We start from the raw sequence: 114,229 nt of genomic DNA, 5'->3' as shown, positions 1-114,229 counted from the left end.
TTTGATTTGAGTGAATCAATCGAGACTAGAGCACCCATTCCAGAATTGTTAGAGGGGTGAGCTTTTTGTCTATACCATACTTTTAAGAAATGTTTGCATTGCCTTAACAATGCTAATAAAAAAGGTTTTTTTTCTTTATATGTGTCTTTATTTTTCTCTTATGAGAGTTCTTCCTGCATCTAAAAAAGAAAGTATGCCATGTCTAAGCAGTGAATACTAGTAAGTTTTTAATGTTTGTACAGGATTAGAAATCCGTGACACTCTTGTTCATGGGCTTTTTGATTCGTACCCATAAAGGTACGTAAACAAAAAATTACAATTTTTGAAAGTTGAATTAATCCTAAGGATTGTAAAATAAATCTTTGTTTCACAGGAAATCGGCAACATTAAAGCCTATGAAGAGAGGTTTGCTTTGGAAAATCTCCTGACCTATAACTACAACTAATGTGATAAGGCTAGAGCTAGATGGCGACACTAGTCATGGCCAGGGTCACAACAGATTAGCGGTGATCCCATAGAAATTAATGAGATTTCAGTGCGAGTCTCAGAAAATCTGACACTGCTGTGTTTTTTTTTTTTTTTTTTGTGACTCTCGTTGCAATCCCATTAATTTCTATAAGATCACCGCTACTCTGCGATCCTGGCCGTGACAGCTGTTGTGCGACCAGTGTCGCCCTAGCCTAATTGTCAGAATGCTTTCATAAATTAAAGGGAATGTCAGATGAATATGACCAACACCCAGAGGGAATTTATTAAGACTGGTGATACAGCTTAACAAATTTGGCGCATCTTAATCCAGCTCAATTTTTATTAAGAGGGGCAGGACTCTGCAGTCCATGTGCCAGAAAAACAAATATATGTTTCTGGAAGAAAAGAAAAGAAGCCTAAAGAAATCCATGACATGATTTGCTGTATATGGTGATGATGCTCGTTCCTACTAACAAAGTTTTAGGCCAAAAAGTTTAAATGGGGTAGGGAATCAATTGAAGATGACCCCCCCCCGTTTAGGCCGACCTGTTGAAACCTCTACAGTGGAAATGTGCCGTTAAGGGGAGGCCATGATTTTGGAAGATTGTCAGGTCAAAGTGATATAGGTCATGACTTAGGCATTTCAGCTGGCAGTTTCCAGTATCATTCATGAGGTTTTGTTGTCAAAGGTCAGTTCCTGGTGGTTGCCACGAATGTTGACGCCTGAGCCAAAAACTTGTCGCCAGCAATTTAGCCGAGAATTTTAACATGCTGAGAGAAAATCCAGGAGGCTTCTATAATTAAATTGTTACGGGTGATAAAATAGGATCATGGTGGTAGACCCATAAGACCAAACAAGAATCCATGCAATGGAAACGCAAGGGGTCACCAACTCCAATTTTGTGTGCAGCAATCACCTGGAAAGATCATGGGAACAGTTTTTTGGGATACAGAATGCTTTTTACTAGAATTCATGCCCCACAAGATAACAAGTACTGGAGACACCTATGCTTCAACAATGAAGGCATTATGTGAGCCAATCAAAGTGAAACACCATGGGAAGTTGTTGGCAGGTGTGTTGCTGCTTCATGACCATGCACCAGCTTACAAGTCTCGTAAAATCACAACCTGCTCTCAGGGAATGTGGCTTCGTAGAGCTTAAAGGGATTCTGTCATGACATTTTAGGCCTATAACCTAAACATATGGCCAGGTCCGTACTAATAACCTCAATCCGAAACTGTCCTTATTAAATCTGCCTGTGGCTCTATTAGCACATAAAACAGGTTTTTAAAACCTGTTGTTCACCTACCTAAGGTGCCCAAGGGGACGTCGCTGCATACAGTGTGCCCGGATGCACCCATCTCTGTCTGGTGCCCAGCGCTGCCTTCCCAGTTAAAATCGCCGCCTTCCTCACCTCAGCCCCGCCTCCGCAATCATCTGGTCCCTCAGGTTATGCCTAGTGTGCGCGCGGGATCTGGCATTCCCAGAACATATGCCAGAAGTCTGCACGGTCCACCGAGCATCTATGGCACCTACTATGAGGAATCCTTCACATCCTGTGGAGCCGGGTCGGAGTGAGGTAGCTTCTGTGTAGAATAAACATCTGAATCAATCTATTATTGATAGAGGGCGAAACCCTGGTCGGAGTAAGAAGCGCCTCACTCCAATCATCCCCCCGTCAGAGAGGGTATGGATAACTTCCATTTACCATTAATAGCAAGAGGGTTCATTGTCATGCGGTTACATAGCAGGTGAGTGTACAAGATGGAGATGATCCCTCTCGGACCCTGCGATCTGAGCACTCCTATCAAAGGGTATTTTGAGATAGCCCTTCCCAATACTCTTAGCTGAGCCTGCAGAGCATGTCTCAATTGCAGGTACCTAAAAAACATATTGCGGGGCACACCAAATTTATCCTGAATCTGCGAGAAGGAACGTAGATGCCCACCCTCATACAAATCCTCCAGTGTGCAGACTCCATGGAGCTTCCACATATCAACCCCATCCCCCAGACACATGTGGGTGAACATGGGGTTATCCCACAAGGGAACCACATCAGGCAGATCCTTATATGAATGCATTTTAGAGGCCTGCCACACTTGATGTGCCAGTTTGTGAAGAGAGAGCAACCGGCCGCGAGGGCAATTTGAATTCTCCAGAACCGACCAAAGAGTACCCAGACGCAAGTGCTCTCGTAGAAAGTATTCAGCATTGGGCAAATCAGCTGATGAAACCCAAGGCCTAAGAAACTTAAGCTGTCCGGCTAAGAAATATAGAAAGAAGTCCGGAAGAGAAGCACCCCCTTGCGTCTTAGGCCTCTGAAGCACAGCCAAGGATGACTTCCTTCTAGCTCCACCCCACACAAACGAAGCAACCATGGCATGAATACGATCAAAAAAGCCTTTAGATATGGGAGCGCACGCGTGAGCTAAAACTTACAGACCCTTGGGAAGCAGTATCATTTTTACCAGATTCAATCTGCCCATAATGGAGAGGGGAAGCGACCTCCATGACTTGAACTTATCTACAGTCGTGGCCAAAAGTTTTGATAATTACATAAATATTGGAAATTGGAAAAGTTGCTGCTTAAGTTTTTATAATAGCAATTTGCATATACTCCAGAATGTTATGAAGAGTGATCAGATGAATTGCATAGTCCTTCTTTGCCATGAAAATTAACTTAATCTCAAAAAAACCTTTCCACTGCATTTCATTGCTGTCATTAAAGGACCTGCTGAGATCATTTCAGTAATCGTCTTGTTAACTCAGGTGAGAATGTTGACGAGCACAAGGCTGGAGATCATTATGTCAGGCTGATTGGGTTAAAATGGCAGACTTGACATGTTAAAAAGAGGGTGATGCTTGAAATCATTGTTCTTCCATTGTTAAACATGGTGACCTGCAAAGAAACGTGTGCAGCCATTATTGCGTTGCATAAAAATGGCTTCACAGGGTAGGATATTGTGGCTACTAAGTGCACATCAATCAACAATTTATAGGATCATCTTCAAGGAAAGAGGTTCAATTCTTGTTTAGAAGGCTTCAGGGCGTCCCAAGAAAGTCCAGCAAGCGTCAGGATCGTCTCCTAAAGAGGATTCAGCTGCGGGATTGGAGTGCCACCAGTGCAGAGCTTGCTCAGGAATGGCAGCAGGCAGGTGTGCGCATAGTGAGGCAAAGACTTTTGGAAGATAGCCTGGTGTCAAGAAGGGCAGCAAAGAAGCCACTTCTCTCCAAAAAAAACATCAGGGACAGATTGATCTTCTGCAGAAAGTATGGTGAATGGACTGCTGAGGACTGGGGCAAAGTCATATTCTTTGATGAAGCCTCTTTCCGATTGTTTGGGGCATCTGGAAAAAGGCTTGTCCGGAGAAGAAAAGGTGAGCGCTACCATCAGTCCTGTGTCATGCCGACAGTAAAGCATCCTGAGACCATTCATGTGTGGGGTTGCTTCTCATCCAAGGGAGTGGGCTCACTCACAATTTTGCCCAAAAACACAGCCATGAATAAAGAATGGTACCAAAACACCCTCCAACAGCAACTTCTTCCAACAATCCAACAACAGTTTGGTGAAAAACAATGTATTTTCCAGCACGATGGAGCACCGTGCCATAAGGCAAAAGTGATAACTAAGTGGCTCGGGGACCAAAACGTTGACATTTTGGGTCCATGGCCTGGAAACTCCCCAGATCTTAATCCCATTTAGAACTTGTGGTCAATCCTCAAGAGGCGGGTGGACAAACAAAAACCCACTAATTCTGACAAACACCAAGAAGTGATTATGAAAGAATGGGTTGCTATCAGTCAGGAATTGGCCCAGAAGTTGATTGAGAGCATGCCCAGTCGAATTGCAGAGGTCCTGAAAAAGAAGGGCCAACACTGCAAATACTGACTCTTTGCATAAATGTCATGTAATTGTCGATAAAAGCCTTTGAAACGTATGAAGTGCGTGTAATTATATTTCACTACATCACAGAAACAACTGAAACAAAGATCTAAAAGCAGTTTAGCAGCAAACTTTGTGAAAACTAATATTTGTGTCATTCTCAAAACTTTTGGCCACGACTGTACAAAGAGCTCCACTAGGGGCTCAATGTTCAAAGTGTATGAAAGGTGTGCAATTCTAGTGATTACTATCCCCAAGTACTTAAAGCGATCCACCACAGGTAGTTTGTAATAATGAGACGGCTAGGTGTGATCTCAAAGTGGCATGATAGCTGACTTGGTCCAGTTTATGCGCAACCCAGAGAATCTGCCAAACTGTTCAATAATCTCGATTGCTCTAGGGAGCGATGCCTCAGGGTCAGACATAAACAGAAGCAGATCGTCCGCATAAAGTCCTATTTTATCTAACCTGCCTCCCATGGTGATACCCGTGTATATCTGATCCTGCCATATTCTTAGAGCTAAGTGTTCTATAGCTACTGCGAATAACAGAGGCGACAAAGGGCATCCTTGCCTCGTGCCCCTGTTCAGTGGGAAGGAGCTGGAGTGATGACTGTTAATTAATATATCAGCCCTCGGGCGCCTATATAAGATCTCGATCCATTTGATGAATTTCGGACCAAAGCCAAAACTCTTCAACACGGCAAATAGAAAATCCACTCAATCGAATCGAAGGCCTTGGCAGTGTCCAAAGAGGCCATAGCCCACTGCGCCCCCTCAGCCTATCCTATCTGTGCAATCACCTGGGCTCTCCTTATGTTATCAGAAGTGGACCTGCCCGGCATGAAGCCCGACTGATCACTATGTACTATTGAAGTGATCACTTTATTAAGGCGATTCGCAGGAACTCTGGTGAGAATCTTATAATCTAGATTTAAAAGGGAAATAGGGCGGTATGATCCACACTCCAGCGGGTCCTTATCGGGCTTCAGAATAACCACTATTGTGGCATCATACATAGAATCCGACAAAAGTCTACAGGTGTGAGCTGTCTTATATACAGTAGTTTGTGAAGTTGCGGGCTCAATATATCAGTGTATCTGGAATATACCTCAATTGGAATGCCATCCGGCCCAGGAGCCTTCCCAGCAGGGAGGTCCGAAATTGCTAATTTAATCTTATCCAAAGTGATATCATCCTCCAATACAGTTCTATCCAGATCACAAAGCCGAGGATGAGGTACCTCAGAAAGGTATTCCTCCATCTCTTGCGCCGTGTAGTTCACAACGGAGTCATATAGATCCGTGTAGAAACTCTCAAAGCATTCTAAAATTCCCTCCACTGACTCCCTCACCAGCCCGCCAGGGTCCCTAATTCTGATAACCGGAGGAGACATGTTATTACCATGTGCGAGGTGCGCAAGGAGCTTGCCTGCCTGATTGCCCATCTTAAAGGACTGCTGCTTAAGGAAGAATGATTTGCGATTACTTTTTTTCTGAGATCCCCCAAGCACAATTTCATGCGTGTGCACCGCATTTACTTCACTTAGGAACAGCTCTGAACCGACTTGTAGAGCGTAGCCGGTCTGAAACCTTAACCCGGAAGATTGGGATATTTCATCCAGATCCAAACAAGCGGGACCTCGTGCAGCAAACAAACTGCCAAATAGGTGACTCAGACAATTAACTGTGAGATTCACCGGACCGCAACAGGAAAACCGAGAGCAAGTTCCGATAGACGGCTGAGGTTTCTCCTAAATTGGGAGAACCCTCCAACACCGGTAAGAGTGTTCCTTAAACTATTGCTTTATCACTGGATTGATCCCTGACCGAAAGCGGGACGCCGCTGGGTCAGTGACGAAGTTAACTATCAGACTTGACTACCGCAAATTCAGTATATAGCATCATTCTGCTATTTTAACCGGTAACAAGCATTTGTGGGACTTTAATTGCTGCATCTGGACATTTAGAATTTTATAGATTAACCGAATTTCCATTTTTTATTGCTACTTGATTTTATATTCTATTATTACCGGATGATCATTATTAATATTGTATTTTAATCGCTAATATATTGCTGTATTTTCACTGTATGTACTCTATATTTCACGCACCCAATTTTCTGCCTATGTTGGAGTTGAGGTGAGGCTGCTGGGTTATAACTGTATTTGTGAATGACCAGGTCGGCTTCATCCCAACCACAGGAGACGCAGGACTTGTGCTTTAAATGCTGCCAATAGTGTAGCAGTGTCTTAAAAAGATATATTTTCGTATTGTACATCCCCATATGTGATTTGTGTTTCAAACTATTTTAAGTATTACATTAAAAACATTAGTTACCAATATCTCAGGTGTGCCCAGTCATCTCTTCTATAATCATGTATAACCTGCCTCTGTTAAGCCATTCCAATCTGTTCGTCTCAGTTGGGGAGGATGTGAAGAAAGCATTCTCAGCCTCCTTGCATCCAGTGTGTAATTCCACCTCTTTGCGTTGCGTGTCTCTCTTGATGAAGGATATTGATGATTTGAGACAACCTCTCAAGTACGCTTTCATGGTGTCCTATAGCAGTAAGCCATCTGTCTCAATATCCTGCACCTCCAGAAACATCAGCAGCTGATCAGGGACCCTGTCATTGCTATCGAAAAGAGACAACCAGAAGGGGTAGATGCGCATCTTACCCCCTGTCTAGCAACATCAGACAGTTTAAGCTCGGCCCATATCGGGGCGTGGTCTGAGGGGCCCTGGGGCCCGTATCTCACATCGTTAAGATCAGTGCAGACCAAAGCATTCCCTAAAATATAATCAACCCTGGATGGGGTGAAACATGAGTATTCCTGTATTAGCGGATGTCTGATCCTCCACAAATCTAACCACCCCATTTCAGCAGTTATTCTAGAGAGAACAGTATCAGGAGGAGAATCATCATGCATATTAGAATCCCGGCTAAATCTATCCATCCCGCAGTGCATAACCATGTTAAAGTCGCCCATACAGAGCAGTCTAACATTGGGGTATTGCGCAACAAAGCCAATCACAGTTTGCAGTAAGGAGGAAGAAGCAGGCGGCGGGTTATATACATTAATCACTACGTAGGGGGTACAATTAATGTGCACATATAAAAAGATATATTGGCCCTCTGGATCAGTAACCACCTGATGCACCTCCCATCTAAGACTACTATGGATCATTATAGCAACCCCCCTAGAATGCGAACTTCCAAATGCATTGACTAAATATTGAACCCAGGCTTTTTTAAGCCTACTCCCGTCTCGGGCGTCAGATGAGTCTCCTGCAGACCAACAATGTGAGGGTTAAAGGAGCGAATGTGTGAGAATACCGCTATCCTTTTCTTTGGATCTCCTAATCCCCTCACATTCCAGAACAGGATTTTCATGGAGGCCATTTCAGGTACGACCTAGATCTTATAGGATGTCTTACTGCTTTTCCCACTATAGAGAAGCAATTCAGTACTGTAAACCACTGACTTGTCATTCCACTGTCTAACCCTGCTAGAGTAGAAATCCATACCTGAAGAAAAACAAATCCTAAAAAACATAACTTAAAACATTGAAGTAACAAGGCGAGTATATGGTCGTTGGAGTCTAATCCAACTAGTATATGGGCCTATATTTCGGGGACCTGCATAGTGCAATTAGATGGAATACCTATGCAGGTAGTGCCCTCATCCCGCATTATTATGAGCAACCACAATACATGTTCACATTTGGTGGCAAGGCATGCACAATAAGATGAATTAAATTATAACATAACTCCCACACGGATGAGATTAGCGGTTAATGGAGCAGCATGATCCACTTTCGCAAACACTACAATAGGTGAATGAGAAAGCGAACAGAAAGTCACCAGGCAATAGCAATACTTGTGCAGTGGACGCAACCAGCAGGTCAGTGCAGTCCTGAACGTCCCGATTTCCTGGAGACCCAGTCTTCTGCTTCTTTAGGGTCGGCGAAGAATATGGTTTTCTCCCCATCCACTACACGTAGGCGCGCTGGGTACGCCATAGAATACTGCAAATTCAGGTCTCGCAGACGCCGCTTGACCGAAACAAATGTGGCTCTCTTCTTTTGTAGATCAGCCGAGAAATCCGGGAATAAAGAGACTGTCACATTTTCATGTTTGATTACTTGCTTGATCCGAGCTTGGCTAAGGATGAGATCTCTGTCCTTCCAATTCAATAATCTCGCAAGGAGAGGCCTCGGTGGAGCCCCGGGAGGAGGGGATTTGGCGGGAACCCTGTGCGCTCTTTCTATGGCGTATGCGTTGGAAAATGGCGCCTCTGGAAATAATGCTTTGAACCAAAGCTCGAGAAAAGTGGCAGGGTCCCGACCCTCTGCTTTTTCCGGAAGGCCCAGGATTCGGATGTTGTTCCGTCTGGCTCTATTCTCCAGGTCGTCACACTTCTGCTGCCACTGATTCACAGAGTGCTCAAGATCTTGTACTTTCCCCAGCAAGGGTCTGGTCAGGTCTTCAAGTGAAGATACCCTGTCCTCAGTATTCTTAACGCGATCTCTAAGCAGCTGGACATCGTGCCGAAGCAGGCCCAGGTCCACCCTCACCTCCTCAATCTTGCCGGTAAGCGATGTTTGACAGGAGGATATCGCTGACATGAGCTGAATGTAGGCTGTTTTCAGGGTGAACTCCGGTTCCTCTGCTTCCATTTGCTGCGCTGCCTGACCGCGGGTGACCGCCGCGCGTGATGGTGAAGGCGCGGCGGCGCCATGTTGGGCCTCTTGTCTGGCATACTCTTTAAGCTTTTCAGCTGTCGTCTGCGCTTTGTTTGGACCCATTTTTGGTGTGCTGGGTTTCCTCTTGTGCTTGCGCACCGTCCACTCTAAGGTAGGAGTCAGCAGGTTGCTAGGATTAGACAGGATTAAAGCGGGGAATCGAAGCTGAGCTGAGATGCGTGCTCACATGCCGGTAGTTGGCCACGCCCTGATACACTGTGTTTTATGTGTTGTTCTGACGTCATTTATGACCTTGAGCACCTGTGTATAAACTACAGAGTTACAAAATAAGGAAGCCTACCTCATTTGCCTACATTGCGGTACAGCCAGAGGCGTCTGTCCGGATAGTAGAAGGGGAGGAGGCGGTCAGAACCAGTCCAAAGGTGTACTACGTGTCTAACTCAAAGAATAACTCAGGTAGTTCAGGAACACAGGGTGCAAGCACAGGTTCCCGGATTTGACTGTTCCAGGAGATATTACATTATGGGAAATGTACAAAGTGTCCCGAAGGGTCTGTGGGTTTTGGACACATTACACAAAACATCTGTATGAAGGAAGGGATACCTTGGATACAACATATGACAATCAAGGAAGCAATTATAATTATAATACTGATCAATAGAGTTGAGCGAACACCTGGATGTTCGGGTTCGAGAAATTCGGCTGTAAAATAGCCCAGGAAAGGGCTAGAGGGCTGCAAAAGGCAGCAAAATGTAGGTAAATCCCCTGCAAACAAATGTGGATAGGGAAATAAATAAAAAATAAAAAAAATAACTAATATCAATTGGAGAGAGGTCCCATAGCAGAGAATCAGGCTTCATGTCACCCACCACTGGAACAGGCCTCTGTGAGATATTTAGGCCCCGGCACCCAGACAGAGGAGAGAGGTCCCATAGCAGAGAATCAGGCTTCACGTGACCCACCACTGGAACAGGCCATTGTCAGATATTTTTAGGCCCAGACAGAGGAGAGAGGTCCCATAGCAGAGAATCAGGCTTCATGTCACCCACCACTGGAACAGGCCACTGTCAGATATTTTTAAGGCCCCGGCACCCAGACAGAGGAGAGAGGCCCCATAGCAGAGATTCAGGCTTCATGTCATAGCAGAGAATCAGGCTTCACATCACCCACCACTGGAACAGGCCATTGTCAGATATTTTTAGGCCCCGGCACCCAGACAGAGGAGAGAGGTCCCATAGCAGAGAATCAGGCTTCATGTCACCCACCACTGGAACAGGCCACTGTCAGATATTTTTAGGCCCCGGCACCCAGACAGAGGAGAGAGGCCCCATAGCAGAGATTCAGGCTTCATGTCATAGCAGAGAATCATGCTTCACGTCACCCACCACTGGAACAGGCCATTGTGAGATATTTTTAGGCCCCGGCACCCAGACAGAGGAGAGAGGTCCCATAGCAGAGAATCAGGCTTCATGTCACCCACCACTGGAACAGGCCACTGTCAGATATTTTTAAGGCCCCGGCACCCAGACAAAGGAGAGAGGCCCCATAGCAGAGATTCAGGCTTCATGTCATAGCAGAGAATCAGGCTTCACATCACCCACCACTGGAACAGGCCATTGTCAGATATTTTTAGGCCCCGGCACCCAGACAGAGGAGAGAGGTCCCATAGCAGAGACTCAGGCTTCATGTCACCCACCACTGGAACAGGCCACTGTCAGATATTTTTAGGCCCCGGCACCCAGACAGAGGAGAGAAGTCCCATAGCAGAGAATCAGGCTTCATGTCACCCACCACTGGAACAGGCCATTGTCAGATATTTTTAGGCCCCGGCACCCAGACAGAGGAGAGAGGTCCCATAGCAGAGAATCAGGCTTCATGTCACCCACCACTGGAACAGGCCACTGTCAGATATTTTTAGGCCCCGACACCCAGACAGAGGAGAGAGGCCCCATAGCAGAGATTCAGGCTTCATGTCATAGCAGAGAATCAGGCTTCACGTCACCCACCACTGGAACAGGCCATTGTGAGATATTTTTAGGCCCCGGCACCCAGACAGAGGAGAGGTTCATTCAACTTTGGGTTGCCCCGCAATATAATGGTAAAATTAAAAAAAGAGGATTGAATGAGGAAGTGCCCTGGAGTACAAGAATATATGGTTAAGGGGAGGTAGTTATAAATGTCTAATCTGCACAAGGGATGGACAGGTCCTGTGGGATCCATGCCTGGTTCATTTTTATGAATGTCAGCTTGTCCACATTGGCTGTAGACAGGCGGCTGCGTTTGTCTGACAATAGATGGTGAGGTCAACTACTACTGAACACATAGAGGACTTGCACCAAATAGGTCCTATGTGTCAGATGGCCGTGGTAACCACAGAAAGGTAGTGAGAGTCCATTTGGACTATTCACTAGACTGACCTCTTCATCCAGACAAAACAAGAAAACAATAGTCACGCAGCACAGATTATTATCACACCCACTATAATATAAAACACCTGTTGGATGTGTCTGTGCTTACTGTGACAAGGAGGGCTGGGGGTACTGGAGGATAATTAGTTAATACTGAGAGCTAGTCAATAGCTTACTCAGTCTTTTAGAAAATTGCCTCCAAAAATTAACACGCATATAGGGCAAACTGGGACCTTGGTTATGATACCTAGTGTCCTAATTAGTGTAAAACCCCTGTACTGCCTCATAACAAAAGAAATAATATCCTCAACTATCTAAGAACCCCACATCAGCATCCGGCTCGACACGTTTTATCATAAGGGTGACTCTTTAGGAGCTAACTAGGCACGTGGTGGTGAGCTGAGAAGATGCCGCCACATTGAAGTATGTGGCAGCATGGCTGGTGCTTGGGTGGCCGTGAAGCGTCCGCCAGACTTGCCGGGTTTTAAAGAGGGAAGACCACCCCTAGGAGGAGTACGGGTGACATGTATGCCGGAGAGGGGAGGGCGGGGCAAGCCCACCGGTTACTTCCCACATCCCGGTTGGCTCCACGCGATGTGTCACCAAGCTCCACAAAATAAGGTAAAGAATAAGGGACACAAAAGGAAGGACCAACTGTAGAAAAAAAACTGGTATAATAGTGAATGGAATGGGATACAGTAATGGCTAGATATGCACCTCGGAAGACACCTTACCTAACATAATGATCGCAGTTGCCCAGTGGGCCAGCCTTAGATGAAATAAAGTCTAAAGCCGGTACCCCCATATATTGGCACCCACTGAAACTGGAAGCATGTGTGCTGACTGTATGTGTAAACAGATCGGCATCATTATTATTGTCAGCAAAAGACCCCAATTCTGGGGCACCATAGGGGCAACTTCCAGATGACATAAAAGCTGATCAATCACTGATCATTATAGAGGTATCGGCTTTAAAGCAGAAATACTTGACAGTTAACACACGCAGATATACAGTGAGCATTCTGATAGTAGCGTAAAGGCTGAATATTAATTGCAGTCATAGAATACCATCCTCATCTCCAGATGATGGCAGTAGTGATATTGTTATGAGCCCCTGAAAAGATATTTAGCCAGCATAGTAGCACCCTCCATTGGCAGGAATCAAACGGGAAGAAATGATAATGATAAAAATATTGATATAGCAGGATTTTTCCCGTGCAAAATGTGTAATAACTGTTGGATAGTGAAAAACACAAAGGGGATTGGAGAAATCAGGGATGGACAAGAGTCACATAAAATTAAGGATAATATAACATGTACTACAAAAGGAGTTATCCATTTCATAAAATGTCTATGCAACAAAATATATATAGGCCGCACTAAAAGGGCATTGAAAATAAGGATAGGAGAACACATTAAAAACATACAGAAAAATATGACGGTCATCCCTTATCCCGCTATTATTTAGAACATCATGGGGGTCGCTTTGAGGGCTTACTATTTGGAGGCATCGAAAAAGTGAAAAAGGACATGAGAGGTGGGGATTATATCAAAAAAATGTCACGTTGCAAAAGTCAATGGATATTCAAACTGAACAGTTTGGCACCAAGGGGTCTGAATAAAGAAATCAAATTATTTGCCTTTTATTAGATATGTACAAATGATTCATTTTAAGATAAAAACAATTATTATACAAACAATTATTTAAATATGTATAGCGTCATCCTCATATAGCTTATTTGTATAGGAGATTGTTATAATAACAAGGATGGCAAGTAATGGGTTAAAGATTAGCCTCTGCTCTGTGTACAAGTAACCATTGGAACAGAATACCTATATAAGGCTGGGTTCACACCTGAGCGTATTCGATAAGCGCTTTCTACAGGCGTTTTTATCGGACGTTTTTGAGGCGTATTTTGGGGCGATTTTGGAAACGCGCATAGTACGCGCGTTTGACCACAGAGGCATCCAATGAATCTATGGGCAGGAACGCGCGACAATACGCCCCAAAGAAGCTCCTGTACTTCTTGGGGCGTAGGGTTCTCACGCTCAGGTGAGAACCATGCCCATAGGGAAACATTGGTTTTTGCCTGCTGAGTGTTTTACAGCGCGTAGGAACGCGCTGTAAAACGCTCAGGTGTGAACCTAGCCTAAGGAGGAGAATCAACATACTTACCTATCCCTGACGAAGAAACACGATTGTTTCGAAACGTGTTGGATGTTTTTTTTCCCCTGAAGTCACCCGTACCTACAGATGTGACGTCACACAGGATCTGTTCTTGGACTTACTTTCTTCGGCTTCCCCGCGCTCACGCCAGCTACCGGCCGGAGCAGCGTGTGCAAGAGAGGGGAGGCGAGAGGACAGAGCAAACTAACCACCACGAGGATAAAAGAAAAAAGAAGGAGAGAGAAAGGAAAAAAGGACTTGGGACTGTATACGCATCCTAAATCACTGGGAACCTGGAGGCAACTGACAGTATACTATTGCAGGTGAGAACGCTGCATATATAGATTGTAATAAACAGGATTGTTATATTAGGTCTTATCTTTTGTAGTATTCAAGGGTAGTGTCTTTTTTACAGTGCGGGATCCAATCAACCTGACAGTTTCTATTTAGATTACAATTGTTAAGTCCAGGCAGGGCTTTCAATTGGAACCCAGCAGCGGCCCCCGGGATTAGTCCCAGGGCAATATCAGACACTCAGGTTGCATAGAGTAGCGGCAGCGCAGGAGTACCCCCCCCCACCTTAACTTTGAAACCAAATTGCTTGAATTCAGAAATTAAACTCAGGGTGTTAACTTTTCCTATGTTGTTTTCACCTATATGAATAATTACAAAATCTGGAGGTGGAATTTTTTTTGACATACTGTTACATTCAAAAAGCAAGTCTTTTAATTTTAAGTCCTTTTTCCCATTCCAGCAGATGTTAATCTTGAATTTTAATCCTAATGTAGCTGCATAGTTACGTTCTTGAGCTCATTTCCAACAATTTCCAACAATCCAAATTATATGGGGTGAACCTAAAAAATAAAGAAAACTAAGCTACTAGTAAATTTGGTCTTACAGAAATTTTGAATCTATGCGATTGCCATCTGCCAATATTCTTTATGGTTTTTTCATCTAACTTAAGTTGAGCTGCCAGTATAGCAGCTCCGATTCTGAATGAATGAGAGGAAAATTTAAGGCTCGAGTAGCCAAGTTGAACAATGCATTTCTTCAATATGTAGTTAAATTAGTATTTTGTGACTGGTGACAAGTCTAGATGTATAAATAACGGACCATGTAATTTAGGTCTGAAATCCAGCCATCTTTTCATAGCCTGAACTAGACAGATTAAGGGGTTATGATAAGAGTTTAAAACTATCCAGTGACCTCTATTATATTGATCTGTTTTAGACTTTTTTTATGAGGATTTTTAATTGTGAATCAAGTAAACAATGGTCAGATAGCAAAATGGGTGATGGTTCTATTTTGCTTGGCGTAGTTATTTCGCTAATGCTGAGCGCAGAGAAAAAAGTCAAAAGAAACATAGTACGAAAAAGTTGTGGCTCAAAGGCAGAAGAGCATATTGAAGGTAAACTATTAATTATATTGAATAAATTGTTTAAAGAAAATGGTCTTTTTGAGTAGATTACTTTTTTAGACCTTTTAATATTTGGTTCAAAAATAAATTTGAACTGATAGGATTAAAACCGTTAATTTTCTGAAAGAAAGAAATACCAGACAAAGTTTTTTGAATGGAACTGATTGCAAAATTTTTCTCAACCAGTTCCATTATGAATTGAAACATGTTTAGTGAATTATATTGGAAAATTGTCCACATTTTCCAAGCTGAGGTGTAGGAATACCAAGTATTTTCGGCTAGAGAATTTATCAAAAGATCTTCGATTGTAACTAAATTATGTCCCAGAGGTAAAGCGGACATGGAGTGTTTTTGGCTGCAGCGTCTGGTAATAGCTTTTTGAAGGTCTGCATGTTCTGTCAGGATAAAGAATCAACCATTAAATTACACTTTCCTTGTATATAGTTGGCTTTAATCCAGATATTGTTAAATAAGCAGAACAAAACGAATTCCCTTAGTAATTTAATAACTGGTTCTGATTTAGAAGACAAACAGTTCAAAGCGTATACCACTCCCTTATTGTCAGAGTGGAGGATTATTCTTTTGTTTAAGAAATGAGTTTTCCAAATTTCCAATGCAACCTGGAAACATTTCTATAAAAATCAAATTTTTTGTTAAGCCATTGAAGAACCATTTCTTAGGCCAGACTTCTGCAGACCACATATTTTGAAAAATGACACCATAACCAACCGATCCTGCTGCATCTGTGAACAATTTTAGTGCATCGGAATTAATAAAGTCCTGTTGCCAAATAGTATGACCATTAAAATTGTCCAAGAATATCAACCAGGTTTTGAGATTTTTTTTTTTATTGATTATTTATACGTATGTGCGAGAATGGTGATGTTTTACCCTTAGTAGCCATCAGGGATGGACTGACCATTCAGGCACTCGGTCATGGACTAAGGTCCCACGGCCACTAGGGGGCCCGGTGGCAGGCTCATGTCTATATTTATCTGTATCACAGATGAACGGTGGGGGGCAGGGGAGAGGCGTCTCCCTTGCCCGTTCCTCTGATAGGCTACAGGCACTATGCCTGCAGCCTATCAAAGGCTGGTGCAGGTGGCGCGATGACGTAATCGCGCCGCCTGAGCCGTACAGAGCAGGACACAGGCCGGAAGAGGCCTGCATCGCATCACTGAGAGTGTCATGGAGGTAAGTAAGAGCATTTATTGTTTTAATTATTTTTAGTTTTGTATGGCAAGAAGGGGGGTGGGGGCCCTATGGAGAAGGGGGGGGGGATGAGCACTATGGGGGCCCCTATATACTGGCACATTATGGGGGGCACTATGGAGAAGGGGGGAAGGAGCACTATGGGGCATCTATTGTGGGACCTTATATACTGACACATTATGGGGGGCCTTATGGAGAAGGGGGGTAAGAAGCACTCAGGGGGTATCTATTGGGGGCCTCTATATACTGGCACATTATGGGAGGGCACTATGGGGGCATCTATTGGGGCCCCTATATACTGGCACATTATGGGGGTGCAGTATGGAGAAGGGGGGGAAGGATCACAATTGGGGCATCTACTGGGGGCCCTATATACTGGCAAATATTATGGGGGGACACTATAGGGGCTTCTACTGGGGGCCCTGTATACTGGCACACATTATGGAGGGCACTATGGAGAAGTGTGGGGGAAAGGAGCACTATGGGGGCATCTACTGTGGGCCCTATATACTGGCATGGATTTTGGGGGGCACTATGGAGAAGTGGGGGAGAAGAGCACTATGGGGGAATTATATTGGGGCATTTAATACTGGCACCCATTTTGGTGCCACTATGGGGAAGGGGGGAGAGAAGTATTATGGGGCCATCTATGTGGGGCAGTCTATAGGGGCATTTTATACTGGCACGTTATGAATGGCACTATGGGGGCATCTTCTGGGGGTACTATATAGGATGGGGAGGAGCACTATGGGGGGCATCTTCTGGGGGCACCATATAGGAGTATTTTATACTGGTACAAATTATAGGGGCACTATGGGCACCTTAGCTCAACTGGGGGCACTAAGTGTTTTTTGCAGTGGCACACAGTAGGGGTCATTTGATCACATGAGGGCACTCTGGGGACATTGGCTCTACTGGGGGCACTAAGGAGTTTTTTGTTTTTTTTTACTGCCACACAACAGGGCATTTTTTGTACTGGCGCACATTATAAGGGGGCTTTATTACAACTGGGGGACTATGGGAGCATTATTACTTCTGGGACACAATTACTGTTGAGGGGAACTGTAGAAACAACTACTAAGTGCACTCTGGCACAGAATTATTACTATTGCTGGGATTTTGGGGAGCACTATTACTGTGGCGGCACCCTGGCACAGTATTAGCTTAGCACAGTTATTTTTGGGGGACATTATGGTTGCACTATTAGTGTCAGGGGCACTATTTGCTGGGTGCAGTTATTTTTTAGAGCATTGTGTTCCAATAATTATTGAAGGGGGCGCTATCTGTGTGTAACTAGTATTTTCAGGGGGTTTATCTGTTTCTACAGTATAGTTTTGAGGGGCACAGCGTCTCAGTATTGGGGGGTGCATGATGGGATGTTGAGAAGGTGGGAGGAAAAGTAGGAAACTAAGATGTCCATCTGTCAAACTCTGCAGAGATTAGAGATGGCTGAAAGAAATCATCATGGCGGTCTGGTCTGAATGGAGTAGATGAAGAAATAGAACATCTACATCAAAGGAGACATCACTGGATGTAAGCGGTATGTGGCGCTGTATTAGGCTGCCATTACATATGCGTTAGTGATTCTGGTAGGCTGTTCCAGCTTAGAACAGCCTGCCAGAATTTACTGCATTCGGCACTGCTGGATGCAGACAGAATGCCCGCCGGCCCCATTAACTATAATTAACTTTTATTTTGAACATGTGTAGGTGATGTGGGCGGCGTGATATGTGGGTGGGGCTGGGTGTGGCTTGAGGGTGGGCGGGGACACAGGGGCCCCATGAGTTGTCAGTCCGCCCCTGGTAGCCATATACAAACGTTTTGAAAAGACTCTACCCATAGGAATCACACGTGAAATTAAATTTAAAGAACCTAGTAAGGATTAAAGATCCTTCAGGGTAGTTTTGTTCTTTTTAGTAAGTAAATTGGAAATAGCGATTGTGGTGTTTTTTATTTTCTTGGATGGAATGCTAAATTTCATGTTCCTTGTGTCAATATCGATACCTAAGAACGTTAGGTATGTAGTGGGAAGAACCGTTTTTTCTTCAGCAAATGTGATATTAAACTCATTTGAGATGTTTAAAAAAAAATTTAAGTAGAAACCTACAGTCATCTGAATCATATGTATGCAAAATGGGGTGGCTCTACTAGTCAAATTTAAGTAGAAACCTACAGTCATCTGAATCACCTTTTCCAATAAATTAAAAATCATCGAGATAATGAATTGCTTTTCCTTTAGAGGGAGGTTGATCTAAAATCCAGTTTAAGAAGGTGGAGAAGGCTTCAGAATAGAAGCATGATAGTGTGAAACCCATTGGTAGAGCCTTGCCAAAGAAAAATGATCCTTGGAAATGAAATCCTAGGGAATTAAAACCACTTGAGTGTATGGGCAATAATCTAAAAGCAGATTTTATGTCGGCCTTGGCTAATAATGCATCTTGACCCATATCGTTCGGTATTTTTAAAGCAGAGTCAAAAGATGCGTAAGAGACAGAGGCAATATTTTTTATTAAGTTCATCGTTTAATGAATCATTCATTGGATAGGACAGGTGGTGAATTAAACGGAAGGAGTTGAATTCTTTTTTAGGTACCAAACCAATAGGGGATAGATGAAAATTTAAGAAGGGGGAGCGGAAAAAGGACCCGCTACCCTACCCTCTTCTATTTCTTGGAAAAAAAATATTTAACCTTTATAGGATTAATATTAACCGATTTCAGGTTCTTGACCCACTTACAACCTAAGCCTTTGTATTCAGGAACAAAGAAACCTTCTGAAAAACCAAAAATTAACATTTCAGCTATCTGCCTGTCTGGTTAGCCATGGGATTAATTTTTGGACTTTCACTGGAGTCGGTGCTTTTTTTCGTGAGCATTTTTTTTGTTAGAATTTCTAGTGAACCCCTTCTTTTTAAAACATTTGAATATTGGATGGGTTCCATTACAGAAGGTGCACTCGTGACGATATTTGCAGTTGTTTGCCCACTTGCACTGGTTCTCGTTAAAAGAGAAGCAGATGCCTCTTTTTGTATATAGCTGGTTGTTAGTGGGTTGACGGAAAAAATGTGATCTATTAGGCACCATGAGGTTAGGCCATAGGCCTACATCCTTAGTGCCCCACTGAAGATGCGGGTAAACCGCCTGTTTCTGACAATACATTTCGTCATATGAATTCCAGGCATTACCACCGAAATTTCGGTAGGCTTCCAAAAGATAATCCATATTGAAGAAAAGTCTACTGCAAAGTTCCAGATGTTTTTCACCGAGAACTGCTGAGTAGATAGAAAATGCCTGAATCCACATGAATATGGATGTTTTTTGAGATTTTTGATTCATCCTCGTAATTTGATTCTTTTTTTGTCAGTTTTGACTGAATCTTTAGTAGATAGAAGGAGAGAGTATAAATCCATATATTCTCTCTTCCAAATTTTTTTTTTAGTAGATAAGGGAAGATGATAACCTAATGGGGATATGTGACACACCATTGCCTCCTTAAAACATGTATCAGAAATGCCTTCTAAAGAGTGAGGGACATGTATGTCAGATATGGGAACAGGAGGGGTAGCAGTTTGCTGAATATTCAACATAGACAAATTGCCATTCTGTTCCCATATATTAGCTACGCCAGGGCTGGCCAATCTGCGGCTCTCCAGCTGTTGTAAAACTACAATTCCCACCGTGCACTGTTGTAGGCTGATAGCTGTAGGCTGTCTGGGCATGCTGGGAGTTGCAGTTTTGCAACAGCTGGAGAGCCGCAGGTTGGCCATCCCTGAGCTACGCTATCCTGCTTCTTATTAATGGCTAAAAAATATAAGAATTCATTAAATAAATTGATTTTTTCTGTTGAAATGCTGGTGGTAGCTGGTGTGGTGCACAATGTAATATTGTCACCATGAGCCTTTATTGTCTCACCCTCCTGGCGCGATCCTGTGGACGTTGACGGAGGGGGACTGGATGTGGAAAGGTACTTCTTCTTGGAAATTGCTTTATGGGGCTCCGGAGATCGCTTTCTGCTTGCTGTTTTCCTGGATGGTTGTGGCTGAGGTGAGTATCTTACTCCCTGCGATTCCTCTTACCACCCTCCGGTACGCTAGTCTCTTCACTGTGCATGTGCGCGCCATTGACGACTGATGAATCTATCGACTCTGGGCTCGCTCAGGGGACTGCGCAGAATACAGGATCAGAGGATGCCGGAACGTCATTAGAGGGTAAGTAAGAAAGGGATAAGCATTTTTTAAGCCACTGTTCTCCCCCATTAGATTCCGCTTTGTAAATTAACTCTTTTAGAAGTTCTTCCATGGAGTTGAGTGTAGCAGGTCCGTACAGATGCTTCTCTGCACCGTGAATGCGCATCTGACGTTTAACTTCTTCTTTTACAGGTGTCCTCCCGCCTTGACAGTTAGGCTGCTATCCAATGATCGTGAAGATGAAGATAACGGACCAAATCTCCAGTTGATCCTCGTGGATGACACCTATTACCAGGTAAGATAACTTTATTAACATTAATACAATGAACGGAACCATGCCACCATGTGTTCCCTTCATTGTATCACACAATCATATAGTGCCCCTACATACTGTACACACACACCTATATATATATATATATATATATATGTATATATACACACACACACACACACACACAATAGACACATTTACACACACTTACACACATGTATACACTTAACTTTCCTGCAGGCATATGAAGTCTGTCAGAAAGAAAGTCCAAGTAGAACAGCTGTTTCAGCTTCTGGAGCCTCCCCTCCCCCTCATGTTGCTTCCGACTGATGAATAGCGAACTGAAGCTTTATGCAGGAGGTGTTGGCAGGCCCTCCATCTGCTCTCCCTGAACACTCACCAGAACGGCCATGGCAGGTGGGAGGGGCTTCAGCTTCCTGCTCTGCTAGAGCAGGCAGGAAAGCTTTATTTCAGTGGGGAGGAGAGCGCACTGAAGGAGTCTCTGGCAGGGCACCCTCTTCAGATGTGGAGAGAAATGCGTTGTTTGCACTCACACAGGCCCCTGAATACAATTATGTGACATAACTGTATTCCGGGCTGTAAAGGAGTGCAGGGCAGGAGGCTAACTTGCTGCCCCCTTGCAGTTTTGCAGAGCACCTCACTTTGCCTCATGAGCGGTGCGCCCCTGTGTACACCCTTACATGCCGATTCTCTTCCCTGGGGCAGACAAGATCATCCAGCAAGACAATGTGATATGTGACACGGCTACATATGTGTGCCATTGGTTGGAAGAGCATGCCCAAGACTTCCAAGTATTACCCTGGCCCCCTAAGTCTCCAGATTTGAACCCAACTGAGCATCTGTGGGATCACCTCGATTGTCATGTTTGCTCTATGAATCCTCCCCCATGCACGCAGCAGCTCTGTGAGGAACTGCAGGCTCCACAAAAAAAAATAATCTGCGTCTAATATTAAAATAAAAAAAGTGCTATTTCTTCAGCAAAATAATGTGAGGTGTCCATTACCTCTGGCTGTTGCCTGTGCGTATCTGTAGTGCATACAAAATATATTCTACATTTTTCAAACCAGAATATGGATCTAAATGTTTTTGTAACTGCATGTAATTAAACATTTAGTACAGCTACTGAGTTATTCACTATAAATCTATCCATATAGCAGCACTTGGGGTTTGTTTTTAACTTCCTTCTCTGTTAACCTCTCTGTTTGCAATTCTGTTCAGTTTTTCGCACGTGAAGAAAAACTGAAGAATAAGAATCTAGATGATAACGTAGTTACGCTACCTTTCGCCTCCCTCCTCCCACTCAGCTCGCCACGCCGTGTAAGCTAAGCTATGCTCTGCCTCGACAGACCTGAGGGATCCACCGCTTCTGAGCCCTGCACATGTCCAGACCTCTTGAACATCCTCCCCGTTGCCGTGCCGTGACTCCCTGCTCTTCCTTGGTGTTCCGTGGATGGTTGTTGTCTCCGGTCCCGGCTTGCTGTCCTTTAACTCTCCACTCCACGCTCCTCTGCTTCTGCTGGTCTCTGGATTTTTTATTATGAGAAAGTTTGACTAGATCTGTTTATTATTTTAATTTTTTTGGTCTAAGTAATTAATATAAGAAGAAAAGAAGAAAAGGGGAAGAAAAAAAAGAGAAAAAAAAAAAGGAAAGGAGGGAAAACAAACATATTATAAGGGAGGGAAAGAAAATGGCCCCTAAGCAAAATAGGCGTTCCTCCGAGTATACATCTGCCAAAACAGGCCAGAAACCGACTGAATCTGCAAAAATTGAACAGTTCTTGAAATCCTCAAGTGTTGTAACCACAACAGCAGGACAAAAAGGGTTGCATGATCTGAATGCAGAAAAAAAAAAAAGGCGGATTTAGAGTGGAAGAAGTATTGGATGATTACATTCAGGAGGGGGGGGGGGGGGGCGGAGAGAGGGTGTAAATGTCTTGTCCAAAGATGAATCTTCTCCACTAAAGGAAATCTTAGCTGCGGTAAAAAAAAAAAAATGGAGACCTAATAAAAGATATCTCAATACAACTTGGGGTAATTCAGACCGATGTGGTCTTGATAAGAGATTATGTCACAAAGATACGGGACAGAGTAACTACCATAGAAAAAACTGTGGAGGTCTTGGAGGAGGAAGTTAACATGTTTAAAACGGATATCCCCATGTTGAGATCTGAGGGTAGCATCTTAAAAAAAAAAAAGATGGTGGAGATGGAAGATAGGTCTAGGCAATATAATGTGAAAATTGTCGGCCTACCAAAAGGCATGGAAGGGGATAATCCTTGTGATATGATACAGACTTTAATTTTGGAGAAGTTTGGAAGGGAGCATTTTTCTTCATAATTTTTTGTGGAAAGGGCCCATCGGGTTCCAAGGGGTAAACCAACTCCTGGAAGGCCCCCGCGAATACTTCTTGTGAAGATAATTATTTCACGAGACTAGGATATGATTCTGAGAAGGGCAAGGGAGTGCCCCCCCCTATCTTATATAATGGAAATAGATTGTCCTTCTTTCCTGATTTCCCCAAGGACATCCAAGAAAAGAGACGTAGCTACATCAAGGTTAAGAGACGACTGCGTGAAAAGGACATTAAATATTAATTTGTTTACCTGGCTAAACTGCGGATAATCTTTAATAGTGCGACTTACTCCTGACCTAGTAGTGGATTGGCTCAATCTGAATAATATCTGAGTTTGTATTCTGTGGAGTGGGTTGCTATGCGTCTCCCAGGTTGGAGGGGGAGGGTGTAGGAATTGTAAACTTTTTCACTTCGGGATTTTTTTTATTTTATTTTTTCTGGCTGTTTGATGTCGTTCAGAATTCTAACCTGGAATGTTTGGGGTCTTTGATCTGACTCAGGCTACTTTCACACCTGCGTTAGGTGCGGATCCGTCTGGTACCTGCACAGACGGATCCGCACCTATAATGCAAACGCTTAGATCCGTTCAGAACGGATCCGTTTGCATTACCATGAACAAAAAAAAAAAAAAAATGATAATGCAAACGGATCCGTTTTGACTTTACATTGAAAGTCAATGGGGGACGGATCCGTTTGAAAATTGAGCCATACTGTGTCAACTTCAAACGGATCCGTCCCCATTGACTTACATTGTAAGTCTGGACGGATCCGTTTGCCTCCGCACGGCCAGGCGGACACCCGAACGCTGCAAGCTGCGTTTAGGTGTCCGCCTGCTGAGCGGAGCGGAGGACAAACGGAGCCAGACTGATGCATTCTGAGCGGATCCGCATCCACTCAGAATGCATTAGGGCTGGACGGATCCGTTCGGGGCCGCTTGTGAGAGCCTTCAAACGGAACTCACAAGCGGAGCCCCGAACGCAGGTGTGAAAGTAGCCTCAGAGACATCTTCCAGCGATTGTCAGCTTAGTGGAGACCCATTTCACTGAGGGGGCGATCCCTCGCCTCGGTGGGGGATGGGCCGTGCAGACCTATCATTCGACTTTCACTAGCTATTCAAGAGGAGTAACAGTATTAATTCATAAAGGGATTGATTTGGTCTGCCGGGTATCCTCTATCGATGAGCAGCGGAGATTTGTTTTCCTTTATGGAAAATTATTTGGGAAATTATGCATTCTGGCTTTTATCTATATCCCTCCCCCCTTTTCTTGTACTTAACTGTTTATTTTATGGATCAGTGGCCTGAATGTTCTCCCATAGTGAATGGGGACTTTAATTATGTTATCAATCCAGAAAAGGATAGGATTTCCATGGAGAGATATGTATACCCAGTGCCAAGGGTCCCCTTTGTCCCGTTTTTGCCAGGGATCCGGTTTTGTGGATGTATGGGGATACTTAGGGAAGGGGAAACTACATACTGTAGAATACTACACTCTAAAGGGTTATTCGAGCTGTTAATTCCTTTGGTGAAGTTTCAGGTCTTGATATTAACTGGTCTAAAACCACTCTTATGCCTTTAGACAAATTTGAACTTCTTACTGAGGAGTCTTCCAGTAGTTTGAAGATCTCTGATTCACTTGAATACTTGGGTATTACTATCTATTCTAAGATTGAAGATTTTTTACAGCTTAATTTGATAACCAAACTGAGGTCTAAAATAACTATATGGCTCCGACTTCAGTTATCTAGAGCCGATAGAATATCTCTGGTGAAGATGATGATTTTGCCCCAATTACTTTATATCCTTAGCAATTCCCCAGTATGGATTGAAGACAATTTTTAAAAATTAAGAGAATCATTAATGATCTACTTTGGGGAGAAAGCGAGTAAGGCTTAAATTGGAGTATTTTTATAAACCGATGGAACAGGGAGGATTAAATATTCCCTGCTTCAAGGGCTATTTTATAGCATCAAAGCTATGGCTATATTATGAATGGGAGAAAAGCCCACTTTTTAGAACCTTGGTGAGGATTTCCTCACATGAAAATATCTTTACCTTATTGAAATCTGACCAATTAATCAATCTCCAACACTACTATAGAGTTGCTGCAAAGCTGCTAATTAAGTCCGGGAGTACTATTAGAGATTGGTTGGGAATAAAGGGATCCCTTTGTTGTACGCCCCTTTGGCATAATTACTATTTACAGGCCCTAGATGAATTGGTTGGGGATCAGTATTGGCAAAATAATAAGATTCTCCATGTTGCACAGGTGGTTGGGAATGGGGATATTCTTTCGTTCTTGGAGTTAGCACAAAGAGAAAATATATCTAATCTATCTTGGTTTAGGTATTTTCAGTTACGTTTGGCACTTTTTAGTATAAAGGAAAAATCGTTTGACATAGATACTGTATTTTTCACCCCATAAGACACATTTTTAAATGCCCCTGCGTCTTATGGGGCGGATACTAATGAAGCGCTTCCATTATGGAAGCGCTCATTAGTACCGGAGGACCGGGAAGCGGTGAAAGATCTGTACTCACCACTTCCTGATCCTCGGCTGTCGGCTGTGCAGGGCTGTGCACAGTGTGAGGGCGCACTGTGACCTCACACGGTCGGCGCCTGTTCACAGCGCAGCAGACGAGCGTGGGCGGTGAGGAGCAGTGGCGTCCAGGAGCAGGAGAGGCAAGTTTTTATTTATTTTATAAAACATGAGGCTGCTGGGCGCATAATGGCTGATGGGGGCTATTGAGAGGCATAATGGCTGATGGGGGCTAATGAGGCATAAGGGCTGATAATGGGGGCTAATGAGGCATAAGGGCTGATAATGGGGGCTAATGAGGCATAAGGGCTGATAATGGGGGCTAATGAGGCATAAGGGCTGATAATGGGGGCTAATGAGGCATAAGGGCTGATAATGGGGGCTAATGAGGCATAAGAGCTGATATGGAGGCTAATGAGAGGCATAAGGGCTGATAATGGGGGCTAATGAGAGGCATGGGGCTGATAAGGGGGTGATGAGAGGCATGGGGTCTGATTGGGGGTCATTTACATCGGGGTCTGAGCTGAGGTCTGATTGGGGGGTCTGATTTGGGGTCTTGTTAACATTGGGGGTCTGATTTGGGCCGTCAGCTGAGGTCTGATTAACATTGAGGGTCTGATTGGTGGTCTGACCTGAGGTGTAATAATAATAAATAAAAAAATCTTATTGTCCCCCTCTAAAACCTAGGTGTGTCTTATGGGCCGGTGCGTCTTATAGGGCGAAAAATACGGTACTTCCACATTTTTTAATGATTTGATAGCAAAGCCAGCACAGAGATTTAAGATTTCTCAACTTTATAAATGTTTACTTAAAGCACGATTTAATAATATATGCTCTCCTGGGCAAAAGGCCTGGGGAAGTAATTGCCCAATGATTCAATTAGATGACTGGGACAATATATTGGTGAATTTAGGATTAGTTTCCTATAATTTTAATTACGTTTTGGGTTAATTTAATACTTTACATAGAATCTATATTACACCTTTATGGCTTAACAAATGGTGTTTGAGAAACACTTCTAATTGGCCACGGTGTGATTCACCTGAGGCTGACCATCTACATATGTTTTGGACTTGTATAGAATTAAAAGAATATTGGGGGGACAATTCATAATTTCTTACCCAAAATCTAAAAGTGGCGATTCCATTTACGGTAGAGTCTTAGATTTTTAATGACCTTTCCAAGGTTGGGTGCCATAAATATAAAAAGGACTCTTTTGGTTAAAATAATGTTTTTAGCGAGACTTTTGATTGCACTGGCTTGGTTCTCATCGAATACTCCAAGTATAAACACATGGTTAAATCTCGTTATTAAGATTAAAAGATATGAAATTATTTTATATAAACAAAGAAACTCTGAGAATAAATGGTTGAAGGTATGGGGAGAATGGAATTTTCCATTTGATAGGGGGCGGGAGACGCATCGCAAAAGGGGAAGCAGTTTGGGAGGGAATTGGGGGGGGGGGGGTATTAAAAAAAATGGAAATAACTATTTTGATGTTTTATTTTGTATTGAAATATTATTGCTTGGTTTTTCCAATAAAAAAATAAAAAACAAAAAAAATAGAATCTACATCTCCTAGCATCCATTCACTCCAGGGCTGGGTGAAAAGCGCACTATAGAACATGCTGTGATTTTTCCTGAATACAGAGATGGAGCGTGAAAAGTGACGCTCATATACACAGACTCATTCAAATGAATGGGTCAGGATTCAGCCTACATTCTGTGTGTTTGCTTCACACATTGCACCTGGACGGATGCCTTAAAAGGGAGAGAGCTGCAGCAGAAAGGATGCTCACCGTGAGCTGCAGCAGAATAGACACCCCCCCACGTGCCGTGAGCTGCCAGCTTGAAATACATCTAGCAGAGCAATGAATATGGAAGGAGTTCCATGGATCCATGCGAGGTACAAGGCTGCTTATAGTTTTGTTAGAGATTGTCATGTACAATATGATGTCCGATTTTTTATTTTTACATTAATCCTGGTATAACAGACTGGCCACATGGGATTTGTAAGGCCAAAAAACATTATTTGATAAATGTCTAATATGTTGTGTCTTGAGGGGACTAAAAACCTGATGGGAAACATACAATGCATATAAAGATTTTCTGTCTTTTTTTTTCTTTTAAACCCCTTCCCGACCACCTCACCCAAGTTTAGGTTGGTGGTCGGGTTTTTAACCCCTTAAGGACACAGCCTTATTTCACCTTAAGGACCAGGCCATTTTTTGCAAATCTGACCAGTGTCACTTTAAGTGGTGATAACTTTAAAACGCTTTGACTTATCCAGGCCATTCTGAGATAGTTTTTTCGTCACATATTGTACTTCATGACACTGGTAAAATGAAGTCCAAAAAATTTTTTTTTTGCATAAAAAAAATACCTAATTTACCAAAAATTTGGAAGAATTAGCAAATATCAAAGTTTCAGTTTCTCTACTTCTGTAATACATAGTAATACCCCCAAAAATTGTGATGACTTACCATTCCCCATATGTCTACTTCATGTTTGAATTATTTTGGGAATGATATTTTATTTTTTGGGGATGTTACAAGGCTTAGAAGTTTAGAAGCAAATCTTGAAATTTTTCTGAAATTTACAAAAACCCAATTTTTAGGCACCACTACAGCTCTGAAGTCACTTTGCGATGCTTACATAATAGAAACCACCCAAAAATGACCCCATCTATAAACTACACCGCTCAAGGTATTCAAAACTGATTTGACAAACTTCGTTAACCCTTTAGGTGTTGCACAAGAGTTATTGGCAAATGGGGATAAAATTTGAGAATTTCATTTTTTTGCCTAATTTTCCATTTTAACCCATTTTTTCCACTAACAAAGCAAGGGTTAACAGCCAAACAAGACTGTATCTTTATTGCCCTGACTGCCGTTTACAGAAACACCCAATATGTGGCCGTAAACTACTGTACGGCCACACAGCGGGGCGCAGAGTGAAAGGGTTAACAGCCAAACAAAACTCATTATTTATGGCCCTGATTCTGTAGTTTACAGAAACACCCCATATGTGGTTGTAAACTGCTGTACGGGCACACGGCAGGGCGCAGAAGGAAAGGAATGCCATACGGTTTTTGGAAGGCAGATTTTGCTGGACTGGTTTTTTGACACCATGTCCCATTTCAAGCCCCCTGATGCACCCATAGAGTAGAAACTCCATAAAAGTGACCCCATCTAAGAAACTACACCCCTCAAGGTATTCAAAACTGATTTTACAAACGTTGTTAACCCTTTAGGTGTTGCACAAGATTTAATGGAAAATAGAGATACAATTTCAAAATTTCACTTTTTTGGCAGATTTTCCATTTTAATATTTTTTTTCCAGTTACAAAGCAAGGGTTAACAGCCAAACAAAACTCATTATTTATGGCCCTGATTCTGTAGTTTACAGAAACACCCCATATGTGGTTGTAAACTGCTGTACGGGCACACGGCAGGGCGCAGAAGGAAAGGAATGCCATACGGTTTTTGGAAGGCAGATTTTGCTGGACTGGTTTTTTGACACCATGTCCCATTTCAAGCCCCCTGATGCACCCCTAGAGTAGAAACTCCATAAAAGTGACCCCATTTTAGAAACTACGGGATAGGGTGGCAGTTTTGTTGGTACTAGTTTAGGGTACATATGATTTTTGGTTGCTCTATATTACACTTTTTGTGCGGCAAGGTAACAAGAAATAGCTTTTTTGGCACAGTTTTTTTTTTTGTTATTTACAACATTCATCTGACAGGTTAGATCATGTGGTAATTTCATAGAGCAGGTTGTCACGGACGCGGCGATACCTAATATGTATTAATTTTTTTAAATTTATGTAAGTTTTACCCAATGATTTCATTTTTAAAACAAAAAAAGTTTTAGTGTCTCCATAGCCTAAGAGCCATAGTTTTTTCAGTTTTTGGGCGATTATCTTAAGTAGGGTCTCATTTTTTGCGGGATGAGATGACGGTTTGATTTGCACTATTTTGGGGTGCATATGACTTTTTGATCGCTTGCTATTATACTTTTTGTGACGTAAGATGACAAAAAATGGCTTTTTTTACACCGTTTTTTTTTATTTTATTTTTTTACGGTGGTCACCTGAGGGGTTAGGTCATGTGATATTTTTATAGAGTCGGTCGATACGGACGCGGAGATACCTAATATGTATACTTTTTTTATTTATGTAAGTTTTACACAATGATTTCATTTTTGAAACAAAAAAAATGATGTTTTAGTGTTTCCATAGTCTAAGAGCCATAATTTTTTCAGTTTTTGGGCGATTATCTTAAGTAGGGTCTCATTTTTTGCGGGATGAGATGATGGTTTGATTGTTACAATTTTGGCGTACATGCGACTTTTTTGATCACTTTTATTAGCTTTTTTTGGGAAGTAAGGTGGGCAAAATTTCAATTTCATCATAGTTTTTTATTTTTTATTTTTATGGCATTCACCGTTCGGGTAAAGTAACATGACCGTTTTATAGATCAGGTCGTTACAGACGCGGCGATACCAAACATGTGTAGGGAATTTTATTTTTTGAATTTTTAATCAGTGATAAATGTGTTTTTTGATTTTTACTTTTTTTCCACTTTTTTTTACTTTTTTTTTTACCCAGACCCACTTGGTTCTTGAAGATCCAGTGGGTCTGGTGTCTGTATAATACAGTATAGTACAATATTTAGGGTACTGCACTGTATTTTACTTACACTGAACAGATCTATGCTTTCAGCACAGATCTGTTCAGCACCATGGACAGCAGGACGCCTGAGACGGCGTCCTGTTGCCATGGGAACCTTCCCCGTCTGCCACAACTTCGCAAACGGGGAAGGGTGAGGACGGGGCTGGCGGGGGGCTGTCTGGGAGCTCTCTCCCTCTCCCATCGGGGGGCTGCAAAGGCACAGCAGCCCCCCGATCGGAGAGGGAGCTCCCTCTTACTGTTAACTTTTTCCATACAGCGGTCCGTACGGACCGCTGTATGGAAAGGGTTAAACGGCTGACATCGCATCACCGATGTCAGCCGTTTATACCAGGGTGCCAGCAATGTGCTGGCACCCTGGTATACCCACTGTACACCAACGATTATTCAATGGGAGGCGGGCGGGGGATCGCGATCCCGCCTGCCGCACCGCCCGCAACACCCTCCCTGCACCTCCCACCGGGCTAAAATCATTCAGAGGTGCGGGGGGGGGGGGGGGGGGGTGATAAATATATATTTTCGCCACACTAAAGTTTCTGATCGCCGCGGTCAGGGACCGCAGCGATCAGAAACTGCAGAAAGCGCAACAAACCGCAGGTCTGAATTGACCTGCGGCTTGTTGCGATCGCGGACATGGGGGGGGTCACAGGACCCCCCCGCGCATTTAGCCGAGGTGCCTGCTCAATGATTTGAGCAGGCACCTTGTTCCGATCACAGCCGGTCGGGCGGCAGTGATCGGAACAACACATGACGTACCGGTACGTCATGTGTCCTTAAGGACTCGGGAAAAATGCCGTACCGATACGTCATGTGTCCTTAAGGGGTTAAAAATGGCCACTCATGAGCGCCATAGTGCCAAGTGCCTGCTGTTTTTCCACACTACATACTATGCAACCATAAATGGAGCCATTAGAAAGTACAACTTGTCCTGCAAAAACCAAGCCCTCATACGGCTATGTGAATGGAAAATTAAAAAAGTTATGGCTTTGTGAAGGCTGGGATTAAAAAAAAGAAAATCGCCCAGTCTTGAAGAGATTAAACCACACGGTAACACAAAAATATGCCTGAAAACATCAGACTGTCACAGCGTCACCTTTAAACCCCCCCCCCCCTCTAGTCATTGGTTACAACTGTTCTGACAAAGTGTTAGCACTGCCCATAGCAACCAGAGAGATAACTAATAGTGTTGAGCGAACCTGAACTGTAAAGTTCTGGTCCGTACTGAACTTTGCGAGTTCGGGTACATGGACCCGAACACAAACTTTGCCGGAAAAGTTCGGGTTCGGTGTTCGGGCATTTAATAAAGCTTGTTGAAAGGCTGCAGGGCAGCCAATCAACAAGCTTTTAAGCTGTAGGCACTTAGAAGCCATCACAGCCATGCCTACTAATAGCATGGCTGTGATTGGCCAGTGCAGCATGTGACCCAGCCTCTATATAAGCTGGATCACGTGTAGCACCGCCCATCAGCTCTGAGTATTGCAGGGACAGAAAGCAGGCAGCTGTACTGAAGGAGAGAGTTAGGAATCAGGCTATTTGTTTTGTGGCTGACCTACAGTATAAAGATTTTTTGTGGGTGCAATACACCAGCTTTGCACCCCTGACACAGAAATAGAATACTAAATCTGGCTGTTAATTCTGTGGGTGACCTTTAGCAATATTTTTGTGGGTGCAATCTACAATCTTTGTACCCCTGACACAAAAATACAATAGTTAATCTGTCTGTTAGTTCGGTGGGTGACATATTCCCATATTTTGTGTGAGGTACTGTACACCTGCATTGCATACGTGTCACGGAAATTAATATAGTTAATCCGTCTGTTAGATTGGTGGGTGATATATTCCCATTCTTGTTGTGAGGTACACCTACACTGCATATGTGAGAGTGAAATTGATAAAGTTAATTCATCTGGTAGTTCGGTGGGTGAAATATACCTTATTTTTGTGTGACGTACACCTGCATTGCATGCGTGACAGTCAAGTAGATATAGTTAATCCGTCTGTTAGATTGGTGGGTGACCTCAAACAATGAGGAGAGCATCAAATAAGGGACGTGGCCCTGGTTGTGGTGCTGCTGGAGCTCCTGTTGCAGGGAGAGGACGTGGTTGATCTGTGCAAGCTACAAGCCCAAATGAAACACCTTCCTCAGGTGCACGTAGAACACAAAAACTTCAAAGTTATTTTGTAGGCCCGAATACCGGTGTACGAATGGTGAGGCCAGAACAAGTAGAGGCGGTAGTAGATTGGGTGGCTGACAGTGCCTCCAGTTCCTTCACATTGTCTCCCACCCGGTCCCCTGTTTACAGCACAAAGTTGGCTACTGCAGCCCATGGCCATCTGTCTTTTACCTCACCCCCTTGCAAATCAGCCAAGCAGTCTGAGCCCCAAGTCATGCAGCAATCTCTTATGCTTTTTGAGGACTCTGCTGGCAGGGTTTCCGTGGGCTTTCCACATAGCCCTGCCCCAGAAGTGGAAGAGATTGAGTGCACCGATGTCCAACCACTTATGTTCAGGATGTGGACATGGGAGGACCACCGCAGCACGTCTCTGATGACGAAACACAGGTGCCAACTGCTGCGGCTTTCTGCAGACCAGCAAGGAGGGCAGAGGTGAAGAGCTGGTGGAAGATGATGTGGAGGATGAGGAGGTCCTAGACCCCACATGGAATCAAGGTCATGCGAGTGACGTGTGCAGTTCAGAGGAGGTGGTGGTCACACAGCACCAGCCGCACAGCAAAAAAGGGAGCAGGGTGCAAAAGCAGAGCAGCTGTCCCCTAGCCAGTACCCCTTCTAACGCCCAACGCACCCAGGGACTATGCACACCAAAGCCAGCTCCAAGGAGTTCCCTGGCGTGGCAGTTCTTCAGACAATGTGCTGACGACAAGAGAGTGGTTTGCACGCTGTGCAATCAGAGCCTGAAGCGAGGCATAAATGTTCTAAACCTGAGCACCACCTGCATGACCAGGCATCTAAGTGCGAAGCACGAGTTGCAGTGGAGTAAACACCTTAAAAACCACGAAAGATTTCAGGCTCCTCCTGTTCCCTCTACTGCTGCAGTCTCTGTCCTCTTCCTCCCCCCTCTGGAGAGACAGTGGCACCTGCCACCCAGCAACACCTCCGTCACCATCGCCAAGCATCACCACACTGTCCCATGGAAGCGTTCATCTGTCCATCTCCCAAACACTGGAGAGAAAGAGGAAGTACCCCCCTACCCACCCACGATCCCTGGCACTGAATGCCAGCACTTCAAAATTCCTGGCCTTTGAAATGCTGTCATTCTGTCTGGTGGAGTTGGAGACTTTTAAAAACCTTATGGCGGTGGCTGTCCCACAGTACGTGAATCACAGCCGCCACTACTTTTCCAGGCGAGCCATCCCTGCCCTGCACAACCAAGTGGCGGACAAAATTGAGTGTGCACTGCGCAACGCCATCTGTGGCAAGAGCCACATAACCACCAATACGTGGACCAGTAAGCACAGTCAGGGACGTTATATCTCCCTAACTGCACACTGGGTAAATGCAGTGGCGGCTTGGCCTGAGGCGGATAGCAGTTTGGCGCATGTCCTTCCGCCACCGAGGATTGCAGGACGTTTCTCTTTGCCTCCTCCTCCTACTCCACTTCCTCCTCTACCACCTCCTCATCCTGTCAGTGTAACACCTTCACCACCAACTTCAGCACAGCCAGGGGGAAACGATACCAGGCAGTTTTGAAAATCATCATCAATCTGTTCGGGGGAAAAAACCCACACCGCGCAGGAGCTGTGGACAGGCATAGAACAACAGACCAATGAATGGTTGGTACCACTGAGCCTCAAGCCCGGCCTGGTGGTGTGCGATAACGGGCGAAATCTCGTAGCAGCTCTGGGCCTAGCCGGTTTGACGCACATCCTTTGCCTGGCGCATGTGCTGAATTTTGTTATGCACAGGTTCCTGAAAAATTACCCCGATATGTCAGAACTGCTGCAGAAAGTGTGGGCCGTCTCAACACGCTTTTGGCGTTCTCACCCTGCTGCTGCTCGCCTGTCTGCGCTGCAGCATAACTTCACCGCCTCAAATGTGACATACCCACAAGGTGGAACTCCACCTTGCACATGCTGGAGAGACTGTGTGAGCAGCAGCAGGCGATAGTGGAGTCTCAGCTGCAGCACGCATGGGCGAGTCGCTCTGTGGAACAGCACACTTCACCACCAACGAGTGGGCCTCCATGCGGGATGTGTATGCCGTGTTGCGCTGTTTCAAGTACTGCACCAACATGGCCACAGTCCTCAGCTTTACTATCCCACTTCTATGTCTCCTTGAAAAAACACTTTGGGCGATGATGGAAGAGGATGTGGCACAGGAGGAAGAGCCAGGGCACAGTTCTGGAGGATGTGGAGGAGGAGGATGATGATAAGGAGGAACTGTGTTCACAGCAGGGTGGCACCCAAAGCAACTCAACATCAGTGGAGCGTGGCTTGGGGGGATACAGAGGACACAGACGATACACCTCCCACAGAAGACAGCTTGTCATTGCCTCTGGGCAGCCTGGTACACGAGCGACTACATGCTGCAGTGCCTGCGCACTAACCGAGTTGCCCACATTCTCACCAGTGCTGATTACTGGGTGGCCACCCTACATGGACAACGTGCCATCCTTAATTCCGTCACTGGAGCGTGATAGGAAGTTGCGCGAGTACAAGCGCACGCTGGTAGACACGCTGCTGATGGCATTCCCACCTGATACCGTGGGCTCATTGGAAGCACAAGGCGAAGGCAGAGGAGGAGTCGCCAACGCAGCTGGGGCACCACCAGCACCTCAGAAGGGAGGGTTAGCATGGCCGAAATGTGGAAAAGTTTTGTCAGCACGCCACAACAACCAGCACCACCAGCTGATACGGAATGTCTTAGCAGGAGGCAGCATTTCAGCAACATGGTAGAACAGTACGTGTGCACACGCCTATACGTACTGACTGATGGGTCTGCCCCATTCAACTTCTGGGTCTCCAAATTAGGCACATGGCCTGAGCTTGCCCTTTACGCCTTGGAGGTGCTGGCCTGCCCTGCATTGTATTGCCCTGCCCTGTATTGTCCGAACGTGCATTTAGCATGGCAGGGGAAGGTGATCACAGACAAGCGGAGGACAACAAGGACCACGTCCACCGCCTCCTCAACCTCCTACTCCACTTTTACTTTGTCCTAGTTCAAGATTATTATTTTTTATTTTTTTCTATTCTATGTTATTTTAAGTCATTTCCCTATCCACATTTGTTTGCAGGGCAATTGTCCTGCTCTTACCCCTATTTTGCTTCCTTTTGCAGCCCTCTAGCCCTTACTATGTCTATTTTACAGGCATTTTAGTGCCCCAAAGTTCGGGTCCCTATTGACTTCAATGGGGTTCGGGGTCAAGTTCGGGTCCCGTACCCGAACTTTGAGGCGAAGTTTGGCCGAACCCGAACTTCCAGGTGTTCGCTCACCCTAATCACTAATTTTACTTACAACCATGATTTCTCTCTCTGCTTGGGAATTCCATTATTAATTGTTTATACGTTTCATGTAAAGTAAAAAATGTCACAGGCTGTAATAAATATTTTATTACAAATACAGTTCATTTAACCAGTAGTGTATAGTACAATACAGGTTTATTTTGATTGCATCTGTATTACTTCTGTAAAAATAAAAAAAATTATTGGTCGTATCTACCAATTACATACAGTACAAAAGGAAGAGTGTTTAATGGCCATGGACACCTTTTGGGGCAATTCTTTGGGCTTAAAATAATTTTTTTCAATTGGTCTTGAAATTTTGTAACTTTTCCTCAACAGTTTTCACTACATCTACAGGGCTCATGCTGCTTTGCGGTTCACAAAAAACAGATCCGCAAAAAATATGGATGACGTCCGTGTGCATTCCGTATTTTGCAGAGCGGAACAGCTGGCCCCTAATAGAACAATACTATTTTTGTCCGTAATGCGGACAATAATAAGACATGTTCTAATTTTTTGCGGAACGGAAAAGGAATGCACACGGAGTAACTTCCATTTTTTTTGTGGATGCATTGAAATGAATGGTTCCGCATACGGTCCACAAAAAAAATATGGAACGGACATGGAAAAAAAATAAGTTTGTGTACATGAGCCCTTACTCTGTGCCACATGGAATCCATCAGGAAGCTGCTCTGATGGTTCCATGTGTGCTTCACTGACAGCTCTTAAACACTCATTTAAGCCATATTCTTATTAGTTTGATAAGAATTTAGCTGTAATGAGTGTTTATGAGCTACCAGGAAAGTACATATAAAAGCCACAGATTGAACCATCAGAGCAGCTCCCTTATGGGTTCAGTGTATAACACCAACTGAAAAAAAATGCCCAAAATGAGCAGAATGCAATTATTAAAAAAAATTGCCCAAAGGAAGTCCATAACCTTTAAGTACTTAAAGGCAAGCCAATGGCCTGTACTAATAGTCAGTGTCCTGTGAAAGATTTGCAGTGAAAATGTGAAAACTTGCTGTATATTAGTAAATCAGAATCTAGAGCAACAGACAAAGTTTGTTAATTGGGTTTACTTAAAGAGGTTGTCAGAGTTAAAAATGCAGGGAGCCCCTTTAAATATGGTAAAATAACAAACTAAATCAGTAGTCATGCCCTTTTCTCCCTGCTGCTTCCACTTCTGAGCTCTGGTCCTCTCCGCTGCTAATGTCATCTTCCTGGTTGCATCAGCGACATTCTGTGCACATAGGTCACCGCTACAGCCAATTGGCCTCAGCAGTATACGGGATGTCACTGCTGAGGCCAGTGATTGGCTGCAGCAGTGACTTGTATGCACGAAACATCACCGCGACAGCTAGAAAAACAAACAGCAGTGGGAAGGACCAGGGCTCAACGCTGGAAGAAGTAGGGGAGAAAAGGGGCGAGTAGTAATTCTTTGGTTATTTTACTACATTTTCAAGGGTTACCCAAGTTTTCAATTTAATGGACATATTCACAAATCTGTTGTTCCAACTCGCCATTTCTATGGGGATTTGGTACTAAACGCAGGCCCCAGGCGTCTTAGTGAATGGAAGCTACACCAACAGCGTAGCAGAACAAAACTCAAAAAAATCTGAATATCGTGCAAAGTTCATTTATTTCAGTGATGCAACTTAAAGGTGAAACTAATATATGAGAGAGACTCATTACATGCAAAGCGAGATATTTCAAGCCTTTATTTGTTATAATTTGGATGATTATGGCTTACAGTTTATGAAACCCCAAAGTCACAATTTTAAAGGTACCCTTTGCTCAGGGGATATGGATTAATAAGCTGACTAGAGTGTGACACTTTGAGCCTAGAATATTGAACCTTTTCACAAAATTCTAATTTTAAGCCGCATTAATGCAATTCCTTTTAAGTTGCATTACTGAAATAAATGGACTTTTGCACGATATTCTAATTTTTCGAGTTTCACCTGTATAAGTTTGCTGTTGGTTTCTAGGAAGCATATTCAAATGTGACAACCAATATAGCTGCATGTCCTGTGATGACTTTCAGAACAGAATAGAAAAGGTACAATTGTATACAAAAGAGTCAGTGTATCTGTAAGTAAAAGAAACTGAATAAATACACTTTGGCTGCTGTTCTAACTTCTGATTCACTAATATATGATAATAAATACATTTTTACATTTTAGGGGGAAATCTCCTCTAACCATTCACAGCCTAGACTTCAACATACTCTGTAACAATATGCTGCGCTAGACATCAACAGGTTATTCAGTGCAATTATTACTTTGAAGGAATGTGTCAGTCATTGCTGTCAGTTTTCCATTATTCCTGAGTGAGTAACTGTGCGCGACAGAGTTCTCTTAATTTATTAATTGTACTTCTTGACAAACTTCCAGGTTCGGTGAAGATTTTCTGGAAAGAGAAACATTTTTTTGTTTTATTGAAAAAAAATAAAATAAAAAAAAAAATAATAATAATTATCTGATTTTGCTAATTTCTTAGCAAACTACCTTCATTTGTTTCCCCTTCACTATCTGGCCGAAGTGTAAAGCCTAATTAGAGAGGTGTCTGTTTCGGATGGAGGGTGCACATGAAATGTTAAAACTCCGGAGAGAAGCAATAGCGTGTGCCAAGAAAGTGTTTCTCATAACTGATTCCATTACTTCTGGCTTTAAAGTGGTTGTCTCACTTCAGCAAGTGGCATTTATCATGTAGAGAAAGTGAACACAAGGCACTTACTAATGTGATCATTTTTCCATCACATTATACACTGCTTGTTTCCATAGTTACGACCACCCAATCCAGCAGTGGTGGTCATGCCGGTGCATCTTCATAACTTCAGCGGATCCACCGCCAGTTATAGGGGTTACTAAGACTGGCATCTAAAACAGACAGTCTTAATAAATGACCCCAGACTGTTTCCAGGGCTGATCACTGTCATGTGTATGAGCCTTTAGTGATATCAGTGAGGTTATTGTGGTGTATAAGGCCGCATGCACACAGCCCGGCCGTGGCCATATTATTGCCCGCATACCGCGGGTCCGCAATGCACGGGCACCGGCCGTGTGCACCCCGGAGCTGCGGTGATCCGGCGCTGCGGTGTGGAACGAAGTCACGGAACCCCACAGAAGCACTACGGCGTGCTTCTGTCGAGTTTCTGTCCGTGCCTCCGCACTGCAAAAAAAAAAATAGAACTCGTTCTATTTTTTTATGGTGCGGACGGATCACAGACCTATTCAAGTTGAATGGGTCTGGATCCGTCGCAGATGCTGCATGGATGGGGCCGTGCATTGGGGACCACAAAATGCGGTCCCAATGCACGGAACGGCCGTACAACGGCCGTGTGCATGAGGCCTAAGGCCTATAATGTACAAACCACCTTGAAAATAAAGTTTATAGTAATACGGTGCCTTTTTTCCTTATTTCACATATATCTATTTTTTTATTATTTTGATTCTTCTGAAAAATTACTGAAACAGAGGGGGACAACCAAAAAATAAACAGTTATCTAAATTTCTTCCCATACCTGCATGAAGAGATGACATTCCGTAACAAACGCCCCTTTTGTTATGTCTTTAAACTTGTCACACACATCTGGGAAATTTTTGGCTTCCAAAATGTGAGCTTGGTGTTGCTTTATTAGTGTTAAGGCCACTCGAAAAATGATTTTTGATCCTTCATAGAATAAACAGTCCCAGATGCGTAATACAGTCTGTAAAGTATAAAACCATTTTTTCATTTATAGTGCTAAACAAACAAATACATCTATTACTCTTTGTGTGTAAAAGGATGTATAGGAAGTCAATAGTGCTGAAGTACAAGACAAGGCAACAGTTTGTCATATACTGTTTTTTGGGGGTACTCTCTCTCCTTGGGGACAGAGTGCCTTGGTCGGTGTGAGGAGACTTATAGGCCATACATGCTCTGAAATTCTAGGAAGAAAAGGATGCAAATGAGCTGTTACCAAGCTCTGCCTCTTATGCCACCAGATGTAAGGCAGCTATCCTATACGTCAATGTTTGACCTTTTAAATAGACCTTAAGACAGGACTCTGATATTAAATAAGCCATGATCTCATCTGCAGACAGCTGTTTCGGGGTGATTGCCACTCATCAGTGCAGAGCTGAGAGTACTGGCTTAACTGGGTGAGAGGTCCAAGTCAGGATTTGGGGGATCCTCTCTCTCCTTAGGGAGAGAGCACCTCGATCGGCATGAGGAGACTTATAAGGCCATACATGCTCCTCTGGAATTCTGGGATGAAAGAGATGCAATGAGCTCTTAACAAGCTCTACCTCTAATGCAATCAGATGTAAGGCAGCTATCCTGTAAGTCAGTGGTTGACCTTATGCCTTGAGACATGACATTAAATAAGCCAGCATCTCATCTGCAGACAGCTGTTTTGGGGTGATTGCCCCTCATCACTGCAGAGCAGAGAGTACTGGTTTAACTGGGTGAGGCCAAGTCAGGATGGGGGTACTATATCTCCTTGAGGAGAGAGTGCCTCAGTCGACGTGAGGAGACTTATAAGGCCATATACTTCTCATATCATACAGTTGATAGTTTATAAGCTGTTGTGGTATACAGAATAAGCTATAAGCAACACCATTTAAGTGATAAATGTAATTTCTGAGAAACTTCTAAGCCATTAAGGATATTATTAACCAGTAAGGATAATATTAAACACCTCAACCAATAACTAGGGGTGTTATATATATATATATATACACACACACACACACACACACACACATATATACACACACATATATATATATATATATACACATACACACACACACACACACACACACACACTGCTAGCTCCAACCAAATTACCCTAATCAGTTTGTCTGGAAAAAAAAAACAAGCTATAATCAAAAACTACCTCGCTGTCTCAACATAATCTTAGCTCTATATTACATGCACATGTCCGAATTCATAGGGCATTGTCGACACCTTTCCATGTTCAGGAAGGCACTCGACAAGGGTGTCCTCTATCACCATTACTGTACATTATTGTTATGGAACACCTTGCAACAGCGAACCAACAAAATACTGACATACACGGATAGAGAATAGGCCAAATTCAATATAAATCAGCTCTATATGTTGATGATCTGCTACTTTGTTTCCAAACGTCACATCTCATTCCCATCAATTCTTCAAGAATATGTGAGATTTGGGAGATTAAGTAACTTTAAAGTCAACAATACTAGAACTGCAACCGATTACCTGGTGAATGAGTGAAACAAATGTTCATCAGTTAATAGGATTGTTCATGCGGTCACCTAAATCATAGTTTGCCGGCAGCAGATCATGAAGTCTACATAGCACCGTGCTGCCGGCAAACAATGATTCTGTATGGGGATGAGCGATGGCATTAGCCATCACTCCTCTTCATACTGTGGAGAAGATTGCTACATGTAAATGCAGTGGTCTCCTTCACTGACAAGCAGGCAATTGTTGGGAAGGACTGCTTCCTTCCTGATAATTGTCTGCTCAATTGAGCAAGGTAAAGGGGCCTTTTCTGCTTTCTTATTTTGGTGAGTTTGAGTATGACAGGGGGCCAGATATACAGGGAGTGCAGAATTATTAGGCAAGTTGTATTTTTGAGGATTAATTTTATTATTGAACAACAACCATGTTCTCAATGAACCCAAAAAACACATTAATATCAAAGCTGAATATTTTTGGAAGTAGTTTTTAGTTTGTTTTTAGTTTTAGCTATTTTAGGGGGATATCTGTGTGTGCAGGTGACTATTACTGTGCATAATTATTAGGCAACTTAACAAAAAACAAATATATACCCATTTCAATTATTTATTTTTACCAGTGAAACCAATATAACATCTCAACATTCACAAATATACATTTCTGACATTCAAAAACAAAACAAAAACAAATCAGTGACCAATATAGCCACCTTTCTTTGCAAGGACACTCAAAAGCCTGCCATCCATGGATTCTGTCAGTGTTTTGATCTGTTCACCATCAACATTGCGTGCAGCAGCAACCACAGCCTCCCAGACACTGTTCAGAGAGGTGTACTGTTTTCCCTCCTTGTAAATCTCACATTTGATGATGGACCACAGGTTCTCAATAGGGTTCAGATCAGGTGAACAAGGAGGCCATGTCATTAGATTTTCTTCTTTTATACCCTTTCTTGCCAGCCACGCTGTGGAGTACTTGGACGCGTGTGATGGAGCATTGTCCTGCATGAAAATCATGTTTTTCTTGAAGGATGCAGACTTCTTCCTGTACCACTGCTTGAAGAAGGTGTCTTCCAGAAACTGGCAGTAGGACTGGGAGTTGAGCTTGACTCCATCCTCAACCCGAAAAGGCCCCACAAGCTCATCTTTGATGATACCAGCCCAAACCAGTACTACACCTCCACCTTGCTGGCGTCTGAGTCGGACTGGAGCTCTCTGCCCTTTACCAATCCAGCCACGGGCCCATCCATCTGGCCCATCAAGACTCACTCTCATTTCATCAGTCCATAAAACCTTAGAAAAATCAGTCTTGAGATATTTCTTGGCCCAGTCTTGACGTTTCAGCTTGTGTGTCTTGTTCAGTGGTGGTCGTCTTTCAGCCTTTCTTACCTTGGCCATGTCTCTGAGTATTGCACACCTTGTGCTTTTGGGCACTCCAGTGATGTTGCAGCTCTGAAATATGGCCAAACTGGTGGCAAGTGGCATCTTGGCAGCTGCACGCTTGACTTTTCTCAGTTCATGGGCAGTTATTTTGCGCCTTGGTTTTTCCACACGCTTCTTGCGACCCTGTTGACTATTTTGAATGAAACGCTTGATTGTTCGATGATCACGCTTCAGAAGCTTTGCAATTTTAAGAGTGCTGCATCCCTCTGCAAGATATCTCACTATTTTTGACTTTTCTGAGCCTGTCAAGTCCTTCTTTTGACCCATTTTGCCAAAGGAAAGGAAGTTGCCTAATAATTATGCACACCTAATATAGGGTGTTGATGTCATTAGACCACACCCCTTCTCATTACAGTGCTAAACTGCGTAAGATGTCTGGTCTTGGGTCTTGAAGGACCAAAATACCTTAAACCTCAGCCAATTAAAGTGTTGTTCAAGACATAGTGTAAGCATCTTTCAGGTAACATACTTTAATTTACTGGTTAACATACACTTCCAAAATGAAATATGCATGACTATAAAACTAGATCTAGCAGCAGCATAAAGTGCACTTACCTCGATTGGAAGGATATCAATATAAAGACAAATAAACCACCGGGAAACCAAAAGTGTCCACATCAAATCATGCCTGTCTATTAATTCTGCTACAGCTGGGATCTTAATCTTCACCAGATACCCAAGCACTTCCTGGTCAGTTTTAAGACCCATCATTGCAGGGCTGTAATAGTCTAGAAAAATAATCATTATCTACTTAGAATGTTAAATAACATGGTGAGAAGTTGAAGCATACATCTAGGAAATGTGTCATCCATCATTTTTTTTGCTAGTTAAAACCAGATCGTGAAATACACCCTTTTTCTGATCTGCTTTTATTTTCTGATAGATTCTTCTGTTTTATTTCCGGAACATAAAGCTGCCATCAGGCCTGAACTGTTAGGCCTCCTGCACACGACCGTATGGCTTTTTCAGTGTTTTGCGGTCAGTTTTTCACGGATCCGTTGCTCCGTTTTTTGTTTCCGTTGGGTTTCCGTTTCTGTTCCGTTTTTCCGTATGGCACATACAGTAATTACATAGATAAAATTGGGCTGGGCATAACATTTTCAATAGATGGTTCCGCAAAAAACGGAACGGAAACGGAAGACCTACGGATGCATTTCCGTATGTGTTCCTTTTTTTGCGGACCCATTGACTTGAATGGAGCCACGGAACGGGATTTGCGGGCAATAATAGGACATGTTCTATCTTTAAACGGAACAACGGAAATACGGAAACGGAATGCATACGGAGTACATTCCGTTTTTTTTGCGGAACCATTGAAATGAATGGTTCCGTATACGGAACGCAAAAAACGGCCAGTAAACGGGGGGAAAAAAACGCTCGTGTGCAGGAGGCCTTAGAGATATGTTTTATAGCAGCCACATGGGCCATAGACAGTCTGTAGTGGACTCATTGACTTCTTCGGGAGAGTTTTTTTAGGTATGCTCTGTGACCTGTGCACAGGTCATTGTACAAGGAAGGAGTAGATAAGCTAGATAGTGGATCATGTCTTATCTGTATATAGGTGATAGATATCACTGTAATCCTGCCTGTGATGATTATGATGAAAAGTGATCTGTACAAGTAGCGCCTATTTGGCCTAGTGGCCTGCAGCTTTTGCACTGGATTTTATGTTTGTTTTTTTAAATATAAATATTAACATGGAAAATAAAATCTAACCACTGAAAATTCTTGAAAAATATTTTTTACATAAAAGCTTAAACAATAGGTCATTTTCTGATGGCATTTTCCCTTTAAGAAACTTCATAAAATACAAAAATTTTATCTCTAGTAAACTAAAGAGAGGAAGTGTTTATCCTGTCACCATTGTCTTTAGTCAGCGCAGTCTTGATAAAATATAATGTAGCCAGCACAAAGCTTGTCCTTTAACCTGCACAAAATAATGCCACTGACCCTTCTAGAACACAGCCTGATTTATGGAGATGCCGTCATGAGTAAGCCAATACAATTTTATACTGCATATTGGTTTCAAAACCGTGAAAAGTAGACCTGCATTGCTGGTTGATGGGGTTACTATCCCTCCTTGGGGAGAGAGCGCCTTTGCTGGTTGATAACACAATCACAAACATAAATGGGCCACAAGCATTTGAATGCACTTCTTACTTTACCTTTCTTCTAGCTTTTGGATACCACTACTGTTAAGAGAAGAGGATTTTCCTAGTTCGTCACAAAATAATGGCAGACTGACAGGTTAGACTAGAGTATAAAGAATTACCATTATTCGAGGTTTCAATTTTCAAATTTTTGAAAAGTTTGAAGTCTCACATCTCAAGCACAGTTTCTGCTTTTCTGGCAGTGACTGTACACATTCTTGTTGACAATGGCCTTACAGCCTCTGGGTGTAAATTGACCAGAAAATAATTAACCTTTCGACAAGCTGTGTTAGATTTGACACAGGTCCTGTGAAATTTCATTTACAAGGATGAGAAATGAAGTCTGCCCTAACTAAAATTAGCTTTTATAATTACACACTCTTTCCAATGATCAGCATGCAACCTTTATCTTTTTACTAGTAGCTTAACAACCCAGGGCCAGAAATAAGAGGTTCATTTCCAAGGCTAATACTTGTAATCGACTTACTGCAAGCTTCAGATCAGTAGTAGCCAGAAATACAATACTAATCTTTAAATTCCTTATTTCCTGGAGCTTACTCCTTTCTTGCAGATAACATGCTCCTTAGGGGTCAAAAGTAGAACATTTACTGTAGCTTCTTACTTTAGCTTTCCACATAGCTCTTGAGGCCCGTTTCACATATGCAGTGTAATCTACAGGCAGCATGTTATAGAACAGGAGGAGCTGATCAGAAAAATCTACAGATTTATAGGAAAAGTTTCACTATAAGTTGTATTTCATTCCTTTAAATTCCTGCTCATTCTGGGCTTTAAAGTCAAGGAGGCAGTCCTATCAGTAATTGACAGCCTGCTCTCTATGAATGTGGATAGAGACAGCTGTCTATCACTGATAGGACCACCTCCTGGACTTCAAAGCCCAGAACGAGCAGGAAATTAAATGAATGAAAAACAGATTATACTGAATCTTTTCCTACAAAACTATATATCAATCTGCTCAGCTCCTCCTGCTCTAGAATTTGCTGCCTGCAGCTCAGACACCATGTTTAATGTGACAGGTTTCTTTAAGGGCTTTTTCAGGGGCCAATCGGCCAAAATGACATGTCTGTGAAGGTTCTCATTTATCCAGGTCATGGTATATCTGTAAAGAATAAATCAAGGCAACTGGAATTACTGTAGATTTCTTGAAAACGTTTCACTCGTTCTTCCAACAAGCTTTCTCAATTCTGAGTGACTGTACATGAATTCTCTGAATTGAGAAGCTCTTTGGAAGAACGAGTGAAACGTTTTCAAGAAATCTACAGTAAGTCCAGTTGCCTTGTGCTGGATGTTGAATCTCCTGCTTGCATGCTCCTGACATATAGGAGGATCGTACCTGGTAGAGAGTACCGCTGTGCTGGGGTGTAGTGGGACTGTCCCTTGCTTCAAGGAAAAGACTCACTCAAGAAAGTGGCGCGGCTGATACCCTGTTACCCCTGAGTGAGGGTGATTGCCGGAGGGCCGTTATCCCTGCTGCTGGTGAAAGGGAGATCGCTTTATGGGCCGGAAAACGGGCACCTCAGGGTCAGCTATCCCGCCTAAATTAATGCTGGACAATATGAGCCAAACAGAGGATCGGGAGGTTGGGGCCTCTTCTGAACGTCCAGAGGTGGACCTTGCAAAAGTTATGGCGGCCATCACTAATTGCCAGACGGCGCTTACAGTCAAAATTGATCATGTCCAAGCAGATCTTACTCTCCTCAGACAGGATATTGATAACATACGGGAGAGAACGACTGAAGTGGAGAGGAGGCTGAGTGACGTGGAGGACAGGGCTCAACGTGAAGACTCTGCGATAAATGCTCTGCAGAACCAAGTCAAGACCCTGATGGCGAAAGTAGAGGACGCCGAGAACCGTAACAGACGGAACAATATCCGCATTATGGGACTACCTGAAAAGGCGGAGGGTCCCTCCCCTGAGGAGTTTGCGGAACGTCTTATAAAACAGGTCTTTGATCCTATAAATCTCTCAGGGACTTTTGCAGTGGAGCGGGCCCACAGGATTCCCACTCGTCCTTTGCCTCCTGGGGCCCCGCCTCGTCCTTTCATCTTCAAGGTCCTAAATTATAGAGACCGAGATGCCGTTCTGGCAGCGGCTCGCCGCCTAAAGGACATTCATTTTGACAACACCCGGATCTCTTTCTACCCGGACTTTTCTACAGAAGTGCAGAAGCAGCGTAGGCAATTTACGGCGGTGAGAACCCGGCTACGGGAGAAGGGACTTATTTACGCCATGATGTATCCGGCACGGCTCAGAGTGCAAGATGAAGAGCTTGTGAAATTCTTCGCTACCCCTGAAGAGGCATCGTACTGGCTCGACCGCAGGGGCTGAATACAACGTGACTTATGGTTTGGGGGTCTCACCCTATGTTTTCAGATGATCGCGGTATCAATGGAGCTGAATGTGCGATGGTTAGGGTAACCTGCTGCATAGGTTCAGTTCAGTGGTTTACCTAGAGCGATGGGGTTGAGAACGGGTTTCCCGTCCCTTTTTTCTACTAGTGAAACAAATGGGGGGAGGGCATTTAGGCTTGGATAAGTTGGGGTCATCTGGGCAGGGAGGGGGGTATTGCCTGATGTTTTGGGCATATTGGGAGGTTTTTGCTTTAATTTTGAGGAGTTGGTATGAATGTGTGAGTGTATGGCTTGGGTGGTGCAGTTTCTTTTGGGGTCATTGTTTTATCAAGCCGCCATGATGACGGTCTGTCGGTTTGTCTCCTGGAATGTCAGGGGTCTCAATGACAAAATTAAACGGTCTCTGGTCTTTAATTTTCTACAAAATCACAACCCGGACGTACTGGTATTGCAGGAGACACATCTGCAGGGGCGGAAACTTTTGGCACTGCGGAGGCCCTGGGTAGGTGCGGCCTATCACGCTGTATATAACTCTAGAGCCAGAGGTGTATCAATTCTGGTGGCGAAGTCCCTTCCCTTCCGGTTGTATTCTGTGCATAATGATATGATGGGGCGTTTTGGGATTCTCCACGCTGCAATCAGAGGCATTGACTACCTTGTGGTAGGTGTTTATGTCCCCCCCCCCCTTTCGGAGGGAAATACTGGATGAGATTATGAGACGAGTAGCATCTATGCCCCCGATTGTGCTTGGGGACTACAATGCGGTCCTAGACCGGTCGTTGGATCGGCTTCGCCCTAGTGATACTCACAATGAGGCGTTAAGTTCCTGGGCTGATGTGTTTGATTTAACGGAGGGTTGGAGGTATTTGCATCCGGGGATACGTCAATACTCCTGTTATTCTGCCTCTCACGCGGCACTCTCCCGGATAGACTTAGTGTTCCTTAGTAGGGACCTGTTATCCTCTCTAGCGGTAGCTGACTATTTGCCAAGAGGTATTTCTGACCATGCCCCCCTGTTAGTAATTCTGAGACAACCCCTTGCACCGGCTGAAAGAATATGGAGACTCAATAGTAAATGGCTGGAGGTCCTACCTGTAGTTTGGGCTGCACAGCAAGGTATGAAGGACTATTGGGAATTCAATGAGGGCTCAACTAACCCGTCAGTGGAGTGGGAAGCCTTTAAAGTTGTAATGCGTGGTACTCTGATTCAGGCGATAGCTACGCATAGGAAGGAGTTGAGTGCTACTAGGACTAAGTTGGAAGGAAAGGTGGTAGAGAAAGAGCAGGCTTTTATCCTAAGCCCGAATGTAGAGAGTTGTAGATTATGGGATGAGGCACAGAGGAAACTTAGTCTACACCTAACAGAGTATACCCAGAAGAAGCTATTGTATCAAAGACGCTTAGTATTTGCTGACGGAGATAAGAACGGGAGTGCTTTGGCTTTCCTGGCTAGGACTGAGACACCTCAGACGGTGGTCCCACACATTACCTGTGGAGATGGCTCGAGGGTATATTGGCCGGGGGATATCTGCGAGCAGTTTGCCCAATTTTATGCAGACCTGTATAGCTCTAAAATTAGCTTGACCCCGGATGAGATCCGATCTTTCCTTCAAGCCATCCCCCTTACACCTTTGGCGAGGGCGGATAGTACGTATTTAGAGGGAGTTATTGATGAAGGGGAGATCAAAGCTGCGATCGGAGATATGGCAGTGGGGAAATCACCTGGTCCGGACGGCTTCCCAGTCGAATGGTACAGATTAGATGTTGAGTTACATTCTGCACGATTACTAAAACTTTTTAACTACGCCTATTAATCCGGTGGGTTGCCTTTATCCTTTGGAGAGGCTACCATTGTGGTAATTCATAAGGCTGGGAAGTCTCCGGACCAATGTGCGTCATATAGGCCTATTTCCCTACTGAATACTGACGCCAAAATTTTAGCCAAAGTCTTGGCCAAGCTGGTTTTATGCCTGGAAAGACAACTGATATCAATCTTAGGGGGTTATATACAAACTTACAGGTCAGGCATGATAATGCGGGATCAAGGGTCCTGGCGTCTCTCGATAATGAGAAAGCCTTTGACTCAGTAGAGTGGTACTTTATTTGGGAGACAATGTCCCGCCTTCATTTCCCTCCCTCTTTTATTAAATGGGTCCAGCTGCTGTATCAGGCGCCTACAGCACGCATCAGAGTGAATGGCTTTACTTCCCGACCTTTTAGGTTGTATAGGGGCACAAGGAAGGCAGGGTTGTCCCCTGTCACCATTGCTGTTTGCCCTGATAATGGAACCCCTTACACAATTAATCAATAATAGCTCCTTGATAGAGGGATGGACGATAGCCGGGATACAAGAGAAGGTGTCGCTGTACGCGGATGACCTGTTGGTGTACTTAGCTGACCCTGGCTCTTCCTTAGAAACCCTGCTAGATGTGGTGAATGGATATGGTAGATATTCAGGATTGCGAGTGAACTGGGCTAAATCCAGTCTATGTATAGTAGACGTAGATGAAGGGGTAGATATATCTCCGGTGTCCCCCCTGAAAGTGGTGGACAGCTTTCTTTATTTGGGGATTCATATCCATAGAGACCCTCGGCAATTCTGTCATCTGAATCTGAGACCCACTATGGAATATGTCACACGTAAGTTGGAAGCCTGGGAAAATCTCCCCTTGACCTTAATAGGCAGAATTAACATCATTAAAATGGTGTTGTTGTCTAAACTATTGTATGTGTATAGAGCGGCACCAGTAAGGATCCCTAAGTCCCATTTTGACGCCTTAGACAAAGTCATGTCTCGATTCTTGTGGTGTCACCAGACCCCAAGAATACCAAGAAAGACGTTGAAAGCTTCCTACTTACAAGGGGGTTTGCAGCTTCCAGACATGTATATTTACTACATAGCGACACGCTTGATGTATGCTTCCTGGTGGATTAGAGCGGATGCCAACAATCCAGTGGTGGTGTTGGAGGCGGCGCTAGTTGGGTCATATGAAGCTCTGACGAACTTGGTTTATAGGGGAGGCGGAGCTCTGGTTCATAGGAGGTATACGGAGGCTATGGTGACGGTTATAGAGGCTTACGTGTGTGACGGTTATAGAGGCTTACGTGTGTGACTGTCATGCAGAATTGTTTTTCCCTTTGGGATTGTTGTATTAACTTGAAAAGTGTTAAATAAACGCTATTAAAAAAAAAATAATGAAAAAAGGACCCTGACTCATCTCCACCTTGTATAACTCAGGCCAGCTAAAATAAACAACAATTAAAGCGAACCTGTCACCTGGATTTCACTTAATAAACTATCAAAAGTACCTTATAGATCATCCTCATTGTGTTAGCACACGGTCTTGTCCGCTTTTCTGTCATGTATATGCATGGAAAAATCGCTTTATAAAGTACTCTTCTCGAGCTCCACAAGTCACGGTAGAAGTCAAGGGGGTAGCCCTTCTCTCACTGCAGGCTGTAACTCCCCTGCCCTAACCCCGCCTCTATGCAGTCTAATTGACACCCGGCTCAGTCGCCGGGACCGCGCTTGTACAGGCGGCGTATGCGCCGTCGGACTCTAGCGCGATCCTGTAACTGAATCGCGCGTGAGGAAGAGAACACAGGCAGGCATCGGGGACGGCGCATGCGCGATTCAGTTACAGGATCGCGCTTGAGTCAGACTGCACATGCGCTGCCTGTACAAGCGCGGTCCCGGCGACTGAGCCGGGTGTCAATTAGACTGCATAGAGGCGGGGTTAGGGCAGGGGAGTTACAGCCTGGAGTGAGGGAAGGGCTACCCCCTTGACTTCTAACGTGACTTGTGGAGCTGGAGAAGAGTACTTTATAAGGCGATTTTTTCATGCATATACATGGCAGAAAAGCGGGACAAGACCGTATGATAACACAATGAGGATGATCTAAGTTCTTTTGATAGTTTATTAAGTGAAATCCAGGTGAAAGGTTTGCTTTAAATATCTGTGTACACGGTTAGAATGATAATGTGATAAGCTTTAAAAATGACAAAAACACAGATATGAACCTTTGTTCAGCAGCAAATAAAATAAAAACAAGCTACACTAAATAGACAAGAAGGATTATAGTTTCATGTAAATGTTTCTAACGATTGAGCGATCTGACCGAAAACACTCGTTCAACGTCTCGTCTGTGAAATGGTTAGTGCGAACAAGTACAATTATCGGTTGTCATTAATTAAATGCACGATAATCGGTTCACTTAAATGCTAGTTGTCTGCTACAACGTTTGGTCATTTAGCCGCTGGTGCCTGTGATCGCTTAAGCGATGATCTGCTCGTCTAAATCCACCTTAAGTGCTTTTACTCTAAAGTGGATGCGTCTGGGAATAAGAACAGCCCGGCCTTGAAGCAGTAGACCACAAAATTTACAGAGCAGGGTTCACCGAGTGCTGAAGCGTGTGACATGCAAGTCACCTATCCTCTGTAGTATCACTAACTAGACAGTTCCAAATTACCTCTGGAAGTGACATCAGCACAAGAATTGTCTAGATTCATTAAATGGGTTTTCATGGTTGAGAGCTGCACACAAGCCTAAGATCACTATGCAGAATGCCAGTCATCTGCCAGATTGCTGTACCACGACTACACTCTGAAGCAGTGGAAATGTGTTATTTGGAGTGATGAATCAGATTACAGTGCCTTGAAAAAGTAGTCCTACTCCTTGAACTTTTCCATATTTTTTTATGTTACACCCACAAACTTAAATGTATTTTATTTGGACTTTATTTTATAGACCAACACAAAGAAGCAAGTATGTGTAAAGTGATAATATGAAAATAGATGGTTTTCTAAATTTTTAATAAATAAAAATCTGGAAAGTGTGGCGTGCATTTGTATTCAGTCCCCTGTACTCGGATACCCCTAAATAAAATACAGTGTGACCAATTGTCTTCAAAAGTCACCTAATTAGTAAATAGAGTCAACCTGTGCATAATTTATTCTCAGTATAACTACAGCTGTTCTGTGGCCTAAGAGGTTTGTTAGAGAACATTAGTGGTCAAACAGCATCATGAAAACCAAGGAACACAGCAGACAGGTCAGGGAAAAAGTTTCGGAGGTGTCCCATCCATTGTCAGTGCCTGGGCTCATAAATGGTCTTTAGGCCTCATGCACACAACCTTTTGCCGGCTGCAGACAGCAATGCACGGCACCAACCAGAGCCACGGAAGCACTCCATAGTGCTTCTGTAGGCTTACGATCCGTGCCTCCATTCTACAGCGCACCATATTGTATCATCCGGATTGCGGACCCATTCAAGCTGTTTGCAGGCCGCAATTTGTGCACGGGCCTGCTACGGTCGTACATGAGGCCTTAGGCTGAATGGGCACAAATTTCTATAGACACACTCCCAAATCTGTGGAAAGCCTTCACAGGAGAGTGAAGATTGTTATACTAATGTCCTGGGATTTGGAATGGGATGTCTAACAAGCTCATATACTGTAGGTGTGATAGGTTTTCACATCCTTTTGGCCATATAGTCTACGTGAACTGTGTTAGTAAAATCACAGTGAAATACATTTATTTTAATCCATACTATACTGCCATGATCAAAAAGAAAACCGTCATGTATACATATGTTTAAAGTTACGGTGTGAACAGCCCAACAAAATCTGTAGGGAAAGTCAAACAGTGCGAGAAATAGCTCCCCCCCCCCCCCCCCCCAAGGACTCCAAAACTAAAGTATGTCATTACAAGATTACAAAAATTGTGTTTATTAAGAAATCCACAACCATTTCCACAAACTATGGGAACAAAAACAACTTTTTTTTTCTATACGCTTCTAAATGGCATACAAAAGAGATTTGAAGGACAGGACATGATAAAGTGTACCATTTCCGCACAGAACACATTGATAAGGTGACCATTTACAAAAGTGCTCGACACAAAACTAATCCCAGCCCAAGATAACAATCCTATAAAAAGAACCTGTTCTGTGATTAATTGATTCTAAGTCCCTGTGAAGCTGGAGTGTGGACAGTTACAGGCCTTGTACTGTCCAAACATACCAATCCTATCTCTCCACTTCAAAAATTATTTTAAAAGCATGAAATGGCTCAGAATGTGCAGAACAAATGACCCATGGGTAGTGCACGTAAGGCTACTTTCAAATCTGCAGCACAAAGATCCGGCCGGTTCTCAGCATTTTTTGCCGGAATGTGGCCAGATCTCTGCCGAACCCCATTTGGGGCCGACGTGTATTCTGCTTGCATCAGATAGTGCCAGATCCAGAGAATTCCGGCAGGCTGTTTGTCGGAACAGTAAAAGTAGCCGAACATGAAATATCCAGGGCATGAGGACTATGTCAACCAAATCTTCACTTCTCTTCCCCCACATGACATGAAATTTTTTTTTTCCTTCGTCAGGTCAAAGCTGCAAGATGTTCAGATGCAGCATTCCACCCCCATGCATCATGAGAAATGAAAGGGGGGGGGGGGGGGGTGTCAAATAATTTTGTTTTGTATCACAGCCATCCAATATTAATTAAGCATCTGCAACCACTGGCTGAGGCAGGTTACCAGTGTGGCCAGTGAGTGGCTGAGCAGTCATTTCCTGCATGTTAATAGGAACCAGGAAACAGAGACTAGCAGGGGAATGTAAGAGGTTCCCGATTGGCTGTCAGCGGTGACATACATGTACATGGTACATCACAGTTCCAGTCTGTCAGGGACCAGAAGTCGCAGCACCAGGATTTTATATATAATTTTTTTTTTAAACTCCGACTCCATCCCAGGAAGCCATTGGTTGATGTGGTTTTGAAATTTAATATTAAAAGGGGTTGGCCTAGAACTCACTTTTATAAGTACCTTCAGGTGAGACACGCATACAACTCCACATTTAAAGGTACGACTGTGGTGGCAGGGAGAGATGCTGCATTGCACCAGATTCTGTCCAGGGGGGCGAGAAGAGGTATAATCTCCTGTATATATAAGCTGTTGCTCGATAAGTTTCTAATGTCACATCCGCTTGCGGCTAAAAGTAAATGGGAGAAAGATGTTGGCGAATTAACTGATGAACAATGGTCCGACATACTGGAGGCGATACCTCTCTCTTCCTTGAGTGAAGGGCGTAAACTCTCGCAGCTGTTTATTGTCCATAGAGTCTACAAAACACCGTTTTTTTTGTTTCGTATAGGGTTTAGACCCACGGATGAATGTCCAAGGTGCTCTGTGGTTTCTGCAGATTTGTTGCATATGATGTGGACGTGCGAGAGGTTAGGGAGATACTGGAAGTTCATATCTCAGATAATACAGGACGTTTACAAGGTACGGATACCCTCTGACCCTAAAGTGTGTGTGTTAGGATATGTCTCTGAATTGGCCACCGGTCAGGTGCATAAAATAGCTATAGGTAGAATGTTATATGTTGCTAGAAAGTTAATCGCCCTACATTGGATACAGACAGCGCCGCCAACCCTAGGCAAATTCTTAAGTGCGGTTGACACGATGTTGAGTTATGAGCGGATGGTGTACCAAAAGCGTGGATGCCCAGCGAAATTTGAAAAATTATGGGATCCATGGCTGTCGTTTCGACGTCTGAATAGAAATGTTTAACAATGTGCCTTTGTATTTTGCAGATTAGGGTGGGGTGGGAGGGTTGGATTGAAACTTGATTATTACACATAGTTTGGTATCCTTTTTGTTATTAGCCCTATGGACAATATGTCTCTATGTCATCCTTGTACGTAATGTGTTAAAATGTGTATTTACACAGTAAAAGTTCAATAAAAAAATTATCTGATTTAAAAAAAAAAAAAAAGGGGTTGGCCACTTTATGGCTACTTGTTACAATGTGTATGTAAGATGACTATATGACACTTACTGATATAGTCTTTCTTAATTTTCTGTGCCATTTGCTATATTTCATAAGCCATGCCACCTCGTTAGCCAAATCTTCTGTGCTGTGCACGTAGAGGTCCTGTCCATAAGATGGCCGCCGATAGAGGGTCATGTGACCAGACACATCACTCACCCTTAGCCATTCTAACATACTGTACCTGTACTAAACTCCCAACAGTGAGGCCCCTTTCACATTTCCGTTTTTCACCGACATGTCGTGTCCGCATTTTCCATGGACGGCATACATACCCATTTATTCCAATGCGTCTGTTCACACATGAGTATTTTATTTTTATTTTTTACTGACCGTGGGTCAGTGAAAAAAAAAAAAAATCATGGAGACATGCACCACTTTGGTCCATGATGAGGCACAAGCATGTCCATTAAAGTCTATGGGTCTGTGAAAATCACTGACAACACAAAAGGAATCAGTGTTGCGTCCAATTTTCACTGACCACCGATAGGAGATGCTCTGGAAATTACTTTTCAGCTGAGCAGCATCTGTGGAATACGGATGACACAAGGAGTGTAAAAAACAGACACAGATGCTTCACGGAAATCTTCACGGATGTAATACGGACTAATATTTTCATGGACTTGAAATTGACACAGAAATGTGAACGAGGCCCGATACTGCAGATGGCTGCTGCAGTGCATTTGAATGGAGCCTCCATCAGCAGCCATTTTATAGACAGGAATGCTGTGTGGACAGCACAAAACACTTGGCAAACATGGGGGCATAATTTATGAAAATTGGCACAGAAATGAAAAATGGCACAGAATTTCCACAAAGGCTATATTAGTAAGTGCCATACAGTCATCTTACACATTTGTCAACAGTAACCAAAAAAGTGGCCAATCCCTTTAATACTTCAGCTTTCCACAAAACAAATACTCTAATGGCCGCATGTTTTTTTTCAGGTGAAAGAGCTGTTTCACAGAAACCTGAAGTATTCACTTAACGTTTCACTTTCACAGCGGCCATCCACTGCTGCAGTTTCAAACTGCCCCGTCTACCCAAATATAAACTTTCCAGCAATGTAAAGAAGACCAATTGTGGAATGGAGACAAATACTTATTCACGGTGCTGTACTTGTCCAGTCTCTATGACCTTTCCAGTGTTGCAGACTGTGAATCATATCACCAACATCTGCTGTCTGGTCCCTCTTTGAGGTCACATTGATTTCTAATACTATTATTAGTGCTGAGCGAATCGAGCTCTGGATCAAAGATCCGAAGTTGATTCACTCAAAACTTTGTCTGAATGGTGTACGGAGATTCGTCACTGTACAGCATCAAAATGTATGGCTTCTGGCGAGGTGAAATTCGTTATCACGGAAGTCCCCCGAAACTTCAGGGATAACCAATTTCCCTCACCGGAGCCCATACATTTTAATGCAGTACGGAGATGAATTGCTGTACAGCATTCAAAATAAAACTTTTAGAAAATAGACTTCCGATCTATGATCTGAAGCTTAATTCGCTCAACGCTATTATGTTCAAGACACTAACCACCATAACTGCAGAGTTTCATAAAAATAAAAAAAAACTGTCTGGCCTAAGTGTAGCTAAATCAGTCACTCAACAGGGTATTCCAGTTACAGAAAAATTATCCCCTATTATTAGATCAGCGGGGGTCCTACAAATGGGACCCCCATCGATCACGAGAACAGGGGCCCTGTACCCTATGGAGCTCTCTCAAATGGACTGAGCATCTGGTAGCAAATGCGCACCACCGCTCCATTAATTTCCATAGGAGTGTTGGAGATAGGCAAAAATCCTCCCATACCTCCCATAGACATGTTTAGAGACACTGATCTTGTCTAAGGCTACTTTCACATTAGCGGCAGCTTTCTTCGGCAGTCTGGGTGCCGCAGGAAGTCTGCTCCGGCTCAGTTCACTATAATGAGGTGTGGCTGTGGCAAGAGACGGCCGGAATAAAACTACGACATGTGAATAGGGAATGGGGCCGGAGCGGCGGCACGGATCCGACAGGCTGTTCACCCGTCGGAACAGCCTGCCGCTAATGTGAAAGTAGCCCAAGAAAAGCCTGAGAAGTGATGTACACCCCTCTCATCTCTACTCGATAACATTTAAATTTGCCGTCATATTCAACTGCTTAATTGCACCACATATATTTTTATAATTTTTTCACTGTGATTATTAGTAACTCTGTCCAAGTGAAGTTATGCTGAAAGTCTCTTAACATATAGTGGGAATGTACAGTCTGGATGTATGCAGTTATATGACACACAACAGTTGCCTATAGATCATTGTATAAAAAAAAAAATGCACAGCACAGTAAATGTATTTTGTGCTACTTGGCTACATAGAGAGAACCACAGGCTGTGCTGTTATATACATTGAAACATCAGACTCAGAAAGGTCTATATTTCACATATGCATTGGGAGCATTTTCCTTTGCATATGCTGAACAAGCTCTACAAAAACAGTGTAAATAGACTCTTACATACATACACCAATACGTTGATAACAGCACACTGAAGTAAAGCACAGTTGAGAAATTGTATCACTTTCCTTAAAAATACCCAAAAGGAAATGGTCTTTGTGGTTCTACATCAGAAAAATAGCAATAAATTGACCAATGCACAATACAGATATTGTTGAGCCTATTTTGTACTGCGCTGTTGGGAGATCTTGATAACTCTGTGGGCTTCATAAGAATGTGGCCTTAAGGGCAATGTATTATGTCTGCGAGGTTCTAATTCATCCAGGTCATGGTATATAAAATCGTAATAAGTCAGAGCAACTGGTTTGTATGAGAATTCTCCTGCATAAAATGCTGGTGACTCGTGCTTCAGTCATGGAGGTAAGGTATTGATAGCATTTACATGACTGAAGCTATTAGGTGTGGTTAAACTGCCTTGGGTGAGATGTTAGAGCTGCTTTGTAAGTGGCAGGCAATAGATGTCGCACCCCTCTAAGCTTGGTTACGCCAAACATTGAGTATGCAATCCAGTGCAGTGAGGAGTGCCAAGAACAGTACTTTGGGGAAACAAAACAGCAGATACCCCAGCACAAAATAGCCAACACCTGCAGTCAGGACTCAGCTGTGTACCTACATCTTAAGGACAAGGGACACTCATTTGATGACAGCAAGGTTTTCATTATAGACAGAGGAGGACTGGTTCAAAAGAGGCGTGGAAGAAGCTATTTATGTTAAGTTAGAGAAACCAAGCTTGAATAGTGGAGGAGGGGTGAGAAATCTATAGTCTGCAACTTACAATGCAACCCTAACAACTCTCCAGAGGAAGTTTAAACAAAGATAATAGCATCAAGGGAGCCAGTCACCAAAAATGCAGTGCAATCTGACAGCACCAGGTTACAGAGCAGAACCTGTGATTTATACATTTATATCATTGCCTTTTACACCTCCTGTGAACCTGCTATAGGTACAGGAGGGAGAGGTTATCAATGATCGATAGCATTGTGTGTCTAAGTGTGCATAAGAGATAGTTGTCAGTCACGGAGATCTCCTCCCTCCTGTACCGATGGGTATTCACAGGGTTGCAGATGTAAGTGTAAAAATTACAGGTTTTACTAATCTTTTCCCACAAAATATATATTAATACGCTCAGCTTCTCCTGCTCTATAACATGGTACCTTCTTTCAGTCAATTACCACCTTACCTTCATGACTGAAGCACGAGTCACCAGTATTTAATGCCGATGAATTCTCATACAAGCTATTCTAACTCAGAAAGCCAATTAGATGACAAGAAAAACACCTTAAGAAAAGAAATACCAGTTGCTCTGACCAGTGGCGTATATAAAGTAGTAAGGGACCCATAGCAAGAATCAAATAAGGCCCCCCTCCCAAACAGGACAGAAGGGTTTCCGCCTAAACCCCTTTCAATGACTCTTGGTCCATTTTTTCAATTGCCTCGTTTACCCCCAAAAGAAACAACTTTTAGCAGAGTCCTGACCAAGTTTTCACCACCAGTAGAAGAGGAGATAATACTCTTGCCCTGGGCCCCATAGCAGTCGCATGGTCTGCCGCTATGGTAGTTACGCCCCTGGCTCTGACCCATTACTACTAATAAAGGAAATATAGCATTAAGAAGCACTACAAGAAGATTTTCCAACAGCAAAAAAATAAGAAAACAAAAGCCACTAAAAGTGTTCCCTCCCAGAGGAAATGCACATTGATACTGCAGATACTTGACACCACTGCTTATATAGTATTACTGCACAACTGTATCACTATCTTCTTCCCTTGCCCTCAATGGAGAAACATCAGCTTGTGTGAGATGACAAGTGCTGTAAAAGTGTTGACAACCAAGTTAAACAATTTAACCCAAAATTATAGAGATCATATTTTTGTACATACAAAAAAAGACCCAAATGAATAATGACAATATGTGCTATTGATAGCTGATACTAATATGAACACATCTTGCTATAACTGGAAAATCATGATAAATCACAAAGACACTGTTAGCAACCTTGGGTTGCAGTTCTGAAAAGTGCCCATTTTTCTCTAGTCTATTATACATCTCTCTAAAGTTGATACAGTTTGCATTCTACAGTAACAAAGTCAACTGAACAGGAACTTACTGGGCACTATGGTAATCAGATAGTGGGTGCATCCACATCCACTAGACAGCCCCTGGTCAAATTTGCTATGTGAGAACAGAAAGACCTCAGCCAAGCCCCTTCAAATAGTAGAAAGTGCCAAGATGGCATGTGTCCACAGTAGAATACATGGGGCGCATTTACAAAAGTTGTACAGCAGTTTTCTGACATAAGGAGCAGACCACCATGGCCCAACAACTTTAAAAGGGGTTATCCAGTAAATTAAATTGAGGACTGTAGAGGGAAGTCAGGTGGGCTATGTATATGGATATATATATGTATCTTCCCCTTCTTTGATATGTGTATATATGCATATATATGGGCCCCTTTATATGGCCAATAGGGATATATATTTCCTGTATGGCCGTGTATATATTGGCCCTGTATGGCAAGTGGGGACATATGTACAGTATGTCCCCTGTATGCGATGCCCCAGGTATATGTGTGTGTGTGTATATATATATATATATATATATATATATATATATATATATAGATGTGTATGTATTTACACTTATGTCACCATGTATGTGGGCTTATTGCTGCCCATTCATACCCCTGGGTTTGTATGTATGTATATATAGATGTGCCCCAAGCATCTGTGGAGATAGATATATATATAGATATATATATATATATCTATATATACATACATACATACAAACCCAGGGGTATGAATGGGCAGCAATAAGCCCACATACATGGTGACATAAGTGTAAATACATACACATCTATATATATATATATATATATATATATATATATATATATATATACATACACACACACACACACACACACACACATATACATACATACACACACACATACATTACAGACCAAAAGTTTGGACACACCTTCTCATTCAAAGAGTTTTCTTTATTTTCATGACTATGAAGGCATCAAAACTATGAATTAACACATGTGGAATTATATACATAACAAACAAGTGTGAAACAACTGAAAATATATCATATTATAGGTTCTTCAAAGTAGCCACCTTTTGCTTTGAATACTGCTTTGCACACTCTTGGCATTCTCTTGATGAGCTTTAAGAGGTAGTCCCCTGAAATGGTCTTCCAACAGTCTTGAAGGAGTTCCCAGAGATGCTTAGAACTTGTTGGCCCTTTTGCCTTCACTCTGCGGTCCAGCTCACCCCAAACCATCTCGATTGGGTTCAGGTCCGGTGACTGTGGAGGCCAGGTCATCTGGCGCAGCACCCCATCACTCTCCTTCATGGTCAAATAGCCCTTGTTTCAAAGGTTTCCCAATTTTTCGGCTGACTGACTGGCCTTCATTTCTTAAAGTAATGATGGCCACACGTTTTTCTTTACTTAGCTGCTTTTTTCTTGCCGTAATACAAATTCTAACAATCTATTCAGTAGGACTATCAGCTGTGTATCCACCTCTCTTCTCCTCAACGCAACTGATGGTCCCAACCCCATTTATAAAGGCAAGAAATCCCACTTATTAAACCTGACAGGACACACCTGTGAAGTGAAAACCATTTCAGGGGTCTACCTCTTGAAGCTCATCAAGGCAATGCCAAGAGTGTGCAAAGCAGTAATCAAAGCAAAAACTGGCTACTTTGAAGAACCTAGAATGACATATTTTCAGTTGTTTCACACTTGTTTGTTATGTATATAATTCCACATGTGTTAATTCATAGTTTTGATGCCTTCAGTGTGAATCTACAATTTTCATAGTCATGAAAATAATGAAAATTCTTTGAATGAGAAGGCGTGTCCAAACTTTTGGTCTGTACTGTATATATGCCCCAATTGTCTTATATGTACTTATACATGCGGCCAGTTATGTCCCCCAGTCACGGTACCCCCCCCCCCCCCGCCTCCTCCTGCATACCTGCGGGTGATGGCACCAGATGGCTAGATTGTCCAGCTTCTGGTCACTTCAGAAGATCAATAGATCCTTTTGAAACATCCCCAGCAGGGCTCCCCCACCTTCTGTTTAGGGACTGTTTATGACATGGGTGTGTGTGTGGTGCCATGGTGTCTTTGGCTGTACGGATTCTGAGTCTCAGGGGGGCCAGTCAATTATCTGCTGCAGTCTGAGTGCATGCATTCCGTCACACGCACACGATGATGTCATTTCCCTGCACCTTGGATGGGGGAAGGGGGAGTGAGAGTGACAAATATAATCAGTCCAAGACAAAGGGAAGCTCTCTTGGAACTGGACTACAAGGAGAGACACATGGGAGAGAGCAGCTCGATGATGTGCCCCTGGAGAAGGCCTAGTAACCCTGGAAGGGCCAAGTAACCCCTGCTCCACCAACCATCCCCTAACCCCGGCTGCTGAACTCCTGCAGTAACCCCTGCTGCTGACCTCCCGCAGCATTAACCTCAGCCCTGTCTGCCTCTGCCCATATCCTTAACTCCTGCATTCCCCTGACCGAGGTAACGCTGGGTTCACCCCTTTATGTCCATCATCCCCTGCACTGTGATTATCCCTACATTGCAGTAACCCTTACAACCCTGTGTCTGTGGCCTGCATTCACCCCTGCTGCGCCACCGTTCCCTGTAGGGATAGTTTTTAGTCCAGGTTGGGTGGGCTGCTAATGTATGTGTGTGTGTACTGTATAGTTAGTTTGTGGGTGGAACTTGGGATTGAATAGTGTATTTAGTGCTGTATTTATGGCACTGTATTGTGTACTGTAGGTTGATAATAAATATCTTGTATTATTTGTATTATACCTACTGTGTAACGTGTTATTAGCGGTAGCTAGCTCAGTTAGGCGCTTGCAGCTAGCTTAGTGATTAGCGTAAGGCAAGGTGAAAGTATTATTCTTTATTTAAGGTATAAATAGGCAGAGTCATCACTAGACGATTCCTCCTATTTATGAATATTAATTATTGATATTTGCATAAATATTGGTAATTAATATTCCCCCTCTACAAGGACCCATCTATAGGATAGGTCATCAAAATAAGGTCGGCAGGCGGGACCCCCGCTGATCAGCTGTAAGAAGAAGAGGTTGGGTGCTCCAGACAACGGTCACATGGCCTAGTTGCTGCTCAGCCCTATAGAAGCAAATGGGGCTGAGCTACAATACCAAGCAAGGCTAGTGTACTATGTATGGCACTGTGCTTGGAGAGATGCCAGAAGTGCTCATCAGAGCTCTGGGGAGTGCAGCAGCTCCCTGAAACAGCTGAACGGTATATCCTACACCTAGGTCATCATTTGTTGGATAACCTCTTTAAAATAATTTTATGCCCGAAAACAGGTATAAATTATAAATGAAACCTACTCCAGTTAGCCGCCCCTAGCTGGTGTAGGATTCAGTTTCTGGCGCACATACAGGAAAAAGATCGATGCACCACTTAATAAATTTGCCACAAATGACTCCAGCAGACTTCTTATGAAACACTAGTCTTTAGTAAATGTCCCACAACATGTGTAATATTTTGCAAGACCACCCTCTGTCTTCCCTTCAGCATGTACTGAAATAAAGAGCTCTGTCTGGGGACACAAGCTTTTTTTCTAAGGAGGTAAAACAAGATAAAAACAGTTTCAAATGGGAGTCCATGCTGCCGGTGGTTTAAAGCAGTGACCGTCCCTTCTTGGCATGGTGTCCGGAAAGACCCCGGCTAGAAGCCACAGCAGGTCAGGGGCATTCAAAGTGAAAATCCATTGCGGCTCTCACCACCCACCTGCCTCTGATTGGCAGGTTTGTTTCCATATGAATCAGCAGCAGGTGGGCAGGGGAGAAGCTCATGAATATTCAGGACTCATCATTATGCACTGGAGCTGTTCAGTAAAAGACTTTAGTGAAACGACTGGGTCAATTGAAGGAAGTGACCCAGCATTTTGCTAAGGGGATCTGTCACTTGTTTATGTTTGTTGCCCTTCGTTAAGACGCATAAAACTGGTGACAGATTCCCTTTAATATTGATGACCTCTCCTTAGAATAGGTCATCAATATCAGATCAGCAGGATTCCGATTCCCAGGACCCCTGTTGTGTGCTATGCGCCAAAACCCGGCACAGCTCCGTACACTGTGTAGTAGCCATGCCTCTCTTCCATTGACTTGAAATGGTTAAAGGGGTTCAGAGCTGAACCTGGACATATCCCCATTTTCACCCAGGCAACCCCTCTTTCATACTCTGATGCTCTACCTTGCCCTGCGCTTTATCACGCAGGGCAAGGGCTTCTTTGTTTATTTTTTACACTGCTAGGCAGAGGCTTCCGCCCAGAAATGTATTAGGTGTCATCACCGACTCTGATGGGCGGGCTTTAGCGCTGCCCTAGCAGTTTTACAGGCTAGGGTAGTACTAAAGCCCGTTCATCAGCGCCTTTGACGATAACGGGTGGAAGCCTCCGCCTAGCTGTCCCTATAGACAGCCCTGTACATCATCGGATCTCCATATAAAGCCTTTCCTGCGCGATTCAGAATAGGGCAAAGGAGAGCATCGGAGCATAAAATGCTCCGATGCTCATATATTAGGGGCTGCCTGGGTGAAAATGTGGGTATGTCTGGGTTCAGCTCTGAACCTGGACAACCCCTTTAATTCTAGCTTTCACATCGATTTTAACAGTGAAACATCCCTCAGAAGGAAAGTTTGTGTTTGAAAAAAAAAAACTAATAAAATAAAATGAAACCACACATACCAGGCAAAATGCGTCCAATAAGAGAATCTAGGAGCCAAAAGGCCTTCTCCTCATCTTTAGTAACAAGAATGAGTATCCCAGTGATAAAATTCATACCCTGCAATAAGAGGAGAGCTGATGAACGGTGGTCATGATCAGAGTAGTATTTGTACTATACAACTAGTTAGGTCCATATATATTTGGACAGAGAACATTTAAAAAAAAAATAATAATTCGGTACATTACCACAGTGGATTTTGAACAAAACAATTCAGATGCAATTGATGTTCAGACTTTAAGCTTTAATTCAGTGGGTTGAACAAAATTATTGCATAAAAATGTGAGGAACTAAAGCATTTTTTAAACTCAATCCCTTCCTTTCAGGGGCTCAAAAGTAATTGGACAAATTAATTAATTGTAAATGTTAATATCTAATACTTGGTTGAAAACCCTTTGTTGGCAATGATTGCCTGAAGTCTTGAACTCATGGACATCACCAGACGCTGGGTTTCCTCCTTTTTACTGCTCTGCCAGACCTTTACTGCAGAGGTTTTCAGTTGCTGTTTGTTTGTGGGCCTTTCTGTTCAGATCAGGAGACTGACTTGGCCATTCAAGAATATTCCACGTCTTTGCTTTAATAAACTCCTGGGTTGCTTTGGCTTTATGTTCTGGGTCATTGTCCATATGTATTATAAAACGCCCGCCTACCAATCAGTTTGGCTGCATTTGAGCACACAGTATGTCGGCTGCTTCTGTCCTGTGTCACATCAAACACTAGGGACCCAGTGCCACTGGCAGCCATGCATGCACAAGCCATCACACTGCCTCCGCCGCGTTTTACAGATGATGTGGTAGGCTTTGGATCATGAGCCTTCACCATACTTTTTTATTTCCATCATTCTGGTAGAGTTAGATTTTTTGTTTTTTTCCTCGGGATGTACCAAACTGTAGATTTTGCCACTCCTAATAGTGTAGCAATTTCTCAGATGAGTTTTTTCTGTTTTCACAGATGAAGATGAAAGCCTTGTTTCACCTGCATGGCTCCTTTGACCGCATGTTTACTTCTCAGCAAAATCTTCAAAATGCAAGCACCACACCTCAAATCAACTCCAGGCCTTTTATGTGCTTAATTGAGAATGAAATAATGAAGGAATTGCCCACACCTGCCCATGAAACAGCCTTTGAGGTCAATTGTCCAATTACTTTTGGTCCCTTTAAAAACAGGGTACAACATGTAAAGGAGCTGAAACTCCTAAACCCTTCATCCAATTTTAATGTGGATACCCTCAAATGAAAGCTAAAAGTCCAGACTTTGTCCATTATATAAACTATAACTTGAATATGTTTTAATAAACAGGTAATAAAAACAAAAAATTTGTGTCAGTGAAGAAATATATATGGACCTAACTGTATTTCCTAAGGAAATTAGATTACGTCACTTCTATTCACCATAACAGCAAGTAATTTACATTCTCAAATGTCATCATGGATGACAAAATTCTGAATCCCTTCACATGCTGCATGTAAGGTTCAGCATCTGATATTTTATATTATTTTAAAACTATATTTTTGGTAAATTGGGCAAAGTCTAAGGAGAAATAGTCTACACAAACACTGCTCACTTTTCACATAATATTGCTGACCTGGCTTTAGATTTAAAACTTAGGGTAGTATCACACACAGTCTTTATGGTCGGTTTTGATGCAGAGGTCCTTCCTTCATATTGTTCATTCCAATCCAACCCACATATGGCTTTGGCTTAAACATATGCATCAAAAACTGCAACAAAAAAAGCTGTGACACCACCCTTAACAGTCTAGAATTAGAAAGAAAGTCTCTAAGTTCAATACAATACGATGAAAGGCATGAGCTATTAAATTTTTTTTTATTTTTAATATATATATATATATATATATATATATATATATATATATTTTTTTTATTTTTTTTATTTTTTTATTTATTTATTTATTTATATCTCTTGGTTATTACATGTGGTAGATTCAGTGGCAGAACGCACTGCAAAAATATCTCAGTGCATGTTATTTCATATGTAAAAGATATATTAGGCTTAGTTCACATGTGCATTTGAAGCGTATGCTGTGCTTTGTCAAGTAAAATTACGGTCATCAGAATGGAAAACCAACAAACACCAATACAGTCACAGGGATCCGTCAAGTGCCATTGGTGTCCACCATGTGATGGCTTTGTCTCTGGCTTGCATTTCATTTTATTGTCCCCATGACAGAACAGAAAAACTGAATGCCCAAGGCAGATGGGAACAAAGACTTACTGGTAAATGTGATCATCACTATCCTGTAAGATCAACACTACAGGGTACGCGATTTGTACATTTCTAAGAACATAGTCATAGTGGGGGTGTTGTAAGGACTCTTATCTGGTGATAGGTTACAACACCCAGCATTCCCTTGTGGCCTCAATGACTGCCATAAAGAAAACTCAGCACCGGCAGCCTGTTTCTCAGAATTTATTAAAAAAACTGGAGAATAAACAAGGGAAGGTTATGTCCTTTATAGACCTTTGTACTGTGGTTGCTTAGTGTTAGACCAGTGGTCCGTGCCGGCGCTGCTGCCCCTACCCACGGGCATGGGCTCCCTCTTTCCCTCCTGCTGCCATGCACCGTGCTGACAAGCGCAGGCAGCAAGTAGCATCTGTGCTCCATGCCAGTTTACTTCCTGCTGGAGACCTGTACTGTTTGTTAGGGATTGCATGGGTGCGCCTCTCCTCCCTTGTGAGGCAGCACGTACACGCCCTCTGTCTTACCAGCCTATGGCTGGATTGCAGGAAGTATTTAAAGGCACTTCCTGCCCCAGGAAGATGCCTGAGCAACTCATGGTCACTAGCTTGTCTAGGTCCTTGTGTGAAGGTGTTTTTGAAGTTCGGCTTTGCGGTGTTTGGATTTTGCTTGTTTGCCGCCTGCCTCTAACCTTGGACTTTGTTTACTGACCTTGCTTGATCGCTGCCTGCCCTGACCATGCACTTCCCCTTGGTGCTTGCACCAGCATCTATGACCCCCTGGTCAGCTGCCACTGATTAGGGGACTGCTCTGGAGTGGCACCTGGCAACTACCCTAACGTCCTAAGCATACCCTCACCATCAGAGGCTCTAGTGAAGACCAGGTAGTTGCTTAGTCACACCCCTCCAGAATATAGCCAGTCAGTAGCGCAGTGGGTCCACACCCGCTTGCATAACACTTAGTGATAGTTAATGAGATATGATGTAGGTGCAGTGTATCACTTTGCTGCTTATCTGAAAATTAATTTCCAGAGCATTTCCCATCAGTGGTTGGGGGTTGTTTCAGTGATTTCCAGACCCATAGGCTTCAATGGACATGTTTGGGCCTCATCACAGATCAAAGTGACCCACGGTCAGTAAAATAAAAAATAAATAAAAACACGATGTGTGAACAGACACATTGAAATAAACGGGTATGTCCATGGAAAATGCGGACAGAACAAGTTGGTGAAAAATGGAAATGTGAACGAGGCCTCACTGTTGGGAGTTTAGTACAGGTACAGTATGTTAGAATGGAGGAGGGTGAGTGATGTGTCTGGTCACATGACCCTCTATCGGCGGCCATCTTATGGACAGGACCTCTATGTGCACAGCATAGAAGATTTGCCTAACAAAGTGGCATGGCTTATGAAATATAGCAAACTACATAGAATATCAGCAAAGACTACACTGCGTGCAGAATTATTAGGCAAATGAGTATTTTGACCACATCATCCTCTTTATGCATGTTGTCTTACTCCAAGCTGTATAGGCTCGAAAGCCTACTACCAATTAAGCATATTAGGTGATGTGCATCTCTGTAATGAGAAGGGGTGTGGTCTAATGACATCAACACCCTATATTAGGTGTGCATAATTATTAGGCAACTTCCTTTCCTTTGGCAAAATGGGTCAAAAGAAGGACTTGACAGGCTCAGAAAAGTCAAAAATAGTGAGATATCTTGCAGAGGGATGCAGCACTCTTAAAATTGCAAAGCTTCTGAAGCGTGATCATCGAACAATCAAGCGTTTCATTCAAAATAGTCAACAGGGTCGCAAGAAGCGTGTGGAAAAACCAAGGCGCAAAATAACTGCCCATGAACTGAGAAAAGTCAAGCGTGCAGCTGCCAAGATGCCACTTGCCACCAGTTTGGCCATATTTCAGAGCTGCAACATCACTGGAGTGCCCAAAAGCACAAGGTGTGCAATACTCAGAGACATGGCCAAGGTAAGAAAGGCTGAAAGACGACCACCACTGAACAAGACACACAAGCTGAAACGTCAAGACTGGGCCAAGAAATATCTCAAGACTGATTTTTCTAAGGTTTTATGGACTGATGAAATGAGAGTGAGTCTTGATGGGCCAGATGGATGGGCCCGTGGCTGGATTGGTAAAGGGCAGAGAGCTCCAGTCCGACTCAGACGCCAGCAAGGTGGAGGTGGAGTACTGGTTTGGGCTGGTATCATCAAAGATGAGCTTGTGGGGCCTTTTCGGGTTGAGGATGGAGTCAAGCTCAACTCCCAGTCCTACTGCCAGTTTCTGGAAGACACCTTCTTCAAGCAGTGGTACAGGAAGAAGTCTGCATCCTTCAAGAAAAACATTATTTTTATGCAGGACAATGCTCCATCACACGCGTCCAAGTACTCCACAGCGTGGCTGGCAAGAAAGGGTATAAAAGAAGAAAATCTAATGACATGGCCTCCTTGTTCACCTGATCTGAACCCCATTGAGAACCTGTGGTCCATCATCAAATGTGAGATTTACAAGGAGGGAAAACAGTACACCTCTCTGAACAGTGTCTGGGAGGCTGTGGTTGCTGCTGCACGCAATGTTGATGGTGAACAGATCAAAACACTGGCAGAATCCATGGATGGCAGGCTTTTGAGTGTCCTTGCAAAGAAAGGTGGCTATATTGGTCACTGATTTGTTTTTGTTTTGTTTTTGAATGTCAGAAATGTATATTTGTGAATGTTGAGATGTTATATTGGTTTCACTGGTAAAAATAAATAATTGAAATGGGTATATATTTGTTTTTTGTTAAGTTGCCTAATAATTATGCACAGTAATAGTCACCTGCACACACAGATATCCCCCTAAAATAGCTAAAACTAAAAACAAACTAAAAACTACTTCCAAAAATATTCAGCTTTGATATTAATGAGTTTTTTGGGTTCATTGAGAACATGGTTGTTGTTCAATAATAAAATTAATCCTCAAAAATACAACTTGCCTAATAATTCTGCACTCCCTGTATATTAGTAAGTGCCATATATTCATCTTGTATACACATTGGTGAAAAAGTGACCAGAAAGTAGCCAATCCCTTTAACTCAAACAAAACAGCAGGTGTGCAAAAACTGAGGAAATAAGGGGGACACTTCTAGAAGGGTATATAAGTAAATCATCAGGGCATCGTAACCAAAGGGAATTTAAATTCCTTCTCCAGTGGAAAAGATCACATTACAGAATTGCCTTTATCCTTGGACGCCAATTCATACTACATGAAAATGATCCAAGCAAGCTGGAAAATACATTTCCTAAGCATACTTTACTAGGCCATGGAATAAAAAGGTTAGTGAATTATGTTATACATTGTGCCATGATCTAGAACTGCCGTTTTCCCCCAAATCAATTAAAAAAATGTAACAATGACCAAACAGCACTGGGAAATTCATATGAAAAAACAGGCTTTCAGACTCTCTCTCTTCCTGTTTTGAGTTACAGATTTTCCATGAAGTACGGAAAAGTATTTGGAAGAAAGATGGGCGTCATCAGCGGTGAAATTGTTAATATTCACTCAGTCAGCATGCCTGGTAGCTAGTGGACCAGCAAGCACTTTCACTGTTACATTCCTATCTTGTGCCAAGGACAAGCAAGACTGTTCTGGAGAGTGTGAATAATAATTTCCAGTCCTCAGCAGACCATGGTAATGAAATGGATACCTACCTAAACTGGATGTTTCTTACAGGAATCTGGTTATCTGAAGTTATATGCCTAAGGGTACTTTCACACTTGCGTTGATTGATTCCGGCAGGCAGTTACGTTGCCTGAACTGCCTGCCTGATCAGGCAAACTGTATGCAAAACACATGTAATTTTTTCTGACTGATAAGGCATTTTTCAGACTGATCAGGATCCTGGTCAGAAAAATGCATTGCATTGCACGGATCCGGTATTTATTTTTTTCTCACTTTTAAAGGTCTGCGCATGCGTAGACTGGAAGGACTGATCCGGCATTCCGGTATTTTGGCATTCAGGCAAGTTTTTTTCGCCGGAGATAAAACCGTAGCATGCTGCGGTTTTATATTTTGCCTGATCAGTCAAAACAACTGAACTGAAGACATACTGAACGGATTACTCTCCATTCAGAATGCATGGGGATATAACTGATCCGTTCTTTTCCAGTATAGAGCCCCTGTGACGGAACTCTATGCCGGAAAAGAAAAACGCTAATGTGAAAGTAGCCTAACAGGACAGCCTTGACACCCACAGTAGATTTGCAATTGTGAGTTGCCAAAAAAAACTAAGAGGCAGACCTTCCCCCTGGACAATTTTGCCGATGTCAGTCTCATGAGGAGAGAACAAAAACCAAAAAAAATATTCCATTCATGCTTATAACCCCTTCTACCCCGGGTCAGTTTTCACCCTCCTGCCCAGGCCATTTTTGGCAAATCTGACGTGTGTCACTTAATGTAGCAATAACTTTGGAACACTTTTACTTATCCAAACCATTTTGAGATTGTTTTCTTGTGAAACATTGTCCTTCATGACAGTGGTAAATTTGAGTCAATATATTTCACCTTTATTTATAAAAAAAAATTGGAAAAATTCAGTTTAAAGGGAATCTGTCACCTCAAAAATGCATCTACAACCGCCAGCAGTACCTCATAGTAGCCTGCAGCCTGTTATTAATCATATATTTCATCCTGTTGTCCGATGCTGCGTAACTTCAAAAAACGCAGTTCTATTCTACATCAGCGCTATAGTGCCGGCCAGCTTGAAGTCAAAAGGGGGCAGCGGCCTCTTTGCTTCAAGTCAAGGTAACCACGCCCCCTAACCAGTCCCTGTTGCCTGAGAGTTTGCAGTGCGGCTGCGATTCCCCAAGTCTCGCGCATTTGCATTGCGCCGCTGAAACCCGGCTAACAGTGGCAGCAGTAGATGGGATAGCGCATTACTAGAGAGCACACCGCGCATGCGCGAGACTTGGGGAATCGCGGCTGCACTGCAGGCTGTCACTCTCAGGCAAGAGGGCGTGGTTACCTTGACTTGAAGCTGACTGGCACTATAGCACTGATGGAGAATAAAACAGCATTTTTTTTTTACTTAACGCAGCATCAGACAACAGGATGAAACATATAATTATTAACAGGCTGCGGGCTACTATGAGGTACTGCCGGCGGGTGTAGATGCATTTTTAAGGTGACAGGTTCCCTTTAAACATTTTAATTTCTCTGCTCTTAAAACAGAAAACGATTCCTCATAAATATTTATTACTTAACATTTTCCAAATGTCTACTTTATGTTGGCCTCATTTTGTAAATGTCAATTTATTTTTTTAGGACATTAGAAGGTTTAGAATTTCCAAAACCCACTTTTTTTTTTAGGACCAGTTCAGTTATGAAGTCACTTTGTAGGGCTTACATAGTAGAAACCACCCATAAATTACCCCATCTTTTCAGTTTTACACACACACACAAAAAAAAATAAAAAAATTTATATATATATATATATATATATATATATAATGTTTTAGTGTCTCCATTTTCTGAAAGGGGCTAATTTTTTGTGGGATGAGTAGATTGATTGGTACTATTTTGGGGTACACATGACTTTTTGACTGCTTGATATTACAACTTTTTGTGATGTAAGGTGACAAAAAAAACATTTTTTTGGCACAGTTTTTATTTTTATCTTTTAAGACGTTCATCCGACAGAGGTTGATTGTGATATTTTTATAGATCCAGTTGTTACAGACACGTTGATACCCCCTTTTTTCCTATGTTTTACTACTTTATATGTCTACCGTATATTAGGGGAAAGGGGCTTTTTTTTATTTTTATATTTTACTTGAAACTATTTTTTTTTTATGAAAAAAACTTTTCCCACTTTTTATTTTTGTCCCACTGTGGGACTTCAACTTGAGGGACTGATCGCCTCTACAATGCATTGCAATACATGTGTACCAAGCTATACAGCGCCTGCCCGATCAGCATGGCATACACGTCAAATTACAGGAAGTCACTTCCCGCTATGACGTACTAATATGTCATATGTCGGGAAGGGGTTAAAGAGGATCTATTAGCTCTTGTGGTATGCATGTTCCAGTAAATACTTGAATTCTTCATTAAATAGCAATTCTGTAGCATCTTCTTACAGACATGCATTGTGATCTTCCTCTGTTATTCCTACTGGACATGTATTAATAAACTGACAACTGGATGTTACCATTCCCTTGTCAAAGTCTGACAATATCAGCTCTGACTGGACAATGTCACAGTGTAGGGGCACACTAAATTTCTAGGAGGGATAACTGAGGGAAGTCAGTGTACAGTTCTAAGAAAGAAACTCCAGAATATTTATACTATGGGAAATGCAAGTATTTGCTAAAACAGAACAATTCAATTAGGGTAAGTAACCGACATTAAAACTTAACATTTAATGTATAAATTGCTAAAAAGTATGAGCCCAAGATTAAGAATATCAATAAACGTACAAAAAATGATGTTACAAGGTTAAAATCAATTATATTATAATCGATATAAAGCGGCTGCTGCCACACACGGAAGGCCATTTCATGGACTGCCATACGCAGGACCTGTGCTGAAGTTCTACGGCTGACCTACACCTTGGAACTTATCGGAGAGCTAAGTAGTCTTCTTAAGCAATTGATCGCCGCTTTAGAAATATAATTATAATGTCGATTATAATGTCATTGATTTCAACCTTGTAACATCATTTGGTATATTGGTCCCCTGATGATTTGGAAATGCGTTGGAACTAGGGTTGGACGATATCAAAAATATTCAGACGATAATATAAAAAAATGTATTGCGATAAATACCAGTTTAAAAGAAAAAAAAACACAAGGAGACGTTACACTGTGTGGGGGCAGCCACAAGGAGACGTTACACTGTGTGGGGGCAGCCACAAGGAGACGTTACACTGTGTGGGGGCAGCCACAAGGAGACGTTACACTGTGTGGGGGCAGCCACAAGGAGACGTTACACTGTGTGGGGGCAGCCACAAGGAGACGTTACACTGTGTGGGGGCAGCCACAAGGAGACATTATACCGTATGGGGGCCACAAGGAGACATTATACTGTATGGGGGCCACAAGGAGAGGTTACACTGTATTGGGTGGGGGCCACAAGGAGATGTTATAAAGTCTTGTGGCCACAGGCCACCATACATACAGTAATACTTTACGATATACTTTTCCCGTGGCTGCCTCGCTTGTGTGCTCCGATTCTGACATCAGATGTCGGTGGGTGGAGATTTGAATATGGGAGCAAGGAGGAGGGAGAGCCGGGGGCTGCGGGAAGTAATACGTTTGTAATTTTGTCACCAGAGCACACGAGCGAGGCAGCCGTAGGAAAAGTCTCTCCAGAGACACCCAGTACTCACACAGGGTTCGCCACATAGAACCGGCACGGGTGGGTGACGGACAGTGATGTCAGATGGTGGGTGGAGTCTGGAGACTTGACTAAAGGAGGCGGAGCAAGAAGGAGCCAGGAGCGAGTGGAAGTAATGTTTGTACTCAGCGCTATGCAAGGTGCAGGGGCGGGCGGACGCAGATTTAGAAGCGGTCAGCGCACATGACCGCTTTGATGACGTCACAAAATACCGTGGTAATTAGGAAACAGCGATATCGCCATATCGCAGTTTTTTTAATACAGCGGTATATCGCGATATCGCCCAACCCTAGTTGGAACATCTGTGTTACAGCTGTTTATATTTTCCTCCTTTCCCTTTCCCGATATATCTTGACGAAGCTGGGCAGTCACTGTCCTGTCTGGAGCAGGGAGAGATAGGGACACTGAGCGAGATGGGGTTGCGGTTATTTATGGAGGGAGATATATGGTCATAGACCCAGTACCTTGTCTCTCTAATACCACTTTTCTATCCCAATATACCCCGGTGCTCTCTTGTTGTATCCTTGTGACATCTTATATTTTGATATGCTTGGTACAGTCAGCATTTTCCCCATGTATACCCAGTTGACTATTTAGTTGTGTGATACTTTATTTGCTAAAACAGACAGATGAGGAGAGCTACCAGATGGTGAAGAAACTCCCTGTTACACCAGGCACAATGACTTGAAGGGCACCTGTGATCTTCCTCCTTCCTATCCCTCTCTTTCTTGACTAGAAGTTCCCGTTTTTTTCCATAATAAGGGCTCTTCACACGAAAGTGTGAAGTCCGTGCCCGTGCTGTGGACCGCAAATTGCGGTCCGCAATGCACGGGGACCATCCGTGGGGCAGACACATGGGGATCGCAGACCCATTCACTTGAATGGGTCCGCGATCCTTCCGTTCCGCAAAAAGATAGAGCAAGTTCTATCTTTTTGTGGTGCGGAAGCACGGAACAGAACCCCAGAAAGCACTCCGTAGTGTTCCATTCCGTATCTCCGGATTTGCGGACCAATTGAAATTAATGGGTCCGCATCCGTGATGCGGAATGGCCATGGAACGGTGCCCATGTATTGCGGATCCGCAATATGGCAATGGGCATCACACGTTCGTGTGAACGAGCCCTGAGGCTCAGTTCACACCTGAGCGTTCTGAAAGGAGCGCTCTGTATGCGCGATTGTACGGGCGTTTACAAGCGCGCATACAGAGACAAGTGTGCACACAGTGTCGCGCGTTCCCGAAAGTCTATGTACGGGAACGCGCGACAAGCGCCCAAAAAAACGCTCCTGTACTTGTGTGAGCGTCGGGCGTTTTACAGCGCGATCGTACGCGCTGTAAAACGCCCAGGTGAGAACCATTCCCATAGGGAAGCATTGGTTTCTCCTTGTTGAGCGTTTTACAGCGCGTAGGAACGCGCTGTAAAACGCTCAGGTGTGAACTGAGCCTAAGATGTAGTTTTTGGAGGTCTTTTGGGATAAATATAAAGAGAGTGATTCATATATATAAATTTTTTACTATGGAAGAAATTTCCACAGAATAAAAATATGGTGTTCATTGTATTTTCTGGCATTTACAACAAATAGTTAAATATCACTATTGTATGGATTGTTATGGTTATAATGCAAGGGTTAAAACAGTAATCTCATCACAAACATCACTAGGATATGCCACCAGTGTCCCATCCCAACCACCGCCAGCCACGCTCATCACTAGAACAAGCAGCAGTGACTATAAGGGTCCATTCACACGTCCGCAAAATGGGTCTGCATCCGTTCCGCAATTTTTCGGAACAGGTGCAGACCCATTCATTTTCAATGGGGCCGGAATGTGCTGTCCGCATCTGCGGATCCGCACTTCCGTTCCGCAAAAAATAAATAAAAAATAAATAGAAAATGTCCTATTCTTGTCCCCAATTGCGGACAAGAAAAGGCATTTTCTATGAGAGTGCCGGCGATGTGCGGTCCGCAAAATGCGGAACTCAGATTGCCGATGTCTGTGCTTTGCGGATCCGCAAAACACATACGGATGTGTGAATGGACCCTAAGGCCTATTGCACACGACTGTATGGCTTTTTTCAGTATTTTGCGGTCCGCAAAAAACGAATCCGCAAAAAATACGGATGATGTCTGTGTGCATTCCGTTTTTTTGGGCGGAACGGAACAGCTGGCCCCAGATAGAACAGAACTATCCTTGTCCGTTATGCGGACAATAATAGGACATGTTCTATCTTTGAACGGAACGGAAATATGGAAACGGAAAGCATATCGATTACCTTAATTTTTTTTGCGGATCCATTGGAATGAATGGTTCCATATACGGAATGCAAAAAAATGGAATGTAAACAGAAAAAAAAAAAAAAAGTTTGTGTGCATGAGGCCTAAGAGGAATCTGTCGTCAGGGAATTGACCTTGCAGAGACAGGTATAGAGTATAGAAGTATATTCTTTAGCACAAGTATGTAACTACTAGTACACCCATTCCATTGCTCTCTAAGCCAACAACTCCTGCTGAAAGCATGTCATTCCCTGTCAGATAGGGTCTGTATAGATAAATGATACAATTACATTTAGTAATAGGGAGGATTATATTGTCAGTGGTTCACTGGGCTTTCCAAAAGACCTAATTGTGATACTTTGCACGGTCTGCTTTCCCACTGCACGTTATAATTCATACCAGCAATGCTTGCCAACTCGGCACTGCCTCCATAGTAACAGAATGGCGCTGCACTCCTGGACAGAACAGGGTATTCATGAAGAGAAACTTCTCACCACTCATCCTGCCAGCATGCTTACTATACGCTTTCTGCAGGGGTGGTAAAAGAAAATAGCAATTTCTACACAGGCTTGTCATCTTTCTTGGCATTGCTTGGAACAATAGATCCCTCCTTTTCTGGAATGCTGCATCAAATTATATTTTAGCACTAACCAACCTTCTGAACACTGAATCTAAGTGCCTGTCTTCTGCACCTTAAAAGGGTATTTATTACCTCCTATCCACTGGCAGATCAGTGGAAGATATTAGGACAAGACTTGTCCGTTTCGGTCACAGATGTGGACTCTGAATGGAGCAGAAGGGCACACGCCCAACCATGTATGACTGGGAGGAACATCTGAGATCCCCCATTCTACCAATCCAGGACTGGAACCCCCACCAATCTAACATGTATCAGCTACCATTCATAGAGGATAAATAATTTATACCCCTTTCAGTCAATAGCGTAAACTAGAAATAACTGGGCCCCACAGGAAATTTTTGAAAGGGCCCCCCCCCCTTCCCACCCAGGAACTTGTTTGCAACCTTCACTCCTGTGTCTAGACAGGCGAGCCACTGCGTCCGTTTCCTACAGTGTCACTGTATATAATGTTCTTGTATAATACTGTTGAGGGGGCCATGACAATAAAATCTTTTGTCCGAGTTGGGGCCCCAAAGCAGCCGCTTTCCCTATAGCTACACCTCTGCTTTCAGTCCCAGTTCTCAGTGACACCAGTTATCAGGGGTGGATTGGCCATAGACCCTACAGGGAAATTTCCCGGAGGGCCGATGCCCACTCAAGCCCTCTTGATGGCCACAGGCCAGGTACATAATAATCTGATGCCCAACGTCCGCAGGTGCCCTGAACTCAACTGTATTACTGTGCTCATGATGTTGATAGTTAAATACTGTGGTATTTGGTTCTACTGGGGCAGTATTCTGCACTGCACTACAGTATTGCTGGCCCCGCATACTTCAGTTGTCCCAGCCTACTTGTTTTCGCCCATCTTCTGTCAGTTTGAACCCACCTACAACACTTAGGTTTTTTTCCAGGGCCACTTTAAGTTCCCAATCTGCCCCTGGCAGTTATGAAACCGCTGTTTGATATAATTAAGGGCCAAAAATATATAGAAACTATTGTCCTTATATTTCCATATGAAAATTAAGGGAGATTCATTAAAACTGGTGTAAAGGAAAACTGGATATTACCTTTCCCCACAGGTGCTCACTGACTTTATTGAGACCCGACGGGGATCCGTCCTGGTTCTGGCATTAGATTTGGGCAAGTCCCATTATAGTCATTGAGGCCTGGTGGTGCTCCGGCCCTTTCTGGCTATGCCAGAAGATTTTAGCGCTAGTGTGAAACTAGCTTAACTAGGTGCATGAATGGAATCCCTGGAAATAAAATGTCCATTGTGCCACAGAGTCCAGACCTACCTGGCAATAGCCCACGCTTTTATTATGTTGACCGTAAGCCACTAAAACATTGTGTAAAGTCTGCTGTAAACATGGACTTGCATTTTTACGGAACTTCACATTGTCAGGAAAAGTTCTGTTCAGATCTGAAAAAAAAAAAAAAAAAAAAAAGATATAAAACCCATAAATCAGTGAATATTATGGTACCAACTAGAGATGAGCGAATTTCCGCTTATGAAATTCGTTCACACTTTGTTTGGTGGTAAAAGGTGAATTGCATTATGGATTCTGTTACCACGGACCATAACGTAATTCTATGACGGAATGCCTTTAGAGGCATTCAGTTATGCATTCTGTCATAATAGAAGTCTATGGGCTGCAAAACGGATCCGTCCCGTTTCTGTTATGCAGGAGAGGACTCTATGCTGGCCAAAGACTTCTATTATGACGGAATGCCTCTTATAGGCTTCCGTAGTGCATGCAGTCATAGAATTCAGTTATGGTCCGTGGTAGCGGAATCCATAACGGGATTCTCCGATAACCCAAACCTGTATGCCGAACTTGAAAACACAAGTTCGCTCAACACTATGGTCTATGGTTGCATGCAAGGCCTCGTCCACACTTTTTTTCACTGACGTATGCTGTCTGCATTTTCCACAGACAGCACACGTACCCATTTATTTTAATTTGGCTGTTCACATATTGGTATTTTTTTTTTACTGACCGGAGACATACACTACTTTGGTCCGTGATGCAGACCAAACATGCCCACTGAAGTCTATGGGTCCATGAAAAATCACAGACACAACATGGATGACATCCGAGATGCACCTGTGTTGCGTCCGTTTTTCACCGATGATAGGAGATGCTTTGGAAATTAATTAGCTGCTGAGCAGCATCCGTGGATTACGGATGACACACGGAGGGTAAAAAACAGACGAAACACAAATCAAATAAGGACACTTTTTTTGCGTACGTAATACTGACATAAATGTGAATGAGGCCTAACTTGTGGTTAAAAATGCAGGAATGTTTGTGAGTTTAATACTATAGGTCAGTGTTGTACATAATCATGACAATATAAAAGACACAAACATTAGAAAGTTACCTGTGACAACTGCATCCACAAGCTTTGGATTTTTCTGTCCTTCCACTAATACACTGAGATAATATCCTGGTTTTGACTCCATCTGGGCCTGGGCTCCACTCACCATCATCCACACATGGGGGCGATGTTCATTAGGAATGCCCTTTCTAATATATCTCTTCACTAAAACAATAAGACAGAGCAATGAGGGGCTACAAGAGTATTAACCATTCTCTAATTTATGGCACCTAAAGGTGAGACAGTGGGTGTATCTGCTGGCAGCGAGGTCTGCCTCTGGCTGCTTACACCTCAGTGTGATCAGAAAGGATCTCTCCGATGAGCCCACTCAGCCAATGAGGTGCATCGGAAGGTTTATACAGTGCCTTGAAAAAGCATTCATACACCTCAAACTTTAAGGGCTCTTTCACACGAGCGGATTTCGTGCATGTCATCCGCTGCGTGAAAGACAGCCAAGCCCCGTTCTGGGCAGTAGAGACACGGAGCATTAACAGGATTGATAATGCTCCGTGCCTCTCTGATCTTTTTACTACAAAAAAATATAAAAAAATCACAGCGAGATAAAGTTGTCACCGTGATTTTGTTGTAAAAAAGGTCACAGAGAGGCAAAGAGTCTTTGTAGGACCACCTCTCGCTGCAATTACAGCTGCAAGTCTTTTGGGGTATGTCTCTACCAGTTTTGCACATCTAGAAGCTGAAATGTTTGCCCATTCTTCTTTGCAAAATAGCTCAAGCTCAGTAGATTGGATGGAGAGAGTCTGTGAACATCAATTTTCAAGTCTTGCGAAAGATTCTCAATGAGATTTAGGTCTGGACTGTGACATTCTAACACATGAATATACTTTTATCTAAATTATTCCATTGTAGCTCTGGCTGTATGTGTAGAGTTGTTGTCCTGCTGGAAGGTGAACCTCAGTCTCAAGTCTTTTGCAGCCTCTACCAGGTTTTCCTTCAGGATTGACCCGTATTTAGCTGCATCCACCTTCCCATCAACTGTGGCCAGCTTCCCTATCTCTGCTGAAGAAAAGCATCCCCACAGCATGATGCTGCCACCACCATGTTTCATGTTGGGGATGGTGTGTTCAGCGTGATGTGCAGTGTGTTTTCCACTACACATAGGGGGGAGCTTTATTAAACTGGTGTAAAGTAGAACTGGCTTAGTTGCCCATAGAAACCAATCAGATTCCACCTTTCATTTTCCAAAGGAGCTGTGAAAAATAAAAGGTTGAATCTCATTTGTTCTTATGGGCAGCTAAGTCAGTGCTACTTTATGCCAGTTTGACAAATCTCCCCCATATTGTTTTATTTAGGCCAAAAAGTTCACCGTTGGTCTCATCTGACTATAGCACCTTCTTTCACATGTTTGCTATGTCCCCTACATGGCTTGTGGCAAACTGGACTTTTTATGGTTTGCTTTCAAAAAAAGGCTTTCTTCTTGCCACTCTTCTATAAAGGCCAGATTTGTGGAATGCATAATTAACCACTTCAGCCCCCCTAGCTTAAACACCCTTAATGACCAGGCCACTTTTTACACTTCTGACCTACACTACTTTGACCGTTTATTGCTCGGTCATGCAACTTACCACCCAAATGAATTTTACCTCCTTTTCTTCTCACTAATAGAGCTTTCATTTGGTGGTATTTCATTGCTGCTGACATTTTTACTTCTTTTGTTATTAATCGAAATTTAACGATTTTTTTGCAAAGAAATGACATTTTTCACTTTCAGTTGTAAAATTTTGCAAAAAAAACCAGACATCCATATATAAATTTTTCTAATGTCTTTGATAAAAAAAAAAAAATGGTTTGGGTAAAAGTTATAGCGTTTACAAACTATGGTACAAAAATGTGAATTTCCGCTTTTTGAAGCAGCTCTGACTTTCTGAGCACCTGTCATGTTTCCTGAGGTTCTACAATGCCCAGACAGTAGAAAACCCCCACAAATGACCCCATTTCGGAAAGTAGACACCCTAAGGTATTCGCTGATGGGCATAGTGAGTTCATAGAACTTTTTATTTTTTGTCACAAGTTAGCGGAAAATTATGATTTTTTTCTTTTCTTTTTTTTTTCCTTACAAAGTCTCATATTCCACTAACTTGTGACAAAAAATAAAAACTTCCATGAACTCACTATGCCCATCACAAAATACCTGGGGGTGTCTTCTTTCCAAAATGGGGTCACTTGTGGGGTAGTTATACTGCCCTGGCATTTTAGGGCCCCAAATGCGTGCGAAGTAGTTTGAAATCAAAATCTGTAAAAAATGGCCGGTGAAATCCGAAAGGTGCTCTTTGGAATGTGGGCCCCTTTGCCCACCTAGGCTGCAAAAAAGTGTCACACATGTGGTATTGCCGTACTCAGGAGAAGTTGGGCAATGTGTTTTGGGGTGTCATTTTACATATACCCATGCTGGGTGAGATAAATATCTCGTTCAAATGCCAACTTTGTATAAAAAAAATAGGAAAAGTTGTCTTTTGCCAAGATATTTCTCTCACCCAGCATGGGTATATGTAAAAAGACACCCCAAAACACATTGCCCAACTTCTCCTGAGTACGGTGATACCAGATGTGTGACACTTTTTTGCAGCCTAGGTGGGCAAAGGGGCCCACATTCCAAAGAGCACCTTTCAGATTTCACCGGCCATTTTTTTACAGATTTTGATTTCAAACCACTTCTCACGCATTCGGGCCCCTAAAATGCCAGGGCAGTATAACTACCCCACAAGTGACCCCATTTTGGAAAGAAGACACCCCCAGGTATTTCGTGATGGGCATAGTGAGTTCATGGAAGTTTGGATTTTTTTGTCACAAGTTAGTGGAATATGAGACTTTGTAAGAAAAAAAAAAAAAAAATCATCATCATTTTCCACTAACTTGTGACAAAAAATAAAAAATTCTAGGAACTCGCCATGCCCCTCACGGAATACCTTGGGGTGTCTTCTTTCCAAAATGGGGTCACTTGTGGGGTAGTTATACTGCCCTGGCATTTTAGGGGCCCTAATGTGTGGTAAGTAGGTAAATGACCTGTGAAATCCTAAAGGTGCTCTTTGGAATGTGGGCCCCTTTGCCCACCTAGGCTGCAAATAAGTGGCACACATGTGGTATCGCCGTATTCAGGAGAAGTTGGGCAATGTGTTTTGGGGTGTCTTTTTACATATACTCATGCTGGGTGAGAGAAATATCTCGGCAAAAGACAACTTTTCCCATTTTTTATACAAAGTTGGCATTTGACCAAAATATTTATCTCACCCAGCATGGGTATATGTAAAATGACACCCCAAAACACATTGCCCAACTTCTCCTGAGTACGGCAATACCAGATGTGTGACACTTTTTTGCAGCCTAGATGCGCAAAGGGGCCCACATTCCTTTTATGAGGGCATTTTTAGACATTTGGATCCCAGACTTCTTCTCACGCTTTAGGGCCCCTAAAATGCCAGGGCAGTATAAATACCCCACATGTGACCCCATTTTGGAAAGAAGACACCCCAAGGTATTCAATGAGGGGCATGGCGAGTTCATAGAATTTTTTTTTTTGGCACAAGTTAGCGGAAAATGTTTTTTTTTTTTTTTGCTCACAAAGTCTACCTTTCCGCTAACTTGGGACAAAAATTTCAATCTTTCATGGACTCAATATGCCCCTCACGGAATACCTGGGGGTGTCTTCTTTCCGAAATGGGGTCACATGTGGGGTATTTATACTGCCCTGGCATTCTAGGGGCCCTAAAGCGTGAGAAGAAGTCTGGAATATAAATGTCTAAAAAATTTTACGCATTTGGATTCCGTGAGGGGTATGGTGAGTTCATGTGAGATTTTATTTTTTGACACAAGTTAGTGGAATATGAGACTTTGTAAGAAAAAATTAATTTCCGCTAACTTGGGCCAAAAAAAATGTCTGAATGGAACCTTACAGGGGGGTGATCAATGACAGGGGGGTGATCAGGGAGTCTATATGGGGTGATCACCCCCCTATAAGGCTCCATTCAGATGTTCGTATGTGTTTTGCGGATCCGATCCATGTATCCGTGGATCCGTAAAAAACATACGGACATCTGAATGGAGCCTTACAGGGGGGTGATCAGGGAGTCTATATGGGGTGATCACCACCCTATAAGGCTCCATTCAGATGTTCGTATGTGTTTTGCGGATCCGATCCATGTATCCGTGGATCCGTAAAAATCATACGGACGTCTGAATGGAGCCTTACAAGGGGGTGATCAATGACAGGGGGGTGATCAGGGAGTCTATATGGGGTGATCAGGGGTTAATAAGTGACAGGGGGGGGGTGTAGTGTAGTGGTGTTCGGTGCTACATATTACTGAGCTGCCTGTGTCCTCTGGTGGTCGAGCCAAACAAAAGGGACCACCAGAGGACCAGGTAGCAGGTATATTAGACGCGGTTATCAAAACAGCGTCTAATATACCTGTTAGGGGTTAAAAAAACAAATCGCATCTCCAGCCTGCCAGCGAACGATCGCCGCTGGCAGGCTGGCGATCCACTCGCTTACCTTCCGATCCTGTGAACGCGCGCGCCTGTGTGCGCGCGTTCACAGGAAATCTCGCGTCTCGCGAGATGACACATATATGCGCGACTCTGCGCAGGGCTGCCGCCTCCGGAACGCGATCCTGCGTTAGGCGGTTAATAGATGTCCTGGGGACAGATTCTCCCACCTGAGCTGTGGATCTCTGCAGCTCCCCCAGAGTAACCATGGGCCTCTTGGCTGCTTCTCTAATTAGTGCTCTGCTTGCCTGGGCTGCGAGTTTAGGTGGACAGCCATGTCTTGGTAGGTTTGCAGTTGTGCCATACTCCTTCCATTTTCAGATGATGGCTTGAACAGTGCTCCATGAGATGTTCAGAGCTTGGGATATTTTTTTTATAACCCAACTCTGCTTTACACTTCTCCACAACTTTATCCCTGACCTATCTGTCGTGCTCCTTGGTTTTCATGATGCTGTTTGACCACTAATGTTCACTAAAAAACCTCTGGAGGCCTTCAAAAACAGCTGTAGCTCTACTGAGAATAAATCACACACAGGTGGACTCTATTTACTAATTAGGTAACTTCTGAAGGCAATTGGTCACACTGGATTTTATATAGGGGTATCAGAGTACAGGGGGACTGAATACAAATGCACGCCACACTTTCCAGATTTTTATTTATTACAATTTTTGAAAAACATTTCTCATTTTCTTTTTACACAAACTTGGTACTTTGTGTTGGTCTATCGCATAAAATACATTTAAGTTTGTGGGTGTAACATGAAAAAAGTGTTAAAGTTAAAGGGGGTATGAATACTTTTTCAAGGTACTGTATGCCATGGTTTGCATAGTATGCAGATAATCTACTGAATAGACTATGTGAATAGAAGGGATTTAACGAGATGATAGAGACCTTAATGTACTACAAACAGTACCAGTATTCCTATAAAAGATATTCTGAACTTTTTCACACGAGCGGATGCCGTGCGGGTAATCCGCCGCGTGAAAGAGGGCCAAGCTCCACTCTAGACATCAGAGACAGAGCATTATGAATTATTTTATCGTATAATCAGATTTGATTTTATATGTCACGGGTGTGTTTGTTTGAACAGGTGTCTGATGTACTGATGATCGGGCTCACCTCCCTTTTCCTCCCAATCCCTCCCCCTTATGGACGGGGGAAGGTGGAGGCTGACCCTATTTAAGATCGTTGCGGATCAGACACTTTCGATTATGACTAAGAACAGAAGTGTTCGAAACGCGTAAATCGGGGAAGAGTGGGAACAAGTGCCACTGCATTTGTATAGCTCGACAATTTGGTGAATAAAGACTGGGAACGAAAAACCTTTTAAAACTGGTGCTGGATCCTTTTCTTTTTTTACATAGAGCATTAACATGATTGATAATGCTCCGTGCCTCTCTGTGATCTTTTACTACAAAATCACAGTGAGATAAAGTAGTCACCGTGATTTTGTAGTAAAAATATCACAGAGAGGCACGGAGCATTATCAATCATGTTAACGCTCCGTGTCTCTGCTGTCCGGAACGGGGCTTGGCTGTCTTTCATGCAGCGGATTACCCGCACGGCATCCGCTCATGTGAAAGAGCCCTTAACTGGTAATGCCCAATTATCAATGCATTCATAAATTTCTAGGAAGAATAACCAAGTAACCTCATAATGTACAGTCGTGGCCAAAAGTTTTGAGAATTACATAAATATTGGAAAAGTTGCTGCTTAAGTTTTTATAATAGCAATTTGCATATACTCCAGAATGTTATGAAGAGTGATCAGATGAATTGCATAGTCCTTCTTTGCCATGAAAATGAACTTAATCCCAAAAAAAACCTTTCCACTGCATTTCATTGCTGTCATTAAAGGACCTGCTGAGATAATTTCAGTAATCGTCTTGTTAACTCAGGTGAGAATGTTGACGAGCACAAGGCTGGAGATCATTATGTCAGGCTGATTGGGTTAAAATGGCAGACTTGACATGTTAAAAGGAGGGTGATGCTTGAAATCATTGTTCTTCCATTGTAAACCAATGGCATAAAAATGGCTTCACAGGCAAGGATATTGTGGCTACTAAGATTGCACCTCAATCAACAATTTATAGGATCATCAAGAACTTCAAGGAAAGAGGTTCAAATCTTGTTAAGACGGCTTCAGGGCGTCCAAGAAAGTCCAGCAAGCGCCAGGATAGTCTCCTAAAGAGGATTCAGCTGCGGGATCGGAGTGCCACCAGTGCAGAGCTTGCTCAGGAATGGCAGCAGGCAGGTGTGAGCGCATCTGCACGCACAGTGAGGCGAAGACTTTTGGAAGATGGCCTGGTGTCAAGAAGGGCAGCAAAGAAGCCACTTCTCTCCAAAAAAAACATCACGGACAGATTGATCTCCTGCAGAAAGTATGGTGAATGGACTGCTGAGGACTGGGGCAAAGTCATATTCTATGATGAAGCCTCTTTCCGATTGTTTGGGGCATCTGGAAAAAAGCTTGTCCGGAGAAGAAAAGGTGAGCGCTACCATCAGTAAAGCATCCTGAGACCATACATGTGTGGGGTTGCTTCTCATCCAAGGGAGTGGGCTCACTCACAATTTTGCCCAAAAACACAGCCATGAATAAAGAATGATACCAAAACACCCTCCAACAGCAACTTCTTCCAACAATCCAACAACAGTTTGGTGAAGAACAATGCATTTTCCAGCACGATGGAGCACCGTGCCATAAGGCAAAAGTGATAACTAAGTGGCTCGGGGACCAAAACGTTGACATTTTGGGTCCATGGCCTGGAAACTCCCCAGATCTTAATCCCATTGAGAACTTGGTCAATCCTCAAGAGGCGGGTGGACAAACAAAAACCCACTAATTCTGACAAACTCCAAGAAGTGATTATGAAAGAATGGGTTGCTATCAGTCAGGAATTGGCCCAGAAGTTGATTGAGAGCATGCCCAGTCGAATTGCAGAGGTCCTGAAAAAGAAGGGCCAACACTGCAAATACTGACTCTTTGCATAAATGTTGTGTAATTGTCGATAAAAGCCTTTGAAACGTATGAAGTGCGTGTAATTATATTTCACTACATCACAGAAACAACTGAAACAAAGATCTAAAAGCAGTTTAGCAGCAAACTTTGTGAAAACTTATATTTTTGTCATTCTCAAAACTTTTGGCCACGACTGTAGAGTTAAAAGAAAAGATGCTCTAGAATTGTTAGATTTGTATGTGCCAAAACTGACACGTCAGAGCTGACAGATCCTTTGTAACTACCCTAGATAATTATGGCTGATGATGCTCTACAGCAGCACTTATTTGTTATTAACCTGTTTTTAGAGGGAACACTTTAGAGTGTCACTCATTAGCTACAATGGCTTCAAGGGAGCATTGCACAATTTCAGTGCATCTCTGTCAAGTATTCCTTCTCAGCTACCCTCCCTTTCTCCAGCAACTGGTGCGAAGGAACCTCACAGTTTGAGAAGCAATGCTTTTTAGACGAGTAATATTCTGGCATCAATAGTGTGCAAACCACATTCTTGCTATAGGAGACACCTATAGTATACTTTTGCAGTACACAAGACAATGAGATGAATGAAAAAGAAAATATGTTTTCGTTATACAGCCTAAAGATGCTTACGTCTTCAACAAAACTCTCAGGTAGTTGCTGAATCGCAGTGATCTGACATAGTACTAGGGTTAGGCTCAGTATAATAACTTTAATAAGATGTCCTACTAGTCATAATAATCTTCCCACTAAGTGTATAACATGATCAGAATTACGTTTGAAACATTAGCTATTCTAACATTAAACTCCCTGCAGGCACAGTCAGCAGAATCCGGGCACTATTCGCGGCAGCCTGGATTCTGTATATGGCATTCTCATAAGACTATTAACTGCTGTAAACTTCCTGGTGTCATGTACAGACTAGCTGTGGGGAAAGCGATCTCCAGCCAGTGTGGAGTGTGCAGTTTTCTTATTACAGTGAAGCTCTGTTCTGATGTGTCTTAAAGGGGTTGTCCGGGTTCAGAGCTGAACCCGGACATATCCCCATTTTCACCCAGGCAGCCCCCCTGACAAGAGCATCGGAGCATTTCATACTCCGATGCTCTCCTTTGCCCTGCGCAGGGAAAAGTCATTTTCAGGAGATTCAGTGACATACCGGGCTCTCCTTAGGGCTGCCAGGTGGAGGCTTCTGCCCAGCAGCGAGCCTGGTGACCGCACCGGCACTGATGAGTGGGCTTTAGCTCTGCCAGAGCCTGTAAAACGGCTAGGGCAGCGCTAAAGCCGGCCCATCAGAGCCGTTGACGTCACGGAATACACTGCTGGGCGGAAGCTAACATCAGGGGGGCTGCCTGGGTGAAAGTATGGGTATGTCCAGGTTCAGATCTGAACCTGGATAACCCCTTTAACTAAACCTGTATGACTGCAAAGATTGCCATCATCTAAATGATATATAATTGATTTGTTATGATGTGCAATGTCTACTTTTTACCTTTGATGCTCTTCTCTACTGCTGTGGACTTTTGCATCATTTTTGACCATTTTATGGCTCTTCTTGTAAGGACCGTCATGTATCGGGAATAAAAATCTTCATAAGAAACATAATCAAATCCGTCTGATCTTTCAAATCCATAAGCATCGACCCTGGTATGGGAACAAATGGTATTAATACAAAAGAGCAATAGAAAACTAGACTTAGAGTCCACTGCGGGAATTACGCTCCGTGTGAGAGTGTGATCCTCCGCTCTGAACTTGCAGGAGCGCACGGCGTTATCATGATTTATAATGCTGTGTGCCTCAGCTTGACCTTACTTCTACAGGATCATAGTGATATAAAACTGGCAGTATGATTCTGTATCAGTAAGGCGATGGAGAGACACATAGCATTATAAAATCATGATACTGCCGTGCCCCTGCAAGTCCAGAAAGGAGGATCGCACTCACACATGGAGCACGATTCCCACAATGGATTCACTGGTGTGAAACAGTCCTTGTTTCCGGACAAATATTCAACATTTTTCAATACTCTTGTAATTGCATGTAATTAAAAATTTAGTATAGCCACCGATTTATTCCCTGAAATCTATCCGTATAGCATAACCTGCTTTTTTTTTTCCTTTTCCTTATTTCTCCATCCACCTTACTGAGGTGGTCGCAAATGATCAGTTTAAGGGTCCATTCACACGTCCGTTTTTTCTTTCCTGATCTGTTCCGTTTTTTCAGGAACAGATCAGGACCAGATCTGGACCCATTCATTTTCAATGGGTCCTGGAAAAAATCGGACAGCACAATGTGTGCTGTCCGTTTCCGTTGTTCCGTTCCGCATGTCCGTTTAAATATAAAGCATGTCCTATTCTTTTCCTGAAAAATCGGATCCTGGTACAATACAAAGTCAATGGATCCGCAAAAAACGGATGACATACGGATGTCATTCCGTATGTCATCCGTTTTATACGGAATCCGTTCCTGGAAATTACATTTAAATTTTTTTTTTTTTTTAAAGAAATCCAAACAACTTTATTTGCTTATTGAAATTTATACATGTTTCCGTTTTTTGCGGATCCGCAAAAAACGGATGACATACGGAAACATTTTCAGGAACAACGGATCCGCAAAAAACGGACAGAAAATCGGATTATAGAAAAATACTGACGTGTGAATGTAGCCTAAATCTTCAAGTGTCGCCAGACATATCTTCTGTTAGAAGCTGTGGCAGTTACCGGGAAAGAGCTACAGTAGAAAGGACATGCCCTCTGAGCTGAGAGCTGAGAGCAATTGAAACAATGAATGGGGAAATCTCTGGACCCATTTGAGGTACACAGCTAGTTCTAGCTTTTTCAGAAAAAGATTGTCATGTACTATATGATGTCTGATTTTCAGACGTTATATAGTATATGCGTTACCCCTTTAACTAGTAGTATGCACAGTACCTATTTAGGTTTTTCCGAGGCCTTACAGCTAGGCTTTATGATCAGTGTATGTGGTTGTAATTCTGGGTTTAATTACAACACATAGCTATTCCATGTTCATGCACCCAAAGGCAATCTGTGCAGAAAGTTACTGTAAAAATAACATTTACATTGGATCTTCAGTACCAGGCCCTTATTAATGGACCTCGTAAAATTTAGGGAAAATGTTGATCTATACTGTATATGGATGATATTACAGTACAGAAAGAGGTAGAGAAACTGCAAGGCTAAAATACCATGTGCACCTACTTGTACAGTGGCACAAAAGGTCCATATTAAAAGGGAACCTGTCGGCTCTGAAACACTCCCCAAACTAAAGTAAGCAGTGAATATTGTGAGTGAAGCAAAGTCTGCTTATGTAATTATTATCTTCATATTCACTTGCGTTCCAATGCTGTGCTCCAACAAACCAAAATGTATTGAGAGTCCTCCTTATTGAGTCCTCTCCATTATGTGCATGAGCTCAGGAGTCCTCTCAATGCATTTTACTGCTGGTTTGTGGGAGTAGAGTTGGAATGCAAGTGAGTATGAAGATACAAATTACATAAACTGACTCTGCATCACTTACACTATACATATACTCTAGTTCGGGGGGGGGGTTCGGATATGACAGATTCCCTTTAAAGACTAATTAAAGGGGCGTCATATTCTCCTCTAACAGTAATACTTCCAATATAATGCAAGTCACAGCTAAGGCAGGCAGACAGACAGTATAGGCCCACAGATTTTGGGTACTATATTTGGGAATCAGGTGTGTCCATGAAGCCTTAGTCAAAGTTAGGTAGCAGCCTTCAAGGCATGTCATAGATTCTCCATTGACTAGGCCATTCCAAGTCATGTAAATGTTTCCCAATAAACCACTCCAGTGTAGCTTAAGTAGTATGCTGCTGGAAAATGAACCTCCGTCTCAGTTTAAATCTCTGGTAGACTGGAACAGGTTTTCTTGAGTTCCAGTCTGTTGGTCTTTATGAATGAACTGACAGTCAGCGACAAACTTCTAGTAGGAATAACAGAGCAACGGCACAACATAAGAACAGATGCTCCAGAATTGGTATTACTGGGAAAAATCAATCAGTAATTAAAACAGGCATGTCAGAAGAGGTGACAGGTCCTCTTTACAAGCAGGGTACAGTCCACACAGATTTTCAAACCATACAAAGATAAACTGGTCCACATAAGGTCCCACCCAGGCGAAAGAAACTGTCACAATCAAGGACAGAGAGAAAAATAAGAAACAGCACTCCAGACTTTTTTTGCAGCAAAATACAAGTGATCTACTTATGCCTTCAGAGTTTCAGGATAGTGACATTATAACGGAAACCAGCAGATAGGATTTTGACCTAATGGACCTTTTTTAGGCTGAAAATATACAAATATTATAGATACAAATATTTGTGAACCTGAAGAACCATAAGGTCTGAAACTTGGCTACTGACTACCATTTTATTGTCAGTATCATGAAACTCTGAAAAACCGGATCAAGTATCTGCAGTTTCCCATTTCTCTCTGTTCTTTGATGGGATTGGTTCTGTAGCAGCAAGGTCCAGAATCTGGAGCCGGCACCCACTTACTTACACTTGATGACAGCGTGGCTTTTTTGTAATTATAAACTGTGCCTCAAGTCTCTCTGGCCACGTATCTCTCTGATGCAGAGTACAAGCGTAGTCCCAGGCTTAGCAAGGCCAAATAATAGTCCTCTGTCTTCGAGAGGGGGAACTGCTTCCCTAATAGCATACTAGCACCATGTTCAAGCTATTTCAGTTGGAAACTTGGTTGCGAAATTTGTTGGAGGCTATCCCATGACCTAGGTGTCTCTTATAGGGTTCCCTCTTCCTGCATTGGATCAGCAGGGCAAAACAATGCTGTACTGCTACCACGGCATCCGTCCAGTCTTGGTGGTTGTGCACAGTGTAACACTTGCTTTCTGGCTGCCTTTTTGTGCCCAACCTAAGAGCACCACGCTCCAATCTGTTCCTCAGCCAGTCCTCTGTCTTGGACTGTACACGGTTCTCTCTCAACATCATCAGCAGGAGACCCAAACTCTATACAGGGGATGGTGCTTAGAAGACGGCTGTACTCATCAGGACTCCCCTGCCCCTCCACAGACTATCACCACCAGTCAGGCATACCCCATGTAGAATACCAGCACAGTAATGGTTTGGGCTCCTCTGTTTTCCAATTATGTTTTTAGCATATCCACCTTCCCCCATCCCACTGCAATCAGATCACTTCTTTTTGTTCCTATCTTGCTCTAGAACATTTTTTATGCATGAGGACCATTGTCCACTGAGACAACACCTCAGTAATAAATATCAGCACTTCGGAGCCCTGAAAGGCTGGCCTGTGTGTGGTCCTTCATCTTACTAAACCTTTCCCTAAGGCTGGGTTCAGACCTGAGCGTCTTTGATATGCGCGTTTAACGCGCGTTTTTGACGAGCGTTTTTTGCAATAGTAAACGCGCGTTTGACGCACGTTTGTGTGATTGACTGCAATGTCCTATGGCCACAAACGCGCGTCAAAACGCCCCAAAGAAGCTCAAGTACTTGTTTGAGCGTAGGGCGTTTTACAGCGCGTTTTTCAGCGCTGTAAAACGCTCAAGTGAGAACCAGGGCCATAGGGAAGCATTGGTTTTCATGTGTTGAGCGTTTTACAGCGCGTTTGAACGCGCTGTAAAACGCTCAAGTGTGAACCCAGCCTAAAGCATTACGCACTGATGAGACTAAGGACAAGAGATTTATCATCAGTCAGTTTTGGAGAATACATGGGACACATTTATCATCTCCTTTGTGCCTGAAAAGTGTCAAACTGTTTGGGACTTTCTCCATTGGCGCATCTCTAGGCTTTTACACCGCCCTTGACACTTTCCTTAAAGGGGTGTGGCAAGAGCGGGAAGGGGGTCAGAAATCTACTGAAGCCAGAAATCTGTTGTAGACTTCTGTTTAGGCGCACGGACTGCAGGAGGAGGCCCCTAATTTAGGACAAGCCGTGCACCTCGTCATAGATTAGACACATCCTCGGATTGCACATCTCTTCCTGTGTTGTAATTTGTGCAACATTTATCAAGGGGTGGAGACTGCCCATCCACCTAGCGGTCTACATCCCTTTAATACGCATGTTCTGAACGTGCTCCAGTGAGCCTTCAGGGTCAGGTGCGAATATGTATTCACTGCCTCGTCTGTCACAGCAGTGCGGGCGTGGCATAGACAGGGAGCAGAGCCTTTGGGTGCAACGGCACCACCCTTGTTGCACTTAAGGGGTAATTTGATATTATAAAAAGCCATTTTCTACAAATTGCTGGCATACCAGAAATATCATCAGACTCTGCAGACAACCACCAATATATAGTGGCTGACGTTTGATGTGATGACAGATATTCTTTAAGTCTAACACTTCTGTCACTGATGTTAATATATACACCACCCCTTTACTAGAGTTATATTGAGACAATTTTTGCAACTTTTTATAAAGCCACAGTAGATAAATCTGAGTTAAATCAGCCCAACAGGCTAAGGGTCCATTCACACGTCCGCAAAATGGGTCCCCATCCGTTCCCCATCCGCAAAAAAATAGAACATGTCCTATTCTTGTCCGCAATTGCGGACAAGAAAATGCATTTTCTATGAGAGTGCCAGCGATGTACGGTCCACAAAATGCGGAACGCACATTGCCAGTGTCCGTGTTTTGCGGATCCGCAAAACACATACGGACATGTGAATGGACCCTAACCATGCTCACTTTCCCAACCACTATAAAGACTGAAGCATCCTGTAAAAAATTATAAATTTCTCCATAATCTACAGAAAGTACTCAAAGGAAACCATGAAGTCATGTTCTAAGCCGAAAGAAAATGTAACATGCTGTGGGCTTAAAAGGATAGGGGATAACTGGCTGATCACTGGGAATCCATCCCCCAGCGATCAAGAGATCCCCCATTCCGATGGAGCAGCAGGTCGTGCAAGCTAGGGATCGACCGATATTGATTTTTTAGGGCCGATACCGATAATTTGTCAACTTTCAGGCCGATAGCCGATAATTTATACCGATATTCTGGGTATTTTTATTTTTGAGGGAAAAAAAAAAATTTCCTACACAAATCTGCTGAAAATTAATGTTTATTGTTAACGTGTATTATTATTTTATTTTTTTTGTAAATCTTTTTCATTTATACTTAATATTTTTGTGTTTTTTGTTTTTTTTTACTAACTTTTAGCCCCCTTAGGGACTAGAACCCTTGTCCCATTCACCCTGATAGATCTCTATCAGAGTGAATAGGATCTCGCACTCTCCCTGCTGCCCTGTGCTCTGTGCACACAGCAGCATGGAGCTGACTATGGCAGCCAGGGCTTCAATAGCGTCCTGGCTGCCATGGTAACCGATCGGAGCCCCAGGCTTACACTGCTGGGGCTCCGATCGGAGGAGAGGGGATCCTGTGGCCACTGCCACCAATGATTAGAACTGGGGGGGGGGGGGGGGGCGCACTGGGCCACCAATGTTTTTACTATTGGGATGGGGGGCGCACTGCGCCACCAATGACTAATACTAGGGGGCTTGAGGGGGGGGGGGCGCACTGCGCCACCAATGTTTTTACTATTGGGGTGAGGGGCGCACTGCTTGAGGGGGGGGGGGGGCGCACTGCGCCACCAATGAAGATACCTCTCTTTCATATACAGGAGGCGGGAGCTGGCTGCAGAATCACATAGCCGGCTCCCGACCTCTATGAGCGGTAGCTGCGATCCGCGGCACCTAAGAGGTTAACTACCGCGGACCGCAGCTGCCGTTCATAGAGGTCGGGAGCCGGCTATGTGATTCTGCAGCCAGCTCCCGCCTCCTGTATTTGAATTAATAAAAGACTCATCTTCATTGGTGGCGCAGCGGCCACAGCCCCTCCCCTTCTCTTGTCTTCCGTCCTGTTATTGGAGGCAGCGGCAGCAGCATCACAGGGGGAGGAGACACTGCTTCCTTCTCCCCTGTGCTGCGAAGGGAACACAGAACGTGCTGAGAGCAGCGCGTTCTGTGTTCCCAATACGTTATCGGTATATCGGCAAAATAGATGCCGATACCGATAACGTTCAAAATCCTCAATATCGGCCGATAATATCGGCCAAACCGATAATCGGTCGATCCCTAGTGCAAGCACGCCGTCGCGCCATTCATTCTCTATGGTAGCAGAGATAGCACGAATGTGAAAAACATCAAACCCTTTTGCATTAAAGTTTGATAAGAATTTAGCTATGAGTGTTTATGAACTGTCAGGAGTTCAGTGATAAGGCTACAGATCGAGCTGTCAGAGTATCCCTCTGACTGATTCACTGCACAGCAGAAAAAAAAAATAGTCTGGTGAAAGTTGTAGAACAAACACTGTCGAAAATTTTTAATAAAGAAAAAAAAATTATGGTCAGCCTAAAATGAGTAAAATGCAATGATAAAAGAAAATTGCCAGATGTACTTTTGGAAATCACACATTATAGGGATTGTCCGAGATCATTAAAAATCTCAGACAAGCCCTGCAATAAACCTTAAATTAAAAATACAATGTTATACTCACTACTTTCTCCAGCGCTTCTGCCACTGCTTATTTACACACTGCAGCGGGGACGTGTCGGTGACACCACTGTAGCCAATCACTTTCCTCAGTGTTAGACCAGGAGGATAGTGATAGGCTGTAGCAGTTACATGCCATATACCAGCATGTCCCTGCAGCAGCAGGAGGACCAGACCAACGCCGCAGAGACCAGCAGAAGATGAGTTTTTATTTTTATTTTAGGCTATTGGAAGGCTTGTCTAAGATTTGTAACTATCTTGGGCAACCCCTTTAATGATACTATCCCACCAATTCTGTGTTTTTTTTTTCCTGGACTGAGATGCTAGTTCTATACAACATTACATCCTGTAGCTACAATGCAGGTTCCCAACAATTATCTCCTGCCCGTCATTGGGAGTTACGTCAGCTCTGTGGACGAGTCCTGATACTGAACAGACGTAATGAAAGCGGCAATGACTAAATAAATACTGGCTGCACAATAACAGGTCCTGCAGGCATAAAAGGGTGTGACAAGGCCTCTCCTCATACATACGTATGAACCAGGAAACCGCCCAACCTGCCATAGCACACAGCACCCTGCTACATTTACCAGCATGCAGCTTCACCATAGGAACGTAATGGCATTACCTGGGTATCCGGTCCTTCGCAGACTCATTATTTGTGTCCATGGAGTAGAGTATTCAGGCCACAGGTCCAGATTACTAGAAGATACAAGGAGAGCTTAGTACTTGTCCGCCATGGTGATCTTTATCTAGATGCATTTATAGCACACAGTGTGGTGGCGGTGTCCATGTCTCGCAATCCATATAATGAGAAACCTGGGTAATGGTGGTCCTAATGGAAACCATATATTTTAGGAACCGTCCATTCACACACGCGTCTTCTCCGCAAAATAAACACCACCTCCAGACAGCCTCCCCATTCATTTCAAAGGAGAGCAGCACCTGCTTTCTTTTTTTTCCTCACATGGAAAAAAAAAAAAGTAAGGAAAAAAGAAGCAGCATGCCCCATCTTGGTGCGGAATCCGTGTGCAGTCTTGCATTGAAATGAATGGGAAGTAGCAAAAAAAAAAAAAAAAACGCTGTACGCGTTTTGTGTGCAGATCCATGCCTAAAAAAAATGAAAGCAGAAATAGAACCCCCCAAAAAAAGCTCATAAAACTGTGATAAAACAACATAAAAGATAAAAAGTTGCTTTTAGAATCAGTGTGGAATATCATGGTTTTTAAAATCCGTACCGAGGTGATGTACAGAGATATTTTTTCTTTGGCATTTAGATGTAGTACGCCATTCCACCACGCCGAGGACAAGTAGCACCTGAACGTCAGGCTCGCCTGTCACATCACACCGCCATACAATACATCCATGCTATATGGATTACTGATATGTTGCCCAGTCTGTTCGGGGCCCATAATGTACTTCCTATGTAAGGCCTCATGCACACAAACGTGCGGATAGGATGTGGACCCAGTCATTTCAACGGGTCCACCAAAAAATGCAGACAGCACACCGTGTTGTAGCCCCGCAAAAGAGATAGAACATGTCCTATTCTTGTCCGTTTTGCAGATAAGGAAAAGCATAGTTACAATGGGTCTGCAAAAAAAAAAAAAAAAACAACAGATGCCAAATGGACGTCATCCGTATTTTTTGGTAGATCCATGTTTTGCGGACCTCAAAGCACATACGGTCGTGTAAATGTAGCCTAAGGGCTTATACACACAAACGTATTTTCTTTCCATGTCCGTTCCATTTTTTTTGCGGACCCATTCATTTTCAATGGGTACACAAAAAACTAACAAAAAATAAAAACGGAAGTTACTCCGTGTGCATTCTGCTTCCATATGTCCATTCCGCAAAAAAATAGAACAGGTCCTATTATTGTCCGCATTACGGACAACTATAGTACTGTTCTATTAGGGACCAGCTGTTCCGTTTCGCAAAATACACACGGGTGTCATCCGTATTTTTTCCGGACCACAAAATACATACGGGTGTGTGCATGAGCCCTAAATCTGCGGTTTTCCTTATGCATTCAAATACAGAATTGGCGACAAAGCCCCATGGCGAGCTTCGTCTCACGTGTTATGGCAGAGGTATTCTATCAAGCTGTGGTACGCGCACACGGACCTGTAGACTTTGCACAGTTTCCACATTGCTTGCAGATATTGTCGCGGATTTTGCACAGCAAAGGATGAAATCTGCAAAAACTACTAATATGCAGCAGATTTCCAACATCCGCACCGAGCTGTGTAGATTCAGCTTTAAAAAAAAAAAATTGTATCTATTTAGCCGGGACTATATACACAAGAAAACCCACCCGTAATAGGCATCGTGCGCATGTACCCTAAAAGTCACTAATACGCCCCACTTGTACGAAGGGCAGCGCCAACACATGGCGACCGCTGCTCTAAGGGCGAAACACATGACACAATTACTAATACTATACAGCACAGAACAGGTTAAAGGCCAGGGTCGTCATTTGTTTGTGACAATGAGAGCAAAACACTAAATATAAGGAGTCAAATGGGAGATTATTTAACCCTTTCTGTGCAGATGAGAAGTGTACAGAAATACATATATATATCCATAGCCATAAGCGTGATGCTACTCTCAGCCACTTTAGGCTATGTCATGTCTTCTCTCCACATAGGGTTAATAAAAGTGACATAGTAGAAAGTAACACTAGCCGCCTGAGCCGAGTGCCCCAGATAAAAGCCGCAGCGGGAGCTCCGGCCGCCCCAGGATTACCAGCGGCTCCGCACCTGTCCTCACAAGTTCCCAGCCCAGCGACAACAGATAAAGTTTTACCTGACGGGAAACGCGGCGCTACCGCTGCCACACTGTCACATCCATGTCCCAGGACCCCGCACTTCTACCCCGTTCGGTTACCGCACTGTCCTCTTCACAACGCCGAGTGTCAATCATCCGTCTGGGGGCGGGTCCTGCAGTCTGGGAGAGGAGGCGGGAGAAGCTATAATAAGCGGCTGAGCTGTGGGACAGGTTGTAATGGCGATGTGTGAAGTGGTGTGTACGGGCGGCATGAAGACTGACCTTTGGACAGTGAATAGCCTACAGCCTGGTTAATTACTGCCTATCAGCAGAATATTTCTATTTTCTGGACAACTTTTCCCAAACTATTTTTTATGGACAAATTGTAAAACCATAACGAATGATAAAGATTATAAGTAATGCATGTCTACAGCTCCATATACTGAGGAGAACTTACTGTCAGCCTTTAGGCTACGTGCACACAACCGTGCCCTGTTTTGCGGTCCTCAAATTGCGGATCTGCAAAACACGGATGCCGCCCAAGTGCGTTTTGCAATTTGAGGAATGGAACAGGCGCCCATAATAGAAATGCCTATTGTCCGCAAAACAGATAAGAATAGGACATGTTCTATTTTTTGTGCGGGGCCACGGAACGGAGCAATGGATGCGGATAGCACACGGAGTGCTGTCCGTATCTTTTGTGGCCCTATTGAAGTGAATGGGTCCGCATCTGACCCAAACAACAGTCGTGTGAATGAGACCTTTCTGTGAGCTGTAACACGATGATAATTACCACCAAAATAATCTAGTCAAGTACCATCAACCTAAAAAAGAAATCACTGTGATATCGCCGTTTGCTTCTTTGTCTCGTTCTCACAACCGAAAACGACCGCCAGAAGTACAATCAGGAAATCCTTGGTGTAGTGTGCTTTAATGTGTGCGCAATTCCTCCAAAATAACGTCACAGAGCCGTTCTCAAGTAGGATCCAATAATGTGCCTGCTTCCAACAGCTAGGCAAGGTTTATTTATACCAGAAGATGGAAGGCGGTCTTACAATCATGACCAATGGGGAGACAGGTGATTGGCTGGAAGGCGGTCTTACAATCATGACCAATGGGGAGACAGGTTATGGTATGAAGTGATTGGCTGGCGAAGATGTGAATGATCGCGCAAACATAAGTTTGCACACTTATTCGTGCCCTTTTCGTTGCCATGCTTATCCTCGCAGATTAAGAAACCTTTGTTCGACGGACCCCATCCCTCCCGCCTCAGCCGGTGCCATGACACTGGTATCCTGCAGTAATACCAGGCCGGGCACAAATCAGCTACAGATCGGGACGACCAGACCATCGTGCGAAAGTCTCTGTGAGACGCGAACGAATCTGCGCATCTCCATAGGATAGATGGCGACCATACGGCAAACAATAATTTTTCCACAACAACTGACACGTCCTGGTTTTTTTTCCCAGACACAGGAAAAAAAGTCACCTATTTTTACGGACTGTCCAGAAATTTCTGTACGGTTGGAAACCATGGTTTTTCACTTTTCCCACAACAGCCGCACCACAGAGAGAGAGGATCCGCCCCCAGGGACAGGAAACCTGCAGAATAAAAAGTTGGAGCCTCTCTCCAACCTCAGTGGTTTCCTGTCCCTGGAGTGGGAGATCTGCAGTTTTCTTTTCAGGTACCGCTAGTCTGGAAGTCCCAGAAATGTTCTGGAGGGCTATGTGGTAATACCTGCTGGGGTCTATCGACCATAGGTTGGGCTGACTGGACCCTAGGAGCCCGGGGAGGGGGGGGGTCCAGGACCCTCCATCCGGTTCCTGCAGCAGGTCCGTGGGCCCCTCCAGTGGAGTAAGGCCACGCAACGTTTGAAGCCCAGATCCATGGGTAAGAGGAAGCAGCCCCAGGGGGGGTATTGCGTTCCACAGCATGCAGCCCGGATCCATGGGGGGAACATGTATTCCGGTGTATTCTCCGGCTTGCGGCTCAGACGAGGAAGAAGGAGCGTAGATCATGCAGCCTCCACGGCTGTGAAAGAAGGTACTCCTTATAATGATTGTACTTAGGTTATACAGCAAACATTTGTGTTATGTGGTTGATATGAATCTTGCTGAATGCTTCAGGGCCTGGTTGTCGGCCTCGTGGCTATGGGGCCTGGTTGTCGGCTTCGTGGCTTTCGGGCCTGGTTGTCGGCCTCGTGGCTTTGGGGCCTGGTTGTCGGCCTCGTGGCTTTGGGGCCTGGTTGAATGTCTTCAGGCCTTCCTAGTTGAACGTCTCTGTTGTTATGTTGTTTTTTTCTGATTACTGATGCCTGTATGGCTAAACATCTTTGCATATATGCCTGCTTGGTTGAATGTCTTGCATTATACCTGCTTTGTTGAACACCTGATCGACTGAACGCCTATTGCGTCTATGTCTAGTCAGCTGAACGCCTGTAGCATCTTTTTGCCTGGTCGGCTGTACGCCTCTTGTCGCCTGAACGCCTGTTGCATCTTTGCCTGGTGGGATGAACACCTTTTGCGTCTTACTTGGTTGGCTTGCACCTACAGCGTCTGACTGGTCGGCTGAACACCTGTAGCATTTATGCCTGGTCACCTAACGCCTGTAGAGTTTACGCCTAGTCGACTGAATGCTTGTGAGACTCTATCTGGCTGACTGCTTTGAGTCTATGGATGGCTGCCTTTGAGTCTGTGCCTGTTTGGCTGACTGTCTTGAGCCTGTGCCTGTCTGTCTGGCTGCCTTTGAGCCTGTGTCTGTCTGGCTGGCTGCCTTTGAGCCTGTACCTGTCTGTCTGTCTGCCTTTGAGCCTGTACCTGTCTGTCTGGCTGCCTTTGAGCCTGTACCTGTCTGTCTGTCTGGCTGCCTTTGAGCCTGTACCTGTCTGGCTGGCTGCCTTTGAGCCTGTACCTGTCTGTCTGGCTGCCTGCCTTTGAGCCTGTACCTGTCTGTCTGGCTGCCTTTGAGCCTGTACCTGTCTGTCTGGCTGGCTGCCTTTGAGCCTGTACCTGTCTGTCTGGCTGGCTGCCTTTGAGCCTGTACCTGTCTGTCTGGCTGGCTGCCCTTGAGCCTGTACCTGTCTGTCTGGCTGCCTTTGAGCCTGTACCATTCTGGCAGGCTACCTTTGGAACTGTACATGTTTGGCTGGCTGACTCGTGATTGTCTGGCTGACTGCCTTGGAATCTGTGCCTGTCAGGCTGGCTGCATTTTAGTATTTGCCTGGTTGGCCTCATATACCTAGGGAGCTGATTGCTTCTGTGTTTATTTTGGGATGACTGCTCTTGCTGTCTGTTTCTGCTCCTACAGTGGTGGCCAAAAGTTTTGAGAATTACATAAATATTGGAAATTGGAAAAGTTGCTGCTTAAGTTTTTATAATAGCAATTTGCATATACTCCAGAATGTTATAAAGAGTGATCAGATGAATTGCATAGTCCTTCTTTGCCATGAAAATTAACTTAATCCCCCAAAAAACTGATGAGATCATTTCCGTAATCGTCTTGTTAACTCAGGTGAGAATGTTGACGAGCACAAGGCTGGAGATCATTATGTCAGGCTGATTGGGTTAAAATGGCAGACTTGACATGTTAAAAAGAGGGTGATGCTTGAAATCATTGTTCTTCCATTGTTAAACATGGTGACCTGCAAAGAAACGCGTGCAGCCATCATTGCGTTGCATAAAAATGGCTTCACAGGCAAGGATATTGTGGCTACTAAGATTGCACCTCAATCAACAATTTATAGGATCATCAAGAACTTCAAGGAAAGAGGTTCAATTCTTGTTAAGAAGGCTTCAGGGCGTCCAAGAAAGTCCAGCAAGCACCAGGATCGTCTCCTAAAGAGGATTCAGATGCGGGAACGGAGTGGCACCAGCAGGCAGGTGTGAGCGCATCTGCACGCACAGTGAAGCGAAGACTTTTGGAAGATGGCCTGGTGTCAAGAAGGGCAGCAAAGAAGCCACTTCTCTCCAAAAAAAAACATCAGGGACAGATTGATCTTCTGCAGAAAGTATGGTGAATGGACTGCTGAGGACTGGGGCAAAGTCATATTCTCCGATGAAGCCTCTTTCCGATTGTTTGGGGCATCTGGAAAAAGGTTTGTCCGGAGAAGAAAAGGTGAGCGCTACCATCAGTCCTGTGTCATGCCAACAGTAAAGCATCCTGAGACCATTCATGTGTGGGGTTGCTTCTCATCCAAGGGAGTGGGCTCACTCACAATTTTGCCCAAAAACACAGCCATGAATAAAGAATAGTACCCTCCAACAGCAACTTCTTCCAACAATCCAACAACAGTTTGGTGAAGAACAATGCATTTTCCAGCACGATGGAGCACCGTGTCATAAGGCAAAAGTGATAACTAAGTGGCTCGGGGACCAAAACGTTGACATTTTGGGTCCATGGCCTGGAAACTCCCCAGATCTTAATCTCATTGAGAACTTGTGGTCAATCCTCAAGAGGCGGGTGGACAAACAAAAACCCACTAATTCTGACAAACTCCAAGAAGTGATTATGAAAGAATGGGCTGCTATCAGTCAGGAATTGGCCCAGAAGTTGATTGAGAGCATGCCCAGTCGAATTGCAGAGGTCCTAAAAAAGAAGGGCCAACACTGCAAATACTGACTCTTTGCATAAATGTCATGTAATTGTCGATAAAAGCCTTTGAAACGTATGAAGTGTGTGTAATTATATTTCACTACATCACAGAAACAACTGAAACAAAGATCTAAAAGCAGTTTAGCAGCAAACTTTGTGAAAACTAATATTTGTGTCATTCTCAAAACTTTTGGCCACGACTGTAGGTTTATCTAGTGTGGTTGTGTTGATCAGCGGACAGCTCCACATGGCTGACGGCTTCTGCGGCCGTGTCTGCATGGGGGACGGCTCCTGGCGGCCGTGTCTGCATGGCTGGTGTCTTCTGCTGCCATGTCTAAATAGTTGACCGCTCATACAGCAGTGTCTGGATGAATGTACTTGGCTGAGTGGCTGTCTATGTGACCTAGGGTGCCGCCATGTCCTTGTGGCGGTTTATCTTACTGGCTATGCATGCAGGGTGAACTAGTTCTGTGGCTATGTTTGGTTGTCAATTTGTAGTTTAATACTCTACAATAGGCATTCACTCCAACAAAGCCCTATAATGCTCTTGATGAGGAGTGAGAAGATGGGCTGGACCATATTGCTTGAATAGTCTACAGTATGAATGGCGTAGCAACAAAGCCCTATGTGGCTCCTGGAGGGGAGTGATATGATGGACTGGAACATTTCGTCTGGATGGCCTACAGGAGGTATGGCGCACCAGCAAACTCTATAAATACTTGCTGCTGATATAGAATTCCAAAGCTGAAGGATCCAGTGTGCTCTTTAGACCTCTTGCAGCATGCCCGTGAGCTTCCCCAGGTGATGGATGCCACTGTAGTTTTCCATCATGGATGCCAGATTGCGAGGAAAATTGGAGATTTGACGTCTAAAGTTCTTCTGGTAAATGTAACACAGGGCCTCCAGTGGATCTTGGATCAAAGCATCTGTCTCGCAATATATTCTGCACCAAAGGAATCGGTGTTCAGCAATCATCTTCAGTTAGTCATTCCTTGTCAAGATAAGTACTTCTCAAGATGTTTTTTTAAAATCTGTTATGATTATTTTGATAAACACTTGATGAGAAACCCATATGAGATTTCTTTTATAAGATTATGCTAGATTTAAGTATAATATCCGGTATTAAAATTTTCTAGTATGTTATTGATCCGACCCTTTTTCTTTAAGTTCGGACCTCTGGTTAGCTTTTAGATTCCCTATGCTTCCATCTGGGTACTCTTAGCTCTGATTACTTTTCAAGCACTTTTGATAAGCCCAGAGATCAAAAGGAATAAGTTGCCACTGTCTGGATATTAGGAGATGCCTTATACGTTACCTAGGGGTAACTAAGGATTGGAGAAAGCCCTCTACACTTTTTGTTCCCTTTTTCTGGCATAAAGGGTAAGGCGGCCTCGTAGAGTTCACTAGCCAGATAGCTTAGGTTATTTTTTCTCTGGCTTACATCTCTTCTGGAAACATTTCTACTTGCGCAGTCTACCTCTTAGGAGGAGAGGGCTAATGTTTCTATTGAGCAAACCTGTAAGGCTGCCACGTGGTCTTCTCCTTCTACCTTACCGTCTCTATCAGCTCCAGCTAAATTCTGCCTCTGTTCTTTTGTCGGAAAGAAGTTCTGCAAGTGGTGCCCCCTTCCCCCGTGAGGAAGGGGTATTCTTCTCTGTAAATCCTCTCTGTGGTGCTGTCGTGGGGGAAAAGAAAAATTATGATTACACTTACCGGTAATCGGATTTTCCAGACCCCACGACAGCACCCTTCCTTATTCCCTCCCTGGTGTTTCTGGGTTCTTGACTTAAGTTGCACAGGGTGTAAATAAAATAAAAAAATTATATATATATATATATATATATATATATATATATATATACATACACATACATAATTAGATAAACTAACCTAGGTCGGAGTCACACTCATGCTCTGTAAACCACTGAGGTTGGAGAGAGGCTCCACCTTTTTATTCTGCAGGTTTCCTGTTCCTGGGGGCGGATCCTCTCTCTCTGTGATGCTTACCGGTAAGCGTAATCATCATTATCAGTCCCTTCCCTGACTTCACGGCTAAATGTCCTTCTGACGTGTAAAGCCATCTTTACAAGTGATGCGTTTTCAGGATGGTATTACTGTTAGTGAGTGGTAATAAATTCCTATTAACTGAAGCAGTTTTAGGCTGGATTCACACATGCAGTTTCTGTGGTAGATTTTAAGGCAGTTTTTTTTTTAAGCCACAGTGACTACAGTTTTGCATGTTTCTTTCCATCGATAGGGTATGTTCACACATCGGATTCTCAGCACAGGTTTTAGTGCGGATTTCACACTACAACCGGCTCCCATTGTTTTCAATGGGAGGCGCGTCGCAGTTCATGTGGACGAGGACTTTTTGTGTACAGTTTTTCAGACATACCCAAGAGTGGATATGTCCACTAGGCCTCATGCACACAACCGTAGTTTCCATTACGCCCATGACAGCACCCTTGAGAAACCGCCTCCATCCAAGACAGGAAACAGGAACTTTCGTGGAGAACTCTTAAGGAGGGGCACTCCACCACCAGTTCCCGTTTCCTGTCCTATGAATAGGATGGTATTTTGTGGAGAGCAAATTTTAGGCTGCAGGAGCCCCTGAAGACACCTTTAATAGGGGTTACCTTGTGCGGCGTAAGTCTCCATTAGGAGCCGCCTGCAAAGTCTCAGTAATCAGAAAGTCTGGGGCCTTTCTCTGCCTGTCGCCCTGCCTGGCAACTCACAGAGGCAGGGGGTGGGAGGAGAATCTTGTTTCGCGTGACCTGCGCACGAACTGGAAGTTGCGCCGGCGTAACTTCCGGTATTTGGAACGCACGCGGTAAGCGTTCCGGAAGTGGGGGAGGGATTTCTCTTACTCAGGCCGCATGGGAGCACCGGCAGGGTCCCGACCTACGGTACATATATTACCCTTCAGCACGCAGTCAGAAGGAGCCCAGCCAGCCTACAAGCATCGGTGGATCCCTTATGGAAGACGCTTTCTCCCTGTCTACTATAATGGAGGATGAGAGTAGTCAGCGCGCAGATGTCCAGGAAGGTCATGAAGCCAGACCGGTACTCCTGGTGGGGTTAAGGAGGTCAATCCCCAACTTTTATATTTCCTCTGTCAGGTTTCTAATAGGGGCTTGTTCTCTTATATTTAATCATAGTGTCAAAGAGGGCCCTAGGAAAGCTACCACAAAGAGTGTGCTGTATGCAAGAAAAAGCTCGCCCCTTCCTGGTCTAAGTTATTATCTCAGCATTGTGTCGATAAGGTGGTAGAAGAGGAATCCCCATCTCTGCTTTAGAGCATTAAGGATATTGTCAAATCGGAAGTTTCTGATTCAATGAAAATGTTTAAGAAGTGCCTCCCTTCCTCAGCCTCTGGCAAACAGGGTCACTCTGCCATGGTATCTGATTCTGATTCTTCAGACGAGAACGAGCAAGGAGAAATCCTAGAGAGTTCAAACTCGTCTTTGGATGAAGAAACCACGTGTAGACCCTTATTTTCCTCTGAGGATACGGAATCTCTGCTGAAGGCTATTAGAGCCACTATGAAAGTGGATGAATCTAGAGAACAAAGGTCGGTCCAAGATATAATGTCTGTTGACCTGGGGCACAAAAGATCTCTGAACCGGTTTTGGATGACCTTCTAGAGAAGGCATCTGATAACAAAAAAAAGGGTTTCTTGTCTCCAGACCTCCCAAAAGACAACAGTTTTTTCATAGAAATAAAAAGATTTTCAATAGAGACAAAAGACAAAATTTCAGACAAGAAAACAGAAATAGGAAGTTTAAGGGATTCCTCTTTAATTCTCAGTCCTCCTCTTCAGGGTCCAAAGCTGGTCAACAATGACGTTTTCTGTCCCGTGGGGGGAAGACTCTCTCTGTTTTCTCGGGCTTTTGAAAAAAATCTCATCAAGCCCGTGGATTCTTGGTATTGTAAAAGACGGTTTCCGTCTAGAGTTTGTCTCCACCCCCCACTGGAAAGATAAAAAATTACAAATCTTGTGCAAAATTCTACAAAGAACGTAGCACTAAGACAAGAAGTTTTTTCCCTTCTAGAGAAAAAGGTTCTAGTTCCTGTGCTGGACTCAGAGAAAGGGAGGGGGTTTTATTTGTTCCTTTTCCTTGTTCCCAAGCCAGATGGAACATTCAGAATGATCATAAACCTGAGAGACTTAAATCAGTTGCTAAGATACAAAAAATTCAGAATGGAATCTATACAGTCCGCAATAAAACATCTGTTCAAAGACTGTGTCATGCCCACCATAGACATAAAAGATGCCTATTACCATATCCCAATTCATGCAGAATTCCAAAAATATCTCAGGCTGGCAGTTTCCATGGAAGGCCAAGTGCATCATCTACAATACAGAGCACTTCCGTTTGGAATATCTCAGGCCCACAGGCTCTTTACAAAGTTGATGGCAGAGGTTATGGCTCACATAAGGAAAAGAGACATTTTGGTTATCCCTTATTTGGACAATCTTCTAGTGGTGGCAGAATCAGAAAACCTTTTAACCGCTCATCTCCAAGAAGTATTGCAAATTTTGACAAAACTAGAATGGCAGATCAACTGGGGAAAATCAAATCTGACCCTTCCCAAAGCTGTGTATTTTTAGGACTGATTCTGGACTCAGTAAACCTATGTTGTTTTCTTCCTCAGCACAAGATATCCCGATTAAGAGAAGATGTGCGGTCCCTGGTAGCCTCAAAAGATCGAACCATCAGACAGGGAATGGCAGTATTAGGCAGGATGACCTCCACCTGCTGTCAATTAGGCCCAGCTTCACTCCAGAACACTTCAATGGCAGATTCTAAAGGAGTGGCAGGGATCACTGTCCCCATTGGATGCCCTGCTTCCTCTCATCCCTCAGGTAAATACAATCCCTAATCTGGTGGCTGGATCCTTCAAATCTGTCTTAGGGTCTCCCTTGGGACCTACAGGAGCAGATAACTATCACCACAGATGACAGTCCAACAGGGTGGGGCGCCTATTGTCAGTGGGGCGCTCGACAGGGGGTATGGAGCTCAATGGATAGTCAAGACTCCCAGAACATGAGAGAACTCAGAGCAGTTATAGTTGCCTTAAAAGAATTCCTACCCATAATACAAGGAAAGGGAATAAAAATCTTCTCAGACAATGCCACAGTGGTATCTTACATAAACCGACAAGGAGGAACGAGATCAAAAAATCATATGTCCTTAACAGCAAACATTTTTTCCCTAATCATTCCTTATGTTCCCTTTATCAAAGCAGTACACTTACAGGGAACAGAAAACAAGATGGCAGACTATCTAAGCAGAAACCTTCTAGACCAGGAAGAATGGTGTTTAAACCAAGAAGTCTTCAATCGGATAATTTAGCTCCGGGGCCGTCCTCAAGTAGACCTATTTGCAACCAGGGAAAACAAAAAATGCAACCTATTCTTTTCCCTAAATCCGATTTTCCGACAGGGATAGACGCCTTCTCCCTTCAGTGGCTGAATCAACTTCTGTACGCCTTCCCTCCACTGAGGCTTCTTCTGAGAGTGTTGCAAAAGCTGAGGCAGGAACAGACAAGGATCATTTTGATCGCCCCCTTCTGGCCAAGGAGAACATGGTTCACCTGGTTGAGGAAGCTTTCTTTAACAGATCCTTGAATTCTTCCTGACAGGCAGGATCTGTTGTTTCAGAGTCCTGTCTTCCATCTGGAAGTGAGACACCTTCATCTAACAGCCTAGTATTTGAAAGGGAAATCCTAGAGCGCAGAGGTTTATCTAAGGAAGTTGTATCTACCCTATTATCATGTAGGAAAAAAGTAACCTCTACCATTTACCTCAGAATATGGAAGACTTTCCTAAACTTCTCTAAAAACCCGGTAGATCCCTTTTAAGTTCTCCTCCTATGTCTAAAATTTTAGATTTTTTAAAAAGGGGTCTCGATTAGTGCTTTTTTTGATTTCCCAATTACAAATCATCCATGGATTAGGAGATTTTTTTAAAGCAATTAGTAGGATTAAACCTGTGATCAGATCCTCAGTTCCCCCGTGGGATCTTAATCTAGTTTTGACTAGAATAATGGAGCCTCCTTTAGAAACAATACAGGACTTGACTATTAAAAATTTGTCGTTTAAAATCGCCTTTTTGGTGGCAATTACCTCTGCCAGGGGCGTAGGGGAGATTTCTGCCTTTTCAGCCTCCCCTCCTTATACTAACATCTTGGAGGACAGGGTGCTCATTAAACCAGATCCTTCTTTTCTTGCTAAAGTGGTCTCCCTGTTTCATAGAACCCAAGTCATTGTTTTTCCATCCTTGTGTCAGTCCCCAAAGAACAAGAAGGAAAGGAGGCTCCATTGTCTAGACGTAGAAAGATGCCTGTCTGAATACGTGAAAGCCACTAGTCAATGGAGGAAATCCTCTAGACTTTTTGTACAATTTGGAGGTAGAAACAAAGGTCTCAAAGCTTTTTCTAGAACACTTTCTAGATGGATAGTGGGTGCCATTACCTTAGCCTATTCCTCAGCAGGGGAAACTCCTCCTTTGGATTTTGGTGCTCACTCAACCAGATCAATTTCTACCACGTGGGCAGAGAGGGCTAATGTATTTATAGAACAAATTTGTAGAGCTGCTACCTGGAAGTCTCCATGTACTTTTTTTCGCCACTACATGTTAAATTTAGACTCTAAAGACCGGCTATCTTTTGGCAGAAAAGTCCTCCAGGCAGTAGTCCCCCCTAAGCTAATACTATTCTAGTTGTCTCTCAAGGGTGCTGTCATGGGCGTAAGGGAAATTTAAGATTACACTTACTGGTAATAACTTTTCCATGAGCCCATGACAGCACCTGGAATTTATTCCCACCCTATTTTTCAGCCCGTAAAAAAAATAATATATACACTGCTCAAAAAAATAAAGGGAACACAAAAATAACACATCCTAGATCTGAGTTAATTAAATATTCTTCTGAAATACTTTGTTCTTTACATAGTTGAATGTGCTGACAACAAAATGACACAAAAAAAAATATGGAAATCAAATTTTTCAACCCATGGAGGTCTGGATTTGGAGTCCCACTCAAAATTAAAGTGGAAAAACACACTACAGGCTGATCCAACTTTGATGTAATGTCCTTAAAACAAGTCAAAATGAGGCTCAGTAGTGTGTGTGGCCTCCACGTGCCTGTATGACCTCCCTACAACGCCTGTGCATGCTCCTGATGAGGTGGCGGACGGTCTCCTGAGGGATCTCCTCCCAGACCTGGACTAAAGCATCTGTCAACTCCTGGACAGTCTGTGGTGCAACGTGACGTTGGTGGATAGAGCGAGACATGATGTCCCAGATGTGCTCAATTGGATTCAGGTCTGGGGAACGGGCGGGCCAGTCCATAGCATCAATGCCTTCGTCTTGCAGGAACTGCTGACACACTCCAGCCACATGAGGTCTAGCATTGTCTTGCATTAGGAGGAACCCAGGGCCAACCGCACCAGCATATGGTCTCACAAGGGGTCTGAGGATCTCATCTCGGTACCTAATGGCAGTCAGGCTACCTCTGGCGAGCACATGGAGGACTGTGCGGCCCTCCAAAGAAATGCCACCCCACACCATTACTGACCCAATGCCAAACCGGTCATGCTGGAGGATGTTGCAGGCAGCAGAACGTTCTCCACGGCATCTCCAGACTCTGTCACATGTGCTCAGTGTGAACCTGCTTTCATCTGTGAAGAGCACAGGGCGCCAGTGGCGAATTTGCCAATCTTGGTGTTCTCTGGCAAATGCCAAACGTCCTGCACGGTGTTGGGCTGTAAGCCCAACCCCCACCTGTGGACGTCGGGCCCTCATATCACCCTCATGGAGTCTGTTTCTGACCGTTTGAGCAGACACATGCACATTTGTGGTTGCTGGAGGTCATTTTGCAGGGCTCTGGCAGTGCTCCTCCTGTTCCTCCTTGCACAAAGGCGGAGGTAGCGGTCCTGCTGCTGCATTGTTGCCCTCCTACGGCCTCCTCCACGTCTCCTGATGTACTGGCCTGTCTTCTGGTAGCACCTCCATGCTCTGGAGACTACGCTGACAGACACAGCAAACCTTCTTGCCACAGCTCGCATTGATGTGCCATCCTGGATAAGCTGCACTACCTGAGCCACTTGTGTGGGTTGTAGACTCCGTCTCATGCTACCACTAGAGTAAAAGCACCGCCAGCATTCAAAAGTGACCAAAACATAAGCCAGGAAGCATAGGAACTGAGAAGTGGTCTGGGATCACCACCTGCAGAACCACTCCTTTATTGGGGGTGTCTTGCTAATTGCCTATAATTTCCACCTGTTGTCTATCCCATTTGCACAACAGCGTGTGAAATTGATTGTCACTCAGTGTTGCTTCCTAAGTGGACAGTTTGATTTCACAGAAGTGTGATTGACTTGGAGTTACATTGTGTTGTTTAAGTGTTCCCTTTATTTTTTTGAGCAGTGTATATATATACAGTCAGGTCCATAAATATTAGGACATCGACAAAAATCTAACATTTTTGGCTCTATACACCACCACAATGGATTTGAAATAAAACGAACATGACGTGCTTTAACTGCAGACTGTCAGCTTTAATTTGAGGGTATTTACATCAAAATCAGGTGAACAGTGTAGGAATTACAGCAGTTTGCATATGTGCCTCCCACTTGTTAAGGGGCCAAAAGTAATGGGATTATTGGCTTCTCAGCTGTTCCATGGTCAGGTGTGTGTTATTTCCTCATTATCCCAATTACAATGAGCAGATAAAAGGTCCAGAGTTAATTTCAAGTGTGCTATTTGCATTTGGAATCTGTTGCTGTCAACTCTCAAGATGAGATCCAAAGAGCTGCCACTATCAGTGAAGCAAGCCATCATTAGGCTGAAAAAACAAAACAAACCCATCAGAGAGATAGCAAAAACATTAGGCGTGGCCAAAACAACTGTTTGGAACATTCTTAAAAAGAAGGAACGCACCGGTGAGCTCAGCAACACCAAAAGACTCGGAAGACCACGGAAAACAACTGTGGTGGATGACCGAAGAATTCTTTCCCTGGTGAAGAAAACACCCTTCACAACAGTTGGCCAGATCAAGAACACGCTCCAGGAGGTAGGTGTATGTGTGTCAAAGTCAACAATCAAGAGAAGACTTCACCAGAGTGAATACAGAAGGTTCACCACAAGATGTAAACCATTGGTGAGCCTCAAAAACAGGAAGGCTAGATTAGAGTTTGCCAAACGACATCTAAAAAAGCCTTCACAGTTCTGGAGAAGGAAATGAACTGCTCATGATCCTAAGCATACCACCTCATCAGTGAAGCGTGGTGGTAGTATGATGGCGTGGGCATGTATGGCTGCCAATAAAACTGGTTCTCTTGTATTTATTGATGATGTGACTGCTGACAAAAGCAGCAGGATGAATTCTGAAGTGTTTTGGGCAATATTATCTGCTCATATTCAGCCAAATGCTTCAGAACTCATTGGACGGCTCTTCACAGTGCAGATGGACAATGATCCAAAGCATACTGCAAAAGCAACCAACGAGTTTTTTAAGGGAAAGAAGTGGAATGTTATGCAATGGCCAAGTCAATCACCTGACCTGAATCCGATTGAGCATGAATTTCACTTGCTAAAGACAAAACTGAAGGGAAAATGCCCCAAGAACAAGCAGGAACTGAAGACAGTTGCAGTAGAGGCCTGGCAGAGCATCATCAGGGATGAAACCCAGCGTCTGGTGATGTCTATGCGTTCCAGACATCAGGCTGTAATTGACTGCAAAGGATTTGCAACCAAGTATTAAAAAGTGAAAGTTTGATTTATGATTACTATTCTGTCCCATTACTTTTGATCCCTTAACAAGTGGGAGGCACATATGCAAACTGTTGTAATTCCTACACCGTTCACCTGATTTGAATGTAAATACCCTTTTCAAAAATTAAAGCTGACAGTCTGCAGTTAAAGCACATCTTGTTCGTATCATTTCAAATCCATTGTGGTGGTGTATAGAGCCAAAAATGTTACATTTGTGTCGATGTCCCAATATTTATGGACCTGTGTGTGTGTATAATATATATATATATATATATATAAAGAGTTTGTGTAAGATGTTTTCTAGAACAAGTTCTCACAATTAACTGGTGGTATAGTGGCAGTGCCCCTCCTCAAGAGCTCTCCACGAAAGTTCCTGTTTACTGTCCTGGATGGAGGCGGTCTCTCATGGGCTAATGGAAAAGTGATTACCAGTAAGTGTAATCTTAAATTTCAGCCTGCATCCGATCAGAATGTTTTTGTGGATCATTCAATGGGGCTGCAAAAGATTCTTATCTGTTTTGTCCAGTTGTAACAGAGGGCAGGACATACTGATCTGCAAAATGTAGAACGCACATGGCCAGTGTCCGTGTTTTGTGGATCTGCAATTTGCAGGCTGCAGAAATGGCTACAGCCGTGTGCATGAGGCCTTATTGACGCAGACACTTCATCATTCAATGGAGCTAAACCGAGAGAGAGTGATCGCAGTATTCAAAACCACGGCAGAAAGCACAGCGGTTAAAAATCCGATGTGTGAACGGTACATAGAGGGATTTCCACGTTCAGACTTCTTCACACAGTTTTTAAAGCAAGGACCAGGAGTGAATTTAAAAAAGGAAGACTTTGGGGAAGGTATGAAGTCCTGCTCTCTAGAATTCTGGCAAATAAGTCTCATAATAGGACTTTCAGACTTTTCAAGCTTATTTGTTAAAACATTTTAAGACACTAAAAAGGCATTTTGGGGGTTATTTATCAAACTGGTGTAAAGTAGAACTGGCTTAGTTGCCCACAGCAACCAAACAGATTCCACCTTTAATTTTCCAAAGGAGCTGTCAAAAATAAAAGGTGGAATCTGATTGGTTGCTATAGGCAACTAAGCCAGTTCCACTTTACACCAGTTTGATAAATGACCCTATTTAAGTGCATTTGTACAGCATGTAGGTTAGCCTTCCCAAGGAGTTCTCAGGGATCTGGAAATTGATCCATCCCATAAAGGTTAACAAAGTTTCTAAAATCTGTTTTTTAGGGATGTCGTTCCTAAAATGGGGGCATTTTATAGGTGACTTCTATTATGTAAGCCCCTCAAAGTCACTTCAGAACTGAATTGGTGCTTTAAAAAGTTGCCTTAGGAGATTTTCTTGAAAATTTTGAAAAATGGCTTCTAAAGTTCTAAGCTTTCTAAAGTCCTAAAAAAATAAAATGACTTTTACAAAATTATGCCAACATGAAGTAGATGGTGAGTGTTAAAGGAGTTTTCCCACAAAAAATATTCTACATTTTTCAGACTAGCATCTGAACATGTTTGTAATTGCATGTAATTAAAAAAATTTGTATAGCCTCCGAGTTAGGACTCATGCACACGACCATTGTTTTAGTCCACATCTGATCCACATTTTTTGCATGTCGGATGCAGACCCATTCACCTCAATGGGGCCGCAAAAGATGCGGACAGCACCAGCACGCGTATGTCTGTTCTGCAGCACTCACAAAAAAATAGAACATGTCCTATTCTTATTACAAACAAGGATAGGACAATTCTATTATGGGCCGGATGTTCTGCAAAAATGCGGAATGCACGCTGCCTGGTATTCGTGTTTTGTTGACCACAAAAATGACTACGGCCGCATGTGCCCTTTATTCACTGAAATCTATCTGTATAGCGCCATTTTCTGTTTGCTCTTTTTCATAATTCTTTGTCCAGGTCACTGAGATGGAAGCACATGCTCAGCTCCATCATGGTTCAACTGGCACCAGCTTCAGTAGAAAGAGCACACCCCCTGGGAGAGTGCACGCACTCTGAGCCGCCCGCTTTAAATAAATCTAGCAGAGCAATTAAAGAAATGAATGGGCCGGGCGCTGACGTTGATGGCTGCTTGAAGGAGCTGCTCCCGCCTGCACCGCAACTTTCTGGCCAGCGATACATCTCTCTTGGATCCTATGGGGAAGAAAGTGGCTCCGAAAAAGACCCCTAACCCTCCC

General features: G+C 43.5%; 1 protein-coding gene across 2 annotated transcripts; it reads right to left on the bottom strand.

Annotated features, from left to right (window-relative positions):
• Positions 1-20,604: 20,604 nt before the first annotated feature.
• GRTP1 (growth hormone regulated TBC protein 1) lies at positions 20,605-97,885 on the bottom strand. 2 transcript variants are annotated; one of them, XM_040425182.1, is made up of 10 exons: positions 97,704-97,885; positions 95,524-95,597; positions 87,878-88,029; positions 78,921-79,082; positions 77,834-77,958; positions 64,025-64,121; positions 42,988-43,160; positions 39,306-39,491; positions 38,064-38,191; positions 20,605-20,731 (listed from the first exon to the last, which is right to left on the bottom strand). In XM_040425182.1, exons 2-9 carry the CDS (start codon positions 95,562-95,564, stop codon positions 38,102-38,104), a joined length of 1,026 nt encoding a protein of 341 aa, XP_040281116.1. In that variant the 5' UTR covers positions 95,565-95,597; positions 97,704-97,885; the 3' UTR covers positions 20,605-20,731; positions 38,064-38,101. The 2 variants fall into 2 exon arrangements, with proteins under 2 accessions (XP_040281116.1, XP_040281115.1); XM_040425181.1 differs by lacking the exon at positions 20,605-20,731 and having other exon boundaries at positions 37,638-38,191; positions 97,704-97,884.
• Between the last annotated feature and the right edge of the window lie 16,344 nt (positions 97,886-114,229).

This window comes from Bufo bufo, chromosome 3 (genome assembly GCF_905171765.1).
Source record: "Bufo bufo chromosome 3, aBufBuf1.1, whole genome shotgun sequence".
In the NCBI taxonomy this organism is placed as follows: Eukaryota; Metazoa; Chordata; class Amphibia; order Anura; family Bufonidae; genus Bufo; species Bufo bufo.
Note: the sequence above shows the minus strand (reverse complement) of the source record. Positions and strands in the feature narration are given on the sequence as shown.

Excerpts from the sequence above, each read along its gene's own strand:
- GRTP1 (XM_040425182.1), bottom strand. The coding sequence starts at position 95,564 with ATGGACACAAATAATGAGTCTGCGAAGGACCGGATACCCAG. Across the intron at positions 79,083-87,877 it reads AGTAGAGAAGAGCATCAAAG|TGAAGAGATATATTAGAAAG; the intron begins GTAAAAAGTAGA and ends TTATTGTTTTAG. Across the intron at positions 39,492-42,987 it reads TTGATATCCTTCCAATCGAG|ACTGTATTACGCATCTGGGA; the intron begins GTAAGTGCACTT and ends TATACTTTACAG.